Genomic DNA, 121,896 nt, shown 5'->3' on the forward strand with positions numbered 1-121,896 from the left:
TAATAACGTTTATTAGTTATTACATCAGTGATTGGTTATTACTTTATTGGCTAGGTAAAAAAATAACTGGAGTCGATAACGTAATAATATACTAATATCACTTTATTGAAATTGTATTTATTGGATATAAAGTTTCACACTTCCATGGCACTTTGTCTTACTCTTGTTTCTTTCAAATATTCAAATAAATGCTATTACGCTATTGGCAAGTTATTACATTTAAAACGAGTAAAATGATTACGTTATTGACTGCTACATGTATTTTCCTTCTATTTTAAAGGTATTTCGTTGCATTTTTTTTATGGTTAATTTTTGCTTCTGTTTCATTATTATTTTTATCCTTCAACATTTGCTTTAAAGTTTTCCACTACCAAACATCTGTATATGAGACGGTGGCTCTACACATACACTCAAAGCATGTATATGTGAAGTACATTAAAATAATTAACCAAAATCTCACCCTCACACCTTGGATTGTTCAGGAAGTACAAAAGATTTTATGAAAACGTTGGTGGAAAAATATAATAAAGATCATTATAAACCCAAGAAAAAAACAATAGGACTCCATTTCCACATAATGCTTGGACCCCTAATAGATACTCTATACTAAGAGAAGAGGTCACATTACACAGACCAGTCAACATTGACTACATAGACTAATGTTTGGTTAAGTGTGTATATCATTGAGTGTGTGTTAAAGCTACATGGTGAATCTGCCCTCTAACAAATCCATATGAAGCAGCGGCCTGGTGTCTGCTGTGTGATGAGCCTGTCACAGGAGGAGAGAGCAGAGTGGATATTAATTCTCCTTTTGATACATATCTCTCTGCTCTCATGGAGAGTCACAGAAACCCTTGGCTCACCAAAGCATTCCATCTGATTGATGAAGATCGTATTTGAGATAGGATTCCATGCTGGAGCTGATACCACCCTCCTGTCCTGCACATACTGCAGCAACTGCAGGCTGTTCATCCAGTAAGTCTTTTTTGGTTTTTGGTTCCTTTTTTACAGTCCACAAAAATAATGTAATAAGCTGTATTTTGTATCAGATTAGAGAAAAAATAGAAAAAATATGTTCTTCATTAGACAGAAGACAAAGACATTAATATAATTACAGCATACAACTAAATTATACTGTCATTAGAAATCACATAAACCAATCATGTTCAACAATTCACACCCCCTTGTACTTGCTGCTCACAACAGGACCAAGAGGACAGAAATGATGCAGAAATAATATTGTTGGGTAAGTTTGCTTATATGTTGGTGTGTATGTTGAGTTCTGTTTTCCTCACAGAGTTCCGACAAGGACTATCAGCAGCTCCTGGAGTTAGCATTAGTGTTCCATGGAAACTGGAGCAGAATAAGTTGTTTACCTTTTGGATTTTTGATGAAGAGCTGGTTGTCTACAGCTCTTCATCAAAAATCATGACTGTGGTTGTTTATGCTTGTACTATTCCTCCCTGCGTCATTTCTAACTGATCCGCTCAACAAAGAGCTCCAAATATGTCCATATGATGTTTTGACAGGTTTTTAGTGTTGATAAGAAAGCTTTGCTAAGTCAGTGAGGAACAAGTTTCACTTCCTGTTAATTCTTAACAATTATTATTATTATTATTTGCCTTTTTTGGACAGTTGGTGGCAGAGAGGCCGACAGGAAACAAGGGGAGAGAGAAAGGGGTATGACATGCAACAAAGGTCTGGCAGGTCTCTAACCAGAGACATTAGTGCAGTGGTCTCCAACCCTGCTCCTGGAGAGCTACTGCCCTGCATGTTTTAGGTATCTCCTCACTCTAACTCGTTATCAAGCAGCTGAGGCTCGTCAAAGGGCTTGATAACGAGTTGATTATTAGAATCAGGTGTGTTAGAGTGAGGAGATACCTAAAACATGCAGGGCAGTAGCTCTCCAGGAGCAGGGTTGGAGACCACTGCATTAGTGTAATCATTTGGCTACAAGGGCATCCCAAGTCACCCAGTATTTAGTCATTTAAGAACCAGTAAAGCAGGAAATGTTGGGTTTGCATCAGCGGTAACTTTATACAACTCTAATACTAAATTTTGGCCTTTAAAACTGCCTTTTAAGAGAAAGAGACTGAACTGAGGTGCTGCATAAAGGGTCATTCATTCATTCATTTACATTCATACCGCTTATCCTCTACAGGGTTGTGGACCATAAAAGGTAAATATACGATAAGAAGGGTTTTTTTTAACTGTGAATCATGCAGAGCTGCTTTAGAGTCCAAACATTTAAAAAATAGTGCTAGAATAAATATAATAGGGCCTCTTTATTAATTCAAACTGTTAGATAATCTACAACTAGCTATAATTTTAATGATCACCCTTTTCTTTACTGTTTATCCAAATCCAAATGAGTGTTTTCATGTTAAAACGATAGCATTGTTGTCTTGTATTAACTAAGATACTTCATGTGTTTGGTTATCTATCACTTATTATGAGGATTATCTTGACAGGAACATGCTGGTAAGATGTATAATTCATTTCAGACAGGACGTTGGTTGGACCATTTTATCATAAGTGATTTCACATAAGTTACGGTTCAGTTCGGTTGTAATGTGTTGCTAAGACAGTCCAATAAGGGTCTAACAGTTGTAGATAGAAGTCTCCTTTACACCTTGTATAAAATTGTGTTTTGAGTAATTGAATTGAAATCGGATTGTGCTTGATCACCTGAAAAAGTAGGTGTAAATGCACTCAAAACACATTGAGGAAAGATTGTGTTCTGATTGGCCAAACCATCTCCACAGGTGGTATGGGACACACTGTGGCCACACTGAACACAAGTATAAATGCAATTGCATTGTCAGACCACATACAGACAACATACAACAACTATAACCATATGTAGATATAATGTGGACATGAGACACATTTTAATGGTAGGTGTAAAGACTCACAGATGCAATATCCTGCTAGCCTCCACACTGGGGTCACATACTGACATGACATTAAATGGTCGGATGTCTTAATTGGTATGGGAGTAGAGTGTTGAGGTAGCATATATATGTATTAAAAACTCCACAGCACTCTGGAGAACATCCAGGCTATAAGGATTGTGTGAAGAAGCGACCTGATGTGACCTGATGGTTTGATTTGAGTTTATGGTACGGTTTTCTTCTAATGAGCAACAAATGACCCTGTAAGAAAGTGTACATATGTTAAATAAAGGCCAAATAAATGAGTTGTCCTCTGAGCTCTCAGTGTTATGTCTGACTATTATAAAGGCTTTGCATGATATAATATAGCATTAAATTCATCTTGTTACAGCCTGTGTTCTCTAATTAAGCTAAGATAAGTCCATGTTGGTAGCATTAAATGTATAAATAGTGTATTAGGATCTATATATAATTTGGGTCTAAGAATTGTTTATTGTGGGGTCTAATACAGCATTATATTAATTACAGCACAATTTAGTTGTATTTTGTCTAATTAGGGTATAACTTGCTTGGTTAAGTGTATCGTACAATAAAGTATGACCACTTTTTCTTACTCCTGGCTTTTCTGAGGGTGCTCACTGTGTGACCTGTTCTACTTGGTCTAATTATTAAGTTTTAGTTACTGAAATCTGGGAACAGTGACTTTCCTAAAATAAGTCTGATGAGGCACAAACCAGGAGCAGTCAGATGACCTAACATACTTAATTTGAAGTAAAATGATTACCTCCATATTGGCATGCAGTTTGTCTGAACAATGAAGGATACCCCAAATACAGTTTTTTAGATAATCTGTCTGATCTGACTGATCGTGATTCTTGACCCATTGGATCCCATTTGTTTTTGTTACGTCGCGTAGTTCTCAGCAAATACTAATTAATTAATGCAATTTTAACATAACTGATAGAAATGAAGGACAAAACAACAAAAAAGTATTGAATAACAGCTTTAAAAAATGTCGTTGCTAAACGACTTGGCTGGGTTTTCGCCCTTACTTGTAGTAGTTGGTTTGGGGGTTTGCGGACACCCAAAGGGGGGATTATATCCCTGCCAGCATGCCCATGTGGGCCCCACTTGGGTTAAATACGGGCTACGTGGGTACTGAGTGGACATGGGCTTGAACCGGGCAAATTGTGCGGGTCCCACATGGTTTCAGTAACATGGGTCCTACATGTGAAGCCCACATGTGCTGACTGTATGAACCCCATAAGGGATGTAAGTGGGCTAAGAGGGCATGGGCATAATCAGGGCAAATTGTATCAGCTCCATATTGTTTCAGAAACATGGGCCCCACATGTGTAACTCACCCACTTGGGCCCCCCCTGAAACCCAGTCAGAACCCACTTGAAGCTCATATGGGCAAAGACAGGTGGGGCCACCATGGAAACTGCTGACAAAGCCACGTAGGACCCATATTGCAGCCCAAATTGAACCCTTATGGGGCCCACATAGACATGCTGGCTGGGATGATGTTGTAAGGAAATTTTAGGTGAAGTGAAAACAGCCAGCCTGACAGTCCGGTGATCAGTGTCTGTGGAGTGAGAAGAGAAAGGTGGTTGTGTGGTAGATGGACCGTTGAGTGCAAAAGCTTGACAATGTCATAAAAACAGGACATGTTTGTGTTCTGGATGATGACGTCTGATATGCGTATAAATATGATATGAGAGGATTTCTTGGGTTTCTTGCAATAAACCACTTCAATTCTACAAGTCAATGCATAAGTCCGATTTTTAGCCCTCTGAGATACAACATTTGCAACATGATACTTAAGTGAAGATCATTTGTGAAATCAAGCACTGTTAACATTTCCTATCTGCATGTAAGCGTTGCTGTAGAAGCTTCTTTGTGAAACGGGCTCCTGGAACACTCAAGTTGTTTGTGTACAACCAAAATGATGAAGTAAAAAAGGCTTAAAAGCTCTTTAAAGCTGAAGAGAACTGCAGAGTTGTAATAATTCTCTGTGGATTTGCTATCTAAGTGTCATCTTGCTCACATAAACATATTGATTAGTGCAGCTTTAAATAAATTCATGAACAAAACATAAATACAAATGTATGAAATATTCTTTTTTTTCTGTTGCAGTGCTCAGTCGACACTGATAGGCTGATATCTAACATCTAATCAAATACATTAGTGCCATGCACCTACTCTATCATCCTCGTGTTTTTCACTTTGTTTTCTAATACCATGGACATCCACACAAGTGTTGTATGTGTACAGCATCTGTGTATAAAAAAAGGAGAGAGCATTCAGCACAGTTCTGGCTGCTGAACAACCTAATAGTTTTGTTTTGGATGTTCAAGCATGATTGCCTTTTGAAATGATGAATAATGTGATCAAGCAAAAAAACATGCAGCCCATTGAAAAGATGGGTTTCTGTACACAAACAAGCTGCTGTACACAGGGATCCTGGGGATTTCCATGACACAATGTCACAATGATATTCCATCACATTGTATTGTTATTATTTGTTTAATCATGTAGTATCATTGAGATGGAGCTGTGGCTTTTAAAGAGAAACCAGAGAATGACAATGACGATACAATGATGACAGAAACCATAAACTAATCCAAGATTCAATAATGTCCAATTATAAAACACAATCTTACTAAAAAAAAACCTTAACCTAAGGTCCTCTTATTAGCTTTTTTCATTTTCTACAGCACCCCAAAGCCTCCCTCAGCAGATGGAAGCCCTGAGGGGTAAATTGGCTTCCAGGGGAAGTTTGCTTTGTTATCATGTGACAAACTCTGAACAAATGCCATCTGCAAAGAACATGACCTGTGGTGGAAAGCACTTTAATTAAACTGCTATTTTAGCAACTGTAATTTGACCAAAAAAAAGACAAATTACATTTATAGTGTTTTTTCAAAACACTAAACGGCACTAAAAAGAATTAAGTAAAAACAAACATTTCTAACGTAAAGCTGCTACACAAAAATCCTAAGCATCATATAGAAATAGAAAACATTAAACAATATTCCTACACATACATACTATACATACACATGTGCATACTTATTGTATACCATGGGCACTGAGAACTTGTAACTTTTAGTAACTGTGCAATATAACCGGACACCTAACTTGCTCGTGTTTGCAGTTCTTAATGAAAGCACCAGTAGTAAACTGTAATGACAGCAACAGTGAGGCAGCTAAAGAGCTTTGGGTTTGGGTTATTTGCACAACCAGATGGAAAAAAAAGAAATGATATTGATATTTGCTTGAATCAGGATGTCTCAATCAGTTAGCAGTAGGAGGACGAAGGAGAGGATGTTTGAACGTCAGGTGTGTTGAAGCTGTTAGACTGTAAGTGTGCAAGGACGAGGAGAGAGGACGTGAAAGAAAAACAAGCAAAAAAACAAAACAACAAAACAGAAAGTAATGAGATGAGGAGGAGTTGCAGGTAAGAAAGTGAGGGAGAAAGAGAGAGTTAATGTGTGACAGAGGTAGGGCTACATAGCATTAACCCTTCTGGTAAAACAGTATCATGTAGCAGAAAGTAGCTCCATTCTCTATTTTTGCAGGCTGTTCAAGATTTGAACATACTGTAAAATCTGTAGAAATTCTCTCCAATTTCAAAACGTATGGATTGTAAAACTCAGCCAACCTTGTTAACTGCATTCTGTTCAAACAGCAGGGATTCTAGACTAAAAAAAACTTGTTTTTAAAAGAAGGGGCTATTTCAGATATATAAATAAAAGGCCCATTCATTCACATGTTATGTGACTTACAGTTAGAGCACTTCTACTCTCCTGGTTAAATTATCAGTACAAAACATGAACAACTGTGTTAGAAAACATCTGGTTCTGTGATTTAAAGAAATGTAATGTCTATGTGTAAATGTGTACAAAAAATGATCTGTGGTAGAAGTTCACTACAATTGCCAATATGCTTCTTCTTCTCTGATTAGCTTAATCAACTAAGCCCTTGCACAGCTGCGCAGCTCTAGTTGAACGTCAAGCCTGTGGGGGGCGCTGATGGATCTTGGTTCCAGTTCTTTCTCTTTTGCTGGACCTATGACTTGCTTAAAAGCTGGTAGAGGCCTGGCAAGCAACATCCAATCACAGAGCACAGAAGTGCTAAAAATAACTGATTTTACAATAGACAATATAAATCAGTCCATTTTTTAAGGTCATTTTGTAGTGAATCCAGCATCTATGACATTTCGTTTCGTTGTGACGTTTTGTTCACAACTTATATTAAATTCATTAACACTCCAATTCACATCTTTGGCTTTTTCTCCATAGCAACGGCAGCCAAGGCTCATAGTAGTTGCAGTATTTTTTAGCTATCCACGAAAATGAAGAACAAAACGTGATTTTTCAGAAATTAAGTTTTGTAGCTCAGTACAGGAACAAAGACCACACATTTCCGCACAATAACTACTAAGTCACACCTTATCCACTCTTCCCCCTTCGTCTCAATTCTCACATCCTTCCTTCCCAAACCCTTTCTAACATTCTCTCTCTTTCATTTGATTTCAGGAACCAGTCCTCCATCGAGGACACGAAAAAGAGGCAGCTCCCCCACCCAGAGTCTCACCTCATACCGGTTCCCTCTCTTTACCCACCACAAGATCGGTACTGCATCCCACGCCTGCATATATCTAACTGGGACCCTGATTTTGACCTCATTCTTTTATCCCTTACCCTACACCCTCATCCCTTCATCCCCGAACCTTCGACCCTTTACCCTCATCTCTTCATCCCTCCACCACTAACCCTTCTACCTTTGTCGCAATAAATCTTTAAATTAATATCCAAGTAGGCGTGGTCTTTGTTAATGAAATGAAGACTGTATAATTAAAACTGATGGTCATAACCATATATGATTGTGACATTATCTGGGAGAGTCAATGTTTCTGTGTTAAGAAAATAAATAAATAAAGTAAATGACAATACAGGATGGGGAAAACTTCTGGAACCAGCCGCCCATCACACTTCACTACTCTGTATTTTTTGATGAATGAAACAGAAGTAATATGTAAAATGTATTATAAATGTATGAATAATGTGCTTAATTTGATTATTGCTTAATACCCACCAAATTTGTCAATTCCATAGTTGTAATGAATAGCATGGAGGCTATGAAGCACTTGACACGCACTTGTCGGATATTGTACTTTACATATTCAGTACACATACACACATATACAAATTTGCATATCCTTAAACACATACATAGTACAACATGAAGAAATCTAATCCTAAAGAATGAGTCAGTCAGATTGCAGACAGTACAACCCTCAAACAACAGGACCAGTCCTTTCTTCAACTCCCCAGAAATGCTGGCCAAAAGACATCAGTGAGATTTACAATATCCTACAATGAGCAATATCAAGATAAAAAGACCCCTTTTCTCCTACTTGGCCACTAAACCAGACCACTGACCCACATCACCTTTGATCTTTCAAGATCTCCAAGAGCCGGCAAAGATGGAAAGACCAATTCATACCCCAGTGTGAGCTGTTAGTACAACATGGATAAACAACCCCACCATTGGCTATCATCACTCACCTCTAAGAGTCAGTCACCCACAGAGACGAACTGGCTGACTTTAATCCTACTGTGAACTCGTTTTTTAAAGACTTGAGGAACTGAACGAGGAACGGACAGCTGGCGAGTCATCACCACAACAAAGAGAACCAAGACACACAACATGTACACTCCACTTCAAACATGTGAACATATAAAACACACAAACTCTAAAATGTAGTTTGTAGGACAATTAATATAGTATGTGTTTGTAATATTTGTTTGCCTCAGACTTTCATTCCACTGCCTTTAAACTAAAATGTAATCCATCATCTTTGATAACACTAATGCCATGTTTAGTACCATTCTGCTTGTTTCACTCTCAAAACGCTAGAAATCATGCCAATTGCCAATCAAGTTCAACTGAGACCATTTTGAGCAAAAGAGTAACATCATTCAGGAGTGTAACCCCCCTGTCCATGGACATGATGGGTTTGCCTCTGTCCCTCCAAGAACTCTGCAACCCCTGTAATTGGCAAGGGTACATTTTCTGGGTGGGCAGGCCAAAACTTTAAAATAATCTCTTATCTGAGAAACTTTTTGTTCTGCTTTTTACCCTTGGTTCTTTCCATGCTTGCTTTTTGCTAGTGTGAAGATGTGATTCGGAACAATTCGAGATGAAACCTTAAAATCTAGAGTCAACTTTTCAAATCCAGACAGGCTGATTAACTCATCGTTACCACATCCAGACTCTAGCTGCTCAACTCAAGCAACTATTCCTACAAAACCTTCATCAACTTGCTTCAACCCTCCTGCTTTCATTATTAGTAACTTTAACTGGCAGTTCAGAACTTAGCTGTTGTACCGTTGATTTAACTTGCTGCTTCCCAAGTGATCCCAAGTCATCTCATCTATTTATCATTTCTCTCATACCAACTCACAATAGAACTCTGCATCATGCATTTGAATCATTCACTAGTCATAGCCGTGTGTACCAGTTTCCCTTTCCCTCTTCTGTCTTGGTGGTAGTGTGTAATAATACATGTGTGCAACCTTAAGCTAACTTGTTTGTTTGGGTGTTTTCTTGTGCTTGCATCTAAGTTACATAACCTTAAAATACTTTACACCATTGCAAAATCATAATTAGGATCAAGAATATAATTCTAATTGATCTCCCCTATTATTATACATACTCCAATATTAGTTATGTCACTGGATGAATCAGTTCATATTTGAGTCCTACACAATAACAATTCATAATTCCTCATTAAAATGATGAAGCTATTTGAGTACACAAATCCCTACAATATCAAAAGCCAAATTCTCATTGGTTGCACAGTTGTCCTGAGGAACAGGAAGACTATAACTGATAGACGATGTAAGACCACCATCACAGCTTGTCTACTGTCACTATCTGTCACTTTCTGTCATGTTTTGTTCACCTTTTTGCCTGCCCTCTGGTGGTTCCTTTGTGTACGGCCTGGCCATGTGGTTTTGGCTGGAGCTGCCCATGATTGCTTAATTGTTTGCTACCTGCCCGATTGTGCTGGCCTAATTGATTGGCCTACTTAAACTCTGCTCACTCCATGCACTGTGTCAGATTGTCCTGTCCTTCTCTCTGTGAGTGCTGTTGGAGCCCTGAACTGTAAGATTGACCTCTTTGTTCACCTTGTTGGATTCTGCTTGTTTTTCTGCCCTGCCAAGCTTCTGTTTTTGCATTTTTTATTACTCCTCGTACGAGTGAAGATTTTTGTTGTGGACTTTTTGAACTGCCCTACTGGCTGAAGATTTCTGTTGATTGACTTTGAGAAATAAAAACTCTGAACTGGAACTGCAATTGGGTCTCCCTGTCTGTACTGTAACAGTACAATCTGACCAAGATGGACCCAGCGGACCAGAACCAGCTGAGGAGTGCTCTGGAACAGCAAGGAATTGTGCTTGGAAGACTCATCACTCAATTGGACTCTGTAGCTGCAAGTGTCCGAGACCTGGCCGCCCAGATTCAGTCCCTGCAGCTAGCACGCTCAGGTTCTGCTTCAACACCTACGGCCGCTCATGAACCTCGTCTGCCCTCGCCTGAGAGGTACTCTGGTGAGCCCGGCACCTGCCGTTCCTTCCTTACTCAGTGCTCACTCATCTTCCAACTTCAACCTGCCACCTTCCCTTCTGACCAAGCTAAAGTGGCCTATGTTCTCACTCAACTGTCTGGGCGAGCAAGAGAATGGGGAACAGCCCTATGGGAGGCAGAGTCACATGTCTGTGAGGACTTCCGTGAGTTCCGTAACGAGATGAGAAGAGTCTTCGACCGCTCTAAACATGGCCATGAGGTTGCACAGGAGCTGCCACACATGCGCCAGGGTCGCCGTTCTGTCTCAGAGTTCGCCATTGATTTCCAAACCCTGGCAACATCCACTTCCTGGAACGCAGGAGCCCTCTTTGACACCTTCTTGAATGGCCTATCAGATGAAATCAAGAACGAGTTGGTGTCACATGATCTCCCATCGACCTGCGAGGAGTTGATTGACCTGGCCATCAGAATTGACTCTAGGCTGCAACAGCGCCCGGGTAGGAGAGCCTTCTCCATTCGCTCCAGATTGGCCAGGGACATGGCTACCACTCTGCCGACCACCAGCACTTCTGATCCAGAGCCGATGCAAGTGGACCACACCCGTCTTACCCCAGCAGAGAGACAGAGGCGGATGACCACTGGATCCTGTCTGTACTTTGGACAGGCAGGGCACTTCATCGCTTCTTGCCCAGTAAAATCCAGCGCTCGCCAGTAGCTAGAGGGGTACTGGTGAGTGTAACGCCCATAACACCCTCCTCTGTGCAACGTACTCTCCTCCCTGCCACCTTGAGCTTCGGCAGTCTCCAACAACAATTGGTGGATTCAAGGGCTGAGGCGAACTTCATTGACACCTCCCTTTTGACCCAGCTGCAATTACCCACTACTGCTCTTCACAGACCCCTGGTGGCAAATGCATTGGAAGGTCGTCGGCTGGCCAACATCACCCACACCAGTCAGCCGATGAGTCTATGCCTTTCTGGTAATCATCATGAACAGTTGACCTTGTACGTTATTGACTCTCCTCAAGCCCCTATAGTTCTTGGCCACCCCTGGTTAGTGAAGCATAATCCACACATTGACTGGGTCAATAGACTTATTGTGGGCTGGAGCCCTCTCTGCCATTCCCAATGTCTCCTCCAGGCGCAGACTCCATCTCCTGTCTCCACTCCAGCAGAGGAATTTCCGGACCTCTCAGCAGTCCCGTCTGAATATCTGGACCTCAAGGCAGTTTTCAGTAAGTCCAGAGCCTCTTCCCTACCTCCACATCGCCCCTATGATTGTGCAATTGATCTGCTCCTTGGCACATCCCCTCCTAGAGGGCGACTGCATTCCCTGTCTCGTCCTGAAACTGAGGCCATGAATAAATATGTGCAAGAATCTCTGGCAGCAGGCATCATCAGACCCTCCTCCTCTCCTGCGGGTGCTGGTTTTTTCTTCGTTGGGAAGAAGGATGGCTCACTTCGACCCTGTATTGACTACCGAGGCCTCAATGACATAACTGTCAAGAACAGGTACCCCCTTCCTTTAATGTCCTCTGCCTTTGAGTTACTGCAAGAAGCCACTGTGTTTACGAAACTGGATCTAAGAAATGCCTACCATCTAGTCCGCATTCGAGAGGGAGATGAGTGGAAGACGGCCTTTAATACCACCTCGGGTCACTATGAATATCTGGTAATGCCTTTTGGACTGACCAATGCCCCTGCTGTCTTCCAGTCGCTGGTGAATGATGTGCTAAGAGACATGATCAACCAGTTTGTTTTTGTCTTTTTGGATGACATCTTGATTTTTTCCAGGACTCTCTCTGAACACGCTTCACATGTCCGCAGAGTCCTCCAACGATTACTCGAGAACCAGCTCTTCGTAAAAGCTGAGAAATGTGAATTCCATCGCGACACCGTGGGCTTCCTGGGATACGTGGTCTCAGCTGGAACTCTCAAGATGGACTACCCCAAGATCAAGGCGGTGGTGGACTGGCCAACACCATCATCTCGCCGTGAACTTCAGCGCTTTCTGGGGTTTGCCAACTTTTATCGTCGCTTCATACGAAGTTACAGCACCCTGGCAGCTCCCCTCACCGCCTTAACCTCATCCAAAATCAGATTCAACTGGTCCCCTGAAGCCGAGACTGCATTCCAGATCCTGAAACAACGTTTCACCTCAGCCCCAGTCCTAGTTCATCCAGACCCTGCTCGGCAGTTCATAGTGGAGGTTGACGCTTCTGACGTCGGTGTGGGAGCTGTATTGTCCCAACGATCTGCCAAGGACAACAAAGTTCATCCCTGTGCCTTTTTCTCCCACCGCCTCACCCCCACAGAACGGAACTACAGCATCGGTGACCGGGAGCTGCTAGCCGTAAAGCTGGCCCTTGAGGAGTGGTGGCATTGGCTGGAGGGGGCTAGTGAACCCTTCCTCGTCTGGACAGACCACAGGAACCTTGAGTATCTCCGCTCGGCAAAGAGACTCAATCCTCGGCAGGCTCGCTGGTCCCTGTTCTTCGCAAGGTTTGACTTCACCCTCTCCTATCGCCCTGGCCACAAGAATGTGAAACCTGATGCTCTGTCCCGACTATTCAGTACAGATGAAGACCCCAAGGAGGCCGACACCATCCTGCCCCCACATCGCATTATTGGGGCTGCGCAGCTGGAGATTGAATCTGTGGTCGTCGCAGCTCAGGCTAATGAACCAGGCCCCAGTCAGTGTCCCGATAACCGTCTCTTTGTTCCTACCTCTGTCCGCTCACAGGTTCTGCAGTGGGGCCACTCGTCACGCTTTTCCTGCCACCCTGGATCCAACCGCACTTCATCGGCCGGCGCTTCTGGTGGCCCACCCTGAGAGAGGATACCAACGCCTTTGTCGCCTCCTGCCCCATCTGTGCCCAAAACAAGACCTCCACACGCCCACCTGCAGGACTGCTACAGCCCTTACCTGTTCCAAAGAGGCCCTGGTCCCACATTTCCATCGACTTCATCACAGGTTTGCCCCCGTCTGCTGGTAACACCACCATCCTCACTGTGGTTGATCGCTTTTCCAAAGCAGTACATTTCATTCCCCTTGCTGGCCTACCGTCTGCTAAAGACACAGCCAAAATCATGTTACAACATGTATTTAAGTTGCACGGGCTACCCTCTGAGGTGGTTTCTGACAGGGGACCTCAGTTCTCCTCTAGGTTCTGGAGGGCCTTTTGCAAATTGTTGGGTGCTTCTGTCTGTTTGTCCTCTGGTTATCACCCTCAGACAAACGGCCAGACCGAGAGGGCCAATCAGCAATTGGAGACAGTGCTGCGCTGTGTGGCCTCCCAGAAAATGAAGAGGCAGGCTGACAAGCACCGATCACAAGCACCCCATTACCGCCAAGGGCAGCGAGTTTGGCTGTCAACCCAAGACCTTCCCCTCAAGACAGAGTCCCGAAAGCTATTGTAAAGTGTTCTTTGTTTGACCAACCAGTGAAAGTGGACAAGGCAACACAAGACAAAAGGTACGGTTTAAAGGAGTCCTTTTTATTTATAGAAATATATAAAAACTAATCAAGTCTATGGGGGAAGTAATTAAAAGAGTCTGGAAGGAGGTGGCTGAGAGTGTGGCTCTGTGTAGCCTGGTGAGTGGCCGGGCTTCACTCACACAGGCTAGCAGGCTGGCTGGATCTGCTGGTCATTTGGTATACTGGTTCGGTGTCAAGGCTGTATCATCATTGCTGGCGCTGTGTGCTGTGCTGCAGGCTACTGCACTCCACTTCGTGGCTGTAAAGCGCTTCTGTTCAGCCCTTGAGGTTCCAACCTGACCCAGCGTCCAAAGTGACTCCAGCCTACGCCACACGCCACCTGTCACAGAGAAGATCAGAGGGAGACTCAACACTAGATACATTCAACTTACAATTTCTTAAGACCTCAGACCACATTCACACAGGTACCTGTCACAGAGAAGATCAGAGGGAGACTGAAGGAGAGAGTGTGTGTGGGTAATTAAGCTGGTTGCCGACCTGTCCGGCACACCTGTTTCCAGTTAGCCCGTCACCATGCAATCACTGCAGCACACTCACTCTGTTAAAACCACACCCACAGCAAAATCCACCACAGTGTCACACAAAATACAAAGATTACTAGCCGATACAGCTTTACCCTGTTACACTATCCCCTCGCTTTATTGGCCCCTTCCCTATCGACAAGGTCATCAGCCGCTCTGCAGTCCGGCTGAAGCTCCCTTTCCCCCTCCGCCGCATCCATCCCACCTTCCATGTGTCCAAGATTAAGCCTTTCATTACAAGCCCCATGCACCCTTCCCTGAAGCCCCCCCCACCTCCCAGGTTGGTTGATGGCGCTGAGACTTTCACTGTGCGCCGTCTGTTGGATGTCCGACGGAGGGGCCGGGGTCTCCAGTACCTCGTGGACTGGGAGGGCTACGGCCCTGAGGAGAGGTGCTGGATCCCGGCCCGTGACATCTTGGACCCACCTGCCCCTGATTGTGCTGGCCTAATTGATTGGCCTACTTAAACTCTGCTCACTCCATGCTCTGTGTCAGATTGTCCTGTCCTTCTCTCTGTGAGTGCTGTTGGAGCCCTGAACTGTAAGATTGACCTCTTTGTTCACCTTGTTGGATTCTGCTTGTTTTTCTGCCCTGCCAAGCTTCTGTTTTTGCATTTTTTATTACTCCTCGTACGAGTGAAGATTTTTGTTGTGGACTTTTTGAACTGCCCTACTGGCTGAAGATTTCTGTTGATTGACTTTGAGAAATAAAAACTCTGAACTGGAACTACAATTGGGTCTCCCTGTCTGTACTGTAACAGTCTACACAGTCTGAGCTGCGTTTTAATAGTAAGTCATTATCTTTATTGGGGAGACTGCATATTTAGGTCAATATTTATATTCTAATAGGTCTACTGGAATATCTTTGCATGGTTTACAATTTAAAAACTACTTATGTATCTTATACATAAGAAGTAAAGTTGCCCTTTATGCATCCCCTCAGTTCAGCCTCTGTCTGAAACAGACCGTTTTAGCTCCTGTCTCTTTAAGGTCCCCCTCATGATGAGCCCACTCTTCTCTGATTGGCCATTCTTGGAAGGTTCTGCTCAAGAGGCTACCTCAAAATCCATGAAACAAACTATATTGTTTCTGATTCTTTACACGAAATACCAACTTCTCAAATATATCCATACATATTTGAATAAAAAGCCTTGGATTTGAACGTACAGGGAGTATTTCTACATACATTACCCTCTAGTATGACCATGTTTAACATAGATATCTGACACCATAACAGTATAAAAATGTGTTCCCTTTAAAATGTATTCTGACTGAGGGGACTGAAGAAAGAAAACAATAAAAGCATGTATGACATTTTTCATATCACTGAAGGACAGGGGAGATATGATTATAGAAACAGATCATTATGAAAAGCTGTTAGATTAAATGTTGATGTAATGGAATGTTGGATTCATTTCCTTATATAACTGACTTCCATCTGCTTGGTCTGTTCTGAAGACATTTTCAAAATAAAACTATATTTAGAATATAACAGTAGAAAATAGAAAATGACAGCAAATCTATCTTGATGGAAAGAAACAGGGTGATATTTGCATTTATCAGGTTTGCTCAACACCTGCCTCTAGTTACTGGCTCCTTTTCTTTTGTTTTTATTTGCGTATGATGGAAAAATTAGTTCCTGTCCGTCAAATCCCGCACAGCTGTCACAACCAATGAAGGAGTCCATTTGTTTCTCGACGTTCCCACAGCGCACATTTACACCAATACCAGGACAGAGGGCAAGGTAGGCCGAAAATCAATACAGATTGGATACAGTCCAGTTCCTGCCTCAATTCTCCTTTTAGACAGAAATACCGCGGAGGAAAACAAACCTACTGAGCAAAGAGGTAAACAGGCCTCACCTCCAAATCTCAATAATGCCTTGGCTACTTTAATGGGTGTATTTACAGGTAGAAAGCTTTATATAAGTAAATGGAAAGAGAGATGAGGGAATGCATACTGTATGTACAAAATACCTATAATCACAACTTCCATTTAGGTCTGTAAAAATCTGTCCTTCTGAATATTTATGAGTGCTTATAACTATAATTATACAGGACAAGTGTTACCAACTTTATAGCCACCTCCAAATAGCATGATGATATGTATATTAACATTGTTGCGACTCGCCAGATACATTTTCTCATTATGTTGAGAGAGATGTCCTTCAAAACATACTTTCTCTGGCAATTTAGTTGTACTTGAATGTACTTTCTAGCAGACAGGGTTTGCTAGTGACTATATATTTTGCCCCACATGAATGTCAATACTAAATGTCAAGTTCCTGTAGTTGTAGGAACCAAAGTTAGAGGTTCAAAGAAAATGTAAAAATGAGGAGGCCAAGTGCTCACTCAGTTTCTTATGCAGTAAGTTCAAGGCACCTCAAGATGCTCTTAAAATAGTGTTAGACAGAGCAGTGAGAGGAGTTGTATCAAAAGCCATTATTTAGTCAACCCAAAATAAATGATCCACTAGAAATAAACAATATTGCATCACATAATAAAGTAACTATGGATACAGAGAACACAACTTTCACAATTTCATCAAAATAGCAGCAGGTACCAATTAAGAATCTTTATAAAAAAAAAGGGTTTTCTCTTTTAAACCTGGTTTAAAAATCGGATTGGTTTCCCTTTGGTGATGGAAAGACCATGATGTTAAATGAAACTAGAATACTTAAAGCATCCATTGGTGTCACTCTGTACATGCTAGCGAGTGGGGAAAGCTCCACATTGAACCAACAGTTTAGGGAGTTAAATCTCACTGTCTTCCATCTGAGTGCTGTTTGTTTCTCTGTCATTAGCGTGGTGGTCTATGAGCTGACACTTAGCCTAATATAGGCTACAAGCCTGGGGTTTTTTTTCTATACAGCTTCAATATTATGAGAAAATAATTGATAGTAATTAATCACAGCAGAATTGTACAATTAATTAGTTAATTGTTTTATCATTTGACAGCCTTAATATGAAACAAAAGTGTAAACAGGCATTCAATTATTAAATAGGATAAACCTGGCTTTTACTCAAAGTAACACATGTATTGTGGATAGGATCAGTAATAGCCTACAACTTATCTTTTCAATCATTTCTTTATTTTATAATATTGTGAGGAGATATCAGGACAACCCTGTCAGTGACTGTTTCCATGTGGCTTATTATGGAGAAAGTCCAGGGCCATGTTTTGGTCCCAGTCCATCCTTGGTTACAGGATGGCTACACTGGTCAGTTATGGAGGAGTAGCCAGAGTACAGCAACATGCTGTGTCTTATGCTTACTATTGCTGATTTCCTATTCATTATAGGTTCTGGAACATATGGACAAGTATGCTACATGTATATTGCTGTATTTTGAGTGCATTAAACCAAAAATGAATTAACATGTTCTTCAGTAATGTATGACTGGGTTAAATAAAGAATGGATTGGTCTTTACACACTGTAAGTATGTACATAGAACTTAAACGATAAAGTCTTCTAATCTCTTTTCTAACATTCCTAATATTTGCCAGCCTTTCTCCTTCCTGATACCAGCTCTACAGTAAACAACACACTTATTATACAAACATTATTCTTCTGGAAGAGCAGATTAATGGATTCATCCAATCAGGAAACAGAAAATACTCATTTTTACTTTGAAGTTTAGATTCAGTTTTGTCACATAAGGTTAAAAGTAAGGAAAAAGTGCCTGTGTCGTCACATTTGATGAAGCATCCTATAAAGTGTAGAAATGAATGAACCGATATACATGGGTTGATTAGTCATGGTTTTAGATATCACAGGTGTTGAAGGTTAAGTGAGTGTGCAAGTCATTATGCTGTAACTGTACAGTGAGAATCTTAATGAGGTCACATGATAGTTGCTAAAGTGTACTTTGATTCATAAGTTTGATGCAGAGAGCTGGAGAGAATGACACAGACTGCTGTTTAATGTTGTATGGCTGAGGGCTTTCCCCTGGAGCTGGCTAAGCACTGGTCCACCATCTGGTCAGAGCAGCACTACTCCAGAGAGCGTTTAGGGGGATGGAAAAAAAAAGAAGAGTGAGGGGTTGAAATGCACGCGCACACACACACACACACACACATATGTGTATAAATGTTGAATAAGTGGAACACTCGAGACAAAACCTTTTTTTTTTTCAATTCATACTCACACATTGACTCAGTCAGTAATTTTTTGCCACGCCAGCTCATGTTATTTTGCTGCTGCTATTGTATTGCTTTTTTTCTTAAATATATAAACTCATTATCTGCATGCATTCATTAATGTCGTTCTAAATGACTCTTACTGTTATGTTGCTGATTTACAACCAATGTTTTGTTTTGTTTTTTTATTAATTTTTTCATAAAGTTGCAAAGAAAGGAAAGAAAAAGAAAGAAAAGACTCATTATAACATAACTTATATTGTTGTGTATTATATTCTCATTCATTTCATCTCTACTGTAAACTACATGGAGCAGCACAGAAGGATGGATCAGTCAAATAAAGTAAATTGTTATAATGTTGTAATAAAATCAGATTAAGATGAAAAACATTTTGTTATAACAATAAACTTTTCGTTTTACTTTTTCTGGCGTGGCAGCAATATGTATCCATAGCAACAGAAAAAGAAAAGAGGAACATAAAGATGCTGTCCTGTCATCATGATGGACTGATGATGGACAGACCAGCAGGAGGAGGAATGTCTATGAGGTGTCCCATCTGATGTTTCCATGGAGACCATTGAGATTTCTTCCTCTCCTCCCCCTGCAACTTCTTCTCCTTCTCCTCCTCTTCCTCCTCTTTACTCCTCCTCCTCCTCTTTACTCATCACACCGCCTCCTCCTCCTTACTCCTCCTCCTCTTTACTCCTCACTCTGCCTCATCCTCCTCCTCATTCCTCTTTACTCCTCCTCCTCGTCCTTACTCCTCCACCTCTTCCCTCCTCCTCCACCTTATTCCTGCCCCTCCTCCTCTTCCTCCTCCTTACTCTTCCTCACTTCTCTTCCCTCCTCCTTACTCATCCTCCACCTTGTCCTCCGCCTTATTCCTCCTCATTCTCACTCCTCTTCCTTCTCCTTACTCCTCCTATTCCTCATACTCTTACTCCTCCTCCTCATTCTCTTTACTCCTCAACTTCCTCACTCCTCATCCTCCTCACTCCTCTTCCTGTTTACTCCTCCTCTTCCTCCTACACCTACCTTCATTTCTTCCCCCTCCTCCTCCTCCTCCTCACAGGACAGCACATGGAGTTCATCCACCTCCTCAAAGTCTTCATCCACCTCCTAAAAACCCCGCCACACACACAGGAGGAGAAAGGGAAGGAGAACTCTAGTCCTTACTCATCCTCCACCTCATCCTCTTTACTCTTCCTCCCTCCTCCTCCTACTCCTCTTTACTCCTCCTCCTCCTCCTCAGTTATCCTCCTTACTCTTGCTCACTCCTCCTCCTCACTTGTCCTCCTTACTATTCCTCATTCCTCCTCCTTACTCCTTGTCCTCCTACTCTTCCTCCTACTTGATCCTCCTCTTCCTTACTCCTCCTCCTCACTACTCCTCTTCCTCCTCCTTTCTCCTCTTCCTCCTACACTACCTTCTCTTCTTTACTCCTCTTCCGTCCTCCTCCTCCTTACTCCTCCTCCTCCCTAGAGGAGGACTCTTGCTCCTCTTCCTCACTCCTCCTTACTTCTCCTACTCCTATTTACTCCTCATCCTCCTCCTTCTCACTCCTCCTTACTCCTCCTCCTCAATCCTCCTCCTCTTACACTACCTTCTCTTCTTCCCCCTCCTCCCCTTTTGTCTCCTCCTCCTGCGACCTTCTCAAGAGACTCCTCCTCCTCCTCACAGGACAGCAAATGGACACACTTGCCACCCATCTCGTACTTAATACACAGCTGATTGTTCCTACTTGCTATTGCAATTCGGCAACACACTCTCTCAGCTCTCTTGGTTTTGGGGTGATCGACAGTACACAGTGTGCAATTTGTCCATAAATGCCTGAAAGTGGTTCACAGCGCTGACGTCAGACACACCCACGGCGAGCTCCAGCCGGTGATTTAGACAATGCCAAGTCAAAATATTGGGATAATGCTCTGACAATTGTTTTGCGATGCCAGATTTTCTCCCCACCATGACGCTCGTACCATCACTTGCTAACGCAACTAAATGCTTCCTCAAGTAGTGTCATCAAAGCTGTGTGCGTCGAGGCATTTCAGCAGGTGTTGTACAATTGTATTCGCTCTCTGGTCAGGAAGTTCAATCAAATCAAGAAACATGAAATGTGGATCACAGTTCCTTTTTGTTTCACATTTGAGGTCAATGAAAACAGCAATTCTTTGATTCTCTGGCAGGCTGTTTTATGCATATGTGAAACTATGTGATCCGTTATCTGTGCTGCTCTGTAACGGGAGTGCAAACCAATTCCAGTGTCAATCCCATTCTCATTTTGTAAGTCCAATAGTCCATAATGATCAGAAAATGGCCTGTTATTCAGTGCCAAGGAGTAAGCAGTACGGAACACAGAACAGGTGGCTTTCATGTAGGATGCGTTCATATTGTCACACACACTTTCTCAAGAGTTCCTTTTTTTACATTATCTTGAATGCTGAGCAGCAATATGTCCATTACACCGCTGATGTTTTAGAATCTTTTTCCGAAGAGAAGTCAACATTCTGCTCTTGTCCTTACCACTATGGGTGAATGTGTAGGAACGCCATTCATCCCCCAGTCGTGAAGTCAATTATAGAAGAGCACACTTCAGCCAAGGTTTCCGTCCTTACAGTCTATCCAGGGGTATGCCTCCCTTTTTCGCCCACATCTCCTCAGTCCATACAGTATGTCAAATGGTGAACTGCTTCCAGGTCCATTCTAGCGTTAGCGTTAGAAGTAGGGGGAACGTTGCTGGTGGTGCTGGCTTGTTCCAACATCGTTGTTATTGACATCTTTACGAAAGTAAAAATCTATATTTTTCTGGCGACTTGTCATTTTAACGCTGGGTTCATAAATGAGAACGAGCTGCGCCTTGAATCACTTTTTTTCTCTTGTTTTTTTTTTTCTTCTTCTCGAATAGGCGGGAGTGTGTCAGGATGATGACGATCCATCCAATTGGTGTGTCCCCCCTAAGAAATGAGATACCATATTCATCTGTGATGCCTCCTGGCCTGTTGCTTTGGTTACTCAACCATCACATGCTCATCAAAATAGTATCCCACTCTGTTCAAGTGGTGGACACAGTTTTAGAGACTAAGAAAAGTACTGCACTGATTTAGCATTGCACTCTTATAACACTGTCAGACTCATGATGGACAGCTTGAGAATGAAGGATCAAAGCCATCGAAGCAGTACCAGAGATATCGCCTTTTTTTTTAATCCATTCATTCTTCTTTGTCAAAACCTGGCATGTACATTACCCACAATACAACTGGATTGGAAATCACTCAACCGTTCAGATTCGGGTGTGGAGTAATAGAAGCTAATGTAGACTGCTGGTCTCCAGCAGAGACAAAGGGTCTGGCAATCTCATTTCTTTTAGATTTTTTTCATTTTCAAACTTGAAGTCTTCAGCCCCAACTGATACTGACTTAAGTGACATCACTTGAGGCAATTACCATATTTCACACAGCTCCAAAACACTTTATATTACTTTACTTTTTTCACATATGGGTCAATGACGTATAAGGATTTTCAACAACTCAATTTTAAATAATAAAAACAAGCATATCTAATGCAGTAGTTCAAACATTCAGAATGTTGTGTACCTGACAATTCATATTACAATTTGAAAGTGATTTTAGTGGGGTTTTTTCAAGATTAATTGGCACTGGCCTTAAAAAAAAGTCATTTGGTGCGACCATGATTCATCTTGAAATATCTTATATAAATAAAAGACCATCATTTACAAAGATTTAAAAAAAAATGCAAATACTTTGTTTCCAAACACTTTATATTACTGAAAACTTGTAATAAAAGATGTGAAGCATGTTAACTAAATTAATTTATTTCAAGATGAATCGTGGTCGCACCACATGACTCTTTTTAAAGGCCAGTGCCAATTAATCTTGAAAAACCCACTAAAATCACTTAATTTCAAATGTATAATATGGATCTTCAGGTACACAACATTCTGAATGTTTGAACTACTGCATTAGATATGCTTGTTTTTATTATTCTACAATTGAGTTGTTCTAAATCCTTATACGTCATTGACCCATATGCAGCAATACTCCCTAACTCCTTGAAACACACACTGATGTGTAAAACTTGTGGAATTACCTTTTTAGTACTGCTGGTTGTCTTATGTATTAGTCATGGCATGGCACAGGACCATTCACACAGATTAAGTTCTAAAGGGTATTCTAAGTTAACCTCAGACATCCAAACTTCCTCAAATGGGAGAATATTAACTTGTAAACAGGACAACACATTCTTGCTTACATCAACAGCTCCAGTCATAACTGTGAACATCATCATAACTGTACATCTGTTATGTTACAAAATTCTCTCAACTCAAAGGTTCACAAAAGTAGGTACTCCGTGCGGGCCTGAAAAATTCCTGGATGGGGCTTGAGGTTGACTCGGTGCTGATTGGGTATACTCAAAGTGGGATGTGACGTCAACAGAAAGCGCCAAAATAAGCGTTTACACGACGATCGAAACTGTTGCAAAATGATTAGGTCCCCTCCAGAGTCTGGTGGGTCCTATCAGGGTCCTACTCTGTTACTTAAATCAATGTGATGGCTGGACTGGGATGACAGTGTTTTTAAAAACCAAACTAGCAGGTCCATCCCTGAAAATGTTAACGCAAGTTTTCAAGTATTTATGTAGTACTTTTTTTTGATAAGTCGATCACCTAATCAGAATTTCAACAAATAATTTATCTTAGAACTGTACATATTGTAATGACTAACAATGATGAGGACTCATGAGCAAGACTGCAACTCTAAAACAGTCACTTGATCAATAAATAGAATCAATACATTCTATTTCTAATCAGTGGTCAAAAAAACAACAGAGGATACAAGCTTGAAATAAAACTAATTAACACAAGGCCACTTATACATAATAACACAGACTCCAAAAAAGGTAAGAAAAAGATCCTGTATACTGTATAAAAAAGCTAATCTGAGATTAATTTTTCTTGTACTTTTAAGGACTGCATTTCAATTTCGTTGTACTTGTACAATGACAATAAAGACATATTCTATTTTAATCTAAATAAATGATAAATACTGACTTTGAATTGGGACAGTGTGACTCCAGTCAACAAGAACATAAGTACAGACAATAATGCAGATTAAGAATGGCCTATGATTTGACTCAAGTAAAAGTGACTTCTGGTTTGGTTCTTTTCTGTCAGTTCTGATGTTATAAGTCATAGTTGTTGTCATTTACACTAAATCCTCACAGGTTTTAATATTGATTTACGCCTTCAGAATTAAACAAAAACGCATTTATTTTCTAGATGACCCTAAATTGTACACGTATGGTTTATAATACAAAATGTGCTTCTAACTATCTAATCTAACTATTCACATCACGTTTAATTTGATTCTAATAGTGCTGGTTTTCCTTCATAGTTGAAGCCTGTATGAGACTTTTAGAGGCAGATAAATGGAAGTACTAACAACTGCTTTTGGACTTGAACTGAATGAAAAGTGTTTAATGTGTGCTCAGTCAACCATTTAATGCCTATTGTTAAAAATGGACATTCACTCTTTGTCATGTTTCATTGTATCAAATGACTTTCCATCAGAATTCACATAAAGATGTCTCGCCGAGGCAGGAGATTTTTTTCTCTCTCGCTGTGCTCAAATCGCATTGACGTTTTAAGATCAACTTGCGTCTGACCTTGGCAACTTTTATTTTGCACTCTTATTTAATAATGTGACGGATGATGTGTAGTCTTATGAACTGTATTTGATGTGAAGCTGAAGACATATTTCTTATTCTCCAGGATCCAGATCTGCCTGTGTTGACCCTGCAGAGTCACCTTGGACATAACAAATGATACAGAGAGCTCACACTGACACCCTGATACCATGCGGAGCCTTATACAGGTCACTTCTAAAAGGGATTTTTATATATGATGAGGAACACAGTGGAAGACATCAAATAAAGCAGGAAATATATATCTCACTTACAAACATACTACTTAGAATTAACACTAGAATATGTTGATTTTGTGGATATTATGGTGTTAATAGTTACAGTAATTAAAAAGCAGTGTTGACCCACACATAAACAAATACCAATCCTGATGAATTGAAGAAATCCAATCCATTTTCACAACCTGAAGTCATCTAACATTATCAATCAATCAGTCGATCTTTAGCTATACAGCACCAAATCACAGCAAAAGTCATCTCAAGGCACTTTTCACTCTTTCATACTCTTTAATTTAATTTAAAGAGGTCAAACATCCCTCTATGAGCATTACTTGGTGACGGCAGCAATGAAAAACTATTCAAACATCAGGCAGAAAACGGGCTCTAGGTGGGCGACCACCAGCCTTGACCAGTTAGGGTTTAGGGAGAGAGGGAGAGATAGTGAGTGAAAGAAAGAGAAGAGACAGAGAGGAGAGAGAGGCACACTGACAAACAAGAAATCACAACTAAAATGAATAGGAGTGGTGACACAAATCGGACATCCACGAGGACCAGGACGTTGATGCATCTGTGAGACGAGTGAGCACAGAGAACTCTGCATAAATGAAATGCATAAAAAAATACATGAATATAAACGGAGAGAGAGAAGGAGGAGGAGAGAAGAGCCCATTAAGACAGCATTGTAGAGTCTTAACACTGGAAACTCAATGATCAAATCATATTTAATAAAGTGTGTTTATTGGACCTTCTGACATATCATTTAAAACAAGACATTTTTTGCAATTAACTTTTCATAGCATGTTTTTTTTAAACAAATACAAAACATTTTGAAGCCCTTATAAGCCCTGCATAAAGCTCATATCACAACCTACAACATGTTTTATGTATGATGATGATGATAAATTATTTACAGATGAATGAGCTTCTATAACTGCTGTATCTAATCTGATACTTCTTTTCAACAGGAATTTACCATAAATAAGCTACAAAATATTAAGTCATTCAACATTGCATTGGTTTATCTGTGTACTACATGTATCTGATTGTATATACAGTATCTGGTTTTTCAGGTAGGATTCATTTGCCGTTTATTTAGATTCTAAATTGTTTTATACAGTGTATCCTGGACGGTGCACAATATGTTGATTCAATCAATAGAATACATCCTCTGGGAACCATGAATGCCAATTTATCTACTAGATATTTCATTTAATAGCTGGAAGTTTTGCTATATAAAAGTCAGAGGGTTGCTCAGTATATTAGAATCCATCCACTGGGGACTTGGAATATTTGTACCAAATTTATCGACAATTCATTTAATAGTTGTTGAAATATTTCATTGAAAACCAAATATGTCAACTTCATGTTGGTGCTAGAGGATAACTTAGTGTAGGGGTGTCAAACTCATTTTAGTTCAAGGGCCACATACAACCCAATTTGATCTCAAGGGGGCCAGACCAATAAAATCATTGCATAATAACTAATAAATTATATAAAATACATATTATAACTTTACAATAATAAACTATCTAGGGGCACTATTGTAATTAATACAATAAAAGACCAGAAGCGTTGACTGTGAAAATAGGTGAGAATAGCATTAAGGTGCTTTTTATCGAAAAATTGGAATTATGCCTACTTTTCTGCAATTTTCATACTTTGCAAAGTTATCCAGGGGGCCAGATTGGACCCCTTGGTGGGCCAGTTTTGGCCTGTTGGCTGTATGTTTGACTCCTCTGACTTAAAGGGCCGCTAAATTCAACAGGGTGTATTCTCTGTGAATAATGAATGTCTGTACAAAGTTTGACAATAAACCATCCAAAAAAATTTAAGTTTGCATTAAATTGGTAGACTGAACAAAGCTCCTCTGATAACATGGTTAATATTTGTTATTGTTGTGCAACAGTCTGACCACACACAGCCTCACCAAGCACCGATGCTTACGGTGATTTGTTTCGTACAGTCCAAAGAGAGCTCCAAGCTTTATGATGTGTTTAAGAGTCATTACATGGTCAGGAGTGACAGATAGGGGATCATTACTAAAGATTTGCTGCCTTTTATCCGTCAAGTTGCATTGTCCTCATTAACTAGTGACAGATAAAAGTAATTATTTCAGTACATATTTTAGTATATTTGAATCATTTTTGATGAAAAGTTTTCTATGTTCAGCTTTCAGACCTTTGCGTAAATCAATATGTTGTACAATCTTCTTCGTAAAAATCACATTTAACCAACTAAATAATACTAATAATAATACTAATGATAATAAGAGAAATTGAGATATATTTCTATGTGTGATGGTAAGAAAGTTAAATAAGAAACAAAGCTACAGGAACAAGAAGATGGTGTTTAATCTCTGAGCGGCAGGTAGCCAGTGGACTCAGATGAAGCTCTGGGTGTCAAACGGGAGATGATCTAGTGTGTGTGAGGAAGTGGACCACAGTGCCAGCCGTCACACAGCTCACCTTAAGACTCAAAATACTGTGTGAGAGCGCTTTCTAACCCCCAGTCAGAAGACATCTAATTGCTAATCTATAATCCTTTTAATACGCTTTTGCCTTTTTCCGATTGATCCTTTTCCAACTGGAACAGCAGCACCGGGGGCTACATTAATCCTGTTATTGAAAGCCTGGAGTGTGGCTCTAGAAATCCAAATAGCTCTTTTACCCCTGTCACCCACACTCCCCACCCATTGGGTCCCTGGTTATTGTCTGTAATTGATAACCCCATCAAAATGAAACAAAAGCTACATTAGACAACAAGAGCTTTGTTCAGCTGTGGAGGAGAGGATTTTTTTGTCTGTATTGTATCAGTTGACAAATCTTTTGTGTGTTTTGGTGTGTAAACTGTAACACTTTCATTCATGTAATTGGTGACTGTTGAAATGTGGCAAGGGACTGTATACAAATTATTTGACTGATTATTTGGCATACCCTACCCAACAATAATAATAATAAAAATAGTAATAATAATAATAATAATAATAATAATAATAATAATGTTATTATTAGTAGTAGTAGTATAATTATAATTATAATATAATTTGGTAGGGTTTGTCAAATAATTTGTATACAGTCCCTTGCCACATTTCAACAATTATTATTAGTAGTAGTAATAGTAGTAGTAGTTGTTGTTGTTGTTGTATTAATAGTATTAGTATTATCATTAATATTATTACATTTGGACCCCCAATATATTATATTATGTATGAATAATATTCTTTCCATCCACTCTCTTTCTCTTCTTTTATTGTTTTTTTTTTTTTAAATAAATGGCTATAACTACCACTGAATGAAATAACCTGAAACAGACAGAGAACTGGAATATTTTCACCACACCCCCAGATACCAAATAATAAAAATACATATGAATTAGATCAGCTGATATTACAGCCTGATATGTATCATAATCAAACCAATCGTATAAAGCCTGGATCACACAGCCATGACCAACATGTTTCATTGTTGTAAAGTAAAACAAGTCATATCGTGATGAACTTGAATCACAGTACATTATAGACTAACTTGTAATGACATCATTTTCCTTTCTGGGAAGGTGGGAATGAGTGTTGATAGAAATGATGTGTAACCACTCATATAGTTTAACCACACTGACAGAGAGACAGAAGCAGGATTACAGTCCTCTCCTTATTGCACACTGAAGCATAGATGCATTGGATTCCCCTTAATTTTAATAGCATGATAAAACTGTAACAGTCACTCATCTGTTTATTTTATTTTGATTATTTAACTGCATTTAAATGTTTCTGTAAAGCGGTTTTAAAATGTGCTCTCAATAAATCGACTTGACTAAATCTTGCAAGACTAGGCTGAAATATAATATTTCTTCAAAAGGAAGAGAAAAAAAAACATAATTACACCTTCCTGTCTAGTAGCGTTCACACAGTCCCTAATCTGAGACAAACAAGAGGTCATGTTGGTTGAGTTGATGAATGGATTAGAGAGCTCAACAATTCAAACTTAACTACAATACACTAAAGTCAGCACACTAAATAACCACTAACATTTAGCACAGTTAATAATCTGTGAGTGATATCAGCTGAGCCATGCAGCCCTGACATTATAGTGACACTGAGATTTAGTCACTTATTGCACCTTTGCTAATCATCTAAACAATACTGTATTTCAAGGTAAAGCAACAACTTTTATTTCAATAAATCAGTAGCACATTTTATTATGGGACATTTGTAGAGACTGTATTTTTTAACCAGGCTATCAGATTGAAATAATGAGTTTTCATTTTTGGTAGAAGCTCCAGTAAATCTCCATGACCTTTGATCTAGACTGTCCAGCCACTCTTTCATTTCATCAATCTGTGATTAAGTTGTGCCGATTTTTTTTTTAATATATTCTGCTTGGTGAAAGATTACAAACAACAGAAAAGGGGTGAAAGAGTATTGTTTTATTTTAACATCCCAGTATTGTCAATGATAGCCTTTATGATCACTCTGATTTGATCTACACAACCAGGTTTAAACAGTGTATTAAATACCTGACAACAGTATCCATCATATTCAGCATCCTTTGTAGTACAGTATTGTTCAGACTCTATTGTTCATGAAACAGTAGATGACAAATGATCATGTGGTTGTTCTGGAGTGTTAAATCATATATTCACTGTTCATGTTCAGAGATCCAAGTTTAAGCCCACATGGACACGATTCTGCAACCTTACAGTATGTAAGGTGTCTGTCACTTTTAACCCAGTGTAAGAATCTCCTCATAAAAAGTGTCTATACCAAATTGTGAACCACAGATGTGTTTAGAAAGCATCAATAATCGATCTGACTGATCAATAAATGTGATTAAATGATTCATGTTTCAGAGAGCAGAGAGAGAAGAAAAAACATCTACTATCACACAATATCATCATGTCCTATTTTACCTAAGACATGAAAATATAACATAGCAATAATGATGTTAATGTATTTTATGTAAAGTGAAAATGACAAGAACTTTATGGAACTGTGGGGTTTATTGTATAACCATTAGAGCCATCAGTCTTCACTGCTACATCATAAAAAGAATGATTAAAACTATTAACTATTCATTTAACATAAACACATGTCAATAGATACGGCTCAAATTTGACTCAGAACAGCCTCAATGGATAAACATTTGTAGCATCTTTACAAAAGTATAATATTTTAAAATATTTTCATTTATGTGCATTTTGGACCACTTTAGGAAAAGTCATCAAATTTCAGAGTAAAAGACATTGGGGGTGTTTTACAGCTGTCACATGTCAAAAAGGAACAAACAGTATGGAAGGGTTAACGGTTTGAACTCTAAGCTTTCAATCTCTTTCTATTTACTGGCTTTTAGCAGAGCCCCAACATGTTTTAGCCAGGCTTGGCTGGTTATTCTCAGAATAAGTGGGGCTACTCACAGATACCAATTTGCATGTGAGTTTTACTGTACATGTTTTAGTTTTTATCAAAATCATTTTGTGCAATTTAAAAATTGAATTGTAATTTTCTGCATGTCCACAGTGTATCACACATTGTTTACACTGGGTCAAACTAAGCCTTGAGGTCATGAAAGGCTGCACCAAATATTGACCATGAGACACTGTCTCCCCTTGAGACAGTAGGTGCAGATGTCTGCTCCTTTGAGGAAAAACAGGAGGCACTGTGATGGTGTTGCTATGGCAGCCAAGGTCAGAGATGTCTTTGCCTGTTTCTCTCTGAACAGAGTAGAGGTAACTGTAGTCAGAAGTTGGATATTGTTGACCCTGAAGAATGGAGGGAAAGTGTGCTGAGCTGTGTTCCCAGACACTGTACATTCATACACCCCTTGTTTTACAGTTGTAGACCAATACACCCATGAGGACCATGAGGACCGAAACTCCAGAATTGAAGGGTGCATCAGGACAGAGCGTGTCATTCTCCTTGAGTCTCAATAAACCTTTTCATTGTAAGTCATCTTGGACACCTGTGCACTTCCTCTACTGATGTATGAGCTGCAGATTAAAATCTACAACACACATCCTTTTAACACAGGTAAGGTACATGTATGAGTGGAATGGGAAGAGTATCTAGGGATATATGAACCAAATATAAATCATATTAATGGATTTTGTCACTGCTTTTGTTACTTTTGATCTTTTATTGGCAATAATCTACAATTAAGTCTAGAACTACAGTTCCCATAATGCTGAATAAATAGATGAAGGCAAGAAGTAATGCTACAATAGAAGTTGTGTGAATTTATTTACATTCTTGCAAATTATCAGCATGAAAAATCCTGCTGAATGAATTAGAAGCACTTCCTGTTTGCACTTGAACTCATACAAACATAAGGATCACTCCACAAGGCAAGATCTGCAGTTATGGGGAGCGTCTTTATTTAAATGGACTTCAAAGTGACATCAGAGATATTTATATCCCAGAAAAGTGAAAAATCACATTAAATCTAATATGATTGAGCGCGCTCCAATTTAATATTTCGCATCATCAGTGTGTGCTTATTGACTATATTGTATGTATCGGGTTAAAAGAGTAAAAGGAAATTCGAACATCTACAACTCCATGACCAGTGAATAAACTCCATCTGCATATTTTTTTGATTGCTAAAAACTCCTTATTTATTTTCTACTGGTCCTTTATGCAACCCCTCAATTCAGCCTCTGTCTGAAACAAGCTGTTTTAGCTCCTGTCTCTTTAAGGCCCACTCTTGACGAACCCACTAAGCTTGGCAGGCATTCACCGGCTCTGGAGGCTACATCTTTTTCTCATTTCTTACTTAGAATGGCAACTTTTTAAATATCTCTGTACATGTCCGAAGCCCGAAACTAATCCAGAAGGTGAGAGTAGACAACGGCAATAACTTCAGCGACAAATATTACAGATGCGTGACAAGCTGACATCAGGAAAGTAAAAGGGACCATTGCAAACAAAGCCAACGACTGGCTGAAACCTGGGTTTTGTCTTACAGGAAACATTTTCCACATCATACTAGTTTAAAGTATAACATTCCTCATTCTTCTTCTGTCTTTCTTTCTTGCTGTCTATCTCTCTTTCTCTCTAAGCCTGCACTTTGGCTCACTTGGTGTGAAGTGTCCAATCAGAGAGCTGAACAACCACTTGCTTTACATCCAATGGCAATATTCACAGCAGGAAGTAGTGCACATGCATGGAGAATGATGAAGAGCTTGTAGAAGGTCATGTAATATGTTTGACTTTGATACCACATGTGGTTCTCATCCTAACTCAGACCAACAATTCTTCATATTAGAGCAGGGTAATAATATTTCACTCACTTTAAAGCAGGTCAGTGTTTCATTTGCTAAACAGCAGCCACCGTAAACAAAAGTGACAATTAAAGGTGCAGCGTGTAGAATTTAGTGGCATCTTGCGGAACAGACTTGGAATATCATATTCTTAAAAAGGTTTAATTTAGCGTATAATCCAATTAAAATAAGAATCATTCTGTTTTTGTTAAAATGTTAAAAATTGTTAAAATCCTTATATCTACATAAGGAGCACGTCCTCTTCCATGGAGACAGCCATGTTGCACTGCTATGTTTCTACAGTAGCCCAGAATGGACAAATCAAACCTTTCATGTTTTTCATGAGTTTTGTCACCATGGTAGATTCTCCTAAATGCTAGGAAGGAGAGCGGGAGGGGTATTCAGTTGGTTGCAGTCTGCAACCTCACCACTAGATGCCACTAAATCCTACACACTGCTCCTTTAAAAGGTATTTCTAAAGGCTAGAAGTGTGTGCAGTATACAGTCAAATTTAGTATGAAAGTAAATGAATGTGGCACAAGTAGACTTTAGAAGTCAGCACAATCATTTTAGTGTCAGTTACAGCAATATTGTGTAGTGTTGTTACTGATAATTAATTAATTCACTACCATTACAATCTTACATCATTGCCAAACGGTGATGATGATAGACAGCTTTTTAGAAAAACACCAACATTAAGCACAACTCCACTCAATTCGCTCGACTGCACAGATTCAGGTGTATAATGCTAGTAGAGGCTAATGGAGCCTTTGCTATCTATCCTAGCATCTTAGTTTAGCCTGCTTACATTTGAACCATCACAGAAGTAAATCCAGATTGGCTTCCAGCACAAAACAGAAAAGTAGAGCTGTTCCACCAGCACAAACTGGGCTGAAGCTTTAGGGTAATGGATCTTATGTGACCTTTAATGTCCTTATATGTCAGGAAAATGTGGTGTTCATACCAAACTCATACCACACTACTAGCCTAAGATAAAGAGTCTCATTAATTTACAGCAATTTTACCAAGCTATAACCTTAATTTGACAATGATCCATTGAAACTTAAATGAATCTATGTGGAATATCTAAATGGTAACTAGTCAAACATTTCCATGTTAAGTCGATGCTGTATTTTCTTATTTAAATTTCACTTGAGCTGCTGTTATGGCTGCAGGCGAAGTATTTTATGGTGCGTATGAACGCAGAGTGTAGCATCATTTATCTTTTTATGGGCTTAGCAGATAATGAACTTAGTTTTAACTTAATAGTATTTCACTACAAGTGTGGGAAAAAATTGCCTTCTTTTTAAAATATCTCTATGCATTAAATCCCCCCCCCCCGCCCCTCCCCCCCTCCACTATTACCAAACACTGGAGCCTGACCCCTTAAGGTCAAATTGATGTGTGGAGAAAGTGACCTACTCTGCATTCGATTATTAACCCCCAGTCAGTAGAGCCTGATACTTCTGCTGGTGTTAGAAAGTTTAGAAAGAAGAGCAGTTTACAGTAGTTATGGCAGGAAATGTGCTTAAATAAAAGGAGAGGAGGAGGAGAAAGGAAAAGATCAAAAAAAGATAAGGCCTGGAAGGGATGTTGCAAAGAGGGGTGTGTACTTTAGCAGGTAATTAATTCGCGTAGATTAAAATGCTACGTGTTTCATCAGACGTTTTCAGAAGCCCTGAGGCAGTGCTCTTTTAGACACAATCAGTATTAATTAAATTGTTTTCCATAGTGTTATTGAACTTTTAATAAGGATAACAAACACCCACTGTGAAACCTCTTATAGCTGTCTTGAATCTCTCTTGAGTCCTGTGGGAACTGTGTATCATTACATATGAGGGTAACCTTTACCTCTGTGTCATTTCAGACTCACTGATGTAGGTCTAATGGAATTTGGGAATGAGAGTGGGAGGACATTATAAGTTTGATGAAGTTTGTCAAGATGCATTAATTCAGGTGATTTTCACTTGCTATGTCCCTATTATGTGGTCATCATATGTTAAATAATGATTATGTCGAAACATAATAGGTACTTAAAAGTGTCCTACACAAGGGGCGTAAGTGCTAATCCCTGCTGATCTCTTTATAAGTTCATGTGCAGGTTCCAGTTAAGATCCCCAAATTTGAGAGTTTTTGGTGTTTAAAGTATCACACAGTGGTCATCATAAAAGACCGTAAAATGAAAAGTATGAACAATCAGATACCAGCAAACTTTGTCTGACCACTCAAAAATTATGAAATCATTAAAAAAATATTTATCCATCAAAACAGTTTCATGGAATTTAAAGCATACATAAGAAAATAAAGACAGTGATACATGATATTGATACAGTCTTTGGAACTCAAAACTACATTTTAAGCTGGACTGATTCATATTCTCCTTAAAAAGTTCTAGTTTCATTTGGCACAGTGTGCAGAACAAAGAACTGAAACAGGAGTGTGTTCAACAAAGGTCAGTTTATTTTAGTAACATAGTGACAATTAGTCACAGTTGGGAAAAGCTTGGGAGTAAAAGTACATTTTTAGGTGTTTCTTAAAAGTCCTGATGGTGGGGGAGAATTGAATTGGGGGAGGAAGAGAATTCCACAGCTTTGGGGCAGCATCAGAGAAGATCTTGCAACACATAGCACGTGCTATGATGCTGCATTTTGAATAAATACACTTGGAAAATATAAACTAAGTACAAGATTTTGTCCGAGCACTGTTACCATGAAGGGTAAACTGGCGAGAGTGGTCGACTGAACCTGGCTCATATGCAGCAGCGGAGTAGATGTCTTGATGACTTGATTGCAGACAGGTGTGTAATTAGGTGAAGCAGTGATTGACAGACCACACCCAGCTCCACACTCACACAGAGAAACAGAAACTGGTCAAGATACTGTGTGTAATGTAAACCGTAGTGCAAATAATAATAACCCTGCGGATAATTATCTGCAAATCTGTGGTTCACTTTACCTCTGCTGAGCTTTCTGGCCTCTTTTAGCCTCATTTATCAACCTTATTTCCAGCAGCAGGTGTAAAAGGCTCCAATAATCCCACTGTATACTACCTGCTGAGTACCAATCAGGAGACAAAGTGTGCAGTTTAGCAGCTTTAAAGCCAGATATTTTTTTAACAGGAGGTGGTGAAATAGAGCAAAACAGTGAAAGGCAAATAAATGCTATCCTTTATAAGGTGATAATGTGTCAAATATGTCAATATACTGTATGTCAGATATCTGCAGACTTTGACCTGTGTTACTGCTGAGTACACAAGAGCTCACATCTGCTCCACCATGGCTCTCTGGTGGACTTTTTGAGCCCTTTGTGCATCCTTTCCATAAATCCACAATTGTAAAGGCTGATAACACTATTTTTCAGCAGCTATCTATCTATCCATCACTGCCACTGAAAGACATCTACGTGTATTTTGAAGTTATTTTGAATAAAATGATTTCTTCCTTCTGCACAAAATGTCCTTCTCTCTTACATTTCACAAAATGCCAGACAGTAGAAATGAAAAGCAGTTTACTTTTGCCCTTTTGAAAATGTCACGCAAATACTCAAATGCATCATCTTCTTGCTCAGTCACAGTCAGGTAACATTCAGGGACTAACGCCTTCCGCTAAAGAAAAGAAAGTGGACGATCTCCCGCTGAGGACAAATATGACAGAGAGACGCAGAGAGGAACACAGATGTAGAGATAGTTTTTTCCTCTCTGTAGAAGAGGCCTGAGAGTCGGGGGAGGGGAGGGGAGCACTAAGAGATCTGAATAACTAATCCAGCGGAACTTTTTCAGACCTTCAGGGACCTCCATCCGACAACTTCCAGGAACCTTTTCACCTCCAATCACACGAGGGCCAACCGGGGACGGGAAATAGAAATTGCAATTATAATTGTTTTAATATTTCTTTAATTATATCAGTTATTTCTGGTTGTAGAATATTCAATGCTCTTCTTAGAAACAGTTCGGGATATAAGAGAGTTTCCTAGAATGATTGTTACCTTTAGGATACTTCTGTTCTCGGAATTGACTTCAGTGTTCTCTTAAAAAAAACACAAAAGAAGCCCAGAAAACAAACATCTTAATGAGGTTAACACCCATCAGACTCAAGATGAACCTTTTCAAAGTAAAAAGCAGCAGCGGTTCGGGGAGAAATGGCCAGTGTCTAACTGTGAAGATTCAGAAGTGATTAATGAAAACTAATATTTCACAGCAATTAAAATAATTAAAGCTGTAGGGCTTTTTTGCTGTTAGGCTGGATTGCTGCAGGAATGAGGTGGCAACAAAGCTGAGAAGCAAATTGCATTACTAAGTTGAGGAGAACTGTATTAAAATGCAAATGTACAGCTGTTAATAGTTCTTCAAAAACCAATAATCCCCCACAGTCAGTCATGTGTCAAAATGGTTAATGGAAAAATATCCCAGAGGCACGCAGGGTCCTTTTTCCATTCCGCTTTTGATTAAAGCAGAAATTCTGTTCGGGGGGGGAAAAAAAGCGCGGTTTAGGTCAGTATGGAATTGGCAAAGATGGCTTAATGTGGGCAAGATCCTAAACTCATTGTTCTGATGCCCTGATTTCACAGACATATCTTCTCATGGGAAGAATCCTTATCGTGAACAAGAGGAGACCAGGCTGCATAAGATCTGCAGTTATTACATTACATTCATCACGCAGCTGAGCGGGACACAACCTGTGTAAAGGAAATTTTGACATGAAATAATGTTCCGTGCCGGTGAATGACAAGGGAGTGGTTGAGAATGTTCCAGAGGTATCACAGATACTCTGTTCTGTCAGATTAGGCAAATTACATAACTGGCTTGAGAGTGGGTTATACTTTATTTCACAGTAGATTGTATTTACAGTCTACTCACATGCATAATTACATTGTAAAATATTTTCATGTAATGAACTGGTAGCTGGGTTGCCATTATTTTACTGTGAAATTAACATTTGTTAATTACTTTACAGTAATTGGACTAAACTTGTCATGATACCTGATAAGGAAGTTTTCTGATTCTTGTTCAAGTTTATTGACTGTATTATTATGATTTTAGATATCTGTGCAGTCTGTCAACTATTTCACTGACATTGCTGTCAAAGTCTAGATCAAACACGAATTACATGAGCATGAACTACAAACATATCGACAGGTTTCACTGGAAATAAGTTCCTCTCCTGTTTGACTCACCAAAGTGGCAGTTCATTTCAGTTGCTCAGTCTAAATGTCTACACAGACAAACAGAGGCAGAGAGAGAGAGAGAGAGTGTGTGTGACGTATATCTACTTATTGCAGTGTCCAATAAATGCCCGGGTCTGAATGCGTCTGAATGCACCTGACGGAAACCTTTCCGTTTCGCCACGGCCCGACGTGCGCAAGGGGGCGAGGTCCCGCCCAACGCTGCTCGCAGCTTTAATTATTTCTTTTGTCTTCTCTGTGTTGAGGCATAGGTCGTTCGCCTCACCATAAACAAGAATGTCATTCACCAGACTCCTGTAGCCCGACTCGCCCCCCCCCTTGATGAGGCCCAGGATGGTGGTATCATCCGCATACTTAATGATGATGGTATTGTCCTGGGTGGAGACAGAGTCGTGTGTGTACAGGTTGAAGAGTTTAGGACTGAGACAGCAGCCTTGTGGTGATCCTGTGCTGACGGTGAGCTCTGCAGACACCCTCCTTCCCATCCTCACCACCTGTGGTCTTTCAGTCAGGAAATCCAAGATACAGTTACAGGTGGGAGTCGGGATGCCGAGGTCTGTCAGCTTCTCAGTCAGCCTGCCCGGGCGGATGGTATTAAAAGCAGAACTGTAATCCAGGAACAGCGTTCTGACGTATGTTCCTCTGCTGTCCAGGTGTTGCAGGAGGTGATGTAGAGCAAAGGCCACTGCGTCGTCCACTGAGCGGTTGGGGCGGTAGGCGAACTGGAGGGGGTCGGTCGTGCTCGGAACCGTGTGATTGATGTGTGTGAGAACCAGTTTTTCTAGACACTTCATGGCGACTGGCGTGAGTGCCACTGGCCTGAAGTCATTCAGCATGGATGGGTTTGGTTTTTTTGGGACTGGTACAATGGTGGAAGATTTAAAAATACGGGGGACTACTGCTTGGTTTAAAGACAGATTGAAGATGTCTGCATACACACCAGTGAGTTCTGCGCAGGCCTTCAGAACTCTAGGAGGGACGCCGTCTGGTCCAACAGCCTTGTTGGGGTTCACCTGCCTCAGAGCTTTCAGGACCTGTGTGGGTGTCACCTGAAAGACAGTGTCCATGGGGTTGCAGGGGGCTTTTGAGTGGGTGTCTGTGTTCAGTCTATCAAACCTGGTGTAGAAGGTGTTAAGGCTGTCTGGGAGGGTGACATCCTGGGGGTCTGTGGTTGGCACTGTTTTCTTGTAGTTTGTGACTGCTTGGATTCCCTGCCACATACTGCGTGTGTTGTTACTCAGGTAGAAGCTTTCAAGTTTTTGGGAATAGGCCCTCTTTGCAGCTCTGATGGACTTCTGTAGCTCGTACCGGGCTTTCTTGTACTCCCTCTGATCTCCTGACTTTTAAGCTTCCTGCCTTTTCCTGATCTTCTGTTTTATGTTTCCATTGAACCAGGGTTTCTGGTTTGGAAACACACGCACAGTTCTGGGAGGGGCACATGTAGATGTGCACCAGCTGATGTAGTCATTCACAGCCTCTGTGTATTCATGGATGTCATCTGTAGCCACCTTAAAGATGTTCCAGTCTGTAGCCTCTAAACAGCCCTGCAAGCTAGCCTGTGCACTGTCAGTCCAGTTGTTAACAGTTCTGACTGTGACTGGCTGTGCCTTGAGCCTCTTGATGTAGGTGGGCTTGAGCCGGATGGCCAGGTGGTCAGACTTGCCGAAGTGGGGTTTTGGTTCAGCTGTGAAAGCATTTCTGATATTACTGTAGCAGTGGTCCAGTATCTTATTTTCTCTAGTTGGGAAAGTCACAAACTGACACAGTTTTGGTACGTTCTTCTTGAGGTTGCAATGATTAAAGTCTCCCAGAATAATAAAAGCAGCATCAGGATATTTGTTTTCATGCTCATTGATCATGTTATGTAGCTCCCTGAGTGCAGCCTCTTCTTTGGCGGAGGGGGGAATATACACAACACTCACAATAATACATTGCAGTTCTCTGGGTAGATAAAACGGCCGTAGCTTCAGAGTTAGATATTCCACATTTTCAGAGCAAGATTTAGAAATCACCTTACAGTCGGTACACCAGGTTTGTTTGACGAGGACGGCCGTTCCTCCGACGCGTGTCTTGCCGATGTCTGCTGTGCTCCGGTCCTCCCTGAAGGCCGTGTAGCCGTCTGGTGTTATCGCCTCGTCGGGTGTCCTTTCCCCCAGCCATGTTTCACAGAAACACAGCATGGAGCAGTCCTGTAAGTCCCTCTGCGTGGAGATCCGAGCATGGAGCTCATCCCTCTTATTTAGCAGAGACTGTACGTTAGCAAACAGTATGACCGGGAGGGCTAACCTTCCACTGCTAACCAAGCGCCGGAGTCGTCGTTCGGCCCCACCCCGCCTGCCGCGTCTCCGCTTGGGCCTGTTGTTGTCCGTGTGTCGGCCTAGTGTCGAGTCGCCGTAGCGTATTAGCTCAGGGTAGGGGTTAAGCGTGCTCGGGTCTAAATGTCCAAAAAGACTGCACTCTCTCAGCCGTAGTAGGGTCGCCCGGTCATAGATGCCGTTTGCTGACCATGCTGTTACTGTAGTATGGCACAAAATAACAAGAGACAGACAAAGAAAAAGTTTGACCTGAGAGCTCCGCGACGTCGCCCTCTCAGGAGCGCCATCATCAGGATTTACATGCTGTCTGGCTGACTCCTTGGCATACTGTATAAATGTGTTTGAGTCTTTTTATTCACTCTGTGTCTGTTGGGTTCACCAGCTTGATTAAAATAAAGACACCACTGCAGCTTTGAACCAGACTTGTATTCATTTTTCTTCAACAAGGACACAGAGTTTCTGAGCTCTCAAATTGTTTAAAGTACAACACCAACATGTGCAAACTGTACTAGACAGTTTATCAAGTTAAACTATACATTTTGTAAAACTTTCAGAAATGTAACTCCAACAACAAAATATCTGTAGTGTATAAAACACCAAGTGTAACTTTTATCATATCATCCCTCAACATCACTGGTAGGTCCACTCATGGTCAGCAAGGTCTGAGATCAGAGTGAAGACTCTAGGGTTGACAGAACACTTTTTTCTTCTTCTTCCAGCTTACTTTGGTACCTTTATCGGGATTTATTGAAAAGAAACACCTTTATGAAAGAGAGAAAGAGAGAGAGAGATATCAGGTGGGATATCAAATGCCTTGTATTTTCTAATCTTATAAAAAGGAAGACATTTTACTGTTGGAGGAACTCCAGTGAGACCGTAGTTCCACTGGGTAGTGTATGTTGAAGCAGTAGTAACTGCTAAACATCAGGCAGATGTGAAGGAAGTGATGTGGTGGTTGACAACCTAAACAACATGAATAAAAAACAAACTTTGATGACAAGGGCTTCAACATCAGCCGTAAATAGGAATTCAATGGTACTTATTTATATATACGATGAGAGTCATACAATCTACTGAGAACTTGTTATCAGGTGAAATGTTAGCCAGTGTCTCAAAGTGGGCTACAAGACAGTTGTGCTTAGGTGTTGGTACACCGTTAGAGAAATCTTGCAGGTTTAGTTCTGTTTACTTACCAAACACAATAAGGCAAGGTATTGGTGGCACATTCCCCATCTGAACTTCAGAAGCAATGCTTGTCCTCTCAACGAACTGGAACAGATGCTCTTCCTTCTCATCAAAATGAGCCATTAGAAGAAGCACCATCTGTATGACTTCTTCTGAGCAACCAGTAGACTGACCTCTTTCAGTCTGAAGCTCAAGAAGAGTATCCAGTACTTGTTTGTGTTTATGTGCATCAACACATTTGAAGAAGTTTAAGAGACGTGCGCTTTTCTGTCCACATTGGCAAGAAGGACTCAATCAAACTCACGCCAGTCAGTTCCTGGAAGTGTGCTGCCAAACCAACTTCCTTAAACAAAAATGGCCCTTCGATCGCGTGAGATTTCGTCGCCGTTTGCTCACTCGCTGTATGTCAGGATGCGGTGTAAGCCTTGAACTAGCTCCTCGACCAGCCAGAACATCCCAGTCTGTAATATTCAAAGTGTTTTATGTGTACAGAAACAGAAGACAAATGACACAGAGGGTGACAAAGAATAGAAGCTGTGAGATGTCATGATGAGTGAGGGAATGATTGAGATATTAAAAATATATTTAATTTCAATAAGCCTTTTTTATATGAAGGGAGAAAGATGATGAGATTAGCAGAATTGAGAAAGTTTACCATCTTAAATGAATTCCCGTTCAAAGTCCATGAGTCTTCTCAGAAGAGTGGATACATGTGGATTTTTTTTTGGGGTCCATCCACCACTGAATCCCTGTTTTTTCACCTGAAACATACAAGTCCTGTAATTGTTTCTGAAAAGTGAGCAATCAGAAGCTATATGACCCAAAATGACAGCTCAACATCTTCACCCAGAGAGAGGACTTCCTTGACTCTTGCATTGCTGGGTTTTGTCTTGAAGAATTCCACAATGGATTTACCACACTCTTCCATGGCTAGCTCAAGTGCACGCACCACTGCGATATCAGTGAGAAGCTTCAAGTGAGAATAGAGCCCTTTCTGAGTGAACAGGTATGGCCACTCGGTTATTAAATCTGCAATGTCTGGTGCTGGTAGAGCATTTATGTAGCTAGAACATTGTTTCCATGAGCTGCTGTACCTCTCTGCTATCTCACCCCCATTTCCACCTTCCCGAGTGTAGATATCTTCCAGTTTCTGTTTGCAGTTTGCTCTCCAATGTGTTCTCAGTCTCCTCTGGTGGGAGGCTTGGTTGGAATCTCATACAGCCATATGTGTCAGTTAGAGATGTTCCGATACCATTTTTTCCCTCCCAATACCGATTCCAATACTTGTGCTGTGGGTATCGGCCGATACTGAGTACCGATACCGATACCAGTGTGTGTTAAAAAAAAAATCATACTACGCCTGCATGATTGTGATATGAATATCATTGCGGGGGACCGTGTCTATGTTCCCACAGCCCTATGTTCCCACAGCACCTATGTTCCCACAGCTCTATGTTCCCACATTTCTAAAAGATTATTAAAATCTAGGCCCTATGTTCCCACAGCTCTATGTTCCCACATTTCTAAGAGATTATTAAAATTTAGACCCTATTTTCCCACAGCCACAGACATGTGGGGTGTCCTGGTACCTCTGTAAGGCTACGAGTGAAAGTCCCTCATGAGCAATAATTTACAAATTAAGCTCTGGGGTGGGCACAACGCTGTCCTGATTGGGCCGTCTAACCCTAACACTAGCCCTGTGGGAACATAGGGTCTAATTTTGAAAAAAAGTTAGAAATGTGGGAACATTGGGCTGTGGGAGCATAGGGCCTAATTTTGAGAAAAAAGTCTATGTAATGTGGGAACATAGAGCTGTGGGAACATAAAGCTGACCCCCACTGGGGAAAAGCCTGGCTCAGGTTAAACATTTATTTTTAAATAGAACACTATAAAACAGTAATGCAACTTAACTAAATAAATCTAGGAATAATTATTTTTTTAAAAGTGCAGCCACAATATTGTAAAATAAAAAAGGCATTTAAATAGAACAGTATAAAAAAGTAGTCTAACAGCAACTTTAATGATTCCTTTAAAAAAAACTTAAAGTGCAGCCATTATGTACTAAAATAAAGGCATTTAAATCTTTAAATAGTGCAGTATTTAACAATAGTGCAACACCAACCTATAAAGTAAACATAAAAAAAATACAATTTCTCTACATCGTACAGCAGTAACAGCTCATCAGTAATTAATTGCAGACAGCTGGAGCGCGCAGCTCGTGCCTAACACAGCTGTTTACAGGACGCTATAGTTCAGGTGCAGATGCTCACATCGTTACAGTTTTGTTACAGATATCCGAACTCTACCGCATATTTATAGCGGCTCCCTGACGCCCGCAAATAAGATCCAATCTCCCGTAATCTGGAGTGAGCGAGCAAGAGCGTGCACTAGAGAGTGACTGCGCATGTGTGTGTGTGTTTGTGTGACTATAAATGCAGCGCGTGCGAGAGCAAAGCGTCCTTATAGCTCTGTGTTGCCGCTTATTAAACCGATCGCATCGCATCCCCCGCCCCGGACCGACACCAAGGGCCCTGGTTCAGATAGGTAGCAGCGTTGCCATCAGCTACCTATCTGAACCGGGGCCCTCTGTAGGAGATGTGTGTAGGACAGCAGCCCGCAGCGCTGTGGGAAATGTGGGTGGGAGGCCGCGCTGTCAGTCAAACTAATGAAGACAGGCCACGCATAGAGCAGGTGCCATGGTTAACAGGTGATTTTAAGTGACACTGCTTTTGCCAGTGTGCCAATGACTATGCTGCGGCGTGCCAACCGTGGTACGCGTGCCTAAGGTTGCCGACCCCTGTCATACAGTGATTATTAGTGTGTGTTTATGTGTTCTATGTATATTATCTAGCACACACTTTCGTAAACATTTCTGTTTGAGTATTAAAGGCACCAGGATGCTTATGGGGGACGTTCAGCTCTCTAAAGCAGTGGCTTGGCTGCTCCTTCAGTTAGCAGTTATCAGCCACCTCATCCTTTATATTTTTCATTTATTCTTTCAGATGGGTAAAAGTCACAAAGCACTTCACATCTTATTAGTAGTGTTGATACTTCAATCACTCAATCACTTATCGCTTATTATTAAAAAAAAAAAAAAAAAAAAAGCTAATAGAACGATTGCGTGCTCTTACTTTGAAATGCGGAAATGACCCCCTTCAAGTCTCTGAACATGCTCTTTGTATGATTGTACTGTGTGAGCAGTGGCCCTGTATAGAGGATCTACCTGAAATGTGCTTCTTTCTATTCCACAGTATCTACAGAAGTTAACACTCAAGCTGACATTTTCAATACATCCTCCAATTTTATGGGACCCCAAGTTGTCACCAGCAATAGCATGCAGTGTTCCTTTACATACCCGTCTATCAGCTAACACTATAACATCATTCTCAAGGTCTTTCAGATGTTATACCAGGTGACCCATGACCAAATCCTGACCAAAATATCTTGTTCTCTGCAGAGAAGAACTTGTTGCATTTGGTCAACACTTGACCTGTGGTGTGGTAATAGCTCTGCCAGTGAGATACACAGCAAGTATTTTGTGTTTCCTTTTTCCTGACCCAAGTGGGTTTGCAACTTATAAAACATCCTGACATAGGATCAAGTCTAATAAAGATACCTCTGTTTTGAGTGAGTTCTCAGCCCAGTTTGGACACGGTTGTGAACTTGTTTGTATCGTTCACTTACAGACTGAAAAATGGCTTCAAGGGTTTGTTTTATTGGGACATACTGCGCAAAGCACTCTTTTTTCCCAGACATATAGGCAATGGTTCAACATAATTAAACTGATTCTTGAACATAGTTTTTCTCCTAAGATCTGTTTTCAGTGTTTGGGCAATGTGAAAGCGTAGAAGATCTTCTGCTTTCAGATCATCAATATGAGTCCTAATGGCATCATCTGGAATTCCAAGCATTTGCAATTGTGACTGGCTGATACCACGTACTGACTGAAAATCTTCAATGATTGTCTGAATAGTGGAGGATGTAAGCAGCAACTTTGCTTGTAGTTTCAAGTAAAAGAGGGCAGGATTCCTCAAAAACAACACATCATCAAAATGTTCTGGGCTAACCTCCTCAGCATCAAGCTGCATGTCACACAGCAAATCACTGTCATTATGACTGCCACTTGTTTCCCCTACATCTGATGAGGCAATGATGGAATCAATTACATTTGCATCTGCACTTTTTCTATGTCTTCTGCACAAATGAGAAGTAAATATAGATACCAGAGTAAATTATTATTATTATTACATTGCTGAAAAGGACATGCAATGGCCCGTCCTTCTTCGATGTACCCTTTAAGGTGAGAATACAAAACAGTCAAGGAATCAAATTTGGCACTGCAGAAGTCTACATGGCATGTCAAGTCCATTGATATGCTCAATCTGGGCTTAATCATACATTCCTTATGACTTCGGTATATATGTGCTTTCAGACCTGCACATTTTCGAAAAGTTCTTGTGCAGTCTGGCCAACAACATTGCAGAACTATATTAGGTTTATAAGACTAAGAGGCTTAACTTATACAGTTTAATGACGGGGGTGGCTGTGGCTCAGGAGGTAGAGCGATCGTCCTCCAAATGGAAGATTGGGGGTTCGATTCCCGGCTCCTCAAGTCTACATGTCAATGTGTCCTTGGGCAAGACACGTTGCTGTGCCAACGGTGTATGAATGCGAGTGAATGGTTAGCTTCCTCCTGATGTGCAGGTTGGTACCCTGCGTGGTAGCTGCCTGCCATCAGTGTATGAATGTGTGTGAATGGGGTGAATGAGTTGTAGTGTAAGGTGCTTTGAGTGGTCGAAAAGACTAGAAAGGCGCTATATAAGTACAGTCCATTTACCATTTAATCTACAGTACACTGCATTTGCCAGACTACTGTTTATTGATATTAAATCCTCTAATTTGGCACAACTTTAATTTGGTTCGTTTTTAGCTTAAATAAATATATTTTGTTAACCTGCCATGGTGTTTCCCCCTTTTTGTTGTGGCCACTTGAGCCAGGTCATAACAATAGCTAACACAATAAATATGCTTACAGCCTATGTTCCATGATGTTTACTGTATCAATGTGCCATTGTAATTAATACAAGTTTGAGGAAAGCACCACACACACACATTTAAAGAAGCAGATAGAGCAAAAACACATTAACAATGAATATCTTGTCAAACTAGGCCTATATTAAAAATAACCTTGCTTTGATTTGAATCTGCACAACTGAATAGAACCCAATAGCCAGCACTGACTGTCTCCATGCTACATCAACTGTTAAAGTGGCCCCCTGCAAACAGTGAAAGGTTTACACTGTCAAGACTTATGCACATACTGTATAAAACTTGAACACTGATAGACTCTGCAATGATTTATTCACAATAATAAAATTGCTATTCAACAAATAATATGTTTGATGAGAATGGATCCAGCTTCTGGTGTGCAGCGCAGGTGAAATTGCCCTACCCAAAATTCAAAAATACTGTATGATGCTGTTGCTGAAGATAATTTGGCTTGTTAATTAGCATTATAGTGCTGTAAATTAGTAATACATTATAGTTCTGTTAAAAATCGGTCTGTTAACTGTAATTTTACAGATTTCCTTTTATATTAACAGTAAAGTACTGTAGTGGACACTAACAGGTAGATACTGCCAACATCTGCTGTACATTTACAGAAATCATTTACAGTGTAGGTGTTTAAAATGGAAAACATTGGCATATTTCCTTGATTTTATATACATATTGTCACAAATATTCTGCTCTATTCTATTCTAATACACTTCCACCCATTTTCTAGGTAACATTAATTGTACAGCAACAACTCCGGCAACTGGAACAGCTTCATTTTCATTTGATGTAGCATTAGCATTATGTAGTTTGTTATGTCCCCGAATATAAAAATAGATGAGGGGATGAGGGGAGTAACTGTGATGTTACCGAATGAAAGACAAAACGAAGTAAAGAGAGTTAAAAGTAAACACAAATAAGGTTTATTTATCCAAAATTAGGTTCACAACAACTTCTTAATAAAAAGAAAGCAAAGCCCAGTTAATTAACAAAGTTATCAAGTTATCTCCTTCAACGATGTGGTCCAGGGACCCCAAGGGGTCCTTCAGGTCGTTCCAGGGGTTCCCTAGCAACAAGGAGAATCATTTATTTTCACTATAATTCCATCCATAAGTAACATTATGACAGAATGTATGATTGCTTTGGTCATGGGTTTCAGACACTTTCTGTAATAAAACATCTGAAAGCAAAACTCTTACCAGGTGGGGGTCCATGGTGTAATGTATGTCAATTTACCACTGATCGAACTAAGCAATACACAGTGAAAATGAATTAAAGAATTACACCCTCCCTCTAGATGGGAGTAAATGCACAATTGTCTGAAAACATACAACTAGTTTTTGTACAGGTCAGAAACACACAGCTCGGAGCTGCTGAAATGGCCCTGTGGCCCAGCTGACTGGAACCCCGGCCCTTTTAAATACAGATGCCCTAATCACCAATCACTGTGCAGAGGGGAGAGGGTGGGACCTAATGGGGGGGGGGGAAAACACAAACAGGTTAAAAAGAAAACACACCCCATTCCAACCGTAACATAATTTAATATTCATTATGGAGATGATGTCATGAACACAGTTATCATGACTTTGCTACTTGTATTAAATATTGATTTTCTTATAGGCTCGTAAGCAACTCAATAAATAAAGAAAACTTATGCGACAAAACTTTACATCTAAAATCCTACTAGAATAACACTGTCCATGCAATTTACATTTAAACAACCAATATTAAAGGCATAGTTCACAATTTTCAAGTGTGTCTTAAAGCAATTGTCAGCTGCCCTTATGAACACTGAAACAGATTTTGCTTGTCCCCCTCCTAACATGCTTTCCAATGTTAAGTGATGGGCTTCAAAACCCATAGTCCTCATTCAGTTTAAAATATGTTCCAATGTTTATCTGAAGTTCATACAAGGCTTCAGCAGACTGTGTTCATCAAATCAAGTGGGTTTTTTTTTTCCAAAGTTACAGTAAGTATGGTTAGTTTAGGGAATAAAACATATGGACATGCAGACTAATCCTTCATACATCCATAGCACACTTTTTATATTTACATCATAGCACAATAATGCACAACACATTCAAGGCACAATCTGACATCCTCAAACTGAATTCAGACAGCCTGATATCGATTGTGGCCAATATTTTATTGGACTGAATCTGGTAGCCCACTCTGTTACATGCAATAAATTACACTATCATTGCTGTTGCACAGTTTAAAGTCGTCTAGACAAATATTTCAGAACTAAAAACCCTTTAACTTTGCAACATGTCCACTAGTGATGTGTCGTTCGCGAACGAGCCGGCTCTAAGAGCCGATGCTTTGTAGTGAACGAGAAGAGCCGATGCTCGTCGGAGAGAGCCGAATCTTCAGCCTCCTGTTCAGCAGTCCGTTTGGCTGAGAATCGATGCAGGCAGGGGCGGGAGTTTATTTTGATGGGCACACCATTCGGCCAAACACATGCGAGGACAGACTAGGATCATACCATTATGTGAAAGAAGGAAGGGGGGCAGACGCTCCAAAGACTGAGTGTAGTGGTACAGGCCAGATACACACAGCAGAGAGAGACGGAGAAGGATTTAAGTGCAAGCATGTCAATGTGTTCAGTTCTGTGTTCAGTTCAAGGTTTTTCAGGTGTTTAACAGTTTGATTAAAATGTTAAACAAAAGTTACTGTATTTTTTTTGTAATGAAAAAAATGCATACAAATAAGGCTTTTATGAAAACACTGAATGAAAACTTGCTTACCAATACACAAACCATTCATAATTGCTAAATCAGGCTAAAATAGAACGTTCAGAGTGATACTAAATGAAGAGCCGTTTGGGAGCCGTAAGAGCTGGCTCTTCTAAGGGAGCCGAGCCAAAAGAGCCGAATCTTTGAAAAGAGCCGGTTTGCCCATCACTAATGTCCACTTGATTAATTAACAACTAACTCATTTTACAGTCTCATTTAAGCAACAGAAGTGTTTGCTGTGGATTTTTTTCCCCTTTACATTGTAAACACATTAGGAAGGGAAATGTAATTGGTCAGAATGAGCAGGAGGAATGATTGTAGCAAGACAAACAGTTTCAATGTTCATATGGACACCTGACTTTTTTCTTTCTTTTTTTAATTGAGACTTGAAAAATAGTGCTCCTTTAAAGTGCTTGACAGAAAAAAAATCATGATTGTAGCAGTTTGGCCCTACAAACAGTGATATTGTTGGTCGTTTGGCTGGTTGGTCAGTGAACCAGTCCATCACTTTGGTCCAGACTTAAATATTGAGACGTCTTTTGGATGAATTGTCATAAATGTTGTACACACATACATGATTCCCAAAGAATGAATCTAACTGACTTTCTTGGAACTCTAAAACCAGTGGCTTGGCATTTTTGAACGCCTGTTTAAACAACTATTGGATGACTGTCACGAACTATGATACATTTGCCAAGATCTACCTGAGGTTTCTTTCTGTTAAAAAGGGGAGGCTTTCCTTGCCAATCAAGTGCTGCTCATGTGGGAATGTTGGGTCTCTTTAAATTAAATTAAAGAGTACGTTTTTTTTTTAGATTGATTGATTGATTGTCATCCTAATGTCTTCTGTTCATATTATACCTACAAATATAGAAATATTCCCAATAGCCTCAGCTGTGTTTTGTATCTAGTGCTCCTTTGCAAATGTTAGAATGCTTACATGCTAAACTAAGATGTGACCATAATAAACCATACCTGCAAAGCATCAGTATATAAGCATTGTAGGCATGTTAGACAGTTGGTGGTAAATGGACTATACTTATAAAGCACTTTTCTAGTCTTTTTGACCACTCAAAGCACTTTTACACTACATGTCACATTCACCCATTCACACACATTCATACACTGATGACAGGAGCTACCACACAGGGTGCCAACCTGCTCAACAGGAGGAAACTAACATTCACACACGCAGCAATCAGGAGCAATTTGGGGTTAAGTATCTTGCCCGAGGACACATCAACATGTGGGAATTGATCTGCCAATCTTCTGATTGGTGGACAACCCGCTCTACCTCCTGAGCCTCAGCTGCCCATAATGGTTGATGTCACCATTACGTTCAAAGCCGTTCTGAGCCTAAATACAGCCTCACACAGCTGCTTGCATTGTTGCAGACTCTTAGACCTTTGTCAGTTTGTTAAAGGATTTCGTTTTGTTTAGTATTTGCTGCCCAGCTAGTATCCAAAGCTACTGGCTCTCTGGCAGCCTGCCTTGCATCAGCCTCATCGCCATCCAGTACAATAAAGACCGAGGCACCGACAGGAGCCTAAAGTAGAGGCGACTGGCAGTATTGTGTTCCATTTGCCATCAATGCCAAGTGAAACTGAGTCACTGTGTAGCAGATCGCTATGCTGTGGACTGTTCTCTTTGGATTGTGCTGCTGTCTGTCTACCTTTGGCAAAAAATAAACAGACTGTGGGTCATGCAGGCTATCTAAACACTCTTTGCAGTCATTATGAGAGAGTTGATTCATGATTATTGTGATATAAACACAGTAGAAGATCCCCTAATACAGTTGTCCCAGGTATATGGGATTCAATGTGTTTAAGACTCATAAGAGGACAAGTCATTCTCTATATTTTCTTGACATCATGTTGATGGTAGTACACAAAATGTCCACGTAGTTAAACTGTGTTTGTGTTTATTGGCGTTAGTTAGACAGCTGGTAATGTGCAGTGTGTGCTTTTATTAAAGGTTGGATGAGGGTTTAAGTGTCTACTTGTTTTTTCCCAAACCTGTAGTAAGGGTAGATGAAGTATATGGTACCACAAATACATAATTAAGTCTCAGTAGATATATACATTGATAGTTTAATTAATTCTTTCAGAGGCTGGGTTTGACTTTCCTGTGACACACCTGCTTCCCATCTACCTAACCAGCCACAGCATAAGAACACTGGTCTTCTGTTGGCTAAAATCCTTTCTAGTGAAACATCTAGTGATCACGTAACTCTAGCGTGTGTCTATTGTATTATTTATTCACCTTCTCTAGACCGTGTGCAACCTCCAGCTCTGTCACCATTGCCACTCCACCGCCCAGCCTCAAGCTTCAGCCAGTCTTCATCTATTGGACTGAACCATTTTCTAAATAAATCCCTTTTTCCACTATACCCACTCTCCCAGTGTCTCTCGGGTCCTAGATTAAACCGTATTGTCACGGAACAATCATGCGATGAATGCAGAGAAAACCAGTGTTCTTATGCTGTGGCTGATTAGGTAGATGGGAAGCAGGTGTGCAACAGACAGCAGCTCCATTTAATCAGGAAAGCCACACCCAGCGTCTGAAAGAGAAAACACACAAAAAAATAAAACAATAATAAATATGTTACATATAACTATTGTTACGACCCTGGCCTAGGGAACCTGGGCCCAACATGATTAAGAGTCCCCGCTCTTCCCATCCCCAAGAATGTGCCGCCAAACCATGGTTGAGGTCCAGAAATCAGCCGTTTATTTCATTCAATACGGACAGGAGAAACAAATGCCCAAAACAACAAACAAAACTGCTCAAGCTGGCCCTGATCTTAATCTGCACAGAAAAACAATAGAAAACAAAAGACAAAACTTAAACCTAACTCCTCAATTTATAAACTAGAGAAAACGGTTCAAACAAAAAGAAAGGGCTTCTCCTCCCTACTGTTGGCTATCCGGACAACAAATAGTCACATGTTAAATACTTCGCATCACCGACAGCACAACCAGCAGCATGGCCTCCATTGTTGGAAATGGGAGAGAGGGGCAGAGGTCCAGCAGCAGCCAGTTTAAAAACCAAGTCCAACCAATCAGCCATCAGCACTCCGTCAGCAGACCAGCCGGAACACCTGTATACAATGACACTCTGATTGGAAGTCACAGAGCTGGGAGAGAGAGCTGTCACCACACAGGCAAAACAAAAAAAACATGGCCCAGAACATAACACTATGTGGAAAGAAATTAATTAAAATACATGAATTGTTAAAATAAGTAGAAATATGTCTTAAAACTGAAAGAAATGTTGTGGCTCAGACTATCAGAGGATGGACATCAGAAAGCATCGAAGGGCCACATGAGGTATGTTACTATTATATACACACAATATACAAGGAAAAAGCATTCAAATTGACAAGATGTAATGGGTTGTGTCAGATAGATACTTAAGAAACATCTTGTGTGTGAAGCAAGATATTGCACTACCAAGTGTGGCCACTGCACCAAAATCGCCTTATAGTCCTGCGCCATCATTCTCCCCAACAATGTCTATGGGACCTGTGTGTGGGAAAAAAAACAATTGTGTGAAAAATGTGTAATTGTGATATAAAAGAAACATATCTTGTGTCTTCTTTTTCTCCGTTCAAATATCTGGTAGAGATCTCGTAACGGCAAAGAACACAGCATATGAGTCCATCTTTAGTATACCTCATAATGAGTTAATTATGCTAATTACACAAACATGCACTTCTTAGCAACCGAGTTGAATTGCAAGACTGGAAGTAGTTTTTGGGTGAAGTAAACCTTTAAAACTGTAAGTAGTTAGACAAAAGTAGTATTTGGGTGGAATGAACCTTTAAAATAAATTGGTGAAGCAGCAGCAGTAAATGTTGGGTTATGCCTGTGGGAGAGGGAAGAGTGAGGCTGATGTCAATGAGATACAACACAAACAGAGACACTGGACTACATGCTGCAGCATTTACTGTCAATCTCCTATGCATATGAAGGCTGGGAATGGACTCAAGCAGGGTCAAATCTATCTTTAACCATAACCATCGTTTAGTTGATATTATAGAAACCAATCACATATGAGATGCTGGCATCGAGCATTATTAATCATATTGAGTATCAACATTCTGTCTGCTGTAAGTGTTTGGAGAGCATTTATGACAGCCGTTTGTTTTTTTGCCATAAATTTGGGCATATAATCGTTGGTAAAGGAGTCAGAAAAGAATCAGTCCCTATTTTAAGTGTCTCTGAGTAGGATTCCATTCAGTTTACAATAATAACAGAGTTATATTGTTAAAAGGTCAGAAGGTGCTAGACCCAAAAGCACGAATTCAGAAGCAAAAATCAAATCTCCAAACAAAATGTATTTAAATCATAAAAAAAATAAACCAGGCCTCAAACTAAAGAGGCAAACTAAACTAAAAGAGAGAGGTCCAAAACAACCTCTAGCAAAATACTGGGAAGTTTTCAACTGAGCAGGCATGATGAGAGCAGCCCATGTGGCTTTACAATCTGACAGAGTAAATGCGAAAAGGCTGTATATAAAGGGGAGACCGAGTGGGAGGATGATGAGGATGATGAGGGCCATCTGTGGATGAGGGTGAGGAGGCTCAGGTGAGGGGAATGAGGTGATCGTAGGATGTGCAATGACAGGAGAGTTGGTGAAAAAGCAGATGACCCCGTGACATATTCTTGCTTTTTTCTGTACACTATGATGTTGTACTTTTCAATCAGAGATCTAATTGTTTTCCTTCTTTATTTAGTTGGACACAGTTTATCAATCATCAAATAAATCTCGTGAAATTAGAATTTCCACCAGGTCCTCATGAAAATTTAATTAAATCATTTCCTCTGTGGCAGTCCTGTGAGATAAAACTGGCATCCATGTTAAGTGCAATTAAACCAAACAAGAATAGTTGTGTTAAATGTTTGCCTCCACACTCATGGTATTTAGTTATATGCAATCGCATGTTTAAGAAATCCCTGCTGGCTTGTTAAAAGTGAGCATTGAGGACAAACTTTTGGAGGCAGCTCCTTAATGAGGACAGCTATAAAAGCACCCCGCGGACCGGCAATGAACACACAAACCTGGCATCCACTTTAATTACTGATAAGTTGTGAGCCAGCTAAAGGCAGCGGATTTCTCTCCCCCAGAGGCTCTAATCTGTTTAAAGCCGACTGCTGATCCTAACTGCCGAGTCGGAGGATTCGATGGCAGGTGCCACTGTGAAGTCCCAGAACAGACGCTATCAGTCTCGCATCCCAATCTCCACATCTCTCAGGGACTCGAATACAAGTTTGCCTCTATGTGTCCAACTTTTTGGCACGCTCGATTATTAGGAAATCTGCTCGATCACACATGGTGCGAGATCAGAAGAAGCTCCAAGAAGTAATTATAGTCAGGCACGGAGCTTATGTGTACTGGGCCTCTCTTACTGAGGAGGCAAAGTGACGCTTCCAACAGACTGTTTAAATACACTCTGTTTGTACACTATCCACATGTGAAATATGGAGGCTGTGTAATTTGTCATAACACATACCGAGTGCTCCGAAAAATCCATATTTAATCATTTAGTCATTTCTTCAGCCTGAAGACAAACCTAATATACAGCAGAGAAATAATGTGACTCCTAGATGTGATTATGCTGCCTTATAATGCCTCATGAGGTGGTGCAAAGATTTTCTATAGCTAGTTATTCATTTGTAATAAATGGGTCAGGCTATTTAACTACAATGGTTTTTGAGTACCGTCTGAATTGTAACAATGGAGCACTGAAAGTGGCACAGAATACAAGGTACTGGTAGGTAGATAGGTAGATACTGCATGATTGTACATCCAGAATGATTTCTTTCATTTTCCAGTATTTCCTTTCAGGTCTTCAGTGTCTGTAGATGAGTTTCGGAGATGCTTGTTGCCCAACAACACAAACACAGTGATCACAGATAAGGCATACCTTCCAATCTAGTGCCTGAAATGATGTAAGCACAATAACTGGGGGTTCGTAATAACTGCCCCGATCATATAAGATATGTCTAGGGTAAGCCGATGCTATGCTGCTGTAAATCTAAACCCATGATGTAGTTTAGTTCAGCACTGGTGCATCCACCTCTGTAACCCTTTATGTCAAGTGTAAATCCAGATTCATGTTATTTCGGCATTGTGCGTAGTCTATGATTTAGATCAGAAGTAGAGAACCCTGGATGATTGATTACAGGTTGAATCACAATAGAGTCTTGCTACATTGTCATCTCTGCTCTGAGAAAAGCTCAGACAGATTGTATACCTAGTCTTAGAGCAGGCGTTTTGCTGCTGACACTGTTCCCAACATTGAGATTTTTTTTACCATTCTGTACCAAAAACATTGGTCAAGTGGCCTTTAAAGTGAAATTGTTGTGTTACAAACTGTGACAAAGTGGGTAAGACCACACCATTTGTCCCTGTTACACTTTCATCTATTTCTTGCCATATTTGTCATTGGTTTGTTTAGCAAGTAGAAACATATCTGTCTGTAGCACAGCTTTCACATACTATCCCAGGTTGTGTTTGTGTTACACATTAGCTTGCTTTTGTTACTTACCATATTCATCATGTCACCATGCTTTTAGTAAGACAAAAAGAGGAGTCTCTGAACCTCTTTTTGCTTTTCAACTCTTACAAAGTTTAAATGTTTGGTTCACTATTTGTTATTTGTACTTGCAGTTGTATTTTTTTTAGTGATTATTATAAATCAGTGTTCTCCAACCCTGCTCCTGGAGAGCTACTGCCCTGCATGTTTTAGATATCTCCACCACTCTAACACACCTGATTCAAATAATGACCTCGTTATCAAGCAGCGGAAGCTTGTCAACAGGCTTGACAATTAGTTCATTATTATAATCACTTATAATTATCATATTCCATTTCTGCCAAATCTGTAAATGTCTCTAAATCTTACAAGCTGGTCTTTTAAAGGAATAGTTCAATGTTTTAAGAAATATGCACTTTCTGTTTGTGTTGAGAATAAATAACATGTTAATAACACGCTGTTTGCCTGCTTCCAGTCTTTATGCCAAGCTAGTCTAACTATATCCAGCTCAGATCTAAGAGGGTTAATTAGATCTTTTCATCTCACTCTTGGAAAGAAACTGGTTAAGCAAAATATCTCAATATGTTTAACTGCCTTCCATAATTTTCTTTCTGTAACCTTAAACAGTCTTTAGTTACCATGTGTACTTACTGTAGAAATAAATTGTTTTTTTGCATGATTTTGAAGAATTGTCCAATATCCACATTCTGTTTAGTGATAGTTGTGACATCAGCGTGTGAAGTCCTGCGGTCAGAGATTTGCAGCCTGCCAGTGACTGCTCAGAACAAAATGAACTGCAGCACCTGGGGCCAAAATACAACCCATTTTAAATTACAACACGCTAGTAACAAGATGTTGTAAGCATCCACAACACAGTGCACAGTACAGTAAACTCCATTATTTTCTCTGCGCTGCTTAATTCTCCTGTCGGGGCCTCTCGGGAACATGGAACTACTTTGTTGTAAGCCAGTGTATTACTGCACACTGGAGCCTGGTATTGTAGCTCCTTCAATCAAATGACAGGCGTAGTGATATGTAACCAAACTTCAACAACTACTTAGTGACTGATGGAAAGAACTCACACAAACCAACATTCAATCGATAAAATGTACTGTATTCTTTAATTCATATGTACATCCCCATCCCTTACTACTCAACCCCCCCAATAAAGAAAAACTCAATGGATACTTTTAATATATTTAGTCAGTTTTACAGCTTCTGTACAGGATTGCTGTTTTCATGAAATTCACATCTAGGGCAGCAACATCATTTTCTTTGTTAGAGGAACCAAGAACGAGCATAAATGGAGCGAACAAGAGCGAGAAGGGGAAGGGGAAGGGGGGTAAACACACAGCTCATGGGGGGCATGTACAGAAGCAGCGCAATTGGGATAAACTATGTACAATACAAACCATTCACACAAATTAGGCTCTAAGATATAGAATTCAATACATTACATTTGATATATTAAGTGACAATGAGCAAGCCCCCTCCCCCCTCGAATAACCCACCGATAGATCAGTCAGGCAATCAGACATTCAATCAGCCAAGAATGAACCAATCGCCCGACGAACTCAACATCTGGCTGTACTAGCAGGAGCGCTCTGATGACAGCTGAGGATCGACAGCGTTACAGTGTCAGAGCGCGTTAACGCTGAAACTCGCCTGAGGGAGAAGTCTGCTCAGTCCCAGCTCAGCCCCTACGCAGGCAAGACCACCGCACATCTCTAAAAGCATCAAACTCACTTTAGAATCTTCACTGCATCTTCAGCTGCCTTGCAAGTTTTGTAAAAACATCAGATTTTCTTTTTTTTTGTAAATTCTTTTTTAATGAGGAGTTAATTTTGTTTTCCAGTTATGCAGGATAAACTGCAAGAGCGTAAATAGCACAGCAGGGGCAAACAGTCCATATGTTGGTATCCAGAGAGTCAATGCATTTGTATTACGAATATTCCGAAAGAGCAAAACAAAGTTATTAACATTTCTAGTCGGACAAGGAATGAGAACTCAACATTAAAGCAAACAACAAAGGGTAGAGTTTAACTAGTGATAAACAACCCCGATAAAATGGCCGATAATCTCCTGCTATCTACACATGGTTACACAGGGATAAAACATAAATCAGGAAAACAAATCTAACTGATAATAATCCTAGTCGTCACAGAGTTTCTCAGGTAATTTGAAGCATTTTACAGTCTTATATTCCGCATTCTTTAACAGTTGAAAGCTCTCGTTGTGAAATTCAGAACATTAAATTGGGAATTCGGTTGGGATGGTTGGCTGACACTCTGATATGGATGTGTTTAGGGGACAGAACGGCTAACATACACATTTCTCTGGGATTGGTAGAAGCCCCCAGTCTGTGCTCCACTCGTCCACTATACTGCATGTGACTGTACAGGAACGTCAGCCGGAGGGGAAATAAGGAGTGTCACTGTGGTAGTTGTAGTCCGGGCACACTTTCTGCACCAGTTTGTAATCGGTGCTGTAGAAGGAAATGAAGATGCAGATGACTTTGAAAGGTTTGGAGCAGAGCCAGGAGACGTGGCTCTGGGTCTGCTCCTGATAACAGGTCTTGGACGGGTCGTAGTTGCAGAGCGTATTCTTGGCGCCCTTCTCCACCTTCTCATACTCTATGCGGCAGTTGAAGGACTTTGAGTCCTTGGCATCGATGACGGACTGCTGCGCCGCCACGTCGAACTCCACAATCTTGGTGGGAGGGACCAAGCTGACGGACACGTTCCCTTGGCCTGTGGAGTTGTGGCGGAAGTAGACACTGAAGGTGCCGTTGCCGTGATCCACGATCTTACCGGTGATTAGCAGGTTAAGTTTGACCGTCTTTATGTTGGAGTGGAAGTCCCCCCAGCCAAACATTTTCTTGAACTTCCCCGTCTTGACCATGGGCCGCCGCTTAGCCCGCGGCCGCGAGTCCTGCAGGTCTGTGGAGTTCCTCAGCCAGTCCCACAGGTCCTGCTCAGAGTAGGGTTCCGGAGTATCATAGCGAAGGTCCAAGGCTGTGCTGTTCTCTTTGCCATGCAGAGTCTGTGACAGCAGCCTACTGATGGACATATCCTTACTGCTTTCTGTCCATATATGCTTTAGCGTGGATTTGGGGCTCCCAGACTTCACAATGTCCGACTTTGAGGCATGGGCACTTGTGACCTGGGGAAGAGAGTAAAGAGAATCTATCAGCCAATGTGCAATGTGTTTGTGACTCTTCTGCTTGTTTGATCCTGTTAGGCATGTACAACGTACACCTTTTTAATTATTAATATAATATTATTAACTACAGTATTAGTTGATAGATTTTAGTTGACATCACTTCAAGGTAACCTGTACTGTATTTTTCACTAAAATAGCTACAGTATATTCTTTTTTGACCTTTTCATCAGGTCTGAGTGGGAGATATTACTGCACTGCTCTTTATATGAGATGGGGACATTAACCTTTGTGTACCTTTGTCAAACCAAATTACTTAATCCTCACCCTGGACATATTTCCTCTTGCAGTACATTAACACACTGTCACAAACACTCATATAAAGCATATGCAGTATAACACCACAAGTTTTAAGTGCCTCATCATTTCTTTCTGATGTGCCAAGGCAGAGTGTGCTTATACTGCCCCCTGTGGCCTAAGGGCAAAAACACCTACTCCAACTATAATTGGTGAGAACTAAAGTTTTAATGACTGTTTTTCCCTCCTTAGCCACAAGGCTAGGCAGTGAAAATTTACTTTGACAAGACAAGCCATGCTGTGCTTTCTGGTGATATACTGCCCCCTGTGTTTGAATTAGATGGGCAATTCGTGCACATTGCACCTTTAACTTCCCAAAATCCAATTAAGTGCAGCACACAGCAGCTCCCCTAAGGTTTTGTATAGGGAGCAGGGTTCTTCCTCTGCCTTTTTGTGATGCGCTTCTCCCTATCTTGGTATGTTAACGCCCCAAACTTCCCATCTGTGAAATACCGTGAAACCATCAGCTGGAATGTGCATCATGTCCCACGCATGCTTATGTGTTTTCATTACTAGAGTGCACCATACAAACAAGACACCTCTCCATAGCACCACTGATGGTCAAACACATCTTAAAGCAGAGGTCTAATCAGCTAGAATAAGTGAAAACACCTGTGTGGGTGTAGATTCCCTTTTAAAGAACAGCTTCAAATCCTCAAATGTCTTTCTACCTCATTTAAAGAATCATGTGTTATTTCAAAAAGGTGGGCAGGGGATCTCAGTCTAGGGCCCTAGACAGGCTTGGGCCAACCCTGCCAATACAGGAACGTACTTCTGTATTAGGAGAAGTGATGCTTGATGAAATATTACTTATCTATATCATCTATAACATTCAGGAAATAATGAGTTTCACATTCAAGCGTGCCGTTTTCAACAAAATTGACCAATCAAATGTATTCCGTGGGGGGTTAGAGATAATCAATCTTTGGTGCAAGCTTCAATTTCAGATCATGAAGGCAGACAGCTCCAAATTGGGAATTATAGTGCAGCAAACTGGGCAAGAAAGAGAATACAGCAATCAAAGTAAAACATATTGCTCTCATCTCCTCCCTCTGTCAAATAGAGGGAGTATCTGCTGGCTCACACAGATAAAGGCAGTAGCTGTTCAGCAGGTAAAGACTGCCCTATTAACTAAAGAGTGCTACTTGAATTGATGATTGATGAACCCAAGGGTTTTCACTATTTAGTGCCGATGAGTGGAATTAGGTTCATACAGGCCCCAGTGGAGGTATGTGACATTGATTGCCTGATTTCTACTGTAAGACATGACAGCAGATCCGTCTTGCTGAGGTTTTTGCATTTTGTGGGTTGCCCCAAGGATCGATACTTGGAAAATAAGGTTTCGCAACCAATCAGTTGGCTCTTCGAATTGAATTCCCTCACAGCAAGCCTCTGGGCAGCAGCACAGGAACATACTGCCAGCTTTATACATAGTGTTACAAGGTGAATATAGCTGTATTGTAAATTACGGCTCAGATTGGACACCAGAATGAAAATAAGATGGGACTTGAAAGGGTTTTAGATTACATTTTATAACAGTGTTTGTGTTGAGCTACTTCTGTTGGTCAAAGCTATAATTGGGATTTATAAAAGTATACACGGAGGTCTTTGTTCAACAAGTTGAGGCACACATTTTCAGCTTTTATACAGTAGGTGTAGGGGACATAAGCCAACTGCATGTTACTGCTTTCCAGTGAAGCCTGCTCAGAGGCCAATTTCATTACATAATTAGCAGCATTAGCACCACTTCAAAACAACCAAACAGCAGGGAGAAACCAAACAAGCATGCAGGCTAGCAAACAACATTTATAGAAAAGAAAGCTAATGCTAATGTGACAAGCTTTTGGTGACGTTAACATTCTCTATAGATTAAGTAACTATCTTAGCGGCTTTCGACACCGTTTCCCATGACATCGTCCTGGACAGGTTACCCTCCATTGGAATCACTGACATCCCTCTGGCTTGGTTCAAATCATATCTCTCTGACCGCACACAGTTTGTTCAACAAAATTAAATCATGGCTCTCACTCAACTTTCTTAAACTCAACGGCGAAAAAACTGAGGTCCTCCTCATCGGTACCAGATCAACCTTAGCAACACTCAACACTTTCTCCATGTCCATCAACAATTCCACTGTTCCTCCATCCCCTCAGGTAAAGAGCATGGGTGTCATCCTGGACAGCACCACATCAATAACGTTACTCGGACTGCATACTTCCATCTACGGAACATCAACCGTCACCGTCCCTCACTTTCACCAACCTGCACCGCTATCCTGGTAAACACCCTGATCACATCCCGTCTGGACTACTGTAACTCTCTCCTCTTTGGTCTTCCGCGGAAATCTCTTCACAAACTCCAGCTGGTACAGAACGCAGCCGCCCGTATCATAACCAGAACTCCCTCTATTGAACACATCACTCCTGCCCTGCAGCAACTTCATTGGCTTCCTATCAAATCCTGCATTGACATTGAGATTCTACTCCTCACTTATAAGACCCTTCACAACCTGTCACCATCATATCTCTTGGAACTGATTCACATCTACACACCCTCCCGAACTCTCCGATCCTCCTCTGCCAACCTGCTCTTTGCCCCATCTGCCAACTTAACTACCATGGGGTCAAGAGCCTTCAACCGATCTGCCCCCCGCCTCAGGAACTCTCTCCCACCAGACATTCGCACTTCTGACTCTGTTTCCACCTTTAAATCCCGCCTGAAAAAACACTTATTCAGAGTGGCATACTCTGTCTCACACTAACTATGCAATCACGTTTCTTGTTTATTCATTGTACTAATGCACTTTGTAGTCACTTTCATATTTATTCTTCATCTTTGCACTAAATGTTACCTGATTTATATTGTTTGATGTACTGTTGTTGTGTTTTATGTGCCTTGTAAGGTCCTTGAGTGCTTTGAAAGGTGCCTTTAAATAAAATGCACTATTATTGTTATTATTATTATTATTATTATTATTATTATATAAAGACTATGAGTGCAGAATTAATGCAATGTGTGAACTTTCACTTTCTTTCTCTAGATGTTAGCTAAAAGAATAGCTGTTCATCTCAAGTTAAACCCAGACAGTGAAACCTAATGTAGTGTATCCAGAACTAGGCCAAATGACCAAGAAGAACAATGAGTCTGGGAATGACTGTTAGTATTGAGGAGTCTGGTATAACCACGCCTTTTCTACTAACCTAGCAATGAATGATAAAATGACCACAGTAGCTCACTATACACATCAAAGATGACGACAGCTCTTGGCTAAAATTCTAATTAGACTAAATGTCGGACTCAAAATAGACTAAGACGACAAAAATGCAACAAAAAATAATCTCTATTTTTGTCAAACAACTAAAACGAATGTGTTAAAATGAACACCGGTCGTTAGCCATTAAGCTGTGGCTCTCATGGGTACAAACCGATAAATGGTTCATTTGAAAAACTGTAACATTAAAAGGGTATTCATTACACTCAAACATGTAAGTACAAACTGTTAGATCCCAAGCCAGTCGTCCACTGGAGATCATGTTCTACATAAAAACACGAGTGAAATCAAAGTGAAGAAACAAACAGAAGCTGACTGAATTTAAAAGCCCATTCAGGGGAGCTAAAGGGGGGGTCTCAGGGGATCTATCTTTAGCCTGAAGGGTTAAACTCAGAGAGCACTTGGCTGCGTGAGGCAGACACACTCAGCAATCATTTCCTATTCAAACAGGTGAGGTAGCCTTCTCATACTGAAGAATATAACAGCACAGTTGAGAGTGAGGATTACATTGGAATGGATTTATGATAATGTGTCTGCTTATGAAGAGGATTTGGAAAAGTCCCTTTTCTCTCAGTGCATTCAATGGAATGTATTAAAAAAATGAACATAAAAACAAAAGACAAAGCACAAGAGATGCAGTAGCTTTGAGGGGAATCATCAATTTTTTTCTTTTCTTTTAATGCTCAGACAAATTCAGTCTTTGAACATTTAGTCAACTGTAGAAGATGACATAAAACGTATGATAGGCCAGTTGTGCAGCTGTGTGTAACCTTTTTCTTTCTTTCTTTTTTATCTAAGCCAGCAGTGTAACTGTTGCGTGCAAATTTCATGCATTAAAAATGTGATCATGCAGAAAGACACATGTAACATTATATTTTACAGGATATAATTGAATAGTTATTATACTGATGCATTAACATGTAAACAGCTCTGCAGCAGGTGCAACAAGTTCCAATTTTAAGTATTTGATATACTCCTGTATCCTATATACTGCCTAATTTAGTATATAAGAATGCATCTTTTTTTGCACCTAATAGGTTTTTAAAATGTTCACCTGCAAGGTAATTAGTAAAGCTAGTAAATAAATTCAATGTAGAAAAAATAATATATGAAATTGAAATAGTCAAGTACAGCACAAGAAGTCAGGTAAAGTAAATGAATGTATAGTTTATCTCCACCACTGATACTAGCCCATATGTAACTGAAGGTAGATATCTCTACTGAATGAAGTTTGGGCTGTTGTTATTCTGTATTTTTCTTATTTCTAACAAATATCAAGAAGAGACCCAAACCAACAATCTCTTCACATCTTCACACTTTCTGACTTTCTAGCTTTTCCTGTGGCACTAAGCTCATTGGTTCCTACTGCAGCTTTACATGTGAATCTTTAAAAAACAACTCTCAAAGATATGGTTTAATTTAGTTTTAAAGGCACAATAATTTCCTAAAACATTCCGGGGCATTGTAGTTTTTAGCTACTGTTGCTCAAAAAAGTAGAAAATAGGACATTAAACACATTTGGTGCTCCAATGAGTGTTTACAGCAGCAGGAGGTTTGATGTTAGCCTGATAATCCCACTGAGTTGCCATTTCCTTGTACTTCATTTATTCAGCCTGACATGTTCATGTTAACCAACATCTGTTTCTAACAGGGGGAGAATTTTATGAATTCATTTTTTTTATTAAAGATATTTTAAGTCACCACGGGAGCCAGTAGCGGTTGGGTTCTTTTATTATGACTGAAGAATTGCTAAATTGTTAATTCCGTAAGTCAATTTACTAACAACATGTACAGCTGCGTTAATCAAATATATGCTCAAATACACTTGAAGCCATTTTTCTGTCACTATTGTTCATGGATGTAGCTGGCAAGCTAGATAGGTATGTATAAAGATGTCATTCCAAATCTTGGTCCCACCAACAAAGCTCTGATAGGTCGATTGTTTCTCCAGATGGATGAAACAGCCGTCAATGAGCAAAACACCAGACCTATCTGAATCTCTGAACAAATGTCAGATATGTGATGGCAGCGATTCAGGGGTAGGCATCCAAATTTGGTGTATGTGGGCCTGAATTTAAATAAACTACAGTGTGTTTGTTCATGGTAATGAATGAGCATTTCACCCAGTGCAGAAATTTTATGAAAACCATGAAGCTCCATGGCACAAAGGAATAAAACATACACTGTAAGAAGTCTTTCAGTGGTATTGTCCATTTTAATTTATTTTTAAAAGTATATTTAATCCAATAAATCAATTTATTTTTCTTTTTTAGTTTTTTGAGTTAACTATAAGTAAAAAGTGTGAATATTTTTCGCAACTTACTTTTGTATGTGATAAAATTAATTTTATTGGACATCAACATAAATTGATTTAACAAAACTCCGTTTAAACGTTTATATCAGACGTGAAACGTCACGACCCGCCCACCTGCATGCAGCTACGGAAGAACAAGCCCGGGCAGTTAGGCTTTACTGTCGAATGTTCCTGAAGACACGTTTTTTCACGGAGCCCAAGGAAAACACTTTACTGAACTCATGTAAGTAACAATTTATATTGTTAAAAGTCAGATTTTGCCAGAATTGAAATGTATAAATTTGCAATTTGCAAAAGCATGGCTTAATGTTATATTTTGTGTACTACTTTTGCCCGTCGTCGACCGCCATTTCAAATGTGCTCTTACCTACAACAGCTCATTAACTTCAACCAAACACCGTTTATACCTGTGCAGTTTTTAATTAGCGTTTTCTTTGCGTGGTAATTTAATATGTTAAAGATATAGTGACTTGTACAAAAAACTATCAGCGCTTCGACGTCGTATTTGGCAGTGTAGGCTGCCACACACACACTGTACAATTAGCGCGATATCAGCGCATTTACTGTTAGCGGTCAAGCGCGCTGTGTGTGTGTGTGTGTGTGTGTGTGTGTGTGTGTGTGTGTGTGTGTGTGTGTGTGTGTGTGTGTGTGTGTGTGTGTGTGTGTGTGTGTGTGTGTGTGTGTGTGTGTGTGTGTGTGGTGTGACCGCACGCACGCTACAGAGACGGCAGTTGGAGGGGCTGACTGGCAGAGATGAGAAATGGTGAAACCTGTTTATTTTTATTTTTTTCTTTCTGTGAGAGACTGTTGCGGGCCTAATGGGAAACACTGAGGTTGCTGTATGGTATTTTTGTAGGCCAACCCGGAAGTTATCATCACTCTGGCTCCTTTTGACAGGAAGTCATTTGGGTGTTTACATCATGTTTTGAATTTAAGGAAAGATGGCCTGCCCTCTTCGAACCATTCCAGGTAAATGATTTATCATTCTATTTTTCCTGACCAAGTTTCCATTGTGACTTGGACATGACATACTAGACTCACTTTTTGCATGAAAATGTATACTAAAGCCCTTAATATCAGTCAACATTTGCTGTCTTACAGATTAATGAAGAGTTCCGAAGGTGCACTGCTGTTCCACTGGAATCAACATTTATGTCCCAGCTGGACAGGTACACTCCAAAGCTCCTGGAGCTCTTCAGTGCAAAAGGAGGAGTGACTGGTCAGCGCATCAAGAACTTGTTGATGGAACAGATACAGGTGGGTTAAAAGTGGTTTAAAAGTTTAAAACTGACTGTAATCATGCTCTAAAGGAATAATGGTATCACAGATTTGGAGTAAAATTGACAACAAAATTCATTTATTTATTATTCTTCTATTAACACTAGGACCCAAGTGATGAAGAGAGATGTGACTCTGAGATGCCTCACAGAGTACATGGGAGAGAGTGGACAGGAGCTAATCTCTGACTACTGTGTAAGTATTGTTTAAAAGCAGGTTTGGATCAGTCTGATGTACAAGCTTAAATTTGGTTGACTTTTATGTGAACGGACTGAACCAGCAGTTGTCAGGTGGAGGTCGAGCATGGAGCTAGTTGGCAGGAGCCCCAGGATAGCCGATTAGCACGGCACCACAGAGTGATGCCTTTCTGTCTTGTGTTTCTGTTTGCCCTAAAAAACAAACAAACAATGCAAACAAAAAATACTCCCCTTAAACAAGCATTAAAACATTTTAGTATTAGTGTTTGTTTGGTTTTTTTTAATTTCTTGTGGTTCTATTCAGGTTTTTTAAATGCAAATTAAAAAATGCCAATAAAAAGCATGTGGCTGGACATGCATCTATTGTATCAAGTTTAATGTACAAGATCTCAAATTCAAAAGTTTTCAAAATGGTCTTCACAAAAGTAATCATTATCTGAATTAAATCACACAACTTATATTAAATATAAAATTAGATTATTTTTTTTTAATTACTGTTTTTGTATCTCAAAGGGAACTGCAGAGACCACTGTTCATGAGGACCTGAAAATGAAGAATATGCGCATCTACATCTGTCGTGAGCCAAATGCAGTAGGAATCATCATTGAGGGAGTACCAGTTCTTACTCATCTTGGAAACCTGGCCAAAGCATGCTGCCTACTCCTGGGGTTGACATATGCACTTAATCTTGAGTATCCGTCCAAACTTTCCAAAACATTTGAGGTGTTTCAAAGACTTTTTGTGGGACTGGACACACTGCGCCCAAAACCAACCCCCAAATTCATGACTCTCAAAAACAAGCTTCTAGCTTAGGCAGTCAGCCATGAATGTCAGCTTGCACTTATGAACAGCTATTTTCTTGTCTGTTCAAAATCATTATACATTGTACACTGAGTGGAACTCTTCAGAATGTTGTAACCGTTTGTCCTGTTCAGGTTTTATACAAAGCTGCAAGTCATCGTTTCTGGTGTGTAAATTGTTAAGTTTTTTATGTTTTATACACACTAAACTGTGAAGCTGCAACTGGTCAAAAGGTGGGATCTGTGAGTTGTTTATATGATGTACACAGTAAAAATGTACTCTGAATAATCATTGCCACTGTTTGGATATGGCTTGTGAAGTTTTTATATTATGTACATGGTAAACAAACAACAACAAAAAAACTGCTGTGAAGGCGTTCAAATGTTTAATTAATAATATGTACACAGTATTTAAAAAATAATAATCTGCAGGTCTTTTTTTATGTTTTATACACACAAATTGCCCCACTGTGAAGCTCCAGCTGGTCACAAGGAGGGATCTGTGAGTTGTTTAAGTTAAAATGTTTTAAAATATACACACTGAAAGACACTACTGTGAAGGGGTTCTGCTTGTGAATTGTTACAGAAGTACAGATAATCTTAATGTTAAATTGTTTTAGTAAGAAACTTTACTGTGAATGTTCAAAGTAAAACTTGAAATGCTGAGGTCATGCATTCTTTTATGCACTAAATACTGATGTTCTTGACTGTTAATACTGTCCAGCTTATTGACACGGTTTGGATATGGCTTGTGAAAATGTTTTAATATATACGGTAAAAAAAAAACTTCTGTGAAGGTGTTCTATACAGCACTTTAAAAAGTTGAGGTCATGCATTCTATGCACTAAATATGTATGTTGACTGTTCATACTGTCCAGCTCATTGCCACTGTTTTGATATGGTAATGATTTAATAAAGGTCTTGATTTTTTTTTATTATTATGCTTACTAATTATTTTAAGCAGTTTTCATTTTCAAAACAAAGAAAGGGTGAATTGGTCAAAATTAATAAAATAGAGTACAAAAAATATTTTTTCATTTAAATGTTACGTATTTTAATTAAGCCTTGTGTGTTTAATATGCTGATGTTTTTTACATTGATTTTACTCAATTTCTTGGCTTTTTCTGTAAACGCAACTTAATCTTTTTGCTTACCTCGAAATGCATATTATTAAGTTCTCCTTACTCAAAATACCAATTAGTTGACTAAACTTACAAAAAGTGGTTGGAAAATGTTGCCTTATTTTTATTGAGTTAGATCTAGGCAACAGTTTTTGCAGTGTAGGATTTGGATAATAGATCAAGTCATTGTTGGTTAAATGTAGAATAACACTTATCCTGCATGTTGTGCTTTAAAGCCAAGACAGCCAGCTGTTTATGTGAAACCTGTTAGCTCATGGCCAGAATAAAAGCTCCATAACAATAAACCACCTAAAATTCCATTGAGTTTTAAAGAGGCGGTTTAAGATTCTGACAGTCAGCAGATGAAACAGTGTCTCGATTACTTTATATTGTCAGAATTTCTATACTCGTTTTGCATAATCATCTACTTGAATTAGGTCAAAGATGTTCCCTTGGGAATATGCACCACTCTGTCTCTGAAGATGCTAAAATTGATAAATTGATGTTTAAAAAACGATCACACTATTGAGGAACTAGAGTGACTTTATTCAAACTAATTACATCAGCGCTATATGACTGACACTGAGCATAAAGTGTGCACGCTGCAGCTGTATATCCGTGCTCATTGTTTGTCTTGTCCAGTGGGTGGGCTCTCTGCATACAGACATGTTTATCTGTGCAGTTCTCAGACTCGGGCATCATCCAACATGTTTCGGGACGAGGGCCAGTGGGTTCGCTGGATCCTAGAGCTGCCAGCTGTAGTACTCTCACCTGAGGGAACAGTGCATCTGGAAAACATGGCCGGCTCTGTGGCCAGCACAGGCCTTGCAGACACCTGACTACTGGCCAGGCAGCCAGTTGGTTGCCCCCAGGCAAGGAAGACTGCTGGGAAAGGCAAGCTGAATATTCTGTCAGTTCTGTCCAGTCCAGACATGACTTCTATACTAAAGTCTCTGCTCATGCTGTGGTGCACTTTCTAGAACACAACTAAATATGTTCATCAATATAAAAGTTTCATTAGTGAAAATGATGATTACATGTATCGCAAAAACTGTTGTTGGTTTGCACCATGGTTATCTATACATCACTGTGATGCTTGAATCGGACCAGTATTTACTGCTACAATAACAGCAGAGGTGAAATTGAACTGAATTGATGACTATCAGTATGTACACACCATAAGGCTCAGATCTATCCTTCTCTTGCACAAACAAGCCCACCAAGAAGAAGAAGCTCTACTGTTTGTGGTGCAACATGTGAAGACTTTTCTCCCCAAAAAAGATGACAGCATCAGTCATTTTAGCAAGTGCCCAAACTTAACCATGATGCGCTAGTACCCCAAAGATGCTTTGTCCCGAGTCTGGATAACCAATTAACCAAGTGACCCTTTGGGGGCCCAAAGGCTCAAGGTTTACTGTATGGCAGATAGTTTGATGAATTGCAAATTTTCATTGTACTGTACTGTATGCACCACTGAAGCACCAAATAAACGGTAGGGCCTTTACAATGGCACTTGCCTTTCAACATAATCTTGAGGCCCCTTCTTGTAGAGGGGCTCTGAGTTCAAATCTAGGGCTTTTAATTAAGTTAATATTGTGCTTATGTGTTGCATATTTGTCAGCTCTATAAACAGATAACTGTGTACGAATGCAGAATCTATAGGCAATGGAACAAGATTTAGGTACCAGAAGCATTTCCATTTGTAGTCCGTTTGTAGTCTAAATAGTATTGACCAATCACAAGCAGGCTTTGGTTGCATCCAAGTAAACAGTCCATGTGGACAGCAGAACACATTGGCCGAAATGCAATCTGAGAACCCGCTTGGCTATCATCTGATGAAGATTAAGCTTCCTATTAGTTATTTTTATTTTTACGTATCTACATTCATATGCCTATATCTGTTTATAGAGATTAGCTGAAATGTCGTTTGGACCATCTCGAGTTGCTAATCGCTCTGTAAAATACAACTGGTGCACAGAAGAGGAAGTCTTGGCCCTAATATCTGTTATCTGGATATCCAGTGGCTACACCGGAAGCTCTGAAATATTGGCCGTTGCCTCCAGGGGCTAAATCGTCAACAGAGAGCAGATAGGTTCCAAGATTGTCACAAACTAATTATTCACTAATACATACACACTACACAGAAAGTGGAATAAATAGTGGGTGGGGGGGGGGGGGGGCCTTAGAGGATTAAATCATTACAAAACACAGTATGTCATGCTTAAGTTTGATTGCAAGAGAATCAAAACAGGATGACCCCCTGAGGAGAGCACCGGCACTGCAAACAGGACAATATTATCTGTGTTTTAAATGCTGCTGTAACCAGGCCCTTAGATTATAATGTGAATTAATCATTTTATTTTCATTGTTCTGTGTACAGCACATAAAGAGATATTCATGTGGAAACAGGGGACTAATATAGTTGAAATGCTGGGGCTGTCGGTGGGTCATTCATTAAGCAGACATAAAAGCATCATAAGGCATAAAGCAGCATGCTGGGCAGCTGCCGGTTTACAGGACCAGCTTCCAGCATATTGTCTTTAATTCTATATCTGTACGTCTTTTGCTCTTGAACCAAATATTTGAGTGTCAATAAAACCTTAAAATAAGGCAGTTTCATCTTCCACTCCCTGCCCACGCTGTGCTTTTCATTTGAGAAGAGCAACAGTTGTTTTAATTTGCTTTAGCATTACTGTACACACTTCTCTCCTTACCTTTAACCTCAGCCTTTACTGGCTGGTATGTGGCAGTTGTGGTCATATATTTCTAGCCACAGGTCATCTGTCAGAGAGTGTGTCACAGTGTGTTAGTGTCAGTGTGCAATGTAAGCTCTGTGATAACCATCTGATGTGCTCTCTGAGTGACAAGCTGTCACCACTGACAAAGCCATCTCTAATACAAACCCACACACATGATGTGGGTACATATTGTAGGCTGTGGTGAGATACAGTGAGTCAACAGTAGGAACTAGGACCAGGATACAGCATGACCTCACTTTAACTTAAATGCAGTGCTTGTGTTTTTTACATTTTAAACTCTCCGGCACAGTCAGTAGGGGACCGTGCCGGAGAGTTGTTTCCATATAAGATTAGCCAGGCAGCAGGTGTTCAGCACAGCATTATGTAAATACAAATACTTCCATAAACTGACTACATCCTTTTAATCAATCGCTCATAGAGATGAACAGATTTGGATAGCAAAATGAATATGCATGTTTATGAATGTTGGGACTTATTACTACAAATTATAGGGTGTTAAATATTCAGGTGTTCATTTTGAAATTAATTGGAAATGTTTGCCTCATTAAGGCGACAATATAACAACACAAACACAACTGGGACCACTGAGAGCCTTCATTCAGCCACTCAATAACACTTACAGTGCTTGCAGTATTAAAATAGCCAGTAAAACTTGATTTCACAACTCAAAGCCAGATTGAATTAACATTGAAAAGGATGCTCAATATTAAACCTATGACTTAAATCATGCAAAATGAATATATCTTTAGTGATTAAGATTCAGTTAGTCATGATATTGATGTTAAATCTATACTGTTAAAGGTTTCTGATTGCTTTAAAGACCCACTGAGACATTTTTCTATAGGTGTATGTTTTCCCACAGTTACTAGCTTGAATGTTCCCACTTTAAACTCCCTACAACCAATCATAAATGAGCATAGCATTGCTCCCAGGATGGGTATCTGCCAATCAAAATAGCTAATGTGGGATTTATACTTAGCAGTGACAACAGTTGTGTGGTCAGACCAGATTTCCTGAACGAGAGCTGAATGTACCCCTCGCTTAATTTGGCTGGACATTGTAGAGCTGTGAGATTTCATGAGTCAAAGTTAAATCAGATGGAACTCTGAATGAAGCGAACAGGGCAGGGTAATAGGGAGCGCCTGCAGCCATTCTGAGAATCCTAATGAGTCCTGTCTAAAAGTCTAGAAGCAATTTACAGGATTGCAGTACCAACTTGTAGTGAAGTATGTAGAAATTCAATATATAAATGGACTGCCGTTACAGAGCATAGTGCCTCACTATGCCTTACATTCACACTTGTACACACCGTAGATTATAATTATTATATACTCATTTTCTGTCAAACCTATCAGATTTTGACTACTTGTCTAAATCTATTTGTGAGGGCTTCCACCATTACTACCCCTGTAAAAAGGGTTTGGGTAAGTGTACCTTGTAGAGATTAACAGAGGAACCTACATGCACACCTACAAATTCCACAGCTCTGAACTTCAGACCATACATTTCTGTAAATGATGTTAGTTTTGCCTATTTCATTTGTTATGCAGTAATTATTAATTCATTGTGTGTTTCATTGTGTTGATTTATGTCAGACTGCCACCTTCCTCCACTGATACATTTAGTCATTAGTTGTTATTTTGTCTTTGACAGTGAGTAGTTTCATTAGAAAACCATATGAAGTCACATGTTTATAAATTGGCATTTCTATGGGGGGTTCATCAACATAGTGTGAACCAAGGTGATACAACTCTAGAATATGGTCAGTTTATCACGAACAAGGATGTATGCACCTAAAGGATTCAAGTTGTGTAAAGCCTGTAGAATTAGTTAAATAATATTATTATATAATGTGTAATTCTGTCACTTACATTTCTTTCCTTTTGAACCATGAAGGTTAAATTTGAGTTCCATAATTTGGGTAAAAAAAGTTAAAATGAATGTTGCATATTATTTGTTGTATACACACAGAAGTCCTAAGAGTCATAACGTAGCACATACGTATCACATAGACTACAACACAAATCATTTCCCCAAATATAAATAGGACTGACTGAGTGATGATGTTATTTTGCCAGAAAGAAGTCCAGAAGACTCCAGCGCAAATATCACAAATTTCAACAGAATATCATAAAATATCATAAAAGAAAACAAACAAATGCATCAAAATTGAAAATTTAAGTTAATTTTAAAAATTCAAGTTAAATTTAAACTTGGTATTGATTGCATTGAGGATTTAAACAACCAATCACAAGCAGGAGTAACCCTACAGGCTGCCAAATTCCAGCTAAGGAAATGTATCCCGGTGGCCAGTGTTGGTACTGCAAGTGAAAAAACATCACCTCTAACAGTAAAAAGAGTTCAATATTACTCTCTATATTATGCATTTTTAAAATCATGAATATGTGTAAAAAGTGTGCAAATCATCACAATATAAACTACACTGTAGGATAGCCAGTGCTTAGGGCCACACAATGGATCATTATGAAGTCCAGTGTCCAGTTCCAATAATACATCTATAAATGACACTTACTGAGAGACACACGGACTGTGAATTCATATTGTTCTCCGAGATCACAACTGCCCTCCAAACAGATGGCCCAACCAACCAGTAGGAAAGAAAGACATGATCCCTCACTGACTTCCCACCTGCCAAAATCAGGCTGCCAAATGAAACACTGTTTCATGCTGGAGCCAATCACAACTTGAGCATACATTTAAAACCAGCTCAAGTCTCTATTTTTAAGAACTTGTTACGCCTCATTTAGATGAAGGAAAAACCCTGATAATAAAAATCATCTACAGATTTACCCCGTGGTGCCCCCCAACTCTTAGAGGAAATCCTGAAAGTTCTTTCATTTATTCTTGTAATTAACTTGTCGCTTTTTGCTGAACACATGGGTATTATTGATGTGGCTGTGTTTTGCCAAGAGCTGAGGAGTGGAACAATAAATCAGATCTAAACACTTGCATTGCAATCCATGTTGTGTTGTAGGCACTGAGGTAATTTGCACCTCGATGACAGGTGAGGGAAATGGCCTGAGAGGTTACATTGTATTAATTCATACTGTACACACTGTAGTTGTTAGCAACAACAGTTACTCCAGGAACATACATCCAGCAACTATACATTGTAAATTTTAGTTTGAACATGAGTTAATGGCAAAAAGGAAACAGAGTCAAACTGAATTACACCCCAGGCTTTGGTTTCTAGAAAATGAGTGGGGCTGGCACGATCCCATTTGCTCTTTTTTTTTTTTTAAATACTGTGGAATAAGACAGAAGACAAAAAGTCTGAGATGAGATGAGCTCCAGATTCTCTTGCTCTTTTGTAAACTTCCAATCATCATATCCCATGCAGCGGGAGCTGCAAAGCAGGGCCGGAATAAAGAAGAATGAAGGCTCAAGCACAATGTAGTGTATTAAAGAAGCCTCATGAAAGCTCCAGAGAATGAAAACAGAGAGGGAGAGAAAGATAGGACAATATGAGGGTCTTAGCTTTGCAATATAGGAAGAGGAAGACTAAGAAGGATTGACCCTGAACATACCAACAATTAACCTTCGCTGAGTAGAGTCATATAGAAAACAGAGCCATCGCAGGCTGTCTGCTGATAAATGAACATAGTGGAAAGTTCTTTTTACAGGCTGAACCATGAACACGTACTCCAACACGTTTTCTTCAATCACAGTTTCCTATTTATGGAATCATACAATAGTCATAGACTATTGTTCATTATAAGAGCAAGGTAAAGACGTTTCAAGGATTCAACGGCTCTTTCAACAGTATGTGTTATTTCACAGTCCGTCCTTCGGTCTCCAAGTTCCTCTACTAGACATCTGGCTTGGTATAATACTCGTACAACCGCATAGCATGAACACATACACAGCAAGAAAAGACTACATAATATCACTTTGGAGATGGTGGTTGAGTTGAAATTAGGGAATAATAGGGCAATACATTCTTGGCTCAATTAACCGGTTGAGAGATATGGCAGGCTACATGTTCAACCAATAGCCATAGTTTTCTGTCTTTCTCATATTGCACCCATATGCTAAAAAAGATCGATATAGCAAGGTGTGACGTCACCAGAGTTGCAGTTTATGGTTATTGTTTCCATTTGGAGCCAGGAGCTTCCAGATAAGGAGTTTAGCCTTTCACGCCCCGCTAGCTCACATCTAAACTAAAGTTTACTGGGAAAACTGAGCAGAGCACTTGAGCTAACGTTTGTTACTTTAGCTGATTTGCGTTAATAGGTGTCATAATCAATTAATGTTAAAGTTAGTGAGATATTTTGACAATAATCCAACTCAGTGCGAGTCCCAGAGCCAGGAAGAGCAGGAGTGAGGCACTTAGCTTTGTGTTGAGCGAGACATAAACACTGACATAGACAAAGTGGTTGGTAGGTCTGTATACCATACAACTGAGCTTACTGAAAGACTGCAAAAACTACAGAGGCAATAAAGTAAAAACTGTCATATACTAGCTGACTGCTGAGTTATAAGTTTAATATAAAATGTTTGTCTAGTACTGAACTGAATGTAACAGTATGAAGAGGCAACATATTGAACTTGCCACTGAACTGGAGCGCAGTCAAAAGCAGTGCTTAAGGACATAGTTTTAAAAACAGTGATGCATTCATTTCTGATGTATGTACTGACATTGAACATTGTATCATCTCAGAGTAAAACAGACTGTACTTCACAATAATTTAATATATAATAAAAATTAAATTAAGACATTTATATCAAATCAGTAGATTTATCATTTCAGCCTCTTGTGGGTCAGTGGCATGTTTTATGACACTGAGTGTTTCTCACTGTAAATATGATTTCTGGCAACACTGTATGCAATTTGAGACTTTTTTCAAAGTGTACATTTTTTTGGTTGAGGGCTTAAAGTCAATGCTGATTAGATATGTTAGCTAGCTGTGCTGGGGTGGCAGACACTGAAAGACACATAATTGGGAAAAGGCACAGAAGCACAGGGAATACAGATAGTTGCCTGGGGGGGGGGATTGTTTGTTTCACTGTTTTTTTTTCTGTCAAATTTCACACCAAATTTGGTTCAGATCTGTGGTAGCCCTTTGACTATCTTGGATTTTGTTCAGTGGTAAGACTGTCTTTAGTTATATTTATTCGATATGAAAGTCCTATCGCACATTTTAAAGTCAGTAGAAACTCAATGCCATTCCTTTGGGACATTTTGTTGCTCAGCACAAACACCACTGATCATTGCTGAAACAGCACTGAATAAGTAATGTCATTTAAAAAATCCTTTTTTAGAGAATTGGCCAAATAATTCTACATTTGGGGAAACACTTCTTTGGATGTGAGACACAATTTAAAAACTATACTCAGTGTTTCTGCTCTGGTACATTGAGCAGCACATTTAGACATGACCAGAGCATTCAGAGCCTGCTCTCAGTCCCACTGTCCACATCTCATAAAGGGTTCCTTAGAAAGCATAAACCATGAAGCAACCAACAGCTATCAATACCCGCACTACACAATATGAGTTAAACCAGTGCTGCTGGAATACCACAGTTTGCCCATGTAATAGAGCTGTCTAATGGTCATGTAAGCAGAGTGTTAGACACATCATTAGAGCAGGCTTTCTTGGTCTGTGTGAATGCAAATGTGCAGACCGTGTGTGTGTGTGTGTGCATGCATGTGTGTGTGTGTGTGTGTGTGTGTGTGTGTGTGTGTGTGTTTGCTCTTGCTTTTAGTTTCTCTCTCTTGATCTATTTGAGCAAGCCTATTACATTCAAACACAGATTATAAACAGGTGCAAAATTCAAGCTCCCTTGAATTTTAACAAAGAAATACAACATAATTAAGAATGACTGTTCTTATACCTGTGCAAACAATGAGACTAAGAGTATTTTCAAACCTGTCCTTTTTTAGTTCAGTTGAATGGAACTCTGGTTTGTCATCCTCCTTGATGTGATTCATTTGGGCAGGTCGCTACACAGTAATCACACTAAAACAACCATACCAAGACCCTTTAGAAGAGATGGTCTTGGTCGGGTCTGGAGGTCTATGGTGGGAATATGATCAAACCTAGTACACTGTATTTGACCAGTGGACCTCATTTAGGACCTTCCTGTATTCATGTTCTTGCTCCTGCCCTAGATACTGTACATATGAGCAATAAGCAAAGTGAACGTTCTCATATGGCTTGAAGTGATTCATTTTTTCTCCATGTGAAAAGAAACCAAACCAAGAGGAAAAGGCACCAAGTTTACCAACTGATCCATTGATTTGCACAAGAGATAACTAACAATAGGTTGAAATCACCCTCAATATTTTTGAGACACATCTGGGCATCGGGAAACTGATTAACTGCAATCTGTCCATGAGAGTTTCTGACATTTTGGCCTGATGTTGTGCAACTATGACTGAGTCAGCTGGATTTCCAGAAATAATAGATCCATGTCCATTATGATATTGTCAAGGTAGCTACACTCAGTAGCCACTTCATTAGGTGCACCTAACCAGCTGTTCATTAATACAAATATCAAATGAACTAATCAGTAACTCAATAGATAAGAGCAAACAGATGTGCTTTGAACATTTTCTGTTCAGAAAAAAAACATCTAAATAGTAAAGAAATATTAATGAAGTGACTTTGATTGTGAGATGATGGACCTTTTACATGAAAGACATTTTGATAGGGGACAATAGGAAAAGCAATGATGGCTGAATTTCATTTAGCTGCTCGAGTTTCATGGTCCTGGTATTGTACATGTTCACACAATGTCATGATTTAGTGGAACACTTCAAATAGAGCAGAGTCGACATTGTTTACAGTAACATCTATACCTTTCCTACTATGATCAGTCGAAATACAAAAGGCAGAGGATCACAGCTGGTTCCACTCCTGTCTGCTAATAACAGGAAACTAAGACAGCTGTAGGAAACAGTTTACTAAAAGTGAACAGTAGAAGATTGGATAAAAACCTTTATAGAGTCTGACGAATCAGGATCATTGCTACAGTAGTCACATGGTACCGCCAGAGTTTCATAATAATGGCATGAATCAATGGTTTCATCCTGTCTCGTGCTAACGGTTCAGAGAGGTGTTAATGGTGTAATTGTGTATGAAATATTTTTCTTGGCACAAATTTGCCTCCTTTAATACCAACTGAGCATCATTTAAATACCAAAGTCTACCATGTGCATGCCTGTATATCACAGTTTACTAAGGCTACTCACCAGATTTCAATTCAGTTTTTTTCACTGCAGACTTGTCATAGTAGGAAAAAAAAGGTTTTATTAATTACATAAACAATGATTATATTCTATTAGAGTGTCCCAGTAATCCATGACATCATGGATAGATTTTTATCTACCTGCTTTTTATTTGCATTTTCAATTTGTGCAACCTATGGAGTAGAAAATGTGGAATTTTTTAAAAAATCTCAAAAAATGTCGTACTTATACATTAGCTATTTAGGCTAGGTAACATGGCAGTAACAGATATGTCAAATCCATGGCTTCTTTATTGATGGATCATCTATCATAAGCAACAACATCACGCTTTCCTTTTAATAAACGTCTGTAAATTTCCCTTCTTAGTGGTTAGGCCCGGTTCTACCAGGGTACAAAATCTATTGCAGCCCTATATTTAATATTGTGCTCCTACAGTTGAGATTTAATAAATAATAAATGCCAATCTATTCTATCTATCTGCTATTTTGGTTTGCATATGTACAGCAGCGCAATATGAAATGGATGGGCTGAAGGTGAACAGGATGCATGGATCAGCAGGTATGGTGATTATTAAATACTCTCTCAGCCAGTCATATCACTGTTCTATAAGCTCATAAACAGCTGTGCCAATCACTGTTAATGCATGATGACAACAGCTCAGCAAACTGAAAACTTTTCTTCAAGATATGTTTGGATGGTTCTGAGTGTCAAGACATGAACACACATCACCAAAACATTTCTGCAGCCACAGATGGAGTAGTTCTATCACGTTACTATAATAACAATAGAATTACAAAATAAAGAAATGAATTCAATGAACTGGGATAGAATCTTTTCATACAGTATAAAGCAGCAGATAATGTAAGAATCACCTACATTCATTAACAGATGAATGCTGATTTACTGACTTTCTGGATTTAACTACATTAAATCTTATTTTCTGTGCTGGTTTTGGTCAGAGTGTTTAACTGAAATACATGACTATTTCATTTTAAGCATAACTTTGTGAATTCAGAATTTCCTGCTGTGACATGTCACACTGCCTTCAATGGACAAGACCTACAGAGCACCTTTTAGATGAGGTGGAAGAATAAATGTGCTGCATTACAACATAACTGAAAGAAACTAATAGAACTATGGAAGCCATCATGTCAATATGGACCAAAATCTCTGAGGAATGTTTCTCTCAGTCTATGAAACGATGAATTCTTGGGGTGATAGGAAGGGTTAACTATAAAAAAAGAAGTTTTATATTTATATTAAGCTGTGCTCCACACTTGAAGCTGCTCTACCAACCTCAGATACATACTGTATGATTATAACAGATATCTTAAAAAAAAAAAAAAAAATTGAAGCAACAATGGAACATACGATACAAGTAAACATCACATCACTCATACAGTCAGTATAAACTGTCATAACAAATTACTTCTGAAGATAATAAGAATAGAATACAATTAAATAGATTTTAAAAAGCAAACACAAATACATAAATTAATTAAATGTTTCATATATGTATATATAATGTTTTATACTGATTTAATAATTTAATGCTTTTTTATGGTTCACTAATTTAAGAGATTTAAATAAAGAGTCCAATTCTAAGAGGAAATGTGTGATATTAAGTAATGTTTTAGAAATGTTTTGTTTGTGAATAAAAACTGTGGCATAAAGAATTATAAAATGAATCAGATATTCATAATAGCAGATAATATCTCTGAAGTCAAAAGTGTATTCAAGGTTTTGAGCTTTATAAAAGTGAGACTCCAGATCGGTGATGATATCGGATATGGGATGGACGTTTATCTGAACTAATAAAGAGCTTGCTCCTTTTCATGGAAATGTTTCAATTTTTACTAACAAATTGTAGTAAAATATAAAAAAAAACCTTCCCGCTCTTGTTGTCTTAGAGTTTACAAGCAGAGTTTGGAAGCTTGCTGGTGAAAATTCAGAAGCTAATACGTCCCGAGGTGCCATAAATCAAAGCAGGCTTTATTTTGTCAGCACGCAGATGGCCCGAATACACAACTCACCTCAATTAAGACCTGAGGAGGGGAGCTAAAAGGGAAAAAGTGTTTGGAGAGGGAAAAAGGGCACCTGTTCACCTGTCATAGCGGCGGCTCCTTCTGATCAGCGGCTCTGAGCTGAGCTGAGCTTCCCCCCCCCACCCCTCCCCGAGCTGTTTCAATGCTGAATTAATGACGGCAAACAAAGCCAAAGCCTCCTCACAGCCCCTTTGTGAGTTCATTCTCTTTCCACTTTGGTCCCTCTCAACTAATCTTCAGTGTCACACTTAATGAGATTTTCAGTTTGTAAAGTAAGTGGAGCAATAACTCCCCCAGCACATCGCTGCACGTCGCCCATTCCCACCATCGCCTCCGATGCTTTTAAAGCAAACCACTTTCTGCACCTTCTGTCTATTCCTCCTCTAAAGTAAAGGATGCATCATGAAGGATTATTACTTACACAAATCGCATTAAATTATTCGCTGTGCAAGTACGGCAGCCGAAAGTACAGTATGTGTGTAAATGTGTGGCGTTATTTGCTTCATTATTCATAATGAGCGGGTTTCTGCAGCTTCTCCGGTCCTGGAGAAGAACAAACAATGACTCATTACACATCATGAAAATGAGATAAATATGCATATCGACATTAGCCGAATTGAATAGTTAATTCTATTGCCGTCTTCAACCGCTGTTTTATTTCATGTAATTAGTGTTTTGATGAGTGTGATGTTGAAGTTAATCTCTCAGGCTACTGAGAGGATCTAACAGAGAGCGACACATTAACATTTTGACATGTGGGGGATACAGAGCTGTTAGCTTTGACTAGATCCTGCTGTCCACTTTTTGCTGTCATATAATTGTATTTTCTCTCTAATTGTTAACAGTCACTTCACTACAGGGCTGCTGCACTCGGTATTTGAGTGTGAGCAATAATAATAATATGACACATTTATCACGTAACATGCACTACTTAACTTTTCTTTTAAAATGAACTATTAAAAGAAACTCCCAGTTCACATGATGAGATGAGATATGGATTGACCCTACATCTGCCATATTGTATATTTACAGTTTATTTAATAGGATGTTGTATAATTGTACATTTTCTCGGTGTGAAATTTTTAAATCTGTGAATATTTAGCAGGTGAAATCTAATACATTTATAATGCGTGAAATGTCAATGTCAATGTCATCTTTATTTATATAGCACATTTAAAACAGCCAATGGCCTACCAAAGTGGTTTACAGTCAAATAAGCAGAAACAATAAAAACAAACAAACAATAAAAACAATGAAAGATGAATTCTGATATAAAACTGTGAACAAAGGTATATGATTTATGTCAAACAAACAATATAATAAAGAGAAATTAGAACCACAGCTGAAGTGCAGATTATGACTATGACTTTACTATCATTTTTTTTTTTTTTTAAAGAGCCAATTGGTGTAAAATCATCTCCAATGTTCAAATGCAAACACACCATTCTTAATGATACTGCTTCAGCTCATTTGTTTTTCCATCATGATCAATAACCGTTTTTACAATAACAGAAAACAGAGGTGTGCTCAGCTGTGGAGCTGTCTTATATTTAAGAACATTTTGAAGTTTAAAGTTTATTCTTGAGTTTTTAAGTAGAAGAAAAAGTATTTTACTTTCATCTCTTAAGTCTAAAATGTTACTTATAGCAGTTTGATATATAAGTGTGGGCCCTGGTCTTTCTGATTGCAGTCACATGTCTATGTTCAGTTAAGGGCTTACAGGAGAAAGTGGAGCAGAAGGCAGAAGTCAAAGCAGCTTCACCACAGACACAGACGACCCAGTGAACACAGTCACTGTTTTCTTTGGTGCGTCTTTGCCAGATAACCATTTTTGGCCAATCATCATCCTTTTAGATTTGTAACATGCCTCTTCAGTCTGCATGTATGCAAAAACATGTATGGGTGTTATTCAGAGATGTTTTTGAATTGCGGTTTCTTTTATAATAAAATGCAAAAAATTTAACGCAAAAACAAAATTTTTTCCAAAAAGTTGGTGGCAATAATTTTGCATGCATGCATGTCAGCTTTCTGCAAGCCGCTGTCATCCATAAATACCCTTCTACAGTATGTCTACATCCATAAAGAGGCTTTTTCACATCTTTGCATAACTATAATTCCAATTTCACAAAGTGCACACACACACACACAGACAGATTGAGCTATTGTTTGTTTAGTAACACTGTTAAAGTTTCAACATGAATCTGTAGCTTCATGGTAACAGTTCATAATAATCACTTATGATGCTCACTGGCTGCTTGTAGAAGGTGTGCCTACTGGTTCACATCTAAAATATAGTCAAATGTGCTTTTTAATCAAAAATACTATTGGTTTCTATATGATGAAGAACTAAATGACTTTCTTTAAAGGAGATGACAGCAGTGTTGCCTGCCAGGCTCTGTTTGCACTGGTTTGCGGTTTTCAGGGATGGGGGATTTGTAACTGAATTTGATTGGATACCACCAGAATGCATTTTAATTATATATTTTAATTGTTTTGTTATTTTGCAAATTTGTATTAATTTATTATAATTGCACAGCATATATATAAATCTGTTATCTGTGTCTCTTGTGAAATCTTAATCTTAAATTTTAATAATAGTAATAATAGTTTTCTCTTTTTTCTTTGATTAATGTAACCTTTGCACTGGAGAGTGCCTAGATTAAACCCCCCTGAGGGTTTTTTTTTCATTTCTCCATCACATCCTATGTTGCTTATATGTATGTAATCTGTATTATTTGTATGTGTGTAAAATAATATAAATCTTAAAAAATCTATATATTTTTATTTTTTTATTTTGACATTTTACCACATTTTAATTTACACTACTGCCCAGTACTTCAGAAAGAACTGCTGTTTACCATCATGGTAAATGGACTGTACTTATATAGCACTTTTCTAGTCTTTTGACCACTCAAAGTGCTTTTACACTACAAGTCACATTCACACATTCACACACACATTCATACACCATTGGTGCAGCCATCAGGAGCGATTCATGTTAAATATCTAGTCCAAGGACACATGGACATGTGGACCGGAGGAGACGGGAATCGAACTGCCAATCCTCCAATTACTTCTCTACCTCCTGAGCCACAGTATTACATCCTTAACTGTCTTGATTTCATCTCAACAAAATAACTGAACTCACTGAGCGACTTCCTCATGTGTGACTTAATAACACACTTCTGTTTAAATGTTCAGAAACCGTCATGACTCTTCCTACACTGAAAGAGTATTCTCAACACACCGAGGACAGACTGGAACACTGTGATTAAAACTAATATTTGTTCCTCCTGCACTTCTCGCACAGCTATTATTAGAGTATTCCCCTCCTCACATGAGAGCTGAACTTGGAGGTGAAGGATGCTGTGTGTCTGTTTAACACACAGCATGTCTGAGTCTGGTCCAACACTTTGCTGGAGGGATTAGTGTTATTGTTTTGATGACTAATTTAGCATTAGTCTAATTCACAAGTCAGTTCAGGACAGCTGGGATGTTGTGTCTCCTCCTCACTCTATGTAGCCTACGTTCTCCACTGAATGAGACATTCCAGCAGAAACACAGTTTAATGGGTTTTCCCCTAAAGTTGGATTTCTGACTCAGAAGGTTGGAAGAACCTCGCTCACCCCCGACCTCAAATTCCACGATGGCTGTTGTCATTCACACGGCACTGTCCAACTTCCGTCTATGTCGCTACGCTGTTTGTATGTGCAAAGTACAGTAAAATGTGTTTTCATTAACTGGTATTTAAAATATAGATACACATAACAGAGCATTCAAATGTTATAAAATAGTTTCTTAGAGGACAAAAATCATTCAAGCTTAACAAACTCATCTCAGCATTGAAAAACAAATTGGGGGGGGGGGTCATTTGTACTAACATAAGTGCCTCCTACATGAATAAAACAACTTATGGGCTGATGAGGCCTCATTTTATTAGTCTGTGGTATCCAAATCATTTGTTATTCATTTCATAGAAACAGTATCCTTTGGTACTAATAACTGAGGATTTTTTCTTTCTTTCTTTCTTGGAAACGTTTTCTTTGAAAAGTATTCAGAAATGACAAAAGAAATAAAATATCCATCATGGACTCTTTGTGTGTTTTTGTGTGTGTGTGTGTGTGTGTTGTTCTGTGTGTGCTTTTTATTTGTGATACCTGCATTTGCCATTTGTGTGTATTTCTACAGTACTGGAGCTTGGTGTTGAGTCCAGGCTTTTTTTTTTTAATGTGCTAACCAAAGTCAACTCATGTTATCGGAGTTGACTTTTCTAAAGCCACAAATGCTTTACAGTTGATTTATTCCAAATATTTCATATCATATAAATATGTTTGATCACATTTAAGAAACTTAATTTACTGTAGCTGTGAACTTGAAACTCATTTCCACCACTCTGCCGTGCTCAGTTATTCTTCTCTAATAGAACTTCCCTCTTTCCATACTTATTTCTAGTCACTTCCACTTTCTTTAACTACCGTCAATTAAACATGAACACTTGCTGCAAACATTTTTTCACATTAAAAGCATTCTAGCAGCTTGCAGGGCATCAACCCTCCCATTCCTGTTTTTAATGTGAACAACTGGCCTTTGCTTGTATTATTTCAGTCTCTTGTATTTGAAAATGTAGGATAGTATACATAAAGCCATGATGACAATCCTCCACTGCATTAAATAAAACATCATCGGCTACATCGGTGCATACATAGCACACAGAAGAAAAGAACTGAATCCTACAGCTGAAAGACCAAATACCACAACATGTACTGAGAGCAGTCACATTGAAACAACAAACAACAGCTGTTTATTTCATCTCCTTTGAACGTATATAGCTCATTTATATCAGAGAGTTTTTACTCAGGAGATAGGATTTTTATTTGGACACTACTGTATAGACCAGTGGTCTCCAACCCTGCTCCTGGAGAGCTACTGCCCTGCATGTTTTAGGTATCTCCTCACTCTAACACACCTGATTCTAATTATCAACTCGTTATCAAGCCCTTTGACGAGCCTCAGCTGCTTGATAACGAGTTAGAGTGAGGAGATACCTAAAACATGCAGGGCAGTAGCTCTCCAGGAGCAGGGTTGGAGACCACTGGTGTAGACACTCAAGTTTTAACCCTCACATACTGTTCATAAACACCTCATCAGTCACAGATTCATGTTAGATTCATCCTTAATGAAGCTTTCATAGAGCAGAAAGAGTTCTTTTTTTTGTTTTTATGAGGAAAAACTATATTTAAAAAACACTATATAATGGTCCACTGTTACATAAGACAAGAGAAACACATCAACAAATGATATTAAATGTGAAGAATGAACATTTTTGATATTTTTGATGAATATGAGTCGAATATATTTCCATCTTTTTATGTTAAGTTCATCAGATTTCAGGTTAACAGCATAAGAAAGCATCTTTTACTGATCTCATGTGTGAAAATGGGTCAAATTTGACCCTGAACAGTATGTAAGGATGTATCAGAATGTCAGTGTTGAAGTGTTGATGAACTTAACTTATTTGGAATGATATTCATAGACCAGTCTGGTGCGTTATTTGATTTGCTTTTACACACATAATGAAGTTCTTTTCTTTTCTCCAGAGCAGAGATGTGGAGTGCTGCATTGAGAGTGTGTGCTGTAGCTGACCTGAGGATGGGATGGAACTGCAGTCAGGTAAATACACTGAGGGGAGAGATCCACAGGAGCGCAGCCACATCTCATTACTATGCACAGTTGTTGCCTCAAATCAAATTAAACCCATAATCCAATAAAGCACCATTTTTTGCTTCCACTGACCCCAAAGGACCTCATCTCAAACCTGTGACAAGCGGTAATCAATATGATATAAGAGCTGAGGGTGTATAACTAACTCAGCTGAGACAATAAGATGTAGTTACGGGGTCACCCCACCTCTTTGTATTGGCTGCCTGTAATTGCATTTCAGAAATGCTTTTTAGTTTGCTACTGTCTATCATTGATTTTCAGGTCATGAGGTGACATTACAGAGGGAGAGGATGGAGGGGTGGTGGAGGAGAACGCAGTACTGATGCATTAATACACATTCACTGAATCAGGACTTCTTAATTAGTTTCTCTGGATGAATGGTCAGAGGATGCAGGAGTGATCAGAAAGTAACACTAGGCAACAAAACATGACTAAATAAGTAGTGGTGCTTATTTTCATCATCAAGTATACTAATAATTATGGCCATGCTTATGTATTATTAACCCTTACATACTAATCAGAGTCTTACTAATCAGAGTAATCAGAGAAAAATACATTTGGTTTGTTTTTACAGCTGTCAAATGTCAAAATGGGCCAAATCTGACCCGAACAGTATGTAAGGGTTAAACAGTTAGCTTCCAGGAAAATGTCTGTTTCTGAGCCCTTATTGAATCCATACAGTGCACATTGATCCAGATACACGAGGGGATGCAGGACTACCGACTATTAAGTTTTCAGCACATTTTGGCACATCTCACCATTGCTCCACTGATAAAACCATGACTGACACATACAGTATGTCTAAACTCAAGCTCTTACCCTAACCCCCTGACCCTAACCCTCTCCTATATGCCCCAAAGGCTTGCTATTCAGCACAGTAGCTTTCTAAATTTAAAAGCTCCCAAATTAAATTTACAATAAGTTTTAAAAAAAAACGTGTCGTATGAAAAGGATCACTCGTAGTGAGAGAATTGTCCACTTCCTTCACCTCTATAGAGCCTCTTTCAGTTCAGTATTTTGATTTATATCGCCCCAAAACTCTATTGTTTGGTTCAGTCTCATAAACCTGGTCTCCATCAGCAGCAGGCAGCTGTTTCCAGTGAAAAAAAGCTCTGATAAAATCACTGTACACCACCTGCCCAGCAGCAAACAGCAGACACACACACAGTTAGAGACTAGCTGGTGAACACAGTAGAGCATTTAGCAGCTAAAGACTCAGATATTTTTTATCAGGAGTTGATGGAGACCAAACCAGAGCTAAAAGTAGAATAAATGTATTACATCTACATCTAGTGGACACAACGAGGCTGAAAATGACCCCTTATTTCCTTATGTAAATAAGCGGATGTTTGCCAAAAGTGATCAGATGTAACTGATGTACCGCAGCTGGTTTCTACTGCCCAATGGTGTTTTCAGGCACAAAATCAATGCTGCCGTATGAATCTGGGTCTCGTTTCACCACATTTGTAACATGCACGCTGCAACTTAAAACATGAGGTCATTTCCTCTCACATTTATTTTGACCCTGTTGGTTTTGGATCAAAGACCAATTCAATTCAAATCCTTAGAAAATAGAGGTAGAGGGAGATCCTGACCACCATCAAGTCAAATATGAATTAATACAATGTTTTTGTTTATGGCCAAACACCTGCAAAACTAACTAGTCTAAATTAGTGCTGAATTTTAAATATTAGCATCAAGGCTGAATAAGTAGCCCCAGGGGCACTGAAGTTCTTTTTTTTATTCCATCATTGAGCATTCCTTTCTGCTCAAAGGGCCCCTGGGCACATGATCATAGACATGACAGGTGATGAACAGGTTAAATATTATACATTCTAAACATCAACTTGTTAGCGTATGTCTAGAGTTGCTAGTGTAGTGGCAGACTCTTAGGGCCAAATCTACAAACAATGGATTGTGCCTGCTAGTATCACAGCATTTGCACTCACTATCTGCCCAGTTTCATGGTCCTGTTCACCAGAGATTTTGCAGTAATAACACGACAACACAAACACGCCCATAAAGTTTTGAAGCTAAGTGCATTTTTGCCCTTGTTTTACATTTGATTGAGTTAGCAGAGCAGTTTCCAGTGTGGTTTTCCTCCACACTTCAGCACACAGATTGGTCCATAATGAAAACTGCAGAGAGCACAAAAGCCTCATATTGAAGGTCTTTAATTAACAGAGAGAAAGAGAGAGAGAGCTCTCCACAATCACAAACCAACTTTCATGGATTTTGCTTCTTTTACTTCTCTAGTATTTCACATCTATAACTGGTATATATGCAGAATGACAATAAAAGGAAATCTAATCGAATCTATCTAATCTACTTAATACAGATATTAATGTGACTCAAACAGGTCTGAAACATGACTGAATGCATCCTGGATTTCACAGAAACATCAGTACTGATGTTGTGTTTGTTGTCCACAGCTGGCTGTGTATCACAGCTGGCTGCAGCAGCACACAGCAGCTGAAATGATAAGTGTCTCTCAAAACTGAGAAAGAGGCACAGCAGCAGTAACTTCATTAACACCGGATCATATTGGTCAAGATCCAACAGTAATGGTAATGTCTTTTGCTTTGCTACACACCTACAGGTCAGCCACAGACTCGTTCATCTCTTTAATACCATCAGCCATCAGACTGTACAACACCACAGCTCCCAGTACCTCCCAGCACCCACACTAATGTTTTGTATATTTATTGTTCATTATATAACGTATTTGGAGATACTGTTGTGTCAATTTTTAACCTCCCCGAAGGGGGATCGTTAAAGTTACCCTACCCTACCTACCTGCACATTCCAGTTTAAATGGTGGAATTGTTTGTAATAAAGCAGCCTCTTACTGGATGAGCTCTGTCAGTGCTCTTATTTTAAAATCCAAGATAACCCACAACCCCATTTCACCCCAATATCATTCAAGCAATCTTCAAGATTTGAAGAGAAAGACAAGCAATGCAGTTTGTTGGCATAGAAAGGGGGCCAATTATGTGCTGAATGTATTAATATTACCTAATTTGCATACATGTAAACGACACAGGTGCACCATTGCTTGGTTTGCACCCACATTTCACCCTTTGCTGGTACTTTGAAAATAACACTCCATCTTTTTGTCTACAGGTTTAGCAGCTACACCACCCAATGCTCTTGTGGCTTTAGCCCTTTGTCTTGTGTCTGCTAATGAACACAGATATAATGTATTAATCCATGAGAGGAACTATATTGTCAGCACAAAACACTGCAATAACTGTAATTCAGATCATTTCAGTGTGATACAAAGAATATAGATAAGTGGCTGGAGTACTAGTGCAAGATATTAATCATCCTCTCTGTTCATTAATGACCTTTATTATAAAATGATAATGAGGCACCATCATGTTGTTCACTGCTTACAAAGTAGAAATGATTACAATAAGACTGGTATCCAGCCAGCATGTCCACGTAGGGTTAAATTTGGCCTGCAAATATGGGTCCCAAGTGGGTTTGTCCACAGTTTCCATGGTGGCCCCACCTGTGTTTGCCCATATGGGCTTTGAGTGGGTTCTGACTGCGTGGGACCCATGTAGGCCCCATATGTTTGCCCATATGGGGTCTAAGTGGGATCAGAATGGACCTTAAATGTCCATTTAGCCAGCCCACATTGGCTTCACATATGGGGCCCATGTTTCTAAAACAATATGGGGCCCATACAATTTGCCCTGTTTATGCCCATGCTAGCTTAGCCCAGTGACATCCCTTATAGGGGTCATACAGTCAGCCCACGTGGGCTTCACATGTTCACAAATTGAAAGTATCCCCACAGCTTTTTAAGAAGTAGAATCACACTGATGGCCAACAGGTGGCTTTTAGCCAGCCTTATCTTTCTATTCCAATTAAATTCACACCAGCTGCTTCCTATTCAAAGCGTGTTGCCCATCTACACTCCTTGCCCACACTACTGTGTGCGTGGAAGTTCATTTTCATTCCAATAAAGCTAACTGAGTGCTCACCTGCATCTTAGAGCTGCAGCACCCTCAGAGAGGGCAGTGGACTAGTGGATATGAGGCCCGCCACACAACATTAATGTGGATTGTGGGTAAACTCAGCTGTAAATGAACAGCAGCTAGCCTGAGATTAGCCCTTATCAGGCTGACTGAAGCTCCTGTGTGAGGGGAGAGGAGGAGGGGACGCGGGGTTAGGCTAACGCTATCACCACTGCTCATTTTTGAACATCATAAGCCAGGTAGGTTTAGGCAATGGTTCCTCTATTCCAGCTGCTAATGGGAAAATCAAAGGCCTGTGTCGCGGCTGAAGCCAGAGGGTGGAGGCTGCTAAGTGAATGCCACGCTCCGGATTTCATGCCATGTCCGCCTTTCTCTCTCCGCCTCATCAAAGCAGAGCAGCAGAGGAATGTGAGCTGTTATCCGTTACCTGAGGCCTAATTGGCCCTTTAATTCCATATCAGATCTCTGTTCACTTCAGCAGCTCCGAACCGACTGAGTGGCCACACGATGTCATTGTATCAAAGCACTCTGTCGAGGTATGATATAAACCAGACCTGTTAAACAGTCAGCCATCCTTTTCAGATGGGCTTCGGGCTCCCGGGAGGTATGTGTTGGGGCAGTGAGGTATGTAGTGGTCACAGCGCTGCAGACAGGCTGTCACTGTGACAAGATGTCTGACAGAAAAAGCAGAATAATGACCTACAAATGAGACTTGTCAAAGCAGAGACATAAGGAAGGAGAGACATGTGATTCCAAATACATACTTTACTGTCCACTGATGTGTTAAATGAATAGGGGATCAATTATTATTATAACCTTTGTCCATCACAAGTAAAAAGCATTAACTTGTGTTTTATTCTCGATAAGCCACCACCAGACTCACAGCAGGTTATACAAACTTGCCCGAAATGTGATAATGTGTTAAAATGTATGTCGAAGCATTTAGCAACTTTAGACACTATCCTGCATATGTGTGGTTATTTGCATAATTTGCTTATTTAGAATTAATCAGCATAATTGCCTATGTAGACAATATTTCAGTAACTTCTTGGCTAATTTTGGGCAATATTACAATGTTTTTCAAAATTCTATAGGGCTGTTTTAACCAGAAGTGGAAATATTTCACCTCCAGGTAGGCTGAATTTAAACCTAACCCTTAACACATGATTGGAAAGGTATGTTCAGGTGTGAGAAATTCGTCCTCTGGGGAATATGAATGTGCTCAAAACATGTCATGGAAATGTGCCCATTAGATTTTCATATCTATTTTCATACATGTCAACATTTTGACTTGAGTAGGATTGGAGAGTGGGCGCTACATTTGTGTAAAAACACAGACTGTCATTATGGTTGGGGACAGAGTTATTTATCTTTAATTAATCTGCAGAACACTACTTGTTTAGCCAATGTGAAATGAATAGAGTCTTAGCTGCTAATGTGAAGTGTGACAATACTGAGGTCAAAAAAATGATCAAGGTCATGTCCATGTATCATATGATATGCTGATGATGCTGATAATTATGTTATTGTACGATAAGTCTATAACATAATTATTGTGACAGGCCTAGTAATATTCACTAACAGTTTAATAATATGATTGTTTTCATTTAAATGAATACCTGGCAGGCTAGGAGAAAACCATTAGGATTCATCTTCTGGAGACCGTGAATATCTACTGTGAATAATATGGATATATTTTACTCTGAAGCAACATGCAGCACAGCTTCAGTGATTTACAGTCTTATTGACATTACCATACTGTTTGCTATTACATTACATTACATTACATACTCCTTTAATGCTGGAAGAGGCCAACAAAGTAGATGGAATTGATTTCTGCTACAGCCATGCTGCTGTCTCTACATGAGTGTCTGTAAGAAGTATGTTACCACCTCTACAACTTAATACATTTGAAAATAAACCTCTTCACATTATAGGTCACGGGCAAGCTCAACCTCGCATGTATAATGAGGATCAGAATAAAGCCTATTTGCAACACAGTCCATGTTTCTGAACTCCCCCCATTTGTAAAGCCCTCGCTTCCAAAAACAAGCGCTGATATTTGAACAAAAGGTGCACAGGTTGACTTTGTCTGTGTCAAGACCTTGCCTATTGTCCAGCATCACGATGGGGCTTTTGTAGGAATAATGTCCATTTAAAATGCTCATTGTCCTCCCAGTGTGCCTTTCAGCCTGATGCTGTGTACCATTAATCACAGAGGACAGCAGCCGGCTGACATTCTCAGACTGATGGGAAAGGCAGGGCTTAATCGTACAGGCCAGAGAGGAAGAGGGTGGTACTGTGTATATACATGGTGGTGTGTGTGTAGAGGGTTCAGGGTGTGTGACAGAAAACATTGAGACTGAAAAGCCAGCTGTCTTATCAACTCAGTGTGGCTGGAAGAGAAAATACTAGACTTCATTTTGTTTGACAAATTAATTTCTGGAAAATATGCACTCATTAAGACATATTTTAGTCGTTAAGAGTAAAATCTGAAAAGTTGTCCAAAGAAAATTCAACTTAATTGCTACCTCAAGTCAAATTTGACTTGAGGAGAGACACCAAAATCCTTCAAACTTAAAGGCTAACTATGCCTTATATTTTTCTTCTTATCAACAAATCCCATATACAGGCCCAAACCAACAATGCATTGATTAAATGTATCCAAAGTCTTATTATCTAGCTCCATTGTCCATAAACTGTTAAAACAATGAGACACACTGTTGCACTGTCTGACATGTTGTACCATGAATAATGGTCATTAAAATCCTGTCATTAAAGGGCTTGAACAATTTGTGTTTCTCATATTTCAACTGAGTCTCATGGCAGTTCGTAAAATGGTCATGACATTTAATCTATAGATTTGTCAACATGGACACGAATGTCACTTTTTTTCATGACACTATATCTAACTATTTATAATAACTATCTAACTAATGTATGTCATTTGGAAGTATGGTTCATGCCTGCGCTACATTGGTTTTCTGTCATGACTCGTTTTTTTCTAATTTTCATTATTTTTTTTATGTTAATTTGATCAGTCCAGTCAAAGGTCCACCAGTCCAGTGGGCAGACTGAAGGACTTGCTGTGTGCAGAACTTTCAAAAATGTTCAAATGTAATATTGCTGTCCCATTCTAAGAGCGGGCCACTTACATAAAACTTTATAAAATTAGACAGTTTGACTGATAAACGGCCTGAATCTGACAGTTTAACAACCAAAGCAGAACAAATAAAAGTTTTAAATGATTAACTGTTGAAAGTTGGCTGAGGCTAAGGCTAGCTAACATTAGCAGGTTTATTTAACAGCCTGTCTGCGGTGATGCATTCACTGGTCTTGTTCCATTTCTTAAAAAGGGCCCCTGATTAACCTTCACACAGCTCTGTAAATACAAATGTAATAACCTTGTGAACTTTTTTATATATTTTTGTCAGTACCAATGACAGTAGCAGGTGCTAACCAACCTGATCTCCCAGAAATACGTGACAGGGGCAAGACCCCTGTTAATACTGAATTCCGTGGTGGGGACACGCAATGTGTCAAATTTACGTGTCCCCATCACGGAAACAATACCAATGTAAAATCAATGGAAATCCTCTTTCGTGGTGGACACACGGATTCCCCGGTTCATTCTAATAACAGCCTATAAAACTATTGATTATATTATTATTCATGTGGTAAAATGCTAAAAGAGAACAGTATACATCATATATCATTACACCAAAATGACAGTTATATCATACACAACCTGTTTTTTAGACAACAAAAAAATCGTATTTAATGCACTATAATAAATTCAGTTAAATGACTATTAAAAATAACGATTAAATAAAAGAGTTATAAATTAGAAAACAGTAATTACCGTCCACTACGAGACGTTGTTGAACCGGGGAAACCGTGTGTCCACCACGAGAGAGGATTACGTGACGGGGAAACGTAAATTTGACACATTATGTGTCCCCATCGCGAAATTCAGTGTTAAGAAGTCGTGCCCCCGTCATGTATTTCTGAGAGATCAGGCTCGTGCTAACAGGCTAAGCTAACAGTAAGTTAGTGGTGTTGCATTAACATCAGTCTGGATAGAGCTAAGGAGCTGTACATTAACGGGAAGATGACAGCTCTATTGTCTAATGTGGGTCTATTGTGTTGTGGGCAGACATGCCCAGGTAGACGGTTGTTTTGGCTACAATATCTGAAATAAACACACATCTTTAGATATTTGATAGGCTATATTTAGACCTATTTATTGACCTGTTTTATTAGCCAGCATACAAAGAATGTGTATTTGTATGCTTTGTATCCCAAAAACATAACACAGAAGAATGATGATGAGATTAACACAATTATAACACACACACACACACACAGCCCGTTATTCATATTAAATATCCTCACCTATACACATTCTTGGAAATACATAAAATGACATGAACAACTTCACATTTTACACAGACTATAAAAAACCTTTTCTTAATAGAGTTTGTGGCATTTGGATTTGGGTTGCAGCAGACTGTTTGTTATTGTAGCATCGTATACATTATTCTGATTGTATATGATATATACATTCAGTATTGCTTTTAGCCCATTGATGCAAACTGTCTTATTTTAATTGTACCACTAGGGGGCACCTAAGTAAGAGGTTTTTAAAATCCTACAATAAGCGGTGTTAAGTCAACATATGGGAAAATTCATTGAGTTTAGCCCACTTGGAATTAATTAAAATTAAATTAGTGGTAGTAGTAGCAGTAGTATTTAAGTCAAAAATGTGGTATTAATGAGAATTTTTTTTAAATATTTCATTATGACTCCAACTAATAAGACTGAGGCTGTCTTTACTGTATAATCCCAGGAACATTGCACACTTGCATATAATATGAGGAATGTATTTACATTGTAGATTTACATTTTTACAGATTATTTTAGAGATTGTTTATTGCATATTTTATAATATGCAATAAAATAAATAATTTGTATTTTATTTTTCATCACTTCACCATTTGTCAATTTTGAATTTCCCCCTAGGGGGATCTAAACATATTCCTTATGATGAATGACTCACAGAGTAACAAATCTTAAGATTTCAGAATTATTTTATGATCTCAAGAAAACAAAACATTAGAAATAACTCCATCTCTGACCTTCCGTATCCCGTTTCAGTACATCGCCTTCATCCTGCAGCTCTCAGCATCATTACAGGTCATGCATTACGTGTAAAATACAAGTTTCACACAATGCAACACGACAGTGGATCTCCAACAGATAGTCGGCTCTGCTCTGATTGAGATATTCAGAGCAGTTTATACTTACAGTGTGTGATACACAACTTGTGTGAGAGAGAATACAGATTAGCTGGGAATGACTCACACTTATGGCAGGGCAGGAAAAGCAGCGGGCTTACAAAATGAAAGTGGATTTAAAATGCTAGATTTAACCTTAAATGGCTTTCGCTACACTCTGTTATCACTCGACATTGACGACACATGGGGCGGTCAATGCTGAGATTTTCTGGTAGGAAATGCGTCTTTCTGTGCAAAAAATTTGATCTGAATTAATACTGGATGATGTTGAGTTTCTCCACCGTGTCTTCTAGTGCTGATTCTTTTATATATCATAGCTGTAACATTGTGTCGTGTGTCCGCTTCCACCCTCTCACGTCTCAAATGTGTCTCCAACTACAAGTTCATCATATTTTAGGTTACAGTGAAATATCTGCCATCTGTTATAGCATCAGGAACACATCGTGACTGGCTATGACGTGTCTTGGAACCACTTGAACTAGATGACAGTGGACTTGAACAGATGTTGCTCCTAACAGATGTTCACTGGAACTACTTTCTGTCACATAAACAGTCAATATTACAACTGTTGCCAAAGAGACACTGACTCTGAAAAAAATGCTAAATACAGTACTACATTTTTTACCACCATCTGCAGTGGAGGCAGATATTACATGTCTTAAACCAAATATAGTTGCATGGATAGATACAAGAGGTAAGTGAGAAAATAGGTACATGGATGGTAAGTATGTTTATAAAAACACAAACAAACCCCTCCACCCCATCATTCTATAACTGCACTATCCACAATGACAAAGGTAAGCCTGGTGCTGTTTTCCCATATAAAATCAGGGTTTAAGCCAACTGTGAACATTAATATATGAGCCATTATTTGCACTGACTGAGGAAAAAAAGGCTTGTGAAATAACATAGCAACCAAGGCATGAATAAACAAAGACTGTTTGCTCATATGGATAATACAGTTACTGCATTTCCACAGCACAGTGCAATAAAATCATATCATACTCACCACTCTGCTGCTCTAAAATTCCAATTATAAACTACCACTACTTCTACTTTGCTGTCTTTGAGTTTCCATTAATGAAACTCAACACTTTCTGCGGATGTTTCACAATAAAAGTCTACCAGGATGGTCAGGATAATGCGTTGGAAGGTTTTAATGTGAAAAAGCCTGTGCATAAAGTGTTGGGTTGCATTGATTGGTACTTTAACAGCGTAGTAGATGCAAATGGAACTACATCTAATTAGTGAATGAAAACAGTATTTCTGTTAGGAAAGAGAAACTGAGAGCAGGAGAGAAGTATGACATGCTTCGGAATTGGTGCTGTGGAAGTCGACATGGTCTTATGGCGTTAATGAGGTTTTTTTTGTTCACATGTGGTTTAGTCAAATTTAAAGGTTAAAATGTGAAAATAAACGTATGAATAATTTGCACACATTCTTTTTTTGTTTTTATGGACCCAGTAAGACACCCTTCTGCTTTTAATCCATTTTGAGAGAATATATTAGAAGATTATGGCAAACATGTCTAAGTGGTGTAACCATAATAACTTTGTACCAAATAATTCAACTTGCTTAAAAACACTGAATTCTCAATAAAACACCATATCAACTAGTTTGGCATGATCTTACATTATAACTTTTATATTAAATAAAGGTAATGGAATACAATTGTTTTAAATATTACATTTACTCTGGGGAAGCATGGAGATCAGGAATATCTTTTAAAATGAAGTTATTATTAGTCCACTTAAATACACTGTAGGTGATAAAATATGTAATATTTATCATTATTTTGTGGTTACACCATTTGACATTTTCAGGAGCATCCAGTCTTACTTTTGGTAAAACATGTTTTGCAAATGTCATTTCAAATGATATAAAACCAACAAAAATACTAAATGTACATTTTAACAAACCTGATGCTGCTTTTAAAACTAGTTTTAACTGATTTTTGAATTGCTCATCTTGCCAATCCAATTGACATTTAAACAAGAAGACATCATGACAAAAAGTGATAAAAAATACACTTATAAAAGCCAAGAAAAAACAACAAAATTACCAAGCTATTTCAAAATAAAGTCTCGGTTTTTCTCTGCATACTATGTAACTATAACTTCTTGGCAGCAGAATCAGCTACAAAAAAAAATGAAGCAACTCCTCCCAAGGAAAATAAGCCTCACGTATTATGCATATTACATGCTTGTTTCCATAATATAAAGCTGTACTCTCGATCAATAAGTCAGTGATTCCGAGTGAGACACATTACTAATCCATACAGAAACAGCTGTCTTTATTTGGCAACATCTGTGATTTCCACAGGCTGAACTAAGCTGTGTCACATCTCGCCTGCTTGATCCACAACTCATCCTGCTTGACGGCACACACTGCGTACTGTCTGAATTCTTCTCTCCTCTATTTGAATCTGGCACACGGGAAAAAAAAAAAAAAAAAAAGTCTGATGTGATGCGGCAGAGTTAAACTGCTAGATTTTCCACAGTATTTCACAGTCATTTGAACAGCTGCAGTATTAGCTGTACAGGGTATTTCTCCTGGTGACTGAGAGCTGCTAAAACCTATTGAGGATTTAGTCCAACTATTTAAAAAGGGAGGGATTAGAGAGCCAATTCCATCCCTGCATTCCCCACTACAGGCCAGCGCTGGAGCTCAGCTGGCATATGTGTGTGTGTGTGTGTGTGTGTGTGCGTATTATTCCTCCCGCTTTGCTGTTGGTCATAACAAGCTAAATAAACAGCGGGAGAGGAGAAAACGTGCATGTCTTACGCTGCAATACCAAAACAGCAGCTGAATTTCAATGCATGATTCATTAGAGACAATCCTCGGGCTAATGGTTAGGAATATTTCCTTGTGTAAAACACTCAGCCAAATACATAAACCTTCCTCCGGGGCGAGTAATACATTAGTAAAAAGAACTGCTGCTAATGTCTTAATAATGACAGAATGTGATTTTATGATTGACAGGTGCTTTTTATGTCGTCAAGGTAGAGCAGGCAGGCGAGCATGAAGAAATGATGCTCAGGTATCTGACATGGTGATGAGATCCTGCTTTTTCCTCTGACATGCCTGGAAGCTGTTACAGATCTGTCAGTTATGGTGGAATGACACGGCAAGCTCGGTATCTGCCTCCTGACTGGTCAGTGACAGAGTCAGATTTCTGTAACCTAACCGGCTGAGCACATTACCGACAGACTTATGTGTCGCAATAAGCCGATAGGGGTTCAGTCTCTAAGGTATAGATGAAGTCCACCATCAAATTTTTCAACATCGAATGAGGCTTCGTGGCTACATCCTTTGTACTGCGTGACAACCCTAACTCCCTAACCTCCAAACTCCATCACACAGTGTATCATAGCAACATGCATTCCTATGGAGCTGACCAGCCATGAACAGCTACCATCAGATTCTCCTTTTCTCTCCTCGAAAGACAGGAAGTCCACCAGTGATTTGACAGTCTAAAAAAAGCATCTTAATGCCTTTTTGACACTATTTACACCTGACATTAACATAGCATCTGTATCTGGATATCCTTTCTGAATAGGACATCATTTCATGCTGTGTTGTGATCAGAATGCTAGCAGATTGGTGGTCTGGTTTGCAATGTAGTCACATTTCAGTCAGGTATAAATACGGTCTGTACACCATCACCATATCTTTAAACTAGAACATCCAACCAGGAAGGTGAAAGGACCCCTCAACAACACATTCTCATCTCATTCAATTCATCTTTATATTAGCTGCTTTGTCGCCTATCATTAGTTACTCCAAAGTGCAAACTATAGGAGGAACATACAGTAATGTATAGGAAAAGGTAGCACATTAAAGCTCATTAAAGTATCTCCCTCATTCAGTGTTTCCATGCCGACATCCTTTCTGCACAATCACACCATTGATCGAGAACAAAATATATCAGAATATTCAGTTCCCCATTAGTAAACCTACAGCTACCGTACCACTGTGATGTGGAACTAACTGCCATATAAAATGTGTACATTTTTGATTTGCTTCATTTTATATTATTTTACAATATGCAAATGATCAGTCATTATTCATTATTGATAATTAGAGCAGCCTGGGTACCTCTTTTACAATGTTCCAAGCAGACCAGTGTGGCAGACTGCTCAGCAACTATCAGTCCAGTGTTTCCTGTCCCGCCCCCTCCTCCTGCTCTGCTGCAGACTAAACTGTGCATTTATGCTGACTGTAAGAAATCTGCAAGAGCAAACACATTCAATTAACTCCAGAGCCCTTTTTTTTCTCCAAATTTTTTTTTTTCTTGAATGGCTTTACTGCCTGAGCCATTAACTCGAGACTTAGAGCCAAATAGTTTTTAAATTTTAGCTGAGTCGAACATATAAACAGGGCTTTTATTGGGAAATGTGCAACTACAAGAGACACCCTGCATACAGCAATACTGCATCCAGCTCCATTCAATGTAGGGCTCATTACTCAAAATGTAATTTTACTATTTATTACTGTGTGGCAGCAGTAATTCATTACACTTCATTATGCTCCTGCTTTACTGATGCACCTCTGAAAGCACTGAAAGAGAGAGCGTCTGTTCACATCTTCAGATAACAGGTCAGTTTCTTCTGATGGGAAAAGAATTACAGTTTATTAATATGGTTATTTACTCAGTCTGCCTCTCTTTCCATTCCAGTAATATAGCCACATAGTGCATGTAGACATAGATATGAGGAGCAGTATTATTCGACATAATTCACATTATTCATCTTTATTTGTTCTTTTGTGTCTTAATGTCTTCTCTGCTCCTTATTAGCCTTTTCTTACAAACATTATGTGTGAGCTATTTGTATGAACGTCTGGTCTCCAATTCATCCTGCAAGGGTGTAGTTCTTAGTTCTATATTTATTGTATTTGAGTTGAAAAGAAGTATGTAAATAATGCGTGTATTCAAAATCTAAACTATTTTGATTCCATTTCCAAAGACTTTTATGTAAATTCTAAACACTGAGGAAGGCCAAATCATCTGCATTTCACTCCTGAGAGGTGAAACTGAAACTGAACAGAGCATGCAGGTAGTGTATGAATTCTTGTTTTACCCTTTTTCTTTTTTGTCTTTAGTTGAAGTCTGACAATGTTTTTTGTCCTTCAACCAATACAGGCAAAAAAATAAAATATATGTACTACCTAAAAGTACTGTATGTATGTAAAGCCCAGGTATTACATGTAGAACTAAGTATGTAAGTTCTACATATAACCATAATTAAAGTGTTCCTCCACTCAATAGTGCAATGTCCACACACAAGTATGATTTGTGACATCACAATTAGTCTGGAGCCAATCATGATCCAGTATTCAACTTAGAAAAGTGTGATGTTGAAACTTTACAGTGAAGTAGAAGACATCTTGTATCCATTCAACTTTTCAAATGAACAATATTTACATAGAAGGAATTTTAAACTCAATAATAAGTTGTTGTTTTATTTTTGTATACTAGACACAAATTATTATTCTGAGCAGAGTATTGTATGTATGTATGTATGTATGTATGTATGTATATATGTATGTATGTATGTAGTTTATAGTATATTATAATATATTATATTATATTACATTATATTATATTATATTATATTATATTATATTATATTATAATATATTATATTACATTATATTATATTATGTTATATTATATTATATTATATTATAATATATTATATTATATTAATTATAATTTATTTGTGATCAATATGCACACATAAACTGATGTGCATTTATATTTTATACTTTACATATTTTCTATGTCTACTGTGTGTCTGTTATTGGTGAGCCAAACACAGTTTCCCACCATGGTGGACAATAAAGTTATATTTTATATTATATGATATGATATTATATTAGTATATTAGTATGTAAGTATTTTATATAATATAATGTAACATACCTGTAGAGGTAAGTATGTAACTGTGTATGTAGGTTATAAAAGTATATAAGTAACAATTATAAGAGTGTTATTGTTTAGAAGGTGCAACCTGACAGCAGATATTATTAATAATCAAATGAATATTCAATATAATGAATCTAATAAAAGAACTACAGTAAAGACGATAAGAACAGACAGTGATTAATGATACTAGGGGAGCTGAAGGCAAGAAGCTGGATAAAAAGTTTTAAACCGATCTTTAAACACAGTTAGACATTTCTTCCTTTGGGAGGAGCTTCTAACAGCTGCCAGATTAGAAACTCCTCGCAGGCTCACCACAACTTTTCCCTCTGTGCTCAGGGACGGTTTAAAAGCTCCTCGGGGACCTGCGGGGCCTTTAAACTCTTCATACATATTCCTCATCATCTCCTGAACCGGCTGATATTTGAGGATTTCTATCTGAGAGTGTCCACCTTCAAACACACAGTGGTCAACACAGAAACCAACTACTGCTACTGCTGCTGCTGTTACTGCTGCTGCTACTGTTACTGCTGCTGCTGCTGCTGCTGTTACTGCTGCTGCTGTTACTGTTACTGCTGCTGTTACTGTTACTGCTGCTGCTGTTACTGCTGCTGCTGTTACTGCTGCTGTTACTGTTACTGCTGTTACTGCTGCTGTTACTGCTGCTGCTGCTGTTACTGCTGTTACTGCTGCTGCTGTTACTGCTGCTGTTACTGTTACTGCTGTTACTGCTGCTGTTACTGCTGCTGCTGCTGTTACTGCTGTTACTGCTGCTGCTGTTACTACTACTGCTGTTACTGCTGCTGTTACTGCTGCTGCTGCTGTTACTGCTGCTGCTGTTACTGTTACTGCTTTTACTGCTGCTGTTACTGCTGCTGTTACTGCTGCTGCTGCTGTTACTGCTGTTACTGCTGCTGCTGTTACTACTACTGCTGTTACTGCTGCTGTTACTGCTGCTGCTGCTGTTACTGCTGCTGTTACTGCTGCTGTTACTGCTGCTGCTGCTGTTACTGCTGTTACTGCTGTTACTGCTGCTGCTGTTACTACTACTGCTGTTACTGCTGCTGTTACTGCTGCTGCTGTTACTGCTGTTACTGCTGCTGCTGTTACTACTACTGCTGTTACTGCTGCTGTTACTGCTGCTGCTGCTGTTACTGCTGCTACTGCTGATACTGCTGCTGTTACTGCTGCTGCTGCTGTTACTGCTGCTACTGCTGTTACTGCTGCTGTTACTGCTGCTGCTGCTGTTACTGCTGCTGCTGCTGTTACTGCTACTGCTGATACTGCTGCTGTTACTGCTGCTGTTACTACTGCTGCTGTTACTACTGCTGCTGCTGCTGTTACTGCTACTGCTGATACTGCTGCTGTTACTTGTACTGCTGCTGCTGCTACTGCTGCTGTTACCGCTGTTACTGCTGCTGCTGCTGCTGTTACTGCTGCTGCTGCTACTGCTGCTGTTACTGCTGCTGTTACTGCTGCTGTTACTGCTGCTGCTGTTACTGCTGCTGTTACTGATACTGCTGCTACTGCTGTTACTGCTGCTGCTACTGTTGCTGCTGTTACTGCTACTGCTGCTGCTACTGCTGCTGTTACTGTTCCTGTTACTGCTGCTGCTGTTACTGCTGCTGTTGCTGCTGCTGCTGTTACTGCTGCTGTTACTGCTGCTGCTGTTACTGCTGCTGTTACTGCTGCTGCTGCTGCTGTTACTGTTCCTGTTACTGCTGCTGCTGTTACTGCTGCTGCTGCGTCCTGAGCAGCTAATGTTTTAAGTAATGTCTTGTGAGGCCTGACAGATCGGCCGCTCTCTCCCCGAGCCACGGGCCCGACGCTCAGAGAGCCAAGAGAATCCATCAAAGCGACAGGATGAATTAGTGCCGAGACACCTCACTACCTGTTAGGAGGAACTCCCATCAGCGGTAATTGATTTGATAAATGCTTGAGCATACACAGAATGAGAGATGGGAAGGGGAGAAAGAGATGGAGAGGTGTGAGGAATGAAAGAGAGAAAGTTCTATATTGGGTAAAGGTTTGTTAAAACAGGACGCCTGTTTCCAGTGACTAACAACTTTTTATTCACCTCTGACACCTTCGCTCCCCTATAGCTGAAATGAGATTTTCAAACGGGATCTGACACGCTTAATAGCCTTCACTGCCTCAAAACACACAGCAGGCAGGAGTTTCTTCCTCATTCACAGTTTTCTAGGAAGTCAAACCTGGAAGTCGACACAACGCATGTTTTCCCCTGAAGGTTTAACATGTTTTACTGTGATGTTGGAAGAGTGAATCACTTTAATAGAACTCTACTATTAAAAACATACACATGGTGACTGATTCCAGTATGTTCAGACTTCAATTTCCTCTTAATTTCCCGAAGGAAGTAAAACTATTTCTTCTGATACCAATTATAGAAATGCAGAATATAATTATAAGGCAGTTATTTTAATCAGAGTTCAGTTTAGTTTAGTTCATAAGCATCATCATCGATTTCCAATAGAGTTTCCTTGAAAAGACCTCTCCGTTAAAAGATAAAAAACAAAATCTGTTAATTTAATAAATACAATGTATAAAATCTAGACCACAGGCTCAGTAAACAAGGTTTCTGTTGTTTCTGAACACACTTGACTCTCAAATTTGACTGTGAGATTTAATTTCCATAAAGGAGAGCTGTAATTTATCTCTTTTTTCTCCCTTTTTGAACATACTGTTCATATTCGACCCCGTCCCAGTATGTTCTGGGTGGATTTTGACCCGACCTAAGACTCACCTCATAAAAATTGCCTATGTCACATTTGAACCACAGATCTCACCACCACTCATTTATGTAGAAAAAACAGCTACTATCACACAATATCATGTCCTATTTGACCTAAGACATGAAAATATAACATAGCAATAATGATGTAAATGTATTTAATGTAAAGTGAAAATGACAAGAACTTTATGGAAGTGTGGGGTTTATTGTATAACCATTAGAGCCATCAGTCTTCACTGCTACATCATAAAAAGAATTATTAAAACTATTAACTATTCATTTAACATAAACACATGTCAATAGATACGACTCAAATCTGACCCAGAACAGACTCAATGGAAAAACATTTGTAGCATCAATACAAAAGTATAATATTTTAAAATATTTTCATCTTTGTGCATTTTGGGCCACTTTAGGAAAAGTCATCAAATTTCAGAGTAAAAGACATTTGGGATGTTTTTACAGTTGTTAAATGTCAAAATGGGTCAAATTTGACCCAAACAGTATGTAAGAGTTAAGTCAAGCTGGAACCTTCACACATCTGTGTCATTGAGCACTGTGAGGTCACTCTATGTATTGTTCTTGTTCTCTATTGTTCTGGTGGTTACACCATTTGACATTTTCAGGAGCATTCAGTCTTACTTTCGGGCAAATTTCAAATGACGTAAAAACAACAAAAATACTAAATGTACATTTTAACAAACCTGATGCTAATTTTAAAACTAGTTTTTAAGATATTTTTGAATTCTTCATCTTACCAACCCTTATTTATCACTGACCCATAATCTCTCTGTAATTGAGAGACAATCATCATCTCAGACTCTGGAAACAGAGTGAAAAGAACTAACCTAATCTCCACCTACAACATTTTCCCAGAGCTTTCAACCAGCAGAGATTTTGCTCAACTACTGTGAAATGTATTTATGATATTAAATATACACCATACCATAAAAGAGGTTGAAATGTCTGGAAAAAGCTAGGATGTTAAACTACAGTAATGTGTGAGCTCCAGATCAGAGAAGCTTTAACAGTAAATCTAATAAGAGGAACACTTGTTAATGAACAGGTTGTGATGCACTTCTGTTGCACACATGATGGAATTTCAGCTGCATTTCTGTCCTGTACTGCAGCATAAGCCGCTTCACTGACACAACACTGATAAACCAAACAAGGCTTTATATTCACGAGCAAACACACACACACACGTAACAGCTGCTCGTGCGCCGCGTTAAAAAGGAGACGCTGACTGAAAATGAGCCGGCTTATGAAAAACTACACATCTCCATCACCTGCAATACTTCCCAATCACAAGATGTGAATCCAGTGTGAGCGTCCAGGAGGATGACGGTAAACAGAGCAATGCATGTGAGCGTGTTTACACTGTATATTTGACCATCGCCCTGCATGGAATTCATTTTTTCTCCGCCTGAGGTAGAAAAACATGAATTGATGGCAATGGAATGATAAGAGGAAGGAGGAGGAGGAGGGGGAGGGATCTGGAATACATGGCAAACAATAAGGAGGAGTGAATCTGATTCCAGGGGAAGGAAGGGAGCGTATGAAGTCGAGGGTCAGCTCGATAAGAAGAGTTATTCATGTGAGTCTGGGAGGAGTGAGTGCGGAGAATAGAAAGTCAGAGAGAGAGAGAACGCGATAAGCAGACAAGGAGACAGAGAGAAGCGGTAAATGAGAAAGAGAGATAAGAGGAGGAATGGAAAGGCCTCCTCTTCTTCTTCTTCCTCCTCCTCGCCTTCCTCTAAGAAGAATGACTCTCATCCAGCTGACACGTGATTGACAGCTGTCAGCCGCAGAGCCTCGTGGCACTTCTCTCCTAACCCTCCTCTGTGACTGGAAACCATCCACGGGCCAAATAATAGAATTGTAATTCTTAAAATCAATATGGCCGCAATCTCCAGGGCTGCTGTAAGTAATGAAGCCCTGTCATTTGCTGCATCGGGGAATGGATAAGGACTCTGATTGTTCTATTCCATCATCACTGCAGCCCCTCGCTTCAGATAGATACAAACATTTAAGAAAGGGACACAAAGGTCTGTGCTGTAATGTATTGATTAGTGAAGCAGGATAAGCTGCATATTTATTATCATTAAAGTAACACTCACCCCCTCTCCTACACACACACACACACACACACACACACACACACACACACACACACACACACACACACACACACACACACACACACACACACACACACACACACACACACACACACACACACACACAAAATTTAAACCAGCTGCAGCCCATTTAACCCAGTGGGGAGTAAATGATTGATAGCTGGCAACGTATGTCTAATCAATAATAGCAGTTATTCACTCACTGTCAGAGTAAAATGTCATTTTTACGAGAAGTGGGAAAAGATGAGCTTCAACCATGTACTGAGTATGTAGTTTTGTTCTGCTTTTCTTCAAAAAACTTTCCATAAAACTATCATTTCTGACATTTGTTTAGTATGAACTCATTAACTTTATTAGATGATATTCAAGTGATAATAAAAAAAAAACACTTGGAAACCAGGGTGAGAATGTCGCTGCATTGTAACCATATGACACCAGCTCAGATGATTTTACTTTTAAATTTTGTTACTAACCTAAGAACCTACTTTTACAGTAAAACCAATGATCTACGTGTTTAAAAATACAATGTTCAGGCTATATACAGTACTGTGTAAAAGTCTTAGTTCAGTTTTAATGACCATCCATATTTATTTTTCAGTCTCTTTATTAAAATACAAACAGAAAATACAGGAAATATGAACACTAAATTTAAACACCCCCCCCCCCCCCCCCCCCCACAATTTTCAGAATAAAATGACTTCTACAGGCTAAAGTCAGTATTTAGTGTGACTCCTCTGACACTAAACACATGTTGAACTCTTTTGGGGAGACTAATCTTCTGGTATATTATACCAAGCTTCTTTCAGCACTCCCTGTCTTTTATTTCTTTCTCTTCCCAGCTGATATCATGACTGTCACATTCTGATCTTTGGCATTTTGGATGGAATGATGTGATTGAAAGTTGGTCTTATACATATTAGCAAGCTTCCAACAACATGTGTATGTAATGCACAAACCTGGTGTAAATCACCTTTTTTTTCACAGCAGTCATTTTGACATGCAGTAATAGGACAAATCCAGATGTTAGCAATGACTTAATAATTAAGGTTCCATTCCATTTAGGTTTAAGAGATCCAGGTTCCTGCTATTGCGCAAGAGTAACTGGAAGTCACACTAAATACTTTTTTAATACTACATACACATTTCCTGTAGTTTCTGGTTTTAGTCTATTAAAGAGAGAGAAATAATGATATATGGTCATTATAGCATCTATCTATCTATCTATCTATCTATCTATCTATCTATCTATCTATCTATCTATCTATCTATCTATCTATCTATCTATCTATCTATCTATCTATCTATCTATCTATCTATGACACAATGGAGGTTATCAGCCTACTGATAGGTCATAGGTCATCACACATCTGTCCCATATATTGGACCAGTTATCACAAATGAATTTCAGTGAGCCTTTTTATTTATTTATTTATTTATTTGTATTTATTCTAAATGGAAAATGCAATGTTTTGAGATAGTTAAAATACTAATCATCATTCAGTAAATTAAAAGGTATATGTTCATGATAAAAATGTATTTCATTTCTTTCTATCATCGCTGTGATGTCTGTAATGGATCAACAGTCTCATAGCAGTTTGTGAAATAGTCACAAAATCATCAATAGATTTGTGAACATGGGTACAAATGTTTCTATTTTTTTGTCACGACATTCAAACTAATGTATTTCAAGTGGAAGTATGTTTCATGTCAGTCTGCAGCACAGAAGCTGTACTGTTTTACTCTGTATAACTCTTACTTTACTCAATGTTTAATCATGAAATTGTATCCTTTGTTTTTATTTCTTTATTTTAATTTGATCAGTACGGTCATAGTCTGCATCAGTCTGGTGGGCGGACCGGAGGACCTGCTGCCAGGAAATATTTTAATGACATCTTCAACATCTTTCAACACAAAAACATCAAAGTGTCCTTTATATCTCAGCAGTGTGATAGGCTAATCATCATTTTTAATTATTTCACATTCAAATCTGAGAATGACACTTTTTTTTGGTCAGTTTTGGATATGGAGAGTGGCAACAATACCCGTGAGCCTCATTGACCGTTACTATGGAGACGAGGACAGTCCACTTTTATCTGATATTTACTTTTTATTACTGAATTTATTCCAAACTGATTAAGATTTTTGTGTGCAGCTGGTTCAGTCTCTCCATCTCTCTCTCTCACACACACACACACACACACACACACACACACACACACACACACACACACACACACACACACACACACACACACACACACACTGTACATTACATGTCCAGTATCAAACAGCAGACAAATTAGTTAGTTATGATTTTCACAGGAGTTAATAGATTAAAAGAGTAAAAGTACATCTGTCAATTAGTGGGTCACAAGAGAATCTTGAAGCCCCCCCCCCCCCCCCCCCCCGGCAGTAACACAGTGGGACACTGAATTATACGAGGCCCAACTAATAAAAAGCCTCTCTGCTACATTAAAGGGAAATTACACATATTTCTTAAAAGTGTGGGAGCCACTTTTAGTTAATGTACCACATGGTCACACTGACCACAGAGGGTTGGACTATCCTTCAGAGTGAAAACTAAGCAAAATTCCCCTTTTGCTTTTCTCTTTATGAATTTATTTTCTCTCCTCTTTAAAAAAAAAATGAAAATGACTAGTAGGTCCAGTACTGAAATGCACTGAATATCTTTATGATACTGTTATGATATAAGTGTTGCAATGTATGTTGTTATATTGCTGTGATTGTTGTACTGTTGTTTATTGTTCGTTTGTTGTTGGGGTTTGTGTGTGTGTGTGTGTGTGTGTGTGTGTGTGTGTGTGTGTGTGTGTGTGTGTGTGTGTGTGTGTGTGAAAAATATATTGTTAGTATACATATTGATACATGATGACAACATGTCATCCAAAGCAAATGATATCATTGATTTGTCATTACCTTAAAAAACAAGTGTTTTCTGACCTGGCGCCCTATTGGCAGAAAAGTAAGTTGCTTTAGTGACATGAAAAAACCAACCAATGCTGTGGGTTTGTTTGTAAGGACAGTGCTAAAAACTTAAAGGAACCTGAACACTGATTCCATTCTATTTCCCACAGCAGATACATTCATGTGCTGCTAAATTACATTGGAAAAACACCTGGATTATGGTCAGGTGTTTTTTTTTTCACATGTTGATAAAAATGTAAATCTGGCAGCAAAAATGTATTTGCTCTTCTTTAATAGTGCTACAAAAGCATATTTTCTATGAAGCCTTATGGTGCATTCAATGTCCCCAATTATTCCTATAAACTGCTTTACTTTTACTTTCCAAAAAAGAAATCCTCCATTCTCATAACTTTACTTAACCCTTACATACTGTTCACGGTCGTAATCTGACCCATCTTCACATCTGAGATCAGTAAAAAGCACTTGATGAACTTATCATACAAAGAAGGAAATATATTAGACACATATTCATCCAAAAATGTCAAAAATATTCATTCTTCACATTTAATATCATTTGTTGAAATAGTTGATCCTGTGCTATGTAACAGTGGACCATTATATAGTGTTTTTTTATATTATTGATTATTATTATTATGAATTATTTGTGCTTCAGAAGTTTGTTGTTGAGACTAAATGTGACGGGTCAGAATATGAACAGTATGTGAGGGAAGCTGCTGATCCTCACCTCTCTCATCACCTCCCCTCGTCTACACAGGGAGTGAGAGAGGTTGTCAGCTTGTTATTAAACCTAACTGACTTTATCATTTGTTCCTCTTAAAAAAAATAAATAAAAAAAAAGCATCTATGTTGACAATATGCATCCTGCTCCTCCTGCGCTGCTTTATATATATATCAGCTTGTTTGCTCAGAGTGACAGCGACAGCACAAACAGCCAGGACCTGACAGACAGGTGGGTGTCGACCACAAATTGGGAGTACTGTACTTGTAAAGCAGCCCTAGCATAAAAGTCACTCACGCTCACCTACTTCGTCCCCCCCCCCTGTCCTGTTCCATGTCTTTCACATTTCTCTCACTTCATCTGGCTTTGCACTACAAAGTGTGAAAGTGATCCACGGGTGTCAGAGAGAGTCGCTGCTTTGAAGGTTTAATGCTGGGATTTTTGCTTTTGCTCTGATATGAAGATTGGAAGCTGGAGAACAGATGGAGAGCTGTAGTATTTAACAAACAGGGTTACTTTACACTGAGCACTTTCACCAAGTTTTTTTTTCCTGATAACATGATGCAACCAAAAAAGGAATTCATTTGCATCCTCTCTGAAAAAATTTGAATGAAATATGTGACTTTGGTATGATGCAAGAAGTCATGTAGTAGATATTTTAAAGAAAAGATACTCTCTGCAAGTTTTTAGGTTGAGACGTCGGTTCCTGTGAGTGTTGGCAGTGTGTCCAGATATCTGAGCTGAATGTTAAATATCTAGAGAGCCTGAATAATCCCAGGAGGTGCAGCATTTCCAACATTCTCCATAAATCGAATAATACGTTTGAAATGGTAGAGTTCAACCAAAAGGTGAGCAATAATTAGAAAATGAGAGCTACGTTTCTACTTTTTAAAATGTTAGTTTGTCGGTATGTCAATGAGGAATCGACACAAGTCATTTGTTCCAATGCTTAAAAGACACAAGAACAAGAAAACTCCAATTAACTGTGTGAGTTGTGATTGTTGTCTGAAGTAACATGATTGTTAATAGCAGCTCAAACCCTGGTGGGAGCAGGTCTGGGTGAATGGAGGGTCAACAAAGAGTCGGACTAGTACTGATGTTAGCATCACGTCTCATATCAACAGTAAAAACAGGTTTTCTTAACTCACTGAGTCATTTTTGTGCCCAAATGTAACCAAACCTTCACCATAGCAACGGCAGATCAGGAATAATACACAACAGTTATGACAGACACTGACAATCACACATCATCAGCATATATTTAGACTTTGGCTGACTTGTTGTTTGTTGAAGCTGAGGCTTGATTTTAAGTGCACCTGACTTGTCATTAAAGTTCAGAGGGAGCACTGTTTATTCATATGATACTGCTTTATTATAAGGTATGCATTAACCCTTACATACTGTTCAGGTCAAATTTGACCCGTTTTGACATTTGACAGCTGTAAAAACACCCCAAATGTCTTTTACTCTGAAATTTGATGACTTTTCCTAAAGTGGCCCAAAATGCACAAAAATTAAAATATTTAAAATGTTATACTTTTGTATTGATGCTACAAATGTTTGTCCATTGAGTCTGTTCTGGGTCAGATTTGAGCCGTACTATCTATTGACATGTGTTTATGTTAAATGAATAGTTAATAGTTTTAATCATTCTTTTTATGATGTAGCAGTGAAGACTGATGGCTCTAATGGTTATACAATAAACCCCACAGTTCCATAAAGTTCTTGTCATTTTCACTTTACATTAAATACATTTACATCATTATTGCTATGTTATATTTTCATGTCTTAGGTCAAATAGGACATGATGATATTGTGTGATAGTAGCTGTTTTTTCTTCTCTCTCTGCTCTCTGAAACATGAATCATTTAATCACACATTTATTGATCAGTCAGATCCACTATTGATGCTTTCTAAACACATCTTTGGTTCAAAATGTGGTATAGACACTTTTTATGAGGAGATTCTTAGACCGGGTCAAAATTAACCCAGAACATACTGCGAGGGTGTAGAATATGATCAGTATGTAAGAGTTAAGTATATGAATATATTTTCTTTTTGTAAAGTTGGATGTGTGATGGAACTAAAGTCTAACAGGCTGCATTAAACCAACAGGAATAACAACTGCTCTTTATCACAACCCCCCCCCCCCAAAACACTGTTTAACTCTTTTTTATGCTGTGTTGAACATGAGTCACATGGTTCAGAGCTTCTCTGTAAGAAGATATATTACATAGTTTAGTCTGAAGGTGTAGCTCACATGGAGGGCTTATGTGTGTGTATGAGTGTGTGTGTGTATATGGGGATGTTTTCCATCTAATGGATGAACATACCCATTCATTTCCTATGATGGTCATTTTTTGAAGAGGGCAATGTTCCTAAAACACTCAATATTCAATGAAAGTGGCACTCGGCTATTTTATATGATCAAATGTCCAGTTTGGAGGATATCATGATGAAAAACACAATATTTATGATTTATGAGAGTTATAAATGTGTCAGATATGTCCTGAACACTGGAGGAGTGTTAAATATTTGCCAGAATTCATTCTCACAAATAAGAGTGGTTGATTTTGTACAGGGTTAGGAAGGTTACTTAGGAAATGTAATAGGTTACAGATTACTAGTTACTCTATTTAAAATGTAATAAGTAATGTAACTATTTCAATGACTTCATCAAATTAATGTAACTTATTACATTTAATGACTAATTGTCTAGCCAATGTTATCAGCTGTTAGGGTAAGTGTTCCCATTAAGCACCAAAATCTAAGTTCAGCTGTTTTTCATGGATACTGACATGATTTATAAGAGAGATCATTTCTTATAAAGAAGATTTATCTCTCATTTAAAATGTATTCATTAGTTCATGGAGATTTTGGAATATAAAATAAAGATATTTGATGAAAAAGCCCATTTAAGCCCATGTGTGCTCCAAATAAGCCCACACCATGATTTATTTACTAAATTAAAAAAAAAATTGACTTCAAAGAATTAAAAACAGCTATATATGTATTTAATAACAAGTTAAATATTTAAAAAAGAGGAAAATCTTAAAGGTGTGACTTCAGATGTAACCTCCTTTGTAATAATCAACATTTTCATCAGTAACTGTCATTTAATGACACGTTGTTTCTCAGTAACTGGAACAGATTACACTTCTATTTATTTTGTAATGAACATGTTTTCCAATTCCTGGATAGACAGTTTTGAAATCAGAGTCATTTCTCTCCCAAAATGTTAAAAGTATCCACTGGTTCTGCTCAGAAGGAATAAAAAGCTACTGAAGCAGTTTGAGCATCAGAAACTCAAACTGTCCAGTGAAGCTCACACTAATAGAATTCTTTACCAGCTCTTTAGACGAGCCGGAGCTGCTTTCATTGCAGGTTTTACACTGCTGAGTAAAAATCCTCCCACATCCCACCGCAATGACTTCTCTGCAACAGAAATGCTCCGATATTGTGGACCAATACGTGGCTCTAAAAGCTCGCTTTGGAGTGCTCACACCACTGTTCATCACTCATTGATTTTTTTTATTTTTTATTATAAGTCATCCATACATGTCTCTGGAGCGGGGCGACAGCGTCCGCATGGCCAGTCACTGTAACCTAACAGGATGGAAAGATCTAAAGTAGAAGATAACGGACATGGCTGGTAATTCCCATCAGCGGGCGCCGTGACTGTCGGACTGTGCAGCAGACGTGAGCTCCGATGGCAGATCCATCACTGCCTGTGCAGCGGAGGGAAGCGTCTCTGCACCCCTCCCTCCCTCCTCCTTTCTCCTCCTCCTCCTCCTCCTCCTCCCCATTTCCACTCTTTCCACCTCCTCCTCCCCTAAGGAGCGCAGCATCTCAGCCTGCTCTGTTTCACCAGTCAGTCAAGCCCATCATCAGGTTAGAAAGCGAGGCAATCCATCACTGGAAAAATTCCAAAATTCACTTCCTGCTCTGGCTTTGTGTCCCAGTCACTGGCAGAGTGTTGCTCCTACTGTGTCTTTCTACTGCAGCTAATGACCAAACACACACACACACACACACACACACACACACACACACACACACACACACACACACACACACACACACACACACACACACACACACACACACACACACACACACACACACACACACACACACACACACACACTTATCTCCTCAGTATATGGACATTATGAGACTTGGTCATAAGCTGTAATTCATTAGTCTCAATTTCAACCTTCAAGACACATTTTATCTTAAAATAAGAGAGAATTCTGCCAGTGAGGTGAACTATTTACACTTGTCTGATTTTCATTGTTTGATAAATGATCTGGTATATTGAAACAAATACACGTAAAATAGCAATACAATAATGGAAATCCCTCCTTTAGTCTCAAGACTGGACATGGTAGATTTAGGTGTTCCATCAATTCACTTTTAACCTGTATTATCTTGAAATGTGCATTTTTAAAAAGGGGGGTATGTTTCCCTTCTTAGTGGCACAACATATCTATATCTATGAGTGACTGAATAAAAAATATACTTCAATAATTCAAAATCTTTTTTTTTAATGTGATTTTCAATTGTCATCTTGGTGTCCAAATAGAGATATATCTGATATCCAGTAATTATTGCAGATATTCCTGGATTCTTGATCTACTCCCGTCTATAAAAACACCGCCACACAGTGATGCAGATAAGGCTAAAATATACATATAGAGCACGTAGATAATACACACTCTACTCTGGCATTCTGACTATTTAATGTGACATGTTTACATAGCTGATTTTTGAGCTGATGAGGGCAGAACTAGAAAATCTGTAATCACTCATAAAAGAGATACATTATATTAGAGGTTAAGTGTGAAGGGTGGTGTTTAGGGGAACATGTATATTTTTATCTGTGGAAAGATCGTAGAGAAAAAAACAATAGAAATAAATCAGAAAGATTCTAATTTAAACGGTTTAGGTTTTCCTTATCTGAATGGAAACTTTAACCCTTAAACACTCTTCAGAGACAAATTTGACTCATTTTTTTTTGACTTTACATTTGAAAGCTGTAAAAACACCAGATACACATTTCTATTAGCTGGGCTTTTCCTAATGTGACCCACAGTGTACAAATATCACTATACAACACCACAGCTCCCACTCCTCCCACTCCCACTATGTATTGTATAAATATTGTTTAATATGTATAGTATTTAGAGATTGTTTTATTGTTTAGTTTTTATTAAATGTTATATCATTTAAGATTACTGTTGTGTCAATTTTGAATTTCCCATCAATAAAGTTTCCTACCTGAAGTTTTCCTTCCTAAAATTGGAAATAAATGCATCTTGTTTTGTATTTTTGTGCAGCTGAAACACATTTATATATATATATATATATATATATATATATATATATATATATATATGCAAATGTACAATTTTGACCTGTGTTTATTTAAAAAAAGATCAAAATAGTAAAATAATACAAATCATTTAGGAATATATACTGTAGGAGAAGTAATGTGGACTATAAGGTGATGGGTGCAGCAGTAAGGCCCCATCCCAAAGAGTGTCGAATCATCTCATGTGAATGCAGATATCAGTGTGAGCGTTAGAGAGAAAGGTCTGCTGTATCGCTCCAGCCGTGACGAGCGGAGCGACGGGGGGCCGACTCGAAGGAGTCACAGGAGAGAACCTGGAGATGTAAAGCAGGTTGGACGAGGTTATCTAAGTCCTGCCTTCAGAAACACTCTTCTCCCCAGGCTGCTTCAAAGAGCTGCTATCAAGGTGCCACATGCTTCGCCCATAAAAAGGATTGCTCTATGCGCGGAGGAAGAGTGGGGGGGGGGGAGGTGGAAGCTTCCTTTCCCTCATAGGATCAAACCCGGGGTCGTGAGACAGGGTTGGATTTTTTATTTTTTTTTTTTTGTCAGGGAACGACGCCCTTCGAAGATCAGCTCCAGCTTTGACCTCTGAACTGTGAACACGATTGAAAATGTGGAGCAGCACGTGGAAGAGAGAACGGAGGCTGTGGTCATTAATCACAGATGCCTGCCGCTTCAAATATACCATCCACACACACACACACACACACACACACACACACACACACACACACACAGGACATGTTCGTGCATGTTCTGGGACTATTCACAAGTAGATCCCTCTCTAATTTTAACAACAAAAGATTCAAATCCAACACAGATCCTCCTCATCCTCCTTTGGATCTGAAGCATCATTCCTGCATTGATGCACGCAGAGAGGAAAAATAAAGCAGGATGCCCAAAGCGCCCGTTCCAGACACCACAGCAGGTGCTATTATCATTGACTTTACGGCCGAACATCAAGGTCAAGTGCTGTGTTGGTGGTTTGTGAGAGCGCGTGGCGGCCGCCCCGGGGGGGAGGGGGGGAGCTCAGATCAGACGGGCCCCGGGACTCACAGGAGGGGATCAGGAGAGGTTACAGTTCACACAGTATAAAGCACTACAACCCACACTGAGTCACCTTGACGTGTCAATTCCAGAGTTGTGCACCATCAATTTGCTCACCAAGAGCCCACACCAGCTCTCTGACTGGAGGTCAAAGGTCAGCTCCACATCGGTTTCAATTATATTTACATTTCAGACGTGATTCCATTTGAAAAACTCTGCTTTCTTTCCTTTAAAAAAAATGCTACTTATGGATTTCATATTTATTTATTTATTTATTTTTATAAGCCATGAAAACCTAACCCAAAAATGTTGGTGAGTAAACAGAGGAGAACACAACAATACATACTACACGATTACAGCTAAAACTATATGAGTCAATGAGTCAATAAGAAGATTGGCTGAAATTCTACTTTTTTTGATTATTTATTAATCATTTCAATTTTTTAGAGATTTATGAAGCAATTTGCTGCTTCTCTCTGTTTTATATCATCGTACACCGATCTGCGGCTTTTAATTTGAAGGTCGGGGGGGAAATTGTGACGACCACATTTCACAATCGTCTGACATTTTATGGACTCTATGATTCATTGATGATGACTCAGCAATAATGAACATAATAGACACTTTTTTGTAGGACTTTAAAACAAATCTTATAATGTGAGGTTAACATCGGTATATATATATATATATAAAAAATCCATTAATGATCAATTATGCTGAATATCACTTTTTATATAATTTAGACCATTTTATACCTGAATAGGGGGCAACATATCCTGGTGGAGATACAACTCATACAATCCAAAATATACAATATATTTATGGAGATGTTTTACTTTAAGGTGCAAATGAGATAACAAGTAACATCAAATTATTTTTCACATCTCAGTTTGCACTCCTGTCCGATTAAAGGGTTAAAATGTTAAGGAACATTTAACAGTGTATGAATAAACGTGTCAGCACTCTCTGATGGACAGTGTGTTGTATGTCATGGAAACAGTTTGTAGAATAACTCAAACATTCATTTGAGCATCTGTTCTGATATTTCTTATTGATTAGCTGATATGCAGTATATGACAATATAAATATATCTGCATTCATCTAATATTGACCGATATATATATCCCTGACCACTTTATCATAACTGTATATTTGTCAATACCACCACATGGATCTTTTCCATTTTTACATGATGCTCTTCTACATTCCATTTTTTGGAATCAACAAACAATGATTTCCTTTAATTTTCAGTTTTGAACGGCATTAATGACACTTTGATGTAGTTGTTCTTTTTTTTTTCCCTCCTTCCTTTTTCCTTCTCTTCAATAAGCAGCTACAACAAATGATATAATTACATTTTATGCTTTTAATCTCATTTCGTCAGTTCAAATGAAATCTTTCATGACTTAATATCAAGCTCATAATTAGAATAGTACGTGAGGAGTGGGCTTCAATTCTCTGGATTCATCACGGTATAATCAAGTGTGGGTGGGAAGCCGGTGAGGGATTAAAGCCTTTTTTTAAATTTTTTTTTACACTGCACTATAGTGACTCCTGCTGGTTGTCGAGGAGACTGCATGGAGGATAAAAAGAAAATATTGTTAAAAAAAAGATGGTACAGTTAATGGATGGATGTGATGTGATTTTATAGTTTAGATTTTTCAGTGTTTAATTCAACAACAGTGTCACTGTAGAGGAGAATAGTCACTAGTGGTGAAAGTGAAATCTTGAATTAAAAGGACATTTATATCTCTCTTTGTGGGATCAAGTGTAGTGAATTAAATCGATTTCTTCTTCTTTATAGTGGAGCTACTCTGCATCATCCTCCAGGACCCATAAAAAAACTCAAAGTCCTGCAGAAGTCAGACTTTTAACCCCCTCAGGAACTCCTAGTATCCCACCAAGAACTTATAACACCTGAATGAACCCCCAAAAACTGAACTTCCCATGAAACCTCCTTAAGAACAAGACAAACCCTCTTCAAGCACCACTGGAACCTCCTCATGGATATCTAAAAACCTCCGTTAAGGCCTCCAGGAGCCTCCTCAAGCACCCACCCAGGATCTCCAATTTAAGAACCCCTGACATATATGAAAGCATTCCCCTCAGCTGGCGACCACTTGTCACCACCTAGAGAGTCAGCGGAGTCAGTGAGGAGAAAAAGAAGAACAAAAAAAAAAGCCGGTGTATGTAACAGAGCTGGGTAACTGGGCTGGAGCTGAGGCGACTGAGACGACGGCGGGGGGGAATTGCGGCGTTGTTCTCCGAGGCTGAACTCTCGAGCCCTTTTGTACTCGGCTCTCTCCAGCAGCTGGGCTTCAATAGCTCTAAAGTGACGCCTCCATGCTGCTTTAAAAGCTAAGTAGCACAAAGGTTGAGCGAGGAACTGAGAGAAATGTTCACTTAGTCGACATCTGGGCTGAAAAAGCACAACACACACACACACACACACACACACACAAACACACTCTCTCTCTATGGCTCCCTACTTGATGGCCACACAATACACTTGTCCGAGTGTATGAGGAATGTGTGTGTGTTGAGTCCCCAGCATGTGGACATTTGCTATATGATTTAATTAATACCAGCCTGCTCTTGATACCACGTTGCTGCTTTTTTTATTATTATTATTATGAGCTCATTTAGAAAGGGGGTGGATTGAAGAGGGGGGGGTTGGTGTGTGAGATGGTGGCCAGGCGATGGAGGTGTGTACGTGTGTGTGTGTGTGTGTGTGTGTGTGTGTGTGTGTGTGTGTGTGTGTGTGTGTGTGTGTGCGAGCTGTGCTGTAGTGATCTCAGTGGGACTTTTCTTTTTCTCCCCAACCCACACACACTTGCTTGACACTGCAGGTTCCATTTGCACTGTTTGATAATAACACTTTAATGTAACTGCTACTACTGTTGCCGGTGGGACCGCTGCATCTGTTACTCTCAGGGGATGGGAGAGAGAGGGGAGGGAGGGAGGGAGGGAGGGAAGGAGGGGTTGGGGAGGGGGTCTCAACCATCTCAGACCCTTACTGGATGACTTCACAGCGCTGCACTGAGGCCCAGATGTGAAGCACATCTGCCTTTTTTTTTTTTTTTTTTTAAGACGCTGTCAGCAGTGTCAACGCCGATAAAATCCTTAAATCCTTCCCGCACTCTGACTCTATATCTGTGACTACAGGAGGAAGTGATGAGGTAATCATGATCAAATCTAATTGAGCCTCTTTACAGAAAAAAAGTCACTGCAGCAGCAAATAATGAGCAGAAAAATAATTTAAAAAACTATCAGAGCAGCATGTGCAGAAATGTCACAAAGATGTGCAAAATATATACATAACAAATAGATTACAAACATTTAAATAGGTTTAATTATAGCAACATATATACAAATGAAAATAATGTGGATTTATTTGGGAAATAGGCCAAAAAACAGATGTTTAATCTCAGAATTGAACAAAGAGATACAGATATAGAATTAATACCATAAGAAAACTTGATTTATTTTGTTAAAGGAAACTGTGATGTGTTATTAACCCTTACACACTGTTCATATTCTGACTCATAATTAGTTTCTACATCAATTCACATTCACAAATATTTGATTAATCCTTCTCTTTGATTAATCTTAACATTGACAACCACTATTTTATGGTTCAGGAGAACACATTTTACAATATGATGAATACTACATGTTTGAATGCTGATTTTGTAAAAAAAAAAAGAAAAAAAAAAGAAAAAAGGGTCAAACTTGTACATTTGCATATATAAAAATGTGAATCTGATGAAGAAATGTTTTAAAAATGCATTTTTATCTCCATTTTTGTAAACTGTGAACATATTAGGAGTCTGGCTAAAATAAATGTGTATATGATGTTTTTACAGCGGATTTGAGCATCATGTAGCAGTGTGGTGTAAAAAAAACCCCAACGAATAACACAACACCTTTACCTTTCCCTCCATATAAGCTGCTCTGAATGAAATCTATAGAAGAATCCCGCTGTCTATGAATAATAAGAGGGCGTGTTAATTAAATAGTGGAGCCATAGGTGAGCGTCCCGCTTTGCTTTCTATACTGTATTGCTGTCTACCTGGGCTGGGCTGTTATCGGGGTCAAGGCGCGGCTCTCAGACAAGAAGCTTAAGCAGAGACAAGAGCCTTTAACACGAAATAAAACCATCAAAGTTCAACTCTAATCCCCGCTGCTGTGGATAAGGCTGACTGTTAACGGGCTGCACAATAAGCTCGGTTTACTCTAGGCGGGCTGCCTTTGTGTGTGTGTGTGTGTGTGTGTGTGTGTGTGTGTGTGTGTGTGTGTGTGTGTGTGTGTGTGCGTGTGTGTGTGTGTGTGTGTGTGTGTGTGTGCGTGTGTCTTTCCCAGCTACACAACTCAACTCAGCAACACGGCGAAAAGGATTTATTGAGAAAGCCGAGTGGATTTTCATCACCAGTGCGTACTAGTTTTTTTTTAAACACATATTTCCCTCCACTCAAGTAGGAATTTTAAATAAATGCATGCTTGTGTTTGATGTCTATAAATGACATCAACTCTCAGAATTTAATTCTAAAAAAAGGGGGAGCACTAAGATATGAGGGGAAATATTTGAAGAGCAAGAGGAGCAGTTGGAGAATTTGGACTCCGCAGGCAAAAAAAAAAAATAGTGGTGTCATAAAAAGGTCAAACTATACAAATTCGGCTTGAAAGACTAGTTTGAAATATTAAAAATCCATTAATTTAAAACATGATTACGGTTAGGCCTGTTCTAATCCCCGTTCTACTTCTATAAATCTCACTTTTTTGTAGGTCTTCTGGTTTTTTGAAGGGAAATCTGCGTAAATACTTTCAGCACCCTGGAGAGCTCCACATCCGCCAACTGTGTACGTATGTTTCACTTTGTGTGTCTGATTTTGGCTAAACATTTACACCCCTACAAACTATACAATGACACAAACAAGTTTCTGGAATACATTAAAGAAAGCCACTGAAATATCAGAGTAACAACTATCACAGTGTCTCACATTCATTTCATTACGTTAAAGAAATTCACATTTTAAATTGTTTACACCTGTTGGCAGTTGGCTGAAATCGCTCAGGCGAAATGTTTATCAATTAAAAAGAATGTTAGAATATTAAAGTATATTAAAATAAAATAAAACTTTCCATTAATGGAGGTTTGAGGTGTTTGTATATTTAGAATAAAGCAGCAGTTACACTTGTGTGTTTTCAGGCCTCACATTCATAGAAATATAAGCAACTAAAAAGTAGAGTGCGACTTTAAAACATAATAAACATAAAATAATCTATTTCCTCCTCTTTTTTCTTTTCTTTTTTCATGTTTGCGCAGAAAGGGAGAGCGTAAATTAATATTTTCATTAAGAAAAAATAATAAAACAATGCAGTAAATTAATAACACAGCTACAATACACAGAAAACTACATTAACACTAAACTACTAACACTCATACACATTTTTTTTATATTCATGACCAAAGGGGAAATGCACTTAATCCTGAAACTACTAACTTTTAATTAACTCGCGCCTCTTTTTTTCTCTTGGTGACTCATTTCAAACACCTCGGGGAGCTGAACGACACAGAAAACATATTTATCATAACTAATGTTTGTTTCTACACTTGCCTCCTAAAAATCTGCAGTCAATCAAACAAAACTCCATGCAGCTGAAGTCTCTCACAGTCTAACCCGCGGTGGAGTGTGTGCTGCTGTGTCTGTCCAAGCTGCCTGACTGTCGACTGTCGTGGACTTTTGGTTTGTTATGGCGCCCCCATGAGACCATCTCACAGCCTGTGCCGGTAACTGATTTTTAAATCAACAACAACCTACAAAATATGCTATTAAAAAAAATTGTTTTACTATTGACTATTTGACTATTAAACTATTAAACCTTTGCGTAAAAGTGTAGTTTCGTCCTGATTGAATTTTACGCACACCGGTATTGCGCACAGGAAAGGCCCACCTGGTGCAAGTTTCACTATCAAACAATGATAGAAAAATAAGTGTATATAACGTTTGAACTCCTCCTTTACACGGTGCCCAGTGAAACCCCCCGTACAACAGCGGTGTAACTGCATTTGGAAAGCGCACGGCACAACCTAAGAAAGTCATAGTGAGCTGAGAACAAATAACAAACACGGCTTTTACAGTTTCTTTCAGAAAGTGATGTAAAAGTTGAGGTAGAAGTGCAGGCTGAGCGGGAGAATCCAACTCACCAGGCAAAGTGCAGGCGTCAGGAGGAACACGGCGCACCAACTCGTCACCTGCATCCTTCCCGGAGCTCAAACTTCCACTAATTTCCCTCGGCTGGTAGTTGCAGCTTTGCGGACCATAAATCCACCTGGTATCCGCCTCACAGCACGGCCAAGCCCCTCAGCAGCCAAGGCAAAAAGGACACGACGCACCCCATGACCGCAGAACAAAGCAGAGAGAGAGTTGGAGGCTGTGCGTGTGTGAGTGTGTGAATGTGTGTGGAGAGAGAGACACAGGACGGACGGAGGAGTGCTGGTGCTTCTGCTGCTGCTGCTTCTGCGGGTGAGGGTGGTGCTAGAGGGAGGGGCCGGGGGGGGAGTGGGTGAGGGGGGGGGAGAGACAAACAACGGTTAGTTCAGAGTTAATCCAGGTAGAGAGAGGAGCGGGGTCATAGCTGGGAG

The 121,896-nt window shown here is 39.3% G+C and overlaps 1 protein-coding gene and 1 long non-coding RNA gene across 2 annotated transcripts; one reads left to right on the top strand and one right to left on the bottom strand.

Annotated features, from left to right (window-relative positions):
• Positions 1 to 57,256: 57,256 nt before the first annotated feature.
• Positions 57,257 to 121,512, bottom strand: nxph1 (neurexophilin 1). Its single transcript, XM_062436201.1, has 2 exons — positions 121,459 to 121,512; positions 57,257 to 58,012 (listed from the first exon to the last, which is right to left on the bottom strand). The coding sequence occupies exons 1-2, from the start codon at positions 121,510 to 121,512 to the stop codon at positions 57,257 to 57,259; spliced, it is 810 nt and encodes a 269-aa protein (XP_062292185.1).
• LOC133996623 (uncharacterized) lies at positions 64,099 to 67,131 on the top strand. Its single transcript, XR_009927228.1, has 4 exons — positions 64,099 to 64,920; positions 65,053 to 65,208; positions 65,337 to 65,424; positions 65,940 to 67,131. It is a non-coding gene; the product is annotated as an uncharacterized LOC133996623 (long non-coding RNA).
• Positions 121,513 to 121,896: the final 384 nt, after the last annotated feature.

Source organism: Scomber scombrus, chromosome 16 (assembly GCF_963691925.1).
Source record: "Scomber scombrus chromosome 16, fScoSco1.1, whole genome shotgun sequence".
NCBI classification, from domain to species: domain Eukaryota; kingdom Metazoa; phylum Chordata; class Actinopteri; order Scombriformes; family Scombridae; genus Scomber; species Scomber scombrus.

Coding starts and splice junctions, on each gene's coding strand:
- nxph1 (XM_062436201.1), bottom strand. CDS start 121,512: ATGCAGGTGACGAGTTGGTGCGCCGTGTTCCTCCTGACGCCTGCACTT. Junction 58,013..121,458: donor TGACGCCTGCACTTTGCCTG/GTGAGTTGGATT, acceptor TCTCTTCCCCAG/GTCACAAGTGCCCATGCCTC.